The following is a 135,383-nucleotide window of genomic DNA, read 5'->3' as shown; positions in this document are numbered from 1 at the left end:
GTAACACGGACACTTCAGGGCCTTTTCCAACTCAGCAATTTTAGAGCGATGTCTCCTTCCTGTTTGTCCAGCTACAGCATAGAACAATAATTCTCAAAGGGTTAATAATAAATCTCTTAATAGGTTTTTAGTCAGTTCTCAGCATCCATCCGGCACTTGCGTTGTCTGGTTCTCGGGACTGGAACCATCTGCGACGCTTCCGACCGCCGCGCTCAAACCCACCCGCAGCATCTGCTGCTCCTCTCGGTGCCATCGCTGTCATCTAGTAAATCCGCTATAAATCATCAATAAACGAGCGCTGCAGGTAGCACCTATAGATCTTATAAGTAGCATTTGAAAGGAAAATCTTCTCCTATAGCGAAATTATCTCAGGCTGGGCAAGCGCGGGTGCGTTTTCGTCCGAGTTGGAAGCTGTGATCTCCTTCCAGATGTGTGAATCGCTGCGGTTATTTTCCCTGTGTTGGAGAGGGTTGGACTGATTTGGGTAATTAGTGCTGAGACTATGACCAGAACTAATGGGGTCAGGCAAGGGCTGGGTGGCCGCATTCCTGCCCACGGTGGGAATATGCTCTTTATTTCTCATGGAGCAATAGGTGAGGGATGAAGGATGCTTCTGGAAAGCCTGCAGACTCAGGAATGGCCCTTAATCATAGAATCACAGGATGGTTTGGGTTAAAGGGCCCTTCCCAGCTCCCCCAGTGCCACCGCTGCCATGAGCAGGGACATCTGCACCAGCTCAGGTTGCTCAGAGCCCCGTCCAGTCTGGCCTGGGATGTCTCCAGGGATGGTTCATCCACCACCTCTCTGGCCAACCTGGGACAGGCTCTCACCACCCTCGGTGTAAAAAATTCAGCCTGAATCTCCCCTCTTTTAGTTTAAAACCATGACATCACACCAGCTCTCCTGCTGCTTACAGAAGGTCCAGCATCGCCTCCCACTGCACACCTCCCGCTCCAGCCCTCCCGGTGAGCAGGTTTTTCCAGACCTTTGGTCCTTTGTGCAGTTTTTGGGATGCTGCCCCAGGCTGAGGCCTCCAGATGGGGACCCTGCTGAGCTTCTGGGGGGACAGTGCGTGAACAGGGGCTCCTGTTGTGCCCCCCACATTGCTGTGCGGCACCCTTGTGTCCTGGCCCTGTCACATGAGCTGGGCCATGGTCACCCGCTCCAGCACCATTTTTTGGGATGCTCCAGGGAAGAGGTTCAGCAAATCCCAAGGGAGGCTGGTGGGGGCACTGGGGTGTCCTGGCGGTGCTGGGGGGGTCTCAGCTCATGTGGGACCATGTGCTGCTGCCTGTCTCTTCCCCTCTGACACATCCCCGCGCTCGAGCGCTTCCTTCCTCCCGGCCCGTTTTTCCAGCGATGCTTCTCCTCCACCGCTGTCTCCTGTCCCAGCAGCTGTTTTGTAGCACCAGCTATTTTGACTGCTTGGTTAACTATTTATCCAGATGGAGCGAGTCTGTTGTCGTGCGCCTGGCATGTTTTTTCCATACACAAATTCTGCGCTGAAGCGGACAGGATGAAGCCCAACGAGCTCTGCAAGTTGTCCCGAGCGCTGGGTGTGCTTGCTTTGGATGCCGTTCAGCCTCCCTAAGTCCCAACCCCTGCCCTCGCCCCTTTGTACATCAAATTCAGGGGGTTTATCCTCCTTGGCCCCACTCTTTCCCTTGCACTGTCAGACCTCACCCCGGCCCAGCTGCAATAAGGAACTGGCGTGCCTTTATTTTCCTAGCACTTAATTTTAATCAAATGCAAATCCCAAATGCTTTGCAAACGCAGCGATCCGTTCGATGTTAATTGCTGGGGCTGGGGATGCTGTTTGCTGCCCTGGGAAGGGGCAGGATGGGACACCTGTCCCCATAGGGGGTGACAGGGCAGTGTGACCCTGCAGCTGTTCTTGGCGCTGCCCAAAATCCAGGTCCCCAGCCTCCAGCAAGAGAGCTCAGGGGGGATTTTGGGACCTGTGCACCTTCCCAGGGGCCTTGGTGCTGATTCTCCTATTAGGTGACAAACCCACTGCAGAGCTCAGCTCCCAAATTTGCTGCTTTTTCATCCATTTTTGCTGTTAGATAAAGACTCTTGGCTAAAAGCTGCCTTCACCTGCAATCGCCTCTCCAACCCTCAGAGCTCCCCGTCTCTGTTAGGGACAAGAAATGGCATCTCCAGAGCATCTCCCTGAGCAAATTGCTCAGATGATCTTTGCTCCATCCCAGCAGGACGGAGGGTTTTCCCTCAGCACCCCCCCGGCTGGTGACAGAGCCCAGGGTGCCCTGACACCCACTGTCCCCTGGGCTACAGCAGGGCCCAGGTTTGGCTGCTCAGCAGCATTTGCATTGAAAATCTCAACTTTGAAATGCAAAAAGTGCCCAGCTGCGCTGGGAGACACTGCACCAGGGAGTTTATAGCAAAGCCTAAATATTTATGCAGAAACTTTGTGTTTTCCCTCTGCCCTTGAGTTTCATGGTATTTATTTCCTTTGCTCCCTTCTGAGACGGGGACGAGCAGGGGCAGCCGGTGGCTCCGTCACGCTGGATGGGACATTTCTCACCATCTCACAGCAAAACCAGCTGAAATTCAGAAAAACACACCAAACCCCCCCCCTTCAGCAGAATTCTTTTTCTTTCCAGCTTTTTTCACTGAGAGCGCCTCAAGTTTCCAAGTACACTTGTCGCTCAGTGCATGAAAGGAAAGTTGGCAGCTCCCCGGGCTATTGTCGAAACCCCTTACGAAACTAAAGGATTTCGGCTCCGTTTCCTACCCGCCGACCTTATCAAGGTTTTGCATGTTCTTGGCATTTCTTCATGGCACCGGGGCGGTTGCACGGTGCAAAATGCTGGTGGCACCGGGGCTTTCAGCACTGCAGCCCCTCACCCCAGCGCCTTGTAGGGGTGCATCCCCTGGGTGTGGGTATTTTAATGGAGATAAGTGACTCCAGCACAATTTACTTAGCAAAATCCCTGCTATTTCTGTTTGTGAGTTGTGAGCTGAGGTTTGCCAAGCAGCCTGTGCTCATTTGTGGCTTATGGCTGGTTGCTGAAGGCTTTTGCAGTAGCTGTGTCACTAACACGCTCTGGGGACCTCCCATGTCAGATGGCACCCACAGAGCGCAGCGTTTGCCTTCACCATGTCTCCTCCTGACATTTTTGGGCCCAGGCTGGACATTTATGGCAGGGAAGTGGTTTCTTTGCCAGGAGAGCAAGCCTCACTGTTCAGGGGCTTGGTACGCAGTCAATGCAGAGCCCATCTGTGTGTTACAGCAAGTGCTGCAGGTATGTGTGCCGTGAGCTGCACCAGGTTTGGGTCACACTGCTGGACCTTCACAAAGTGGGTTGTGGAGCCCATTAGTGAGGGATGAGGGACACAATGTGGGCTTGGTCACCTTCTCCCCTTTGAGAGCTGTCCTGCAGGAGCAAAGCCATGTGCAGGAGGGAGCTGGTGCATCAGCAAAAGGTTTAATGCCTGGGGGGTGTCTGGGGCTTCATGTGTGATGGTGTCTCTGGGGACCCCACTGACCCCCAGAACACACCAGTGGCAACTTGTACTTGGTCTGCACCTCAGAATGTGTTTTCCAAAGGCTTTTCCCAGGGGAGCGTCAGGATCTGCGCGGCCGGGATTGCCAGGTGCACAGCGAGGATGTGTCTACATGGATTTGGATGATGTAAAAGTGAGATCAGGCCACAAATATTGATCTTTGGTCTGCGCGCTCACGGGGGCAGCCCCAGGATGCTGCCGACCAAACCCCGAGGTCCATGCCCGCAGCGGGAGCGCCTGTCCCTGCCGTGTTTGTGTGAAGCACAAGTGCACCCCTGGCCGGCAGCCATCGAGCGACGGCACGAGGGTGTTGGGCTTCCTCGCGGCCGCCTGGCCATGGAGATAAGCGCTGGGGCAGGAAGCGGCTTGGGCCGCGCTGGGCTGGAGCGAGTGTGGCTCCTCAGCACGGGGGGGCTGGGGCTGCCATGGGGCAGCACCCCAGCTCCTCGCCTGCGGGACGGTGGTGTTGGGGACATCCCTTGGGCTTGCCTCCTGCTTTCCTGTGGGGTCCCCTCCTGGGGATGGTCCTAACATGGGTACGGTGGGGCTAGGGGGTGCAGGAGGAGGAGGCAGAGCAGCAGAGGGACCAGGAGCACCAGCCAGCATCCCCATCCCATGGCCATGTAACTGTTCCATCTGCAGCCCTGCAGGTGAAACATCAACGCCATGGTATAAGCACCCTCAGTTTGTGCCATGCTCACTGTCACAGCACCCCAGCGAGACAAGTCCCCCTATTTCACAGGGGTGTTTCATAGAATAGAATCATTTCAGTTGGAAGAGACTCTCAGGATCGAGTCCAACCATAACCTAACCTCTAGCATTAAACCATGTCCCTAAGAACCTCATCTGAACATCTTTTAAACCCCCCGGGGGACGGTGACTCCACCACTGTCCTGGGCAGCCTGTTCCAATGCCTGACAACTCTTTCCATGAAGCACTTTTTCCTAATATCCAATCTGAACCTCCCAGTTTGGGCATCAATCTGATAAGCTACAGAATCAAAGATATCTCCATGCGTTTGGCATCCACAGCATCGCTGCTAACAGCCGGTCTGCCTGGGGAAAGGGAGGTTTTTGCACACTTTGCACAGGGTTTGAGTGATTTCCTGGTGCCCAGTGCTTGCTGCGGCACAGAGGATCCTCCTGCCCTAGCTGGCCACAGTGCCAATGGCAGAACCAGCCCTTGCAACCTTGCTTTTGCAGCCAGGAGCTGCCATCACTGTGCTTTGCGCCGGCCTGTGTTTTGCCAACAGCATTTAGTAAACAGCCCCCTGTGCGATGCACAAGAGAGATCCAAATTAGCCTTAAGAAAAGCAAACCAGTCCAAAGTTATCTGTGCAAGCCGAGTCTGCAAATGCACAAAGAATTCCTGCACCTTCTGCAAAACAGCGTCTGCCCTCCTCCTCCTCACCGGAGATAATTGCTCTGTCTACCAGCAAGCTGCTCCTGGCAGCGCTTGGCCAGGACGTGGTGTCCCAGGGACCGGCTGCTTTCCATGGGCCATTAATGCCATCGCAGCCACCCAGACATTTGCTCGCTGCTGTCTCGGAGGTGGGATTCACTTTGAGAGGGGAGCGAGATGAAATGGTCGCTGTGGCTGGAGGCTGCGGGAGGGTTTGCAAAACAACTGCGCTTGTTAAGAGACCTCAGATGTGAGGGCCTGATTTTCCCTAAAGGGCTTTTGCACGCAAGATTTCCTGGAGGAAAAAACAAGAAAAAAATAATTGGAGTAAAAAATTAAATTAATTGGAGTAGTAAACCAGGGGTGCACACAGGGCTGAGCACCAGCTAAGCCCAGCACATGGCATGCCCTGGACAATAGCTGCTTATCTTCATTTTTTTAGTACAGGTAGGAGAGAGCAATGGTTTGGCTCAGTGGGGCCAGAATTAGCCCGACTGTGCCTGGGGTCAGATCTGCGGTGAGTCGAGCCCAGGGACCTGACTCACACAGTCACTAGCAGATCGTTTAGGGATTTTATTTCTTTATTAGTGATTAATGGCAGCTTTTTGTTTCTAATGGAAGGAAATAGGGAGGAAATGGTTTCTTGCCTTCATTTGTCAGGGGTTTGTTTAAATGGGCGCTCGTGTTTGCTGGAAATAGGTCAGGGTTGTGTATTTTCATGGACGAGAAGCTGGTTGGGCTGGGCTGTGTGTCAGATGTTTGGCTGGTGAAACCCTCGCAGGTTTTCCTGTGCGGGGCCGTTCCCCTTCACCTTCCCTGGCCCCCCAGCCCCGCGCCAGGGACACCCGTGTCCCACTGCCCATGCACACGGAGAGATGGTTTGCAGTTCCTCCAATGCTTATTCCCAGGCTGCATAATTAGGAGGAAATTAATGTTCCTGGCATCTCTGCCATGGGCAGCGTGGGGTGTGCAAGGAGGGTGTGTTGCCTCTGGAAGGTGTGTGTCCCCCGGATGGTTTTGGAGCTGAGAGCCTTTGGGCACAGGGCTTTTAAAAGAGAAATCCCGGGTTGGAGTGGAGTGATGGTGTTGTGCACAACTCCCCCTGCAAAACAGGGACTGGAAAGAGTCAGGTTCAGGCTCCAGAAGTCCCAGATCTCCCATGGATCCTCTGCAGGTGCTTTGCATGTGTAAGGATGGAGCACCAGGAGCATAAGGCTGTTTAAATAGCCCTGATATGTCTGGATTTGGATGACATGAGGGAAATGCATTGTTTTTTGGAGCAGAATAGTCAATTTATTTTGCTGTAGGTGCACTTGCCTGTGAGTGGAGGTGAGAGCCCATGGCTGAGCCTGCACAGACACCCCAGGGCCAGCTCCTGCTGTGCAAAGGACACCGGGCTGAGGGACAAGGTGACAGCAAAGCCACTGTCCCGTGTCCTTACCAGGGCGGCAGCAGCAGAGCTGAGACAGCGTCACCGCAGCTGCAGTGTTTGCCTGGTGCCGGATTCTGAGCACCAGCCACACGTGGGGAGACATGGGGGGCTTAAGGGGACCTCACCCCTTATTGCCACCATGACGTTGTGGTCAATCTGATGCTGAGGAAGTGTTTCAGGCATAAATAGGGATGCCTGGTGTTCTATAAATACTGACTTCTGGTCATTTTGTGCGTTGATGTTGGGATGTTTCTGCGAGTTCAGAGCTCACGGCTGGGGCTGAGCAAGTTCAGGGCATGGGGTCAGTTGGGGTGGCTCTTGTCGTCACCCCAAAAGCCACAGCAGACCTGTGCTTTGGTGTCCCTGGGGCCCATGGGAGGCAAAATTGTTATGGATAACTGAGAACTGAGCCATTTTAAAAAGGCATTTGTGCACTGGAAGGACTCAGCCTTTGGAAAAGTTACTCATCTTCCTCTTCATCTGCAATAACACCTTTCCTCGTGGCCCTTCTGCCCCAGCATCACCACGCTCTCTCAGCCTGGCCAGGCAGCCGGAGTCCGAAAATCCTAGCAACAATGACATTGTTTGCTATATTTGCATCACTTCAGGCTGAGCAGAACCGATGACACACCATGGAGCTGGCAGTGGAGCTGGTATTGATGCCATCTGCAGAGAGCCGCCTCCTCACCGTCTTAAGATTAAATTTACTTAACTATTTGGTTTGTGCTTCTCTGGGGCTGCTGTGCAGGGTGCTCGTGGTGGGCACCACAGTGCCCAGGAGGACCCCAGGGTGGCCCCAAACTGGGGGATGCTCTTTGCATCTTGCACTGAACACAGATGCAGAGACATCACATCTCGTCCCCTTCCTTGGCACACGCTGTGCGCACAGACTCCTTCCAGACATCACGTCCTTCCCATGAGCGGTTTCCAGCAGCAAATGTTCTTGTGAGGTTTTTTTTCATTTCTTTTTATCACAGGCTGCTTCTGATGTGGGAGACGAGGGCTCAGCTCTGCCCCATCTTCAGAGAGATGCCGGCTGGGCGGCTTGCAAACCGTCTTAGTCTCTATGCACCTTTGGATGCTTATATTTCAAAAGTAAATGAGACTCCTTGTTTTTTACTTAAAGTGCACTTGGGGACTCATATTCTTGTGTGATCAGGTTGACTGAGAGGACACTTCTGGCCTCATAGGGAAGCTTGAAAATAGGCAAGTTTCATTTCACAGCTGGGAAAGCAGAAAGGAAACATCATGGCCTTTGCTTTCACATTTTGGGGGGCATTTTGTCGTTGCGACCCACAGATGCCTCTGGAGAGCAGGGCGGTGTGGCCAGTGCCAAGCAAACATCCTCCTGCTGCATCAAACGTCCCCATGGAAAATCCACCCGTGGTGCAAAAACCTCCGCCGTGCCCGTGGGGTCTCTCCCAGCCCGACTTTGTGCTGCCCCTGAGTAACATGGAGGGTGGTCGAGGTCAGGTTCCCGGCGATGCCTCGGAGATGCGGGAACTTCCCACACAGCCGATGTTTGGGAGATGAAGGAAGCCAAGTCCTACAGCTGCATCCCACCCGCAACAGGAGATGCTCTGTGCGGTCCTTCCTGCAGAGCCATGACTTTGGGTGTTAGAGCAATGAATTTAAAGAAAGAAAAAATAAAAGCTGGATTCTAAATGCAGCAATTCTGCGTTTTGCATTTGGAGAGCACTCACTGCATGCTTACAGCTTGAAACCTGGAGTGTAAAAGTGATGTGAAAGCCAAGATTGGTGTGAGAGACTCCCAGGAGAACAGGCACCACGCAGCACACCACGGCTTGCACCAAACCACTCATGCCCTGCACAGGGGACCCAGCACAGCCCCAAAACACCATCAGGGCTGCAGGATGCACATGGGGATCCCACAGCACCAGGCACGGCATGGGGGGAGATGCATAAAGCGGCGAAAGTAGGGAAATGTGACAGCGCACCCCTCTGCCTGCTCGGCCTTGGAGGGAGCATGGGAGCAGAAACAGGACAGCAAAATTACAGGTGGGGAATGTAAATGGAATGGTAATGGGATGAGGATAGGTCTGTCTCCATTTAATCGCTGGGGTTGCGGTCAGTAGCAACGTTGCCATCAGCAAAAGGTGGACATTGAAATCACTGACAGCCTCTCACTGCCCTGAAGGGGAGATGAGCCAGTCAAGAGTTTATTTCCTTACCTGTTCTGGGCTACGTTTGCTTCATAAATAATGAAGACTTAGTAAAAACACCAAAAATAATAATAGAAAGCACTAAAAATAATACTAGAAAACACTAAAAATAATACTAAAAATACTAAAAATTATCAAGGTAAACCCAAAACATCCTGTCCCCAATGGTCCCATGAGCAGACAGGTCTGCAGCCCCAAAGGAGCCCATTTTCCTTTAACACTATTTTTCCAGTTCCTCGGTGTGAGACCGATGCTTTTCACATTGTTGACTCACTTTTACTTTCTGCAGATTTGCAGAGGACTAAAAGAAGCGGCTTTGGGAGATGACTTATCCCATGGATCTCATCTTTTTCCCTTGAGCTGTGGGTTTTATTTTCTTCCATGTGATGCATCCTGCTGAGCACTGAGCCCAGACCGGGGCTGATGGGGAGCGTCTCCCATGGCCATCGCCAAAACCAGAGCCCGTCCCATGGCAGCAGCGCTCTGGATGGGTGGCATTTGAAGTATTGTTGGGTTTGGCTTTCCCACCCCACGGGTCCTGCCTGCAGCTGCCTTTGCCTCATGTACCTGGGCTCAGCATCCTCAGCCCTCTCCATCGCTCTGGGGCACCACAAGGACCTCACGGTTTGGGGTTCAGCAGCATCCTGGGGTGATGGGGAGTGTTTTCTTGGTGGTGGATGCTTTTGCGTGAGAGAGTGCCGCCAGCTCTGTTTTAATTGGCAGTAGTTGATGAGCCCCGTGAGCACTGGACTTGATTATCGCTACCGGCGTTTACGAGAGGGTACGTTTTCCACTCTCGCGGCGAGGGCAGGAGCCAGGAGAAGCCTCCGCGGCTGTGCCAGGGCTGAGTCACCCGGGTTCGGAGGAAAGGAGTGTGTGTAGGGGGGGAATTAAACAGTCAATCATGCTTTCAGCAAGCCTGAAATCATGTGTGATATTTTTGTTTTCAGATTCCCGGCTTCGATTTTTGTGGCAAGGTTGTTCCCGACATCCCGACCGCAGTGACGCCACGCCGAGGGCAGACTCCGTCGCGCCGGTGCCGGAGAGCGAAGCTCTGGCTCCATCCCACTACCATCCTGGAGCCCCCAGGGGCTGCGGGGGCATTTTGGCAGCTAATTTGCTTTGCAACCCCTTGATCACCAGGTGAGCAAGAGCGGGAGTGCGAAGCAAGCCATGCCTTCATAAAAATATATATATAAAATATAAAAGCAAGCAGAACTGGCCCATGGCCTGAGGAGCTGAGATGTGATGTTTCCCATTGGCAAAGCCACAATGGGCTTGGGATTTGCAGAAAAGCTGTGGGATAGCAGAAGCGATGCCCACGGTGGTGGCCCTGGCTGGGGACCCAGGCGGGACCTGCACAAACATGGCTAAGACGTGGCTTGTAGGTTCTCCCGATTTCTCCAGGGTCATCCCAGCTGGGCTCTGGGTGCTGAAACAACACCAGGGCCATTGCTCATGACTTCACTGTGCATCACAGGAACGAGTTTGCTCCCAAAGCCTTGATCCTTGGAGCCAGGTAAAGAGGAGAATTTCACAGTGTTGGCTTTTTTGTGCTGTTTCCTTAATTTTTGCCTCCTTAGCCCCCATTTTCTGGGCACAGGCACAGCCTGAACCCACTCAGTCCAAGCCCAGTGAGAAGATAAGAACAACTGAAACAACTTGATTTGAAGGGATGCTCAGACATGATGTCTGAGCCAGGAAACCATCACCAATTCCTCAAAAAAAAACCACAGGCAAAATATGGTGCGGAAAAAGCTTTACATCTCCCACAAAGGCCTTCGACATGAGCAGCCATCAGCGTTTCTGGGCTTGACATCCAAATCGAAACGAACTGAGCAATCCCACGTGTTCTTCCTCTGCGGAGCCAAAAGCTGTTCCTGTCATGCTATAGATTTACTCTCTGATTAACATAGAATCTGTTTCTTTTTTTCAGGGAAGAGAATCAGAGAAATCGACAGCAGCGTGTTAAGTATTTGGCAAACAATTCCTTTTATGTTGCATGTAGGTAGCGCTTGATATATTTGCGAGCTATATATAGCTAAATACATATATATCTCACTCCACATAATGTTTGAATTTTTTTTGCAGACTATCTGCAAAACACAGTCACGGTCAGAACCTGGAGCTTCTACACCAGCGACTGACAACCAATTCTCTAAAGACTTTTTGATGCAAAACGTTTTTGTGTTTTCCAGGGAAAGACAAAGGGATTCGGTCCCGTCTTGCCCATCTTGTGGTGCTCGCGTTTTGGAGTATCAATGCGCTCAGATTAACAAGGTGTCCTGGAGCTCTAGGTGTATGTTGGCATTTAATGGCAAATTTTCAGATGTTTGAGACGTTTTCTTGGTGTGGGCATTAAATTGGGCTGGTGGTGGCTTGGCTTCTCCTTTCCAGACAAAAACCAAAGTAAAAATGTTGGGAAAGGGAGCTTCAACAAATGAAAGCTTTCACTTTTGTTGTTTTGGATTCCTCCCCTTCTTAGATAGAGCTAAACATGTGTCACTTTAAAGGGGAAATAAATCCCTTTTTATTTATTGCTCAGGAAGTGTTGGAACAAGATCCTGAGACATTTGGAAAAAATAATGTTGCTGCTTTTTATTTTTCCCTTGTTCCTTCCAGCTTGACCCCCAACCAGTGAAAAAAGTATTAGTGAAGTCACTGCCATATTTTCCTGGTTTGCAGAGAAATTCGCAGACTAAACGTCCATCCCAACACTGTACAGAAATGTGCTGAGTTACTTCTTATTTTTTTTCCCTCGTGGGCTTCCCTGCCTCGAAGTGGAGGGTTTGTGAAGGTTTCTCTGGTTTTCCTTTGTTCAGCGCTCACGAAAGAGAAAGAGGAAGGAAACCCGCCATCGTTCAGCCTGATACTCAGTTAAAAATAGCCGGGCTGGCTGGGCTGGGGTTCCCATCCTCGCTAAAGGTCACTTCCTCAAGCCCTGCTGCTGAAAATATGTCACCAAATGTCCCATTTTGGCACATTTCTCATGGTTTAAAAGCAGCGGAGAGCTCGGAGGAAGGCGAGATGCTCACTGCCCTGCAGAGCTTGGCTCCGGGCTCTGCATGGGGTTTGTTTTCCATCCCATGGAGCCACATCCAGGGCCCCCTCCTTGGGGCTGGGTTGTGATGCCCACACTTTCATTTCCCAGCTGAACCTGGCATGTCCTGGCTCCCTTTGCCAGAGGGAGGGCATCCCACTGGCTGGTGTTCAAGCCCTGAACCCCCAGTGTTTGGGGCTTTTTCCCCCATTATTTTTCCTACTGTTTTTCCCCCATTTTGATTTTTCCCTGTGCAGCTGGGCTGTTCCCTGTGGTCAGGACAGTCCCGGGGCTCAGCAGCATGGCCTCGGGAGCTGGCGCAGGGCAGGGGACCAGCTTCAATCCCGCCTTCAGCATCACCCAACACGGGCAGCCCATCGCCCAGGAAACCGCAGGAAGGACTCGGTGCAGACACGAAATCCCCAGTTTCCCCATTTCCCACTATCCAGACCTGGGAACCAGCCTTGAAAAGAAATTGCGCTGTGGAAAAAAATAAACACAGCTCCATCAAATCATCCTGCACAGCATGTCGGGTGCCGATGCCCCTGTTGCTTCTGGAAAGGCAACTTGACGCTGGCACGGGCACCCTCCTCCTGTGCCCACAGAACCCTCCATGGGGCCCGGATGCAGGAGGGATGAGGACATCCCTTTGGGCAGCACCATGGCTACTTTGCATCCCTCTGGCTGGAGGGGCCACCTCCCGTGGGTGTTTTTGAAGCCACCATGATGTGTTTGTCCACTACTGAGGGAGATCTGTGCTTGAAGGCACTGTGATATTGAGCGATTCCTGCTTGGTAGGAGAGAGGAAAGGTGCTGTAGATGTGAAAAAAATGAGGTGAAACCCCCCCCCGACGCTGGTTCAGCGCCAGCCCTTACCCTCAGTGAACGTCGCATCTCCATGGAGAGCCGGAATCGTTCATTCTGCCTAGTTAAAACCAGACATTTTTCCATTTTTGGCTTGTGCATTTGCTGGAGGGAAGTGTGGAGGGAAATTTTGCCCGTAGCGAGAGCGCTGAACTAACCACCTCAAACATCAGCCCAGCCCCAGGTATGTGCAGGGCTCTGGGCTCGCTGGGCGCTGCCTTGGAGCCTCCGGTTGTGTTATTTGCTTTCGCTGTTTCCTGAACTCCAGCAAAACCCCTGGGAATGACAAGCCACAAAGGCAGGTTTTTTTTTTTTTCCAGGAGATATTTTGCATAAGGGAAAAACCCATCTGAGCGTCAGAGTGACTGTCACCGTGTTCCCCCTTTGATGGATATAAATGTATTTTCCTACCTTTGAAAGGGATTGGAATACAGTCTTTCAAAAAAATTGCTCAATATAGGTCTGGATTCATAAACAGACAATTCTAAGTGTTGCTGCTGGCTGCAGGGAGTTCAGAACCGCTGTGGGATCCTCGCTCAAATCCTGCCCAGCAGAGCTTGGGCGATCATTCCAGAAATGCCCCAGTGGGGGTATTAGACTCAGGAAAGCCCCATTTTAGCGTAATTACAGACATAGCCACGGAAAGAAAGGAAACCTCAATGCGTATGCTTTATAGCTGCCACTGCCAATACTGCCTGACAGTGGGAATCCTGTTCCTCGTAGCCGTTTGTGGTAGGAGCAGAGCTGGAAAAGAGGGCAACAGCCTCCCAACAGAACAGCCTTGTCCGTACGGACTGTTCCTCGTTGTTTTTGCCCGGATGTAACCTCCTGTTTGCCTCGAAATCCTGTGCTGGCCAGGTGTTTCCAGCATCTCTGGCTCTCTGAAGCCCCAACCCTGAGCACCGATTGATGTTTCAGCGCTCTCTGGATCCAGCCCTCGGGGAACAGGATTGACCTGCAGCTGCTGGGAGTCCTGGCCGGGGGATTAAAAATAAACCGCTAAGCCTGGCTCCAAAAAGGTCGGCTGGTGTGTAACATTTAGAAGAGGCTCAAACTGTTATTTCAAGGAGTATTATTTTTTTTTCTCCATAGGAAAAGCAAATATCAAACCGCCATGGAAAAAAACAAAAAAGCCATTCCTGACTCTCCCTGTGGATGGGAATTCGCTGCACGTGAACTGTGGGGATGTGGTGGGAGAAAGCCCTGGCGGGGAATAGCAAATTGCAGTGGCATTGTCATCTTGAATTAATTAATGCCGCTGTGTGTGACAGCCCCAGAGCCAGGGGATGGAGCTGGAGCAGTTCATGGGGCAGCTGCACATAACCCCAAGTTGTTTTGTGAAGGTGAGAGCTGTTGACAGAAGAGATTTACACCTCCTTGTGTAGCATTAGCTTCTCTGTTTGCGGCAGTTAAGCCTGAATTTGTTCATTTTTAGGCTCACAGCTCCTTTCCTGGGAGCAACCCATGGGGGAATACAAGTGTGCAGCTGCAGGTGAGCTCAGGGGTTGCAGTGGGATCCGGAAAATAGTGTTAAATGCACATGCTGAGGGCTGGCTCCTGCACCCATCACCCACCCGTAACTGTCTTCTGAACAAAGACGAACTTAACCTGAGCCAGGAGTCCAGATGTGGACCCTGAACCACATTTCTGCAGAAACAAAGAGGGTGAAAGACAGTCAGCTGAAAATCCTGTACATTTTCTCCTATCTGCAAGCCACGGTTGCCGCTGAGAGTCCTTAAACGCACTATTAGCCTGTGCTTAGGCTCATCGAGCGTCTGTTGTCCATCGCTCTTCACACGCTGGAGCCCAGGGGCTGGTTCCCAGCACACAAGCTGCTCTCTCAGCCTTTCCAGCAAACATAATTTTTTCCCCATCTCCGAGGAACAAAGTGGAGACAAAAGATTAATCTTCCATGGATTGTAAAATCCTTGGGGCGAGGAGCGTGGCGTCGGTTCAGCGCTACTGGCAGCTGTTCCGCCGGCTGTGACGGGCTCTGGAGCGGCTCCGGCCGTCCCGTTCCCCTCGCCCCCGGCCCGGGAGCACAGCAGTGCAAATCCACAGCTTTCGGGAGAATTATTCCAAATTTCCTTTTGTAGAAACAAGAACAAAATCAAAACCGGCTGTCAACTCCCATGCCTTGAACAGCACTCGGTCAGGAGCTGGGCCCTCCTGCACCGCAGCCTAAAAAAACCTCCTCAGAAACCTGGAAGGTGTTTAACTCACCACTTTTTTCTTTTTATCACCCTCTTAAGATTGTCCACCTCCAAAAATAATTACTGTGGGGAAGGCCAAGATAAATAAGGAGGTTTGGTTTTCTTTTCAGGGCTGACATGCTGTGGAAGGGAATCCCCCAACTCGGGGGCTACCAGGGATGGAGGGAGCTCCACTCCCCCCAGCCCAGCTTGCTCCAGTGGCCAAAGGCTCTTCACTTAGAATACTGAGGGTGTTTCCACTCCAGACCATTTTCCCCTCACCGGTCATTGTTGGACTGACTACTGCTCCACGTCACTAATAGTTTTCATGGATTACTTAATTATAGGTGGGGTCGATGGTGCTGCCCATTACTAGGGCTGCCAGATGTTCCCTGTGTAACTCTGTTCTCGGTCGCTCCCAACTTTGTCAAACTTTAACTTCTGGAGCTGGGACATGGTCTTCGCGCTTTCTTCCAGTACAAGGATGAGCATCATCTGATGAAACTGGGAGGAGCAGGAACAAGTGGAGTAGGTCTTCATGTGGTGCCAAGCAGAGCCCTGGTGTGCCCAGCCTGTGGGCATGGTGTGGGCAGGAGGTGGCATGTCCCCAAGGGTGCAGAGACAAGGGCTTGGAGGAGAGATCATTGGGGGTTACTGAATAAAATGGTCAAATGCTGGAAGGGTCCTGGTGGAAAACACTGTAGGTGCCTGCCTGCGACTTGCTGGACTCGTGGGGGGTGGTCACTATTGGGCTGGAGGGACCCACTGAGGTTGTGGAATAGGATAAAGAGGTCAGGAGGTGCTGGAGAAAGAAATGAGTGTCTCCTGGTTGCACAGACGTGGCCACACAGCACAGCCTCGGTGTGTCTTGCCTCTGTTCTTCATCTGCACCGTGAGCATTGAATCAGACCCTCATGGTCCCGGGTGCAGGTGAAGGCAGCCAGGCAGGCTGTGGGGTTGGGGCTTCCCCACATCACACCCAGGAGCACAGGAAGAACCATCTTTCAAAAACCCTTGCTCTAGGGGCAGCACATGTGCCCTGGAGCAGGGTGACAAGGACCAAGCTGGACTGCAGGCTGAGTGACACAGGAATCCAGTCCAGCCTGCAGCTAAAGTGTCTGCTTTGAGGGCAGTTCCTGAGTTTTGAGGATGATCTATCGCATTCATTCCTCTGTACACCTTGTCAAAAGCATGTTATATGTTAATAATGCCAGATGGCATTAGTTCTCCCCAGGGACCTGGTGGAACTGCTCATCCCCATGATCTGGAGAGCCCTGGGGCAGCACCCAGCTAAACAACACTATTGCCTAGGGGGCTCAGCAGCAGAAATGTCACTTTTCCCCCTAAAATGGTGACGGGTGGCAGATGAATACAACAGCAGAGGTTGAAGCGAGGCCAGACCACAGGGCTGGGAGCTGTGCTTCCTGCAGCAGGGCCCGCGGCACCGCTCGGGGGGTGCAGCTCAGGAAGAGCACCCCTCTGCCTCCCGCACCGTCAGCTGCCGTGAATCGAAACAAATGAGTTTAACAAAGTAAAAGCAAATGAACCTACGTTTCCTTCAGGACCTCCGCTCCAGTGGGAGCTGCAAAACACTTTCTATAAATGAATCTACACAGAAATAAATAAGCTGGAGCTCCTCCCTGAGATGTCTACTGCCACTTCCTCACCCTCGCCGCCGTCTCTGGGCTCTGCTTTGGGTACGTTTCTGCTGAAGTTGGGTTCTTCTTGCCTCTGGGCCCGTTCCCGCTCCCTGTGGCTGGAGGGTGGCACAAATTGCTATCAGCTTCTTGCAGTGCACTGGGAAAACTGGAAGTACCTGAAAAGTCAGAAGCTGATGTTCCTGTGGGGACAGTCCCCGGGAGCAGGTTTTGGCCAGGTCACAGAAATACTGCTCGTGTGAAGAGCTCGGTTAGGTGCGCTGTGGAATAGTCCTGCAGAAGGGGGGGAAGTGTTGTTTACACCCATGGATTTTCGGGGCAATCCTCCTATTCCAGGTCAGGGTAACTCCTCATGTTGCTGTTGCTGGTCTCTGCTGCATGGGGCATCTGTGACAAAGAGTCATTTTGCTGCTAGAAACAGTCATTTAAGTAGTCCATTGCGAGCAAGTGTTGCAAAATAGTGATGTAAAGCACTTGCATTGTGTAACCAGGTGCTGGACCCTCCTGAGCCAAGAAAGAAGGGGACAGGGGACCTGGTTGAATAGGGTGACAAAGAGGGGTCAAGGCCAGCCCCACTGTACTGAATTTCTGCAAAAGCATGAGAGCTCCAGAATGAGCCCATTCACTCTAATAGGGATGCTCTGCCTTCTGTCCTGGGGATGAGGAGCACTAAGCAGTGGGAAGCATGATGCCCCAGGATGTCTAGGACATGCACAATGACACTGATGCCCATGTTTTACCATGCATGAGGCCTCTTTGTTCCTTCCTGTGTCTCCCTGCCTTGACATTTCATGTTTCAAAAGATGAAGGCAGTGCAGCACAGCTGCCTCGCTCAAGCTGCATCAATGGGGACAGTGTTGGTGGCAGTTTTACCAAGTGTCAGGCAGCGATTCCTGCTTCCAGGGCTCCCGCTGCCATCAGCCACTGCCCCTGATCTCGCAGAGGTGCATGGACAGGACCTGGTCTGCAGGTTTGGGGCTGGATGGACGGGTGATGGGGGAAGCACACAGGCCCTGCTTTGCCTGGGCAGGGGCTAAGAGACCCTTTCCCTTATCTCCCAGCACCTCAACGAGCACCCAGCACTCCGGGATGCCTCACTTTGATGGGAGGGTTTCCGTGGCCGCCAGCATCACTTCCGAGAAGTTTGTCAATAATTTAAAAACAAAAAAGTAAATAATAAAGGCGAGGGGACAGGGGCAGGTGTGGAGGGGTCACATTGGGCTGCAACGCGGCGGCAGCCGGAGCCCGGGGGTGACCGTGCTCCTTTCCCCCGCCTCCCCGGTGCGGTCCCCGGGGCTGCCCTGCGGGGGGCGGCGCTGGGCGCGTTGTCCCCGGGGGAGGCGGGGATCGGCGGGGCGGGGCGGCGGCGGGAGGCGGGTTCGGCGGCGGGAGCCCCTTCCCGCGGCGGGCGGAGAGGTGCCGAGGCAGCGCCGTGCGAGCGGCGGCCCGTGTGCCCTCCGTGCTCCCCCCACCGAGCATCCCCCATCCCCTCCCCGGCCCGGGTCGCCGCCGGGGCATGGAGGCGGCGCACAGCCTCCCGGTGCTCGACGTCCTCCGCCGCTTCGGTGTCACCGAGAGCTGCGGGCTCAGCCCGGAGCAGGTCCGCCGCAACCGGGAGAAGTACGGTCCCAATGGTTAGTGCGGCGGGACGGGACCGGGGGGCGGAACGGGAGAGGCCGGGGAACCCGCCGGTGGTGGGGACAGGGATGGGGCAGCCCGGATGGGGCACCGGACCCTTCGTCGGGACCCTCCCCGCCGGGACCGGGAGGGTCGGGGTGCTGCCCTGGGGTCACCCGGAGCATCCCGTCCCCGCCCCGGGGCTGCGGAGGAGCCGTTGAGGCTTGCCGCGGGACACCTGTTGATTAGGGGAGTATTTGCCGGCTTTGATTAAGGGGTAATTACTGGGGGTACGGGCGGGCAGCGCTGGCAATTAGCGTGGGTATTAATTCCTCTGGTGGAGTGTCTGAAAGGGGGAAACGAGGTGGATATGTCGCCAGGAAAGAGAGGGGGAAGTTACCCCATTACATGTGGGTGAAAGAGGGAAGCCCCAAAATGGGAGCGAGGGGTGTTGTGACAGGGGGACCCCGTTCCCGGCTGGGCCGTGGGTGTTGCTGCGGAAAGGGAAGGGGCGGCAGGGGAGATAGGGCGAGGAGATGTTCTCCGGCTTTGCTGCCTGACCTGGGGAAGCCTCCTTGAGCAGCTGGGGATCCTCTTGGCTTTGATAAAGGGGATTTTTAAACTCGTGTTTTCTAAGCGCTGAGTGTGCATGGGAGGGACTTGCTGAGGTGTCTGAACCTACCCAAGTAAATAGTGATTTTGATTGTTCAGGCCGTGGCTTAGGTAGGTCATTAACTCTGCATACGGAAACAAGAGGGTTTTAGGGTGAGTTTGCTCCAGTGCTTTGGAGTAGCAAGTCCTTTCCTGAAGTTGTGCAAAGGACATTAAGTGTGCAAACTCTCTCCTGCTTTGGAGCTTGTTGCATCTGCTTTCCACTTGATCCTCATGGTTGAGGCTAAGGAAAAGCCTGAGTAGATGCTGGCAGCATTGCTGTCTGCAGCTCTGTGCACTGGGAGGGCTGTGCTAGGGGGATCAGAGGGATGTCCCTCCTCTGGACAAGCCCTGCAAGCATCAGTCCGGTGTGCTGGGCTGTGCTCGGGGTCCCTCATCCTGCCGGTGCCCCCTGTACTGGGCAGCTTGTGCTCTGTTCAGAGTCAGTGTGGTCAGGGCTGGATCAGGAGCTCTTGCCGTGGAGCACTCTGCACGAGGTGTGAGCAGTGGAGCATCACACCTGTCCTGGGCTGACCTGATTTTGGAGGAGGGCAGCTGGAGACCTGTATTGTTAGCTGGGAGGGGAGTGATGCCTTTACATTGGTGGCTGAGTACAAAATACATCCTTGACAAATAGATAATTGGTGTGATTTCAGGATATAATTGCTCCAAACACTTATGCACTATCCCTCAGCCCCCCAGGAACGTGGGGATGATGGGTGGTCTGTGCTGTGCAGCGGTGTGTCACCTGCAGGCATCGCCGTCACAGGGATCACGGTGGCTTCGTCCTCCTGTTTGCCCAAGTGAATCATCGCCTCTGAGTCAGGCACGTTGGCTGCTCGGTGGCACCGGCTCTCTGCCTTGAAAAAAGGATCTTGAACACATGACGTAGGTGCAAAGCAAAGGGTTAGCTGTGGCAATTAGTGTGTCTTATTTTTTTCTTCTTCCTTCCCTCTCTTGCAAGCGATGGCTCTGTGCTCACAGTTCTCTGCAGTTTTGCTTCCCACACAGTCCAGAGTTGGGTTTCTTGCAGGCTGCTGATTTGCAGGAACTTCTGACTTTCGGATGTCCCATGGCTTTCATCTCCAAAGCAGATCTCTGCATCTCCTGTACAACACAGCTCAGAGCGATGTGCACAGGCATCAGGAGCTGTAGTGTGGGCAGTACAACCATCAGTGAAAATGTGGTCAAAGACTTTTAAGAATTCTGAATTTTTGTGCAGTATTTATATTTTTCTCACGGCGCGGATGAGTGGCGAACAGATCAGCACAATTTAGAATCGTGCAGAATGGGACTCTGCGTGGTTTGTTTGGTTTAAAACCTCAGTGTGAAGCACATCGCCTTTTTCCCAGCATGGCGAGAACTTGCAGGTTGTGTGGTGGCAGCAGGAGCCGACCTCCCTGACTGCGCTGGGGCACCCTTGGGTGCACACTTGGGAGAGCTGATGCAGATGAGGATGCTGCGGGGAGCAGCGTGCGATGGCGAGCTGGGCTAGCACCAGAGCACTGGTCTTGACAATGGCCGGTATTAAATTGCATTTTAATTTAGGCTTAAATTAAACTCGGGCAGCGGAAGTACAGGGCCGTTCGGTGACTCGCTTGAGCTCGTGCAGGAGGAGGAAGAAAATTCAAATCTTGCATGGCTTGAAATGCAGAGCAGACCCTCAGCTCCAGCCTGCTTCATTTTTGCACCCTCCTGTCTCACATTCATTCATTTCCTTCTCTACCTGAAATCAAACTGCCAGTGTGGTTGTGAATCACAATTTAAAATACATCATCTTTCTTAAAAACTGCCTCTCAATGTACTTCAGAGAGCTGCTGTCTGCTTTTTTTATTGTGTTGGTGCATTTAAAAAATATGAGCTGCAACGAGCTCCAATGTTAAGTGAGAAGCAGTAGCCATTGGCATATTTTACATTAAAAAAAGAGTTGTTTATTTGTTTGTTTTGAGGGGATATTGTTTTGGAGCCTAAAATTACTGTTTCAGTTTCAGCACTCACATTTTTGTTTGCAGGAGGAAACAGAGAGTAGTACTGATTATTTAATATCTCTAGTTCGTGGCTTAGCAGCCAGGCAGTGAGATACAGATTACTGGACTGGAAGAAGATATTTCTCCATTAGGAAGAGCTCGTGTTCTAGTTTCAGATCTGTCATCGGCGCTGTCAGCATGGCCAGTTCATTTGCCAGGGAAACTGGAGAAGCTGCAGAACGTTTAGGTCTCACCATGACGATTCTTAAAAGGCTCCTGAATCTCCAAAGTTAATTTTCACTAATAAATTCTTTGGATGCTCTGTGGGTGGGTGCTTCCCTGTACCTCCTCCCACCCACCAGCACCAAGCTCCACAGGTGACTTTTAGACCAAAACACTTAAAAAGTACAAGAGCAAAAAAAGAGTGCATCTCTCATTTTATAATAGACTAAGCAGGAGGATGCAGGGGCACAAACATTTTTCTTTCTAAATTTTAAACCGGGGCACAATCTACCCTGAAATTATTTCAGTTTTGCCAAGGAATGACAGATGTAAACGGGAGTTGCCCTGTGGACAGTCAAGTGATTTTTCTGTTTTAAATATAGCTCTGATTTCCCTCTTCTAAATGGATTTCCATGTGTAAATGAGCATACATTTCAGGCAGGATATTGCCGGCGTTAATGCATATGCATAATTTTATTTGCTTCATCGGTAACCTAAATGGACTGTGAATGTCAGCGGAGTCAAGTGCTCGGCTCTTTGTGGCATAGGGGCGTTTATCTCTTCTTGCATTTCGTCTCTTGTGACTCTGTAGCAAAGAACTCGCTCCTGTCTGTGGCTGGAAATGCCACTGGGCAGGATGAGACCCGTCACCCTCCTTGCTGTCTCACCCATCCCCTCCTTGACCCTCCCTACCCCTGGGGCTGACCCCAGCATGGTACCCAATGCTCTTCCAAACCTCCCGATGCTCTTCCCAGCCTCTGCTTTGCTCAAAGCAGCAGCAAAAAAGCACTCATATATTATGTATTTCCATCCTTTTCCAAGCCTATATGCAGGGCTGTGTGCGTGCGGATGTACGTCTGTCAGCACAAGCGTGCGGATGTACGTCTGTCGGCACACGTGTGTGCGCGCACCCCTGCGTGTACTCTAATTGTGCTGCGTTATTTAATGTCAGAGTAGCTGCCGGTGGTTGCTAACCAGCCAAGGTTACGCTCCAACTCTCTCTTGACAATAAAAAAAAGAACTAAAATTTGTATTTCATGCTGAAATATTTGAGCTGCCGGTGAGGAGAGGAAAAGCAGCGTTTTCTGACTCATCTAACTCTGCTCTCTGTTCCTCTGCGCATCGCCCACCTCTTCCACCCCCGAAACACACGCTTAACAGTCTGATTCATAAACAGGCTATGGGGTTTGTTATTTTATTTTATTTTTTCTTTTCCTCCTTATCCAACTCCTTTTCCTTGGGAGAAATGCTGAGGCATTAAAACCTTGCGAGCGCCTTCAAATTTGGGGAGAGGCTACACAAGATTTTCCTAATTGGACAAGAGGAAACTCAGGATTTACGTCCCTGCGCCATCCTCTGAGGTTACGTGTTTTCACCCCACCTTTAAAAAAATACCTGTGAATAAAAAGCAACGTTCAGGAATAATTTCTGCTCTTAAAATGCTGTGGGAAGCAGAGAGGGAAGATTTCCTGGGGGAGGGGAGGCTGTGCTGGTGGGGAAGGGATTTTTGTGTGCAGCTCCTGTGTGTACCTTGGGCTTGGCCTCCCCATTGCACATTGTTATTTCATTAATATTTTTATTTTGTTGCCAGTTTTAAAGCTGGGGGTGGTGGAGCTGGTGCTGCAAAACACTGATTTAGACACATTTAGCTGCACTGTGGATGCCTGGATGCTTGTTTGGGATGCGCTGCTTCCAGAAAGGGACTGGAGCGGGTCCTCCAAACCCACCATTAGGAGGAAGATACCCCCTCCCACAGGCTAATCCCCTGTCCCTGTATTTCAGATGCTTATTTTGACTTCCCTCCTGGAGCTGAGTGTTTCTGGCCCACCTGGCGCAGCCCCTGCCATCCCCACGCAGCTTTGCCATTTTAGCAGCTTTGGTCTTTCTGTGTGTTTTAAGCCTTCTCCAATCACCAGATCAAATTTTTATCTATTGAGTTGCATTTCTATGGTCATCTCCCTCCAGATTAAATATCTGAAAAATACTATTAATATTTTTATTGCAAGTATGTTGTTATTTTCCTTTTTCAAGCTTCCCCTCCAAAGCTCTTTTTTTGAGTGAAAAGCATCACCCAACGCCTGGTGTTGCTCTTGCTTTCTTCCTACCAAGGAGAATTTGAATTTTTGAGAAGCATCCAAGTCGCTGCCTTTTCACTCTGCGTTTGCTCTTCTGCAAAGGGGATGGTGTGGAAGCAGGAGGCTTCTGGCTGCTGCTCAGTCCCCCTGGCATGGGCTCCCATGGGACATCCTTACCAGATGCCCAACATTGCAAGTACTGGTGTGAAGAAGGGCTGAGAGAGTCCAACTTCGGGCAATTTAAAGCAGATGGTTGTTATTTTATGACGACAGCCACCCTGTGCAGCACTCAGGTGCACAAAATCTTCCTTGAGAGCACGTTCCCATTGCGTCCTGCATCCAAACTGGTTATCCACAGGCATCAAAACCCTCACAGGGCTGCACCTGACCCCGAGGTACTTTCATTTTCACTGTCCTGGAAAATTAGGTTGTTCGATGCTTTTCCATACGTTTAAACCTCTGGAGGAGCCAGCTTTGCGTTTCTCCAACGTGCAGCTTTGGCAGTGTTGGTTGGGATGCCGATGCCCCCCAAAATGTTGTTTGGTTGGTTTTTTTAGGGTTATTCTTTGTGCGCCATGAGGCAGATGTTGGGTGTTTGCACCCTGTGCTGCTTGCCCAGCTGGTCCAGCCCTGCTCCTGGGGAAGGGGCTCATTGCTGTGTCCAGACCAGCCACAAGATCCTTCAAAACATACTGAGCTCACCTGGTGGGTCAGGGGATGCTCCATCCCCATTAATGTCTTCAGGGCTGTTAAAAGGAACATGAGCTACACCTGAGCTGTACTCCATGTGAAGTTAGGGCAGTAGAAGCAGAATGGCAAACCTCTCTCAGCAGGTGAGCCTGGGTGCTGACATTGCGCAAGGATGCTTCAAAACTGTTATTTAAACTACTCTTTTTTCCTTTTTTTCCCAAAAAGCCCATAAGGGCGCCTGGGCAGCTCTGACACTTCTCCCTTTCCCCTGGTTCTCACATAGCATTCATGACCTTTCATTGCATCTCAGATGGGTTGAAGGTAACAAAGGCAACCCCCCCAGTCAGTCGGTACACTTTGGGCAGGAAAAACAGCTGATACTGGGGAGACTGGGAGAACTGGGAAAGGTGGGAGTGATGGAGGAGAAGGGCTCATGGCAGCTGTCTGGGTCTCACTGCAATGTTAATACCCAACAAAACTCAGAAAGCACCAACCCTGCATCCCACCTCCATTTATTATTGTGCATCTGATATATATATATTTTTTGCCAGTATTGTGACTCATGATCTTTTTTTATACCTTAGTGTTCATAGTATTGGAGGTAGAAACTCTAACAGTAACCTATATTGAAAAAAAACCCAACAAAACCAACGGCTGTGTGGAGCTGCTGTCTGTACCAATTACCTCGCGGGAAAACAGGTAGCAGAGATCTGGGCTGCAAGTACAGAAATGTTGAAGAACCGGAGCCAAAAAGCAATAGAGAAAATTGTGGTTACTTGAGTATTTCCATGACGTGAGCGTGCGCCGGAGGCTCCTCCGTGGGCGGTTAACCCCTGGCAGGCAGGGCTGCAGGCAGCGACAGCCGCGCGGATGGGGACGAGCAACGCTCGTTATTCCTGCCAGGATTAACGCAATTAATGGTAGTGGGTCTTTTCCAAGCCACGGCTTGGTGGGTCACTTGCTTGAGTTGAGCCAGTTGTTTCACAAAAGAAAAGTTGGATTTGAGTCCAAAGTGTTGCTTGTTTGAAGAGATTTTTAAATTAATCCTTGCCAGCAATTAACCTCGTGTCTTTAACTAGTATTTGCTGGCCTTATGTGGGAACCTCCCAGTTTTTGGGGTTTGGCTGCTCGTTATCACTCTATAAAAGCCTTTTCTCTTTCTCACCTCCAGAGGTGCCAAGTTCAAGGTCAGGCTGTGGTTTGGCAGTGACCCCATTGACCTCCCAGAATGTGGTCCCTGCCCATGGTCCAACACATCCCCAGGCATCAGGCAGCTTCAGGGCATGTGGTGACATCTCTTTGTGACCCATGGTGGCTCAAATCTGAAATGTTGTACCTCTTTTTGAAGTCTAGACCTATAGTATCCCTAAGTGCAGGTGTCTTCACTTTGGAGATCAAAATTGTCCTGAAATTGAAATGGTCAGCAACCTGCTGGATGTGCCAGTGCAGGTCCTGGCTTTGTCACCTGTGCTCTCACTTGAACCCATTTGAGATGTATAGAGAGACAGAGATATACATTAAAAAATAGGAAATATTTTATATACTATGTAGTATAATATATAATTTTAATATATTAAACATATTACATTTTATATATTTTTATATTTATATATAATTTTTTTACCCCCACGCTAACATTTACAAGTCACTGTGGGACACCTTTGGATAATGAAATATCCCTTTACGGAGGCAAAATAAACCACAGACAATAAACCGCTATTTTTTTCCTCTAGCGAGAGCTAACAGACCCAAGCCCACCTCCGGCTCTGAAGGGTGATGGCACTCGAGGACGGGTGACATCGCACTGGTGGCCTGGCCCAGCCGTGCGACAGGGTCACCGTCACCATCAGAGGTGCGATGTTTTGGGGAGGAAATCCGCCTCTTGCTCTTGTGTGTCCCCTGTGCCCCTGGGTTCCTGTCCGCGGTATTTTTGCTTCGGGTGTTTCCTGCTATTTAGCCATGATGTGTATTTTAAACCAGCGTGCGGGGGGAGGCGGGGAAGGGATGTGACCGAACGGCCGGGTTGTGCTGGGTGTCCTTGTCCGGGGGACACGGTGCCGGGGCAGCCCCAGAGCTGGTGGGTTTTGCTCCATCCCAGTGAAACCACAAACCACCTCCAGCGCATCCGTGTGGTCCCAAAGCCACCAGCTGTGGCCATAGCACTCCCAGGAGCTGGGTGACAAAGCTGTCCCTTGTGCTGGGACCAGCCCGTGTCCTTCTGGGGAAATGGATGGTCACAATGCCTTTTAAATTGTTTTTTTCTTTCCCGCCTCTCCATCTTATTGTAGAAAATACCCGGAGACTTTGTGGTGCCACCTCTGAGCAAATACAAGGGCTGTGTTTTGTGTGTTATGTATTTGCTTTATTATACATGCTTTGTTTTGCGTTTTCTTCTTCTGGTTTGGAGACAGTTTTTCTTGCATTTGTCGCTGATAAGAATCAGTTATGTTTTTGGGAGGGGTGCGTGGGTGGGGGAGATTCTCTCTTCTGCTTCCTCCGCCGTGAGGAGTGAAAGCACAGAGATCTCGAGGAGGAACTCGATTAGCTGAGCAGCGACTCCGGCCGCCGGCGATGGCCGAATCTCCCGGGATTTGCCCTGAAAAGCGCCGGCTCAGCTGGGTTTTGCTGAGCAGGCAGCGCCCGTCCCCGGGAGACGGGCAGCCGGGGTCGGGATAACCCTCCTTTTACCTGCCTGTTTGCACTTTTCTTTTTCCACTTTGCAACCTCTAAGTCAACAGAAGGTCTAAAATAAGGAAAATGTGGTGGGCGAGCGGAAAAATAAAAATAAAACGGGCCAGCTCAGCGGTGCAGGGTGGGAGAGGGGAGGCGATGGAGTTGTGTCCCTTCCGCTCTGGCCGCTGCAGAGGATTCCCTTTGGGGCATTGGTGTTTTTGCAGGTTTTTCTTGGGTTTTGCATGCTTTGGAGGTCAGGGACCTGTTGCCTGCAGGTAAATGGAAACCCCATTGGAGGAGCAGTGGTGTTTTGATCCACTCCCCTCCAGTGGGGAGTCCTGGGAGGAGCTGGGGCAGCTCTGCGGTGCTGACTTGGGCTGTTTGGGGGCTCCACTCAAGCCTAATTCAAATTACTCTTCCCTTTCTCACCCCTTTTTGACAGAAATGTATCTAGGTGTCTATATATATACAAATCTATAAAAAAGATTTTATCCTTATATACAAATGTATATAGATATCTGTGTGTATATATATGTATAATATTTCATCCTTACAGATGCTCACACAGATATTATACATAGTTGGAAGGAGATTATGGAAAAAGCCTAGATGGGACTCATATTTCCAGGGATCTCCAAGTATCTTGCTCCAGGAAGGGAAGTGTTTTAACTACACAGAGATGTGTGATCCCCAGAGAGTTCATCCATGAAAAGTATTAATTGTCCAACTCGCCCCTTTTTCCCATCCAGAAGAACAGATCTTTTCTCTCCTACAGAAATTTTTCTCTTCTGATATAATCTAAACTAAGGGCAGCGTAGACTTCATTTTCCATGAAAACCCATCCAAGAGGATTGCTGAAAATAGACCGTGCTCTGAGAACAGATACCAGAAAAAACAAGAGTGTGAGGGAGCCAGGTCAGCCGGGGCAAACAGTTCTGCATTAAAAATTAATAATAATAATCTCAGTTTGGGTTAATTGAGTTGAAAAGCAGCTCATCAGCGCCCATGTGGGTCGGGGTTAGAGGACACGCCACCTTGCTGGTACATTGGAAGTGTTTTATCAGACTGATTTTTATTTACTAGCAGATGGGCGATGGGTTGAGATGCCATATTCAAACTTTCAAGTTTCAAAGGTTTGCTGTGGTGGAGGCATTTTCTCCAGAAATCACACAAATGGAAAAAAAAACCAAACAAATTCCAACCTCTTCCAGCCCTCTGTGCTTTTAGGATGGAGCCTGTTCCCTTTGGCCATGAGGTTGGGGCAGGGTCTCCTTCCAAAAGTCAGATTTTCCTGACCCATAAGTGCCCAGCCCAGCTCCTGTACAGTGGCTCAGCTACAGGTGGCAGCAGGATTGGTAGAAATATCAATTGAAATATCAGCTTTTGGAGCAGAGAGAGCGAGCAGCGTCTTTATCTTGGCAGGGAAGGGGAGAAAATGCTGCTTGGATTTAGAAGTGATATCTTGTAGTTGGTTGGTTTTTGTGTGTTTGTTTGTTTGTTTTCTTTCTTAATTGAGGTTCCTGTTTTGGGGCTCTGCTTTTGGGGGGTTTCATCTTGCAAAACCCCATGTGTTGGCTCCAACAGGTGTCCCAGGTGTTGGGTCTGCACCGGTTGCAATTCAATCCAAAACCTGCCATGCGCAAGATGTCGAGCAAAAAAGTGGCCAAACAAATTAATGGCTGTTCTGTGCCACAAGTGCTGCAGAGTGAGCCCCTTTTTGGGGGGAAAAGAAGGGAGTTTTATGTTGTTTTGTGTCATCTTAGCAGGGATGCTGCCAGCGGGATGCACCCACGCAGCTCGGCCACCGCTGGATGCGGCAACCAGGAGCCCCCCGCGCTTTCCACAGCGCTTGGCTAGTGGAATACTTTAGTTACATTTATTATTACAATTTATAATTTATAATTTTTTTTTCAATAGTTTTATTTTGCATTCCATGCCAGTGTGATATCCTCAGTGGTTGCTTACAGCCTCATCGAAGATGCTCGGCTCAGTGTCAACTCTCACCAGATTCTTAGGGTGCCAGTTTTGGGGATGCTGTTCCCCTCACTGAGCCGCAGCGGCCCTTTGCTGCAGCTGTGCAGCATCTCTCCTCCAGGAGCAAAAGCATCCTATTTTGAGAATGTGTCCTAGTCTCATTTTCTTACCTGCCTTTTCAGCCCAAATATCCTTCTTTTTTTTCTTTTTCTATTTTTTTTAGGAAAAAACCCTTAAAACCAGTTCCACCTTGCTGTTCCCCAAGTCTTGCAGAATTCAGCTGAAAGGCACAGCCCAAGTTTTGGTGCTGAAATTCCTCCCCTGGCGCATTTGAAGCCTCCCGGTGCCTGACAAGGATGGGAGGGCATCGCCGGTGCTGCTGGCACCGCCACCTCTGTGTGTTCGGTTTCCTAAACTCTTCCCCAGCGCTGCCAGGAAAATGTTATTAAAGTTTCTGTCGCCAGGTGCTGGACTTGCTGCGAGTGGCCTATTTGTGGTGATGTGTTGTGGTCCATCGTGCTCAGAGGGGTTATGAATTTGCTGTAGCATTTTATCCTGGTCTGGCTGGTGCTTTTCTGCTGCTGTGCTGGGTTGTGGGGGTTTTGGTTCCAGGTGGCATCTGGGCATCTCGTTTGTGATGTGGGGAGCAGCCAAGAGCTGAGCAGAGCCCAGAAAGGGTGAAAAAATATTTCTAGGCAAAAATCCCCAGTTTACTTAATGCTTACCACTTATCAATGGGAAGTGAGCTGAAAAAATGGCTTTAGTGCAATAAAGGAGGAAATAAAACGGTATCTGTAGGGTGCAAGTGGAGGATGTACTGAAATTGCAGCCTGCCCAGTGGTTGGGGTTGTGGCGGTTCTGGCCGAAGGTTCCCAAATGTGGCAGAGTTGCTCTCTTGCCTTTCCCTGAGGTTACAGAAAGAGTCAACTTGAAGCAGAAATAAGGAGAAGCTAAAAAACCCCAACACAACCCCCAAACTGAAAAAGAACAACCACCCAAGCTTAATCTTTATTTTGTTCAAGCTCCTGTAGTGGGTTTATTTATTTTTTTTCTTCCTTTTTCCAAAACCCGTTACTATTTAAATGCAAATTTTTAGCTTTTCCACCCGGGAGCCGGAGTTGGAAATTCTTTCCACTGCGTTGGTGCAGGAGGGAACAAACCGCTGCTTTTAGTTTGCTCAAATAATCCATCCCAGGCTGAGCCGCGTGTTTCCTCCGTCCCGCTCCCTCCCACTCCCAAAACGATCCCGGGATCTGCTGCGGGTACCAACGTGGACGGGGAAATGGGGGCACAAGGCCACCCCTCGCAGCCCCGTTTCCCCAGGGTTTTTCCCCTGAATTGCCCCAAGACTTTATTCTTGTAAATGCAACGTGGGCACTGGACCTGCTGGGCACCTTTGCACCGTGGCAAGGGGAAGCTCGTGCCTTCCACTGTTTTGGGGATGAGCCATTTCCAAGAATAAAGAAAGTTTGGGGTGGGTTGGGCAAAGTTTTCCTTATTTATTTCAGGCAGCTCCTTGGACCATCGGTCCGATGCAACGCTCCCACCTTCATCCCCATTTCTCTCTGCCTGAACAGTGGGACGAGGTGATGGTGGCTTTTCCTTCAGTTCAGGGATGTGCTGATTTTCTGGGGAAAAGGAGATGCCATGGGGCTGGATTTTAGTGGTGCTTTGCTGCTGTTGAGGGGCATGTCCAGGATAACTGCGTTTCCTATTCTTTGACCTGCTGAGATGAGCTTGGCTGGCCAGAAGAGGAGCAAATGAACCTTTCACCTTCTCCCTTCTGATCCCAGTGGTGGGGCTGTGGGTGCCCAAGGTACCTATTGTCCCCTGGGGCCCTGTCACCATCCTGGAGGGACCGATGGTGCTGGGCTGGGTTCAGTGGTGGTGGGTTTGGAAGATCAGCGTGAGGGCAGGTCCAGAGCTCTGTCTGCCGTGGGAAGCCTGTGACCCAAACCAGAAACTTTTTGGGCTGATGTTGTTGCAAGTCATTCACAGCATCCTGGTGCCAGCCAGAAAATCAGTGGGATCATTTAATCCTAAAGCATCACCTGCGAAATAATAAGGACATTTCTGCTCCTTCAAGCTCTGCTAACCATCCTCACGAGCTGCCCCAGGCTGCTGCCATCCCCAGCACTTCCTCTGGCCCCAAATTTGCTTATTTTTGGGAGCACTGGGCTTTTGCAAAGCCCAAGCAGGCTGTGTGCTGGGGAGTTACCGGAACAGCAAACCACCAGTGTTTGCCATGGGAATGGGGGGTTGTATCTCGTTCCTTTTATCTTCCCGCTGCCTTTTGGAGCAGCCCCGCAGCGAGCGGCTGATGTGATCAGCCGGCGTAACCAAAACTCACTCGGTGCGCAGGAAAGAGCAGCTGCGAGGCAGTAAGCAAATGAGGTGCTGGGGGCCAGAGGTGCTGTCCCCACCTGCTTAACACCCAAGGCCACCACTGCCTTTACTGGGGAGGGCAGGACACAGGAGGAAAATCACTGGTGGCTTTGAGACCAGCTCCTTGGGGGGTGATGGAGGACACGGGGAAGCGATGGATACTCCGGGAGTGGCTCGTGATGTAAAGCAGGGGTTGGCACAAGGGTCCCTGGGCAGGTACAGAGTGACACCTCGGCCAAAGCTTGGCTTGTTCTGCAGAAGCAACCTTGGAAAGTCCCTTTCCCTGCACCCTCAAGGTCCCGCTCTTCCCAAGTGCAGCCGTATCCTGTCCTGGTGTGTGGTGGGAGCCTCACAGGGACGTGAGCTGCAAGGATGGTCCCCAGGGATGTCGCAGCTCCCAGGAACCTCAGGCGTGAAGCAAAGCTGTATACAGACGAGGCATTTAAATAACTGCGCTTTGCCCTTTGTGAACACCGGGTAGCATTAGCACCGTTAGCCTTGGAGTGTTTGTCATCCCAGATAATGCTAAAACACCTGGGATTAGTTTGCAAACGCTGTTTTTTTTCCACACTTCTGCAGCTCAAGCGCAGCCTTGCGAGGTGATGAGCAGCTTCACATCTCCATCCCCCGGCGGGGTTTACACCGAGCAGGTGATGGGCTGCTCCAGCTTTCAAACAACCCGGCCAAGCCTTTCCCAGTTGTGCAAGCCGTCAGGTTTGCGGAGCAGGGAATGCGCGGCGGTGCCGGCTGTCACCGCGGTGATGGAGAGCAGGCGTCCCTCGGGATGGGATCCATCCAGCGCAGCCGGCCCTGGGAAAGGCAGCCAGTTAAAATAACAATTTATTCTGCCTGGTGTCTTGCGGGACAGTGGACGGATCCCAGAGCAGCCCTGCCTGGGTTCCTGCTTTATATCATGGGACGGGGTCTGCTGTCCCAGCTGGGGATATTTTAGGGTTTTTCTTACTCTTTTCACTGCTTGCTTGAGCCCTTTTTCCTGCCTGTTGGCAGGGCTCAAGAGTCGGATGTGTCCCTTGTTTTACGCATCCATTTCCCCTTCCCTGCCTATGGAAAAAGAAATTAAAGGTGGAGGGGGGAAAAAAACCAAGCAACAATAAAATGAATTTACAACATAGAAATACAGCAGTGATTTGGAGCAGAGAGCTGGGCCCAGGTGTGATGCTCACTGTTATCCCCAACATTGAGCACTGTCCTGTTACTCTTCCTGCATCACTTGGCGGCAGGAGTGTTTCCCATAAGGGACATCTGGTTTTTATCCTAGCAAAGCTTCTGAAATGGTAGGGAAAATGGTATTTCAATGTTTGCTTTGCAATTTGTTTGCTGTTGTGGGTCGCACACCAGGTCTGAGCACGCACCGGGGTTTGCTTTGCCATGCGCTGGCAAAGAAAACGTCGCCTTGTGCCTCAGTTTCCCCAAAAGCCAAGCGAGATGTGATACCCAAATGCACAACGACATGCTGGCTGCTGTAGGGCTGTGCAGCTCCAGGGATTTTTTTGATCCTGTTACAGCAGGAGAAACTCCAACATTTCCTTAAAGTGACCCCAGTGCCACCCTGTTGCCTTTTATTTATTTCCTTTGGCCCGGAAAGCGGGGCAGGGGCTCCCGGGGCGGCCGCCTTCACCCGCAATGCCTCACTCTTGGGTGGCACCCGTGTTTATTTACCTTTTCATCACCTGATTACCCTGCCCTGCCATGTTGCAGGCGCCAGCCCGCAGGGCTGCCAGCCCTGTTTGAGTTGGCAGGAGCTGGAGATTAAACCTCCGGCTAAAATAGCCCGATGCCAGCACTGCGTCTCCCCAGGGTGTGTTGCATCCCCTTAGAGCATCTCCTATTGATGTTTTGTGGTCGATAACACAGAGGAGAGCATGCTCTGCTGCTGGTGGGAATGGTCCTGTCACCTACAGGTGTTGCCACCAGCATCTGTCACCCTCTGCTTTCTTGACTTTGCTCTCCAAAGCCGTGATGCAGAGGAGCAGAAGAGAAATTGCAAATACGCACCCGCAAGCTGCAGGTCCCACACTGGGACTGCTCAGTTTGGGAAGCTGAAAATTGATGGTGCAAGTGGGTGGCTGTGATTTGGGGTCCTCTGAGCAATCTTCATCACTTTCTACCTTTGGTGGGGTTATTGCGTTTGTCTCGTGGCTGTATTGGGGAGCTTGGGCACTGAGCAGGATCTCTGTGCTGAGCTCTGAGCCACCGAACAAAGAAAGGGGCTATTGAGGTGCGGCCAGGAGTTTCCATTCCAGCCTGTCTGTGCTTGCCATGCTGTCCCCAGGAGGCTGCAGATTTGGGATTTAGCTGGGTCCCTGCCTGTGGCGGGTTTCCTGGCCCGGTGGGACACGCGGAGCGGTGCCAGCTCTGCCACCCTGCCTAGTGCCATGGGGCTGCCTCATGTAAAACTTGGGTTTTGGCAAGCGGCAAACCCTCATATTTCCAGTGAGACATTAGCAGTGAGATGGGGGGGCATCAACCCCAAACATTCCTGTTTTCTGGTGGGTTTTGAGTGATTAAGATCCACAAATGTGACCTTCTTCTCCATGTATTTGGTGCAAAATGGGTGCTGAGCTGCCATATAAAGGGTGCTGAAAGAAGTTGCTGGTGCAGGGGAGGTGCCTGGTTCTCAGTATAGTCAAAATTGGGGTTTTTTTGGGAGGTACCTGCAGCAGCACTGCTAATGTTTGGGGTTTGGTGACAGCGATGGCAGCGTCGCTCTGCCACCAGTGGTATTTCAGCTGCTGGCCCCACTGCACGAGTTTCCTCCCGAGCTCACAGAAACCTGTTTTCATGCTTTAATTGAGAGCTCATGCAAAGTCCCTGCTCTGCAAACGCCGCGGCTGTTCATGCAAACACCGCGCGGGAGAAGAACCGAGAGGACCACGGCGTTTCGGGTGGGTGCGCGGGGTGGAAAGTCACCCCTGGGAGCCCCAGCCGTGTCCCTCGGGGCTCCCCGCCTGTCCCCAGCCCTGTCCCCTCGCACGTTCACACCCTTAAAATGGTGCTGGGATGGAAATAGCAGCAGCAGATCTCTACTACTTTTAATTTTGGTGGCTCTCTGGGCCGGGGAGAGGAAGCCGGGGGTGGAGAGGAGCTGGCTGCAAAAGGGAGAAAAGCCACTTTTCTGACATGCTCTGCAGAGTGATTCGAAATGTTGAAGCTGCTCCAAGAATATATATATATATTTTATTATAAGAATAATTATAAGCGTTACGTGCTGGTCTGTCTGTTCCTCATGACGGCAGGAGTATCCTTATCTAGGAGGGATGTGGGCTTAAAAAAACCTCATAGTAATTCCCTCTGTGAGCACTGAGGAGCTTGTGCAGTTTAAAGCGTAAAGGCTTAATGTTTTCACTGGTTTGTTCAGTTAAGGTGTGCTTGGTTTTGGCTTTTTTTTCCCTTATTTCTCTGAATGGCAAATGGCAATAGCTGATGGAAAACAGCCAAGCAGGTTTTGCCTCCTGCTGCTGCTCAGGGCTCCGTGCTGGGGGTTCTTGGATGGGGCATCAGGCATGTCTCCCTTGGGCAATTCCTATTCAACTTCAGCCTGTTCCTTATTTCCTCTCAGAAACGCAAGGAATTGGAGGAACATCTTGTTTTATTATCACCCCATGTGGCACAGGAATAGGCAGCAGACAGTGGAGGCTTTGAGGTGGCTCTTTGAGATGTTTCTGCCTGAATTTTTTCCCACTGGGAGGTTTGGGGTTGGGATTTTCTGTCCATCCTCTCCCAGCCCAGAGCACCAAATGATGGAGGGAGCGTGTACTGTGCAGCCATGTCACATCAGTGCTGGCACCCGCTGTCCCTTGCAGTGCTGTGCAATGCCTTAGAGCCCCCAGCGCAGCCCTCCTGAGGAGCTGCTGGTGCATGGCTCTGGCTTGGGTTCCTCCATCTTCAGCGAGCTCTGCTGTGCTCAGCAAACCCTGGGTTTCCTTTTCCATCAGGCAGTGGTAATGTCCACACTTGCTTGGGCATCTGATGAGGGTTTTGGTCCAGCTGCCAGCTCCCCTGGGTGCTGCTTTGCCCAAAGATTCATCCAGCATGCAGGAACAACGGGTGCAAAAAGAGACACCCACCTGTGCCAGCACCCATCAGCAGCTAAAATCGGGTTGGGGGTGTCCTGAGCCCTTCCTGGGTGCAGGACCCTCCAGTTCTCAGCCAAACCTTGCCCGTGGCAGGGCCAGCACATTGGTTAGTGCCTGGGTGAGGAGGCAGGAGTGATGCCCTTGGTGGTACCAAGGTTTGTGCCCTGCCCAGCAGCCGTGGGACCATTTGGTACATACGGCATGTGAAGGTAATGACCATCCTGATGGGACGTGGAACTCCTTGGGGGACCATGGCAGGTGCTCGGGAGCCCTTGGGGTTTTCTCAGGTTGTGCAGATGACGGGGCTCAGGTTTGGCTGGGAGCAGTGTGGATATAGGCTCTGTGCCCACTGGGGCGGATTTGGGAGCATGGCTTGGACCTGCTGAGCATAGGTCTTGGGTTTTTTTCCTAGAGCATTGCAGGCTGAAAAGTACAACTGAGTAATAGGAAATATGGTCTGAAAGTTACAGTCTCCTGCAGGTCTGTGTTGGGTTTATGACAGGGCATTTTATGGGATAGTTGGACCTCTGTGTCCTGGATTTGGAGCGGGCAGCTCGTGAGGATGCTCAGCTCTTCAGAGGGTGAGTATTTTTTAGGCAGGGTAAGCACAGGAATAAATGCTGCTGGAGCTGCTTGCAGCAGGGAAATGATGTTTCCCTGGTGTGAGGAGCATCCAGTGGTGCTTGCTTGGTGTCAGACCATGAAATTTGAGGACAAGCTGTCTCAATGCAGGAATATGTGCAGAACAAGTTGCATTTTGGGGTACTGAATGGACTGCTAGGGTCTAAGGGAAGGAATTGCTAGTCTGGGCCCAAATCACTAATTAATCTTTTTATTTTTATATTTTTTTGCTTTGTTACACTTGCTGGGCTGCCAATGGAAATGCACAGAGCTCCCTGCAGAAGAAGGTGAGTCTTGGGCCAGAGGCGATGGTGGGTGCGTGCCTTGGGTCAGGGTGGGGAGTGCTGGGGCTGAGGCTGCCAAAGGACAGGGGAGTCTATGAGGTCTTTTAATCTTGGTTTTAATCCCAGAAAGAGCTGGACTGACAGCAGAGCTTTCCTCTGGCGCTAAGGCTACCAGCTGTGAATAGAAACACAGAGGATTTGGTTTCTGTAGGTAAAAACAGATGTAGTAAAACCAGGCCAATGCCAGAAATGAAAGTGATTATTATTAGAGAGAAAACTCCCTGTGGCAGCAGTGAGTGCCCCAGCAGGTGCTGTTGGGCACCAGAGCAGCTCTGCTGCAGGCGGGGGAAGGGGTTTTGTTGGTCTTAGTGGTCTAAATCACCTGTCTTCTGGGTTTTTTTTAAGCACTAACTGTGCTTGGCTTTGTGTTTTCCCACCAGGAAAGTCCCTCTGGGAGTTGGTGCTGGAGCAGTTTGAAGATCTCCTCGTCCGCATCCTTTTGATGGCAGCTTTCCTGTCGTTTGTAAGTACCGCAGGCTCGGTTTGGGGGGAGCACCCTGCATGGGCAGGATCAGCAAGGGGGCAGTGAGGCAGCGGTGGTGGGGAGCACCGTGCCACCCCCCAGAGCCATCCTCCCCATTTTCTGGGATTAAAACAAAGATTAAAAGAGCCCAAAGACTCCCTTTTTGGTCCTCCTTCTAAAAATGTTGGTACTCATTGTTTCAGCCACATTGTAGTGCTGCTTTTCTCTTGCCTACCAGATCCTGGCCTGGTTTGAAGAAGAAGAGGAGACCACGACAGCGTTTGTGGAGCCCATTGTCATTATCATGATCCTGATCGCCAATGCTGTGGTAGGCGTGTGGCAGGTAGGTCACAGTTCCCCTCGCCAGCCCTGAATGTCTCTACATGGCTGAGATACTTCATTTGAAGGTCTGGTTGCTTCTTGCAGTTGGAAACTCATTTTTCAAAGGTTCAGTTTTCCTGTTGGCCGTGTTGGCTCGTGGAGATGATCAGTCCTTGGCCGCCTCCTGGCTCGTTCCTTTGGCAACTTCTGCAGTTTGGAGTTTAGGATCTTGCACTTATTTGCCATCCAGGCAAACGCTACTTGTCTCCTGGCTGTGGCCAAATGTGTTTTCCAGGGGAAGCTTTTTGCCCCATCCACCAGAAAGCCATGGTGGCTGCTGTCCCTCTCCTCGCTGCATCCTGCCTGGAGGATGAGCAAATGCTTTAGCCAATGATGCTCCTCTTTTGTACATTCAATTAAAGGCCATTTATTTACCTATCCATAGCTTGATCTGAGGTGAGGTTACTGAATGATGAAAAGTACATCTGGGTGGGAGGTGCTGCTTCCCAAACCAAGAATGAGAAAATCAAGCCAAAGGACTGTTTCAGAGCAGCTGAAGAAGATGCGGCACTTGCCCCATCCACGGCGCAAATGGACACCAACGTCAGGGCTGGAGTTTGGGTGCTCCCGTCTTTGCAGCGGGTGGGGAAGGAGCCGACTGGCACGAGCAACCCCAGCACCAGGAGCTCTGCCTTTCCTCTGCTTGCAGGAGAGAAATGCCGAGAGCGCCATCGAAGCCTTGAAGGAGTACGAGCCCGAGATGGGGAAGGTGATCCGCGCCGACCGCAGCGGGGTGCAGCGGATCCGCGCCCGAGACATCGTCCCTGGGGACATCGTGGAGGTGGCAGGTAGGGTGGCACCACCCCAGGGCACGGGGTAGGGAGGTGCTGCTGGCCAAGGGGCTTCAGTGACGGGCGCCCCGTGGTCCTGGTGGTGGGCGGGTGGCATCCAGGTACGTCTCCTCCAAGGCACAGCCACTGAGTCATCTCAGTTTTGCACACCTGAGACATCAGTTTCTTGTGGCAAGACCAGAGAGGCGAAATGATCTGGGCCAAAGCTGGTGCTCATCAGCAAGTGGAGGCTTCACCCCAAGTGTAGGATGGTAGAGAGCAGGAGGAAAGAAAAAAAAGTTTATATTTCTGGCACAGGTTTTGTGTCTTTTGAGGGTTTCCCCATTTTCTGGAAGAGCGTTTAATTTTCAACCAAGATTCCCTGTCTCTGGAAGCAGCTCTTGCCTGTGCGTCCCTGGACCAGGGAGGAGAAGGGCTGGTGCTGGGTGTCACCAACAGTGCCAGGCGAGTGCCACCACCAGCTCAGGGGCTTCAATGCCACAGGCCTTTTATGTTCAGGAAAGGATGTGGGGGGTCTGCTGCCTGCCCCACCAGAGTTAAGGAGGATACATTTCATTTATCCAGTTTTGTGTGTTCGTTAAACAATGCTGTAAACCCCCAGAGCCGCAAAACCGATCCTTTCCTTTCCTCCTCGTGGCCCTGCTGGTGGAAACATGCTGCAATCCCTCCGGACCCCAGCCAGCTCGCTGGTATTTATGTCTTCCAGTTGGGCTTCAGCTGGAAGATGAACAGAAAAACAATGCAGGGAGGATCAAGCGGAGGAGTGTGGCCAGGTCCTCAGCTGGGCAAGCTGGCAGTGCTCCCAAGCCATCTCCAGCAATGCACTCCAGCTGCTGACCTGGCCTTTAATTAAATTAATTAATTATCAATTAATTAAATTCTGGCACCTTTCCCCAAATCAGGCACTTACTGCTTGCCCATCAGTGGCTGAATATTACTTTTTAATGGCACAATCAGCATCATGTCTTGGAGGGAAAGAGCTGAGTTTTCCTCTGGAGGGATTTGCAAATTAGTGGCAAGTTAATTAGCAAAGTGTGGGTTTAGGAGGTTATAAGCGAGTAGTGAGGATGTTGTCAGGCTGCCCGATAGAAAAATGGACCAGGAGCAATAACTTTGAACATGCAGAGGACATTCAGGTGACGTCCCAGGAACAGCGCAGGCAGGAGGGACAGGCTGCTGTTTGCATGTACAAATGCAATAAATTTGGCGGCAGGGAGCAGAAAACCTGCTACACTGAGACAACGGGAATGATGGTTGCAAGTTGGCAGCCGTTTAAATTCTGCCGAGTTTTGCCCTTTTGTAACAAGATGATGGAGGCAAGTCCTTGTGCGGGCAGAGTTGTCCCCATTTTCCTCGGCTTTCAGCACAGGGCAGACTTGCAGTGCTGGGGTGATTGACGCGTGTTTAATATCTGGCTTAGGGCAGCTGCTGGGTCCGTATGTCTGCCCCGCACCGTGCGAGTCTCTGGGGATGCCATCGCATGTCTGCCCTTGGGTCGATGCCACCCACGTGGCACCAGGGCTTGGTGCTGTCTCCAGATGCTGGCACCAGATTTTTCCTCTGCAGGTTGAGCTGATGTTTGCAAACCCTCCTCACCTTTCCCAGGGCGAGAAGAGTTGCTCTTTGCTCCTTTCCAGGTGCTCTGTCTCCCTCGAGCAGCTGCAAAGTCCGAGGAAAACATTTGAGGGGGTTCGTGAGTCTCTGTGCTTGGAACCCCCAGCTCAGCCCCACAAAAGCGGGTGCGATGTGGAGTGGAGCAGCTCTGGCCATCCGGCAGATGTTGCATCCCGCATCCAAGAACATCTGCAGCTGGAATAAACGGCTGGGCGGTGGAGCGGTGCCAGCTCCCCGTCCCGCTGTGTTCGGGGGGGTTTACGAGCCCTGGGAGGAAGCGTTCGTTAAAGTCTGGGATTGGAGACGATGGTTAACGGCCAAGCCGGCCGTGTTGTGTAACGTGATGTGCGGCGCTGGGAGCCAGGGCTCGCTCTGCCGCAGTGTTTCCGAAGTGCCGGCGCGCGGTTGCGTCCAGGCGATAAGGGAGCAGGAGGAAGAGCCGCTCCTTGCCAAGGAGCTGGGAGGAGGAAATCCAGCAGGAAAAACAGCTTTAAATGGGGTTTTTAAGGACATGCATACGCCTCAGTGGGCAGTGGCCCATGGCTGTCAGTCAGTGGGGCTGCTTTCACCCATAACCATCACGCTGTTGCAAAAGACCCATGGATGACTGTTTGTCTCCGCCGTGAAAGGTCTTTCAGTGTCAACAGTGTCCAGTCAGCCCATGGGAGAGGGTGGAGGGCACTTGGCACAGCACGAGTAACCCCTCCCGCTCTGTGCTGCTGCCCGCTCTCTGGGCTGGCTGCTTTTGTGCAAGATAATTCCCTCAAATTAGAAATCTTTCAAGGTCCCATCACTGGACTGCCCAATTTCAACTGACAGTGCCTCTTCCCAGCTTTCTTTTTTTTGCCATTGAGATTTTACAAAATAAGTTTTAAATGCAGTAAGGAGGTGTCCCAGGGCAGGACCCTGGTTTACCACAAGCTGTACTCCTTGTTGCAGCTGGCTGGATGCTGCCGTGCGCCTGCGCCATAGAATCACAGAATCATTTCAGTAGAAGAGACCGTCAGGATTATCGAGTCCAACCATAACCTAACCTAACTCTAGCAATAAACCATGTTCCTAAGAGCCTTGTCTAAACACCTCGAGGGATGGTGACTCCACCACTGCCCTGGACAGTGTGCAGGGACACAGTGATTCACAGAGCTCAGCAAAAGCCAGGCCCTGCCCTGGAGACAGGAGAAATAGCAAATGATGGGGGACAGCAGGAACCAATGTGCGAAGTGTTGGCCTCAAGTCTTTGGGCTTCGCTGGCACCTTTGGGGTTTGCTGCCCCCCTGCCCTGGGTGGTGGGTGCTGCTGGTCCCACCTGACTGAGCTGCTCTGCTCTTGTCCTTGTAGTTGGTGACAAGGTGCCGGCGGACATCCGGATCATCGAAATCCGGTCCACAACCCTGCGGGTTGACCAGTCCATCCTCACAGGTGCGTGCAGGTGCGATGGGGCAGAGGTGGCTGCTTCCCTCTGCCATTCACCCCGAGACAAATTTTGGGGGTGACACTGGGCTAAGCGCTTTGCTGGGGTGGGAAATGGGTGGGAGAATGAGACTGAGGTGCTGGGGAGGTCCTAGCATCACCTAGAAGTCGTGATATAGGCAAGAATAATGTGCCCGGTGTTTGGGCACCCCTCCTGTAAAACACAAACTGTCCCATGCGACACATGGGGTTTCACGAGGGGCCACTCGGTCTCTCTCTGCTAACGGGGAAGGCTGGTGAATGATCAGATGACAAAAAAGTCTTCCAGTATTTCATCTCTCTTGTGTGATTTTTGTAAGGCGTTGAGTTAGGAGATGGCAGCGGGGCAGGAAAAGCAATCGGAATAAAAAAATGTTAAAAACACAGGGAAAGGAGCCATCTCCTTCCAAAGTGGCTTTGCATTAACTTAGTTCTCCAAGGGTAAAAGGAGATGCAACAAAAGGGCAAATCTGCAAAGACCAACATATAAACCTTCATCAGAATGGCTTTGGGCACCTTTTCCTGTTGTGCTGCCCTACAAACCCCATCTGACTGTGCAAACCAGTGGCTTCCTGGCACAGGGGTTTGGCCCCATCCCATATGTCTATGGGAGCTCATGGCCACTCGTGATCTGCACGAGTCGCTTTTCTGCAGCCCTCATCTTCAGAGCACCTTCACCCGCCTCTGACATCCTTGTGATGGATGTTTTGATGGCAACGTGTTGCTTTAAAAAGCTGCAGGGTTGTGATGCAGGCTCGTGACAGCGTTGAAGGGAGGCTGGAGAGCAAACACAGGTGGTTCATCTCCCCACCTTGTCTTGGCAGGGGAGTCCGTGTCGGTGATCAAACATGCTGACCCCATCCCCGACCCCCGGGCTGTCAACCAGGACAAGAAGAACATGCTTTTCTCCGTAAGTCCCTTACACCTGTCCCCACCTCTCCTCTGGTTTTGCAAAGAACCACCATTGAAGGGGTCAATGGACACAGAAGGTCTCTGAGCAGTGAAAGAGAGTGCATGCATGAGAGAGACCTGAATCTGTAAAAAGAGCCCCAAGTCCATAAAAATGAAGACCTGCTTCCATGGGATTTTGTTTGGGCTTTGACACATGATGCCCTTAAATACCTTGGGTGATCTCAGTGGGTTTTCCATCACGTAGGATGGTTTACAGACAGGGTTTGTGACTGAGCCTGGGGTTTTGGTTCCTTCATTGCTCATGCTCCTCTCGGACAGAAGCCGAGTCCTTGAGGGCTGAGAAAGCTCTCAGGAGGGGTCTCTTGCTTCTTCAGGGTGGGTTTATATAAAATCCCAAGATGTCTCATTTTCCCCTTAACCAAGATCTCACGTTCTGCTTTCACAACAAACAACCCATTTCCCTGCTCAGACCAAGAGGTTTCATGTCCACACACCCACTTTGGCCCTTTTCTTCCCTTCCAGGGCACCAACATCGCAGCTGGGAAGGCCGTAGGGGTTGTCATTGCAACAGGGGTCTACACCGAGATCGGGAAGATCCGAAACCAGATGGTGGAGACCGAGCCCGAGAAGACCCCCTTGCAGCAGAAGCTGGACGAGTTCAGCCAGCAGCTCTCCAAAGTCATCTTCCTGGTGTGCATCGCTGTCTGGGTCATCAATGTCAGCCACTTCAGCGATCCCGTCCACGGGGGCTCCTGGTTTCGGGGAGCCATCTACTATTTCAAGATTTCGGTAGCGCTGGCGGTGGCCGCCATTCCCGAGGGCCTCCCGGCCGTCATCACCACCTGTCTGGCGCTAGGCACGCGCCGCATGGCCAAGAAGAACGCCATCGTGCGGAGCCTGCCCTCGGTGGAGACCCTGGGCTGCACCTCCGTCATCTGCTCCGACAAGACCGGCACCCTCACCACCAACCAGATGTCCGTATGCCGGGTGAGTGCCGGGGTGTTTTGTATTTTGGGGTGTTAGGGGGGATGCTCTGTAACCCCCTGTGCACCCTCAACCTCTCCATCCCCGTCTTGGGTTGATGGGCTTTGCTGTCCTCACCAGAGCTGTTGCACATTAGGAATTTGAAGCTGAGCATGGAAGATGGTTTGTTGGAAGCTCTGAGCTTCCTCTCTGCCTGACTCCGTAAAGTTTGTGGCTTTTCTTGGCATGGTTGTAATGAGAAAACTCGCTTTCATGAGCAAAACAGTTTGGAGGTGCTGGGGTGCAAATTTATTTCAGGGCTCCCTCTCCAGAGGATGTTTCTTCCTGCTGGGATGTGGCAGAGACAGAGCTCCTGGAGACACCAATGCAATCAGCCTCCTCTGCTCTCTTGCCCATTTTCCCCTTGTTTTTAACCAAACCAGCAAGGAGTCCTGGACAATGCAAAATTACAAAGTCTTGGACCTGTGAGGCCAAAGCTTGGAGGGTAGGTGCAACATGTGGTTCCAGCTGTTTGTGACGAGCTCATGCAGAAATCCAGAGGTTAAGAGAAAATGCCTGTGACCTGATGAAATGGTGCTTGGTTGCCTGTCCTCACATAGCAGAAGTTCTGTTGTTCACAGTTGTGTGCTGCTGGGCTCAGACTGAAAAGCTCTTCTGATGGAGAGAACCCTGGGGTGGTTTGCTGAAGAGTTTGAAGGCTCCTGGTCGGTCCACCAAAGAACTTTGCTTGCCTGGCCATGTGGGGAGGTGACTTGTTAGGAAAGCCTGGAGCCCCCGAGCACTTCTCAGTTTCCCCATTAATCCTCAAGTCTCAGGAAAGCTTTTTTTAATTTTTTTTCATGGCTTTGGTGCATGGTTTTATAAGAGAACCTTGGAAAATGTGTTGCTGTGGGGAAAAATGGACCTGGCCACTGTCCCTCCCCTCTGACACTGGGGTAGCGTGGTGGGAAGCTGTGGCCACACTACAAACTGGCCCTGGGCTTTGGCCACTGGTTTGCTAAGCACAAGCTATAGATGACGGGAAACATCTGATATTTTTGCCCTGTAAATGGTTTAAAATGAGGCATCACTGGAATGAGGCAGTGACCACGCTGCCCTCGTCTCGCACGGGGAGGTTCCCACCAGCCCGTTTTCTGCCCCAGTGATGCAGGGAAGTAAAGGGCCACCCCAGCATTTGGGGTCTATTTAGCTCTGCAGAAGGAGAGGTGGGATGTGACTGTTCCCCAAACCAGTTCCTACTGGAGGATCTGCTCCTTGAACTTGGGCAGAAGTGCCTTTGTCTCCCACGGTGTGGCACGATCAGAAGAGGCAGGATGAATGATGCTGAGACAGAGGGGGCAGGAGGGGACAGAGTGGGGCAGTGGCACAAGAAAGGGGTTTTGCATCAGTCATAATTTGCAGAATGAACTCAATGACTTCGCAAAAAAAAGAAAAAAAAAAGGCAATTCAGAATTCAGTGTATCCTTCCCCATCGCCCCACAACCCCTTTCCGATACCTGTGTTATTCACTTGGCTGAATCCTGACTCTCAGGGCACAATACTGAGGGCTGGGCTGGCCTCAGGACACACGGACAGGGCTGTTAATGTTTAATGGACAGGGATTCCCACATTGACGCAGGCAGGATGGAGGTTGCCGGCAGCTCTGCTGAGCGGTGGGTGGGTAAATATTTGCCCTGGGTGGCGTGTCCTGGATGTGTCTCCTGCATTGAGTGGCTGGCTCAGCCGTGGGGGAAGAAAAAGCCGTGAAAGCCTATCAATAACCTGGAAAAATGTGTTAATCCAGTGCAATTTAATTAATTCACACATTTAATTTGGGTGAGTGCAGCTGCTGGGCCACAGAGCACGCAGTGCTTGCCCTTGATGTCTCGCTGCCAGCGTCGGGTCTGTAGAGCTGAAGTCACTCCTGAAAGGCTTCAAGTCTGGTTTAAACCCTTGGCTGGTTTTAAGGGCTGCGCCGCCAGCTCCAGGTCCCACTTGGTGCTTGGGTCTTGCCGCAGTGCTGTGAGAGATGCAGGATGCATATGGATGCCATACGGTCAGCACAGGCAAAGCGATGTCCCCAGATACAATAAATGGTCACTGAAGGGCTTTATGCTGAGGGTCTTGTTCATCTAGGGTAGCTGAGACTTCGGTTCTTTTGCTCTGGCCTCGAGTCCACCAGAGGCTGCAGCTCTGTAGGAAAGCAGGAAAGCCATAAACTCTCTCAGTAAATCAGATTAAACCTGTGATTTGTGTCAACTTGCAGTTTCTGAGACCACTATCTCGCGGAGCAAACAGGGACCACCTCCTCCCAAACATTAAATAACTGTCTGGCAGGGAGAGAAGGGGACAGAGAGGCATTGCAGCTCTGCCCTTGCACTTTTAAATCAGTCTCCTAAAAGTTGCAGCACCCTTTTATACACCCTAATTAATTTTCTGGGAGCACAAGGTTGGTGTCTTTAAGTCAGGACCCAAAGCAGAGGTGCAAGCAGGGCTGTGCTGGTGTGTAGGGCAGAGCAGGATGGGGCTAGAGGGGGACATGCTGGTACCCCGTGTCCAGGAGAGGGAGGTGGCAGGTGACATTTGACTGTCTCTGACATGGCTGGTGTTTTGGGGAACAAGAGCAGAAAGAGGTTTATTTTCAATAAACCTTGCAGCAGAACCTGGCTGTGCAAACTCCCATCACCAATGAGGCCACCTGGGAGCTGTGCGGGCACTCTTTGCTTTTTAATCTCCAGGACTTTATGCCTTGGTTTGGTGGTTTTGTCTGTCTAAATCAGTCACTAATTAATGGGAGACCTTGCTGGGGGCTTCCCAGGTGCTGTGACAGTTGTCGGTGGGTCCCTGTCAGCCAGAGCTGCTTCCAGCACAGCAGGAAAATGATGCTGATCCCCAGGCTGATTGATGATTACAGCTTCTTACTATTCTAGACAGTGATCTTGTCTTGTCTGCTTTTTGATAAGTAATTCTTTTAAAGATACTGCAGAAAATATAGAAATGTGGAGCCATATCCTTCGCATCTCTTCCCCGAGAGCCTGCAGCCAGATGCCACGTGCTGCTCTGGGGATGGTGCAGCCGTGGGTGCCCTTTGCTTTCCAAAAATACATCTGGCAACATCTGGCTGTGTGACACAGCACCGGAGACATGTGAGATCTGCAGGGCAGGAGGAGCGGGGTGCGCTCTTCATAAGCACGTAGCAACGATCTCCATTCCATCTCACCATTGCATTAGAACCCTGAATTGCTGGTGTTGTTTCAGAAGGCTCAGGGATGCAGGCTGGGTTCCCCTGGCTGGGTGCTGGAGCTGGGGTTCACTGTGGTGCTGCAAGAGGTCGGGCAGCCCCTGTGCCAGCATCTCCCCAAGCTGCCCAGCTGAGCTGCGGTGCACAGCTTTGCCACCTCCTTCTATTGCTCCTGTTATTAGTTATCTTATTTTTGCGATGTGGAACCTTACCTGTCCTCTTCACAGATTAAGACACAGCTATTTCCTCTGGCCTGTTTCCACTGCCTGCAAACCTGTTCCCTTTTCAGCCTAGCGATCTGCTGAAACACTGCGCCAAAAACCTGCAGACACCTTTGCCATCGCCCGGCCGCCCCCTCGCTCTGCCGGTCACGCAAGCCGGGAGCAGGCAGGAAATTTGATATAACCTCTGGTTGCTGTGGGTTACGCAGCACCTTTTTAAATAGGCATGGAAAAATAAAGGGCCTGGAGTGATTTTTGGTTTTTTCTTTTCCTTTTTTCATAAGAAAGTTGCTATTGTGAAAGTAGCAGTTGTTTTGTAGCCATGAGCGTTTGAAAACAAACAGGCCTGTATCAAGCAGAACCACCAGTGGCTCTGGTGGCTGGGGTGGTTGCTTTTTAATAAAAAATACTCCAGTTGGCATTTATTAGTGCAGGAGTCTATTTTTTCAAGAGATCAGGAGATTTTGGCTCTCTGGAGGGCTAGTGGTGTTGGACACATCAAAAAGAAATGAAGGATGCTCACCCTTCAAAGGTCCTTTTTGGTGTTGCAGAAGCCTTCGCTTTGGGAAATTTCAGCCGCACTTCGTCCCATTCCTGGAGTCCATCATCATGGGGGAATTCAGCTACCAAAGACGACATGATGTGTTTTGGCTCTTTTAATTGAAGTCTTTCATACACCAGTGTTTGCAGCTCCTGCCAGAGGAGCTCAGTGCCTCAGCAGAGGCCCTGGGATGTCCCGAGTCTCTTCTGCAACCCTTTGGTTTGTGATTTTCTCTGAAACCCTTCAGGGATGCTGAGGAACCCTGAGGATGGGCTCTGGGAAAGGACCTGAGGGCAATACCCCAGCAAATGGGGTATCTGCAGATAACTGAGGGGCTATGGGGAGGTTGCTTTGGACTCAGAAATATTTACATAGGAGACATACGCTTTGATTTGCCCAAACCTGTAAAATACAGAGGTGAGAAAACCCACCAAGGCGTCCCAGTGCTAAACCTGCTGTAAATGTGCTTCCCCAAGCTTGACCTTTTTTCCTTGTTTTGGCCCTAAGCTTGCAGTGGGGATGTCGGGTTGCATGGGCAGGTCTCACACCCACCAACCAATGTGGCTACACTGGTGGGGTATCCTTGAATTATTAACAATAATTAATAACAATAGTAAATTAACCCTTGCTAGTTGCCGAAGGAAGCGTTGGAGGAGAGTTAAGTGGATGGTACCCAGAACCGTTGCGTCTCATTGGTTGCGATGCCTCCCAATTTCTTCCAGGGAACATCTCAGATGAACAAAGGAAAATAAAAAGGGAAAATAAATTATTTGAGACAGGGTGGAAAGTGACAGTTGTCCCTGCACCCACTTGCTGGAGCTGTTGAGCCAGTCTGTAAGGCTGAGGGCATCACTTTCCTGCGGCTGTCATGCCTCCTGGCTGCTCCCAGCAGGCAATTGAAGCCAGGGAAACGCATTCGTCAAACAAATTTTATTTATTATGTTACTTTTTGGCTTCAGCATGGGTCATAAATAATGATTAAGCAGAAAGGAGCATCACCGAGCTGTCACCCCAGCTGGGGTCGGGTCCTGCTCTTGCTGCTGCTGGAGATGTCCCAAAGGGTGGGCTGTGCAGGACTGGAAGAGCGTGGGGAGAGGGGGGATTTTTATTGCATTTTTTGTTTTCTTTTGTTGCTCTCAGTACAGCAGCAAGAGAGAAACTGGAAGGGGTTTGAAAGGCAAAAATCACTAAAAATAGAACGTGTGGGACTTTTACAGCTCCCTGGGGCTGGTTAGCCACATTGCCAGTGCCCAGAGTCGAGCTGCAATCCCAGTAAGGCGCAGGAGAGCTGGCTGGAAAAGGGTGACAAGGACAGCCCCTTCCCAAGGCTCCTGGCTGGTTGGATCCTGCCCTGCTGGGGCTTTCCAGGGCAGCTGGGGCAGGAGTGGAAACCTGGACCTGGCTCCTTCTCTGCTCCAAGAAAAACACAGGCACCTTCTTAGGAACTGGCTCAGCATCGCTTCTCTCCAATGGAAAAAAAGAGCTGGAGGAGGCAAACATGAAAAAGGCTGTGGAGAGCTGGAAGGATCTGGGAACAGCCAGGGGTGATGGGTGACCATGGAGGGGGCTGAACCTGGTGCCAGTGGGGCCGTTGCTGGGATGGTACCAGCTGGTGGGTCTTCAGGCTGGGCACTTGGGCTGCACCAAAAAATCACTACTTAAAGCTCTGTTTCTATCTTTCCCCCTTGCAGATGTTCATTATGGAGAAGGTGGAGGGCGCCCAGTGCAGCCTGCACGAGTTCAGCATCACTGGCTCCACATACGCCCCCGAGGGACAGATGTGAGTGCGGGTCTCCTCTGCTTGGTGGGTGACATGGGGTGGCCCAGGGCCAGCAGTGCAGTCAGGGGGAGGTGGGAGGGTCGAGCTTGTAGCCACAGCTAGAGGACCCCAGGCTTACCCCCCTATGTTCTCCACATGGGTTTGCAGCCCTGCTGAACCTTGCCTATGGAGATACCTGCTGGGTGCTGGATTTTGATCACACTGGGCTCGCAAGCATTGGGTGGCTGCTCTTTGATTTTGGTGGGAGCTGGGGCAAATCGTTTCGCTGTCCCTCATTGCCAGCTCCTACCCAACATGATGTGGGGGGCCTGTGCCCTGGCTCTGCCTGCCCCACTCCCGCTGCTCAGCAAAGGGGCTCCTGCACACTTAGCTCTCCCTTCCTTAGCAATAAACCCACTTTTAAACCAGAGAGGGCAGCAAATATGAGAACAGCAAAGAATGAGGTTTTCCACAATACGTGCTCATTCTCCAAATTTCTGAAGCCTGCGCATTTTTCGGTATTGGCCGGTGACCATCACCCTGACCCAGGCAGGATCTGGGGCCAGAAGCTCATCCCACAGCCTCATTGCTGGTGATGTGCAGAGGGACTTGCAAATCCCGGCAGCAGAGCGTTACCCAAGCCCCATGTCCTCGGCAGGAATGGCCAAAATAGCTGCTGTGCCTGGGACACGATCCCACCGGTGTCAGGACATGTTTTGGGGGGAGACATGGCCTTTGCTGAGCTCGGGCAGGGGCAGGGAGAGGAAGCCAGGGGCTTATCTCTGCTGCATTATTATACTTGAGGGTTTTCTGCTGTTGCGTTTGTTTGTTCCCCCTCCTTTAAAGGGGGGTGATGCTCCCCAGCATGGGGAGGGTCTGGGAAGGAGACGCAAAGCTCAGCCGGTGGCTGGAACATCTCCACTTCCCTTCACTTCGCTGTGTGATCCTGTGCACATTCTTCACCATGGTCCCTTCTGCTCATCTGTGGAGTGACTATAATTCATTGCAACCTCAGACTTAATTTCATGAATATTTATAGAGCAAATTTGATCCCTGGCTAGAAATGTCCATTAAAAAGTGAGCCAGGTCATAAGCTGGTATCAATCAGTGTGTTTCAATTAAGTGAGGAGGACTGAGGCGCTGAACTCGTGTCTATAACCTCTGAAGCTGCAACGTCCCCTCTTGTTCGGGGACTGCCTGCCACGAGGCTCTGTGTTGGTCTGCAGCAATTTGTGTTGCTTTTGAGCTTTGCTTCAGCCCTGTGCTTGCCTTTGCACATCAAGGAGGATGAGAAGGCTTGTTTAGGTGTCACGGAGAGAAACCCGCAGTTCCCCTGTGGCTGGTGGAGCTGAAGTGCTTGTTTTGCTTTAGCCTGGCCTTGGCATGGGGACTATTATATGCTTGAGCTTGGGTTTGGTTGCATCCCTGTGCAGCACCCAGGGTCTCACCCTGCTTTGTGCAGGGACAAGTGATGATGGGGACATATCCCCTTATCTCAGAAGTATCCAGGGGATCACATGCCACAAAAGCCACCTCTGGTATTTCCACCTTCCCAAACATCAAAACCCAGCTCAGAGTCCCACAGGCTCCCTCCTCCACCTCCGGGCTGGGCAGGAGGCAGTGGCTGTCCCCTGCCCGCTGTCCCCTGCCCGCTGTCCCCTGCCCACACTCAGCCCAGAGCGGCTTCTTGTCCCTCAGCAAACAGATTTTTCAGATTTTCTTGGCCGCTCCCTGTTTTCCGCTCCTGAGCTGTAACAAGGGCTCCAAAATGTTCTTTCCATTGGGAACCAGCAGTGGAATAAACTGATCCTAATAAATGCCTGACAAATTATTTTTCCAGCGAGCAGATGACCGGCTGGGTTTATACCGCTCTAACCTGCAGTTACCTCTCCTGGAGTTGGGGTAATTTCTTATTTCCCCTGAAAACCACCACTGCTGTCTTTGCCACTGTGCAAGAAGCAGTGTCCAGCTCCACTGAGGTGTTGAGGGCTGCTCCTTCCCAACGTTTGTGCTCCTTTATGGAGTGAAAAGCTGCTATTTAGGAAGAAAAGGCCACAGTTTGCTGCTTGCTTAGGAACAGCCACAGCAATGCAGTTGTTAAATTCGGCTGACACTCTCAAATGATCCCTTGGGTGCCCTTTTGCTCTCTGGAGCGTGAAGTAGCATCACAGGGAAGAGAAGGGACTTGTTGCTGGTTCTATAGCTCCTCTGGATCCCCATCAACTGGAAACCCTTGATGGACTGAACATTAACTGGCATTTCTTTGTCCCTTTTCTCATCCATCCTCTTCAACATCAGCCTTTCAACAGCCCCTGCTTTCAGGTCCAATGCTCTTTAGAGCTCCTCTACAGCCCCCTTTATTCTGGGGCACTTCCAGAGTTTGCCTCCTGGAATATTTTATTTGCAACTAGTCCTGCCCCGTTTGGTAAAGCACAAAATACGAACCCAAGCTTTTATTGCCAAGCCCAGGGCTTTAACCGGGCTCTTTCTCCCTCTTTTCAGAAACTTTTACAAGGGATATATAGGAGAAGCTAAGTATTATTTGAAGGTGTAAGGCTCTGGGGGTTGTTTTCTCCCGCAGCCTGAAGGACGAGCAGCCGGTGCGGTGTGGGCAGTACGACGGGCTGGTGGAGCTGGCCACCATCTGCGCCCTCTGCAACGACTCCTCGCTGGACTACAACGAGGTGCGGGGAGCCCCGGGATGGTGGGGGCACTGGCGATGCTTTTCCCTTTGCTGCGGACCCCTTTGCAGCAGAGGCTTGTCTCTTGGGATCCCCTGCCCTGGCTTCAACCCATCCTGGAGCATCCTCTGGGAGCCCTGGGATGGTGCCATGGGCAACAGCATCCTTGGCTAGAGCAGTAGGCAGGGATGTGCTCTAAAACTTAAGCTGTTTTTTTTTTCCTGCCCTGTAGTCCAAGAAAGTCTATGAGAAGGTGGGAGAAGCCACTGAAACAGCCCTGACGTGCCTTGTGGAGAAGATGAATGTCTTCGACACCGACACCAGCAAACTGTCCAAAGTGGAGCGAGCCAACGCCTGCAATTCGGTGAGTGGGGAGAGGCCCCTGCAACCTCAGGGGACGGGAGGGAGGGAAAGGCTTTGGGACAGCTGCTCTTTGAGCAATAACCACTTGCGATGAGCTAAGGGACCGGTCTGCCACAAGGATGCAATTTCCTGGCTTGCAGGGCACTGAGCTGTTTTCGGAGCAGATCGTGCAATGGCCCTGGAGGGGCTGATGCCGCAGGGCCCAAACTGGGTCTGTGTGATGCTTTGGAGCAGGTGATCACCAATTCTCAAAGTCAGCCTCCGCAGTCATTGCCAGAGCTCTAGCTCCAGATGAGAAGGTTTGGATTTTTGTTGCTCTGCAGCAAATCTTTAGGTGTCTGGTTTGCCCTGAGCAGCCGTACCCCATAGCACGACCAAACCCCACTCCCCAGAGCCATGCCTGCCTGATCAAGGCTTGCTCATTGGAAACATCTATTTTTAGTGTGAAAATATCCCATGCTGGCTATTCCCCCCTCCAACTCTGCCTCCCAGTGTCTCACCCCTCACCAGGAGGGGTAAAAATACACTTTATTTCATGTCTAGGTTTACTCAGCTTTGGTATCGTGCCATTAGATCTTTTAACGTCTTTCCTTGTTCGAAGGAAGGGCTCTCTGTTCCGGCATTTCTTCCTCAGATAGGTCTGAGTGAGTCGTAATAGATCTCTCAGCTCCTTACTGATAAGGGAGATGGAATTTCCCAGCCACCCATCAGTCTGACAGCTGCTGCGTTGCCCGTGCCCACTGGTTGCAATGGTAGAGCCTGATTTGTGGTGGGGTTTTGGGGGGTGTTGCGATGCAGGAGCCCATCTGTGGGCACAGCACATGGGCTGGTGTGTGCCATGGGCTTGGGCAGCAATGGTGTAGTTGAGGGGTTAAAATTCTCCTGAAAAATTGCTAAGGGAAAACTTCTTTTGCTTTTTGCACTGTCCCATCCCTCCTGGCTCCTGTGTTTGCCTTTCTCCTCCCATCACTGGTGCTGTGCTGGCTTGGCAGGGCTGCTAGCCAAGGTGGAGAACAGCAGGTGCTGTGTCCCCAGCATGTCCCAGGTCAGCCTCGTGCTGCACACAGCACATCCCAGCTCAGCCTCTTTGTCCCCACAGGTGATCAAGCAGCTGATGAAGAAGGAGTGCACCCTGGAGTTCTCCCGTGACCGCAAGTCCATGTCAGTGTACTGCACGCCCACCGGCCCCAGCCAGAATTCCACTGGCAGCAAAATGTTCGTCAAGGTAGGGGAGAAGTTCCGCAGCACCCTGTGGGATCCCCGTGCTCACCCTGGCAGCATCTGGCCATTCCTGCAGTGGGCAGTGATGCTTTGCAGTTTGTCTCTCTGTCTGGGGGTCCGGGAGCAGCAGATAGACTGGTGTGGTCAGGGAGGAGGTGAGTCTTTGCAGGATTGATAGATAAAAAAAGGAGGTAAAATGATTTAAAGGGGTGAAAAGGTGCTGAGTGTGCTGGTGCTGGGGCCAGAGGGAGCAACCCCTGTCCAAAACTTGGGCACTTGTCTTTATTAAAGGCTTGGACCCTCCAGGCACCAGTAATGCCCAAAGGGGGATGCTGAGCTTTCCACTGTAACCAGAAATAAAGTAGTGTTTTATAGGGCATTTTCTTCCCAAGAAAAGAGATGCAGCAGGAATTTCCCCCCGCTGACTCCAAGAAAATTTGTATATTGTTGTTCCCACTGGGAGATCTGGGTGGGTGAACTCTGTGCTCCCCGTTGGGTCAGAACCGTCTGAAGCCACCACATCTGTAGCCCGGCAGTCCTGGGTGAGCCATTTGAAGAGGAGCAATAGAGAGTTTACAAGTTTTATATTAAAAAGCAATGTCAGGAGTCCTTTGTAAGGTCAGAAGGGACATGGTGAGATGCTGTGATGCTGAAGTACATGTTTTCCTGAACTGCAAAGGCATCATGAGCATCCACTGAGCATTCCACATTTTTTTAGGGGAGACTCACAGCCTGAATCCCCTCTGGGTCTGAGAGGGGATCTGTGGTGTGGGAGAATCCCACGCAGACGTGTGGGTTTTGCAGGAGTCAGATCCCCTGCAGAGCAGATCCTGCTGCCTGGTGACCTGATGCCAGTTCATCCTTCCCCGCCGCGATCCCTGTGCGCTCAGTGGTAGGCTGCCATCTAGTGCGCTGAGCCCTCGTGCCAGGATGTGCATGCTGGAGTTTTGGGGAGATTTCCTTCTCCTTTGCCCAAACTTGATTCCTTCCCTCCCTCTGGCACTTCCTTCAGCGCTGGCAAGAGATGCTCATCCTCCAGGTTCACTCCAGCCCCTAAAGCCCCCCCTGCTCCTCCCCAGGGCGCCCCGGAAAGCGTGATCGAGCGCTGCACCCACGTCCGCGTGGGCACTGCCAGGGTCCCGCTGACGGCCCCCGTGAGGGAGAAGATCCTGAGCCGGATCCGGGACTGGGGCATGGGCATCGACACGCTGCGCTGCCTGGCCCTGGCCACCCAGGACGCACCCGTGCCCAGGGAGAGCATGCAGCTGCACGACTCCACCGCCTTCGTCCACTACGAGGTACAGCACCGGAGGCTTTCTCCAGGAGCTTTTTTGCCTTATTCCCAAAGTTTTCCCACTCACTTCCAGCTGCCTCAGCAGTATTTTCTCTCTGAGCAGCAGGCAGTGACACAGCTCAGGTCCTCCTCTGCAAACCCTGGTGCAGAGCTACATACAGTGGGAATGGCCCTAAGGGCAACAGCCCCATCCCACTGGGCATCCATCCCTGTGGGGTGACCTCCCAGAGGCGTCCAGAGACCACCAGGAGGAGGGAAGCAAAGTGGAAAGGTGTGAGGAGCATCAGAAGGGACAGGAACATCCCATTGCATTGGGGCTACAGGGTGCATCCGTGGGGCTGTTGGTAGAAAATCTCCTAAAAGTTTTCTCCTGGGGAAATCCCCATACCCAGGGTGGTTTCACAGCAGGGAGGGAAGCATCTGTATCCTCGGGGGTTAATGTAGGTCTGGGGCTGTCCCCTCACAGAATAACCTGACCTTTGTGGGCTGCGTGGGGATGCTGGACCCTCCCCGCAAAGAGGTCACCTCCTCCATCGAGATGTGCCGCAAGGCCGGCATCCGTGTCATCATGATCACGGGGGACAACAAGGGCACGGCAGTGGCCATCTGCCGCAGGATCGGCATCTTCTCGGAGAGCGAGGACGTGGCCGGCAAAGCCTACACGGGCCGGGAGTTCGACGAGCTGCCCCCCGAGGCACAGCGGCAGGCGTGCCGGCATGCCCGATGCTTCGCCCGCGTGGAGCCGGCACACAAGTCCCGCATTGTCGAGTACCTCCAGTCCTTCCACGAGATCACCGCCATGGTGAGTCCCTGGCCATGCTCCACCACCCCCTGGTCCCCTCCTCTCTGCCCAGCCCAGTCCCTTGCACCCCCTTAATCACACCTTTGTGCAGACAGGTGATGGCGTCAACGATGCCCCAGCCCTGAAGAAAGCTGAGATTGGCATTGCCATGGGGTCGGGCACAGCGGTCGCCAAGTCGGCTGCTGAGATGGTGCTCTCCGATGACAACTTCTCCACCATCGTGTCAGCCGTTGAGGAGGGCAGAGCTATTTACAACAACATGAAGCAGTTCATCCGCTATCTCATCTCCTCCAACGTCGGGGAGGTCGTTTGGTGAGAGGCCCCCACACCAGGCACCACATTACGGGGAGCAGCAGTGAGGACATGTCCCCTGGGGCAGGTGACCTGCAGTCCTGTCCATGTCCCCTGCCCCTGGCAGCATGTGGTCCCCACAATTGTAACCCTGGGCACCAACTGGAGCAGCTATGCCTTGTCTTGTTCCCCTGGGGCAGGGGGATTTTCCTTTTGTAGTTTCATAATCAGGCCACCCCCCAGGAGGTGTTTTGGTAACGTGTTGCCTGTTTAAGCCCATGGCAGCGTCTAAGGCTGGTGCAGGTATCTGTGCACAGGCTATTGTCACCAGGTCACACCGATGCACTTTGCATCAGGTCCTGGGCAGCTGCTCTTGTCCCTGCCCGTCCCTCCCAGTAAATCAGCCCCATCCTCAGCAACGTGGGCACAGCCTTTAGGCCAGACATGAGGAAGAAATTGTTGCCCCTGAGGATGATGAGAGCCTGGCCCAGGTTGGCCAGAGAGGTGGTGGATGAACCATCCCTGGAGACATCCCAGGCCAGGCTGGACGGGGCTCTGAGCACCCTGAGCTGGTGAAGATGTCCCTGCTCATGGCAGGGGGACACTGGGGGAGCTTTGAGTGTCCTTCCAACCCAAATTGTTCTGTGATCACTTGGGCATCCTTTGCCCATGCATTTCAGCCAGGGAGTTTGTGCTGGGATCAGGAACCCGTGTGGCTGTGTGGAGGTCAGTGGTTGGGTTTCAACTGCAAAGCAAATTTTAATGGCAACAGGAACAAATTTTAGTGGCAAAATTAAGTCTTGGACTTCACCTTCCTGACTCAGGACTTTAAGTGGATTCAGTTTAGGGTATTTGGATCCAGGGTGCCTCTTCACTCTCCCCTTGCACAACACAGACACTTTCTCTGGCTGCACAGAGTTCACCTAATTTGGCATCTCTGGGTTTTTCCCTGCAGTATCTTCCTGACAGCCATCCTGGGCTTGCCCGAGGCCCTCATCCCTGTGCAGCTGCTGTGGGTGAACCTGGTGACAGACGGGCTGCCGGCCACTGCACTGGGCTTCAACCCCCCCGACCTGGACATCATGGACAAGCTGCCCCGAAACCCCAGGGAGCCCCTCATCAGCGGGTGGCTCTTCTTCCGCTACCTGGCCATCGGAGGTGAGCCCTCGTGGGTGCCAGTGGGCAGAGGATGAGGATGGACAGGGGGTGCCATGGGGCGGGGGGCTCTTTGCCGGGTGCTGGGGGTCAGGATGTCTCTCTCGGCTGCAGTGTACGTGGGCCTGGCCACGGTGGGCGCAGCGACATGGTGGTTCCTGTATGACGCCGAGGGACCGCAGGTCTCCTTCCATCAGCTGGTGAGTCGGGAGGGGAGCAGGTTGAAACGTTGAGCAGATGGATGTGGGGGTGGATTCAGGGGTGGATTCGGGCACTGGGGTCTTTGCTCTACCTTTCTGCTGTGGTTCTTGTAGTGTTCCCAAATTCCTGGTGGAGAGGACGAGAATTTAAAATAAAAGCAAATTCTCTCCCTCAGGCTTTTGTTTCCAGCCTTGCTTCTGCCAGTGACCAGCATGGCAGGGGAAACTTAATCCAAAAAAGCTGGAAGTAGCTCCTGTGCCTGATCCCACATTGAAAGGGATCTATTTTTATCTTACTGTAGGTCTGAACAAGGTGGTAGGAAAGCAGGTGCCATTGCACTCCAACGTCATACACATTTAAGATGTATTTTTGATGGAGATGTGTGTGTGCTCAAACACCTTACTAACTGCACATCAAAATCTCTAAGCCACTCTCTAGCCATAACGCCAAAGCCCCAGCCACAGCAGAATCTGGGTGACTTTAGACAGCTTTATCAGTTGCTCTGTACTGTGGGATATTTAACAGCACGCCTAAAAATCAAGGTTCACCATGTACCCCCCAACCAGTGGACCTCTTCCTCCTCTTTCCTGCCTTTTCTACACTGCTCCTCTGCCACGTATTTACCAGCAGTTTCCTGTGCTGACAGAGGAACTTCATGAGGTGCACCAAGGACAACCCCATCTTTGAAGGAATCGACTGTGAGATCTTCGAGTCCCGATATCCAACCACAATGGCTTTATCCGTGCTGGTGACAATCGAAATGTGCAACGCTCTGAACAGGTAGGGTGGCCACAAGGTCTCTTTGGATGCTCCACACGTGAACTGATTTTGTGTATGGTCTCTTTGAGCATCTGTTGGTGGGCTGAGGGCTTTGGTTTGACTCAGCTCTGGGCAATCTGGGCCAGTGTTTCACCACCCTCGCTGTAAAAAAATTCTTCCTCATGTCTGGCCTGAAGAAGAATATTTTTATAGTGGTGGAGGAAGGGATGGATGTAAATCCATTAGCAGTTGGCCTGTTAATGACCAGTCTTAATCCATGCATGGCCAGTTGCATTGAGATGGATGTCCAGATTTAAATCGTGGCAAAGCCTGAAACAAAACCATCTGGAAGAGAAGGGCTATAGCAAACAGCCCTGTAACTTAGAGAAGAGTGGGAACCCTTGGCTTGGGCAGGCGTGGGGAACAGGATGTTATTGGGGCTAATATTGTCCCCTCGCTTTCACAGTGTCTCTGAGAACCAATCGCTGCTGCGGATGCCACCGTGGCTCAACATCTGGCTGCTGGGGGCCATCATTATGTCCATGGCTCTGCATTTCCTCATCCTCTATGTCAAGCCCATGCCGGTGAGTGCCCTGTGCCACCTCCACATGCAGCCCAGAGGGCTCCTCCTGTGGGTAAGGACATCCCTGGAGCAATCTTTGGGTCTGGAAGCTTCTGGAATGGTTGTCTCCAGCATGTGCCCCCAGGACCACATCACGTGACTCAAAACAACATGGGGATTGGGAGACACTCTGTCTCAATGAGTCTTTACTGAAGTCAGAAGCTTTCCTTATAGGCAATGCAAGGGGTATGGATGTCTCAGCTCCTTTTGGAGACATCACCTCCCTTTGCAGTCCAAGGCTGGTGATGCTTCGGTTGACACCAAAGGGTGCTTAAGATCAAGCAGGTTGCTGTGCCCAGGAGGTTATATTGTCCTTTGTCCCCTGCTAGGCACCTGTGAGCACATACAGTCCTAGCCTGTGCCTCAGTTTCCCCATCTGAAGGAGAGATGTAGGACATCAGTTTTAACTGATCTTGACCAAGAGCCACCTTGGGATCATGACAGACCTTGAAGAAATCCTGTTCTTTGGGCTGTCTGGATCCTCCTCCTCGTACCTGGGATGACCCTTTCTCAACCTGTGCCGTACAACAACCTGACCTTTAAAACAAACAAAACAATCCCACCTCCTTCCCTGTTGACATCTCCAATCCTTTCCATCTTGCAGCTCATCTTCCAGGTGACCCCGCTGAACTGGCCTCAGTGGGTGGTTGTGATGAAGATCTCGCTGCCCGTCATCCTGCTGGACGAAGGACTCAAGTACCTTTCCCGCAACCACCTGGACGGTGAGCATGGTCTGCACAGCCCTGGGTTGTGTTTGTTCCGTGCTCCTTTGCTTGGGGTTCGTGGTGGCTTCACTCGTGTGGTGTCTGCACTTGCATGTTCATCCACCTTTGCTGTGAAAAAGGGACTTCTTCCTCTTACCCCTTCCTTGCCGGGTGCCATGCCAGGCAGTTTTCTGCTTGAAATATTCTCTTAGGAGCTGGAGCACCAGATAAGTCTGACATGTCTGTATGTCCAGCTTCTCATAAACCCCTGGGAACTGGATCCTTTCTCTTACCAAGCAAAACAAATCAAACACTGGTTTGTAACAGGAATCCTTCATTTTTTTTTCCCCTCAGTTTTCCATCCCTCTGTGGCCATCCTTATCTTGTATTTGCTTCCTCTATTTTAAGTTCAAATAAGAGTTGAATGAATTATAAACTGGCTTTAAATGGGGTTGCCCAAGCAGAGGAGAAGCAGCTCCTGTGACACTGGGGCAGGGGTTCCTGTCTGCTCCTGGGCTGTGTGCTGTAAATCACAGCGTGTGCTTAGGCAGCCCTCCAAAGAGATGATATCAGCTTTTCTTCTGTTTCTTGCAAAAGTTGTTGCTGTGGGTGATATCTGCGTTGAGTTAAACCCACACATTTTCCTGGCTGTGGCTGCCAAGTGGTGCTGCACCTGCCGTGGGACTGGTCAACCAGCATCCTGGGGATTTGGGGCATCCTAAGAGCCTTGTTTGGTTTCTCAGGGAGCAGAACCATGCAGAAAGCTGCAAATAAAGGATGGGGAATTATTGCAAGCAGGAAACCATTACAAACTGGTTGTGCTCCCCATTGCCAGGTCCCAGCACGCTGGAGGTGCTCGGGTCAGCTTTGCTATCTGCAGTGAGCTGACACTTAACCACAGCAATTGCAGTGAAGCCTCTGCTGAGAAACAGAGGTGCAGGGACTCCTGCTTTTACAGACCAGATAGAAATTGTTTCTAGCTTATTTTTGTTTAATTGTTTCATCTCTTATCAGACTGGTAGGTGCTTTGCATCACCCAGGCTTGTTTATTCATACAACTACAAGCCTGTTGCAACAATTGATGGCACGGCACTGGGCTGGGGCGTAGGAGAGCTGGTTAAATTCCTGGCTGCTGCATCCCATGCATGCCCTCGGTCTGCACTTCACCATCTGTGATCTGGAGATGAGCCTTGCTTTCTCCCACACTTTGCATTTCTCTATAAAAACTCAGCGCTGTTGGAGGAAAGGCTTTTCTTTGGCTCTGCCGGCACAGCTCTGAGCACAGCAGGCTTTCTGGCAGACCTACAATGCTTTTAAGTCCCATCGTACCAGTTCAGACTGTTTCCACTACCCATGTCACGCTCCCAACATGTCGTGGTCCCCTGAGCTGCCCTCATGCCCATGGTCACGGTGCCGCTGATGCTCACGGGTCGCTCTGTGTCTCATCCAGCAAGGGTTTCTCATGCAGCTATTCAATCACAGCTACGGGGCAAAATCACGCTTAAATCATCACATTTGAAACAAATAATTGAAATCCTGCATCTTCCTAATTCCTCTGGGTGTTGAAAAGCAACCCAAAAATACTCAAAAAGCCACTGTTAAATGTGGTATTGTGGTTTTTTTACCAGGCATTCTCAGGACAGTAAGACACACGTGGAGCAGGGAGCACCAGTTGAAAACCTGCAGGACTCCAGAGCAAGGGTTGGCTTTCCTATGTGTCTCATCCCCGAATGCCTTATTCCTGTGTTTCCTCCAAAGTCTTGCTTGTGTTTGGTGGGGACCTGCTTGGACTGTGTCTGGGTGAACATTGGTTGGAAAATCAACTGACAACAGAGCCCAGGGACCCTGTACCCAGACAGGGTCTCCTTTCCCACACTGGCCTCTGTGTTCCTCTGTGTTTTGCTTCAAAATAAGGTTTAAAAAGCCCATGAAGCACCTGTTTGCGTAGCAGTTCTGGCCAGGGGGCCAGGCCACCACTTGGCCTCTGCCAGGCAATGCTTGAGGGTCATTTCTAGCGTGATACCTTTTGAACCAAAAAATCTGAGGGGTGGCCAAGGGCATTCAGTTGTGGGATGCAAATGTCTAGGTGTGAGTTCTGCTGATTCAGGTTTTGCATGGATGATTTTCTCCTTTGATCAGATTTAGATAAATTGTGTTTCCATTACATTGGATTTTAACTTGTCCTTGAAGCAGCAGAAAGACAAGACACTTCAGTTTTCACAGTGGTCTCAGTGTTTGACATTCCTGTCCCCATTACTTCCAGCCTCTCATCTTGCATGCCTTCCATGTATTGCTGCCTTCATCCGTCTCTGGCCCCTCTGAGGTTTCTGCCCTCTCAGTTTTGGGAGGCGATGTGAGTGTGAGACTGCAAGCAAAAGTGCTCGGCTGAGCGACGTTGGCTTGGTGTGACCTGCAGATGTTATGGTCATGAATGTGGAGATGGTCTCCAAGATTCTCTGAGGTGTCTGGCACACAGATACACGCCGGCAGGCTCACAAGGGGTGACCAGCCTCAAAGCCTTCTTGCCCTAGTATTTTAATATTTACCATACTCTATGCAATTGAGTGTGTTGCTTTTTTTGGCATGCAGGAGGAAGGTTTCCAGGAATTTTTCACCTGTGCCATGGTAAAAGCAGGAGCAAGTCAAGAAGCGGGTGCTTTCTGCAACCCAGCTGTGCAGCTGCCCCAACAGTGGCAGCGTCACTGAAAATCAGAACGTTTGAGGCACAAGAATTGTCTTTGTGTTTTGTGGCAGCTTAGTATTTATGCAGCTGTTTGTCCTTATGCTGCCCCTGGGTGATTTTGCAGGAGCTGCAAGGTAGTGGCCACACTTCTGGGTACCTGTCCCCACCAGGTACCGGTCCCCTCCCTGGCAGGCAGCACAGTGACCTGCAGTCTCTGGCCACTGCAGATGCTATGGAAGTGAGATTGCACCCTTTCTACCGCCGAGGGATATTTGGCCTCTTATCTGCAAAGCTGGTGTCGTCTTTGTGCTTCAACATCCTCGCACAGGAGAGCAGCTGGCAGAGGTGGCTGCACAGTGACAAGTGCGTCACCCACCCTGCCCAGGCCAGTCGGGGCTCCACATCCCTCTAAGACAGCCTAAAATCTGCATGGGCCAAAATCTCTGCATCCCATCACAAAAAAAACCTCCAGTGCGTAGCAAGGAGCTGCTCACCCTCATCTCCCCCGTGCACCCGCACCTGGGGATGAGGACAAGCCCCCAAATCCTCTTGGGAGTGCAGGGGCTGCTGCAGCCGCCTGTTTTCCCTGCAGAGATTCCCGGCAGAGAGGCGGGAGCGGGCGGCCGTGGCTGACCTTGTAGGGAAATCTCTGCATGGAGCTACCTTGGCTGGGCGCTGGCGCCACGGGAGGAATGTGTCCCCATGGGCCAAGTCGTTCGCTTGAGCTGTGGGATGCTCTGAAGGAGAGCAGTGCTGCACCTTTCAGTGCCGGAATCTCTCCAGATGGGATTTTACAGCTGTGCTCCCTTGCTTTTTAATTCTTATTTTCCCCCTCTCATTCTTCTTTCTATGTGTGCTGTGCTTTAGAAGTGGAAGAGCAGAGGGAAGCTCTCGGTGCTGCTGCCCTGGTATTGCAAAGCAATGGGAGGAGGGTTTCCCATTCGTTTTTTCCAGGGTCTCCGCTGAAGCTCCCAGTGCTGTTGTGCAATGGGGGAGAAGTGCAATTTTCCAAACTATGAGGTCTGCAGCATTTCTCTCGGTGGAGGGAGTGATCTGTGCCTTCAGCATCACCTTTTACGGGAACCCCTTAAGGGAAAAGTCAACAGCGTAAGGAAGAACCTCCTACAGAGCCTCAGCTGTCCCGGTGGGGAACAGATCTTCTAGATGAACTCGCATTGGTCACAGGTTTGCAAGAGATGCCCCTGAGAAATCTGGTGTGAGGCAGGATCCAGATGGATCATGACCACCCCATCATTCCTGCAAACAGATCCCCACATCCCCCTTGCTCCTGTCACCAGAGTGTGGAGAGGAGAGCCAGACGCCAGCATTTAGGGACCGGCATCCTGCTAAAGCAAAGTGGGAGCTGTACCCTCAACTGTGTGTTACCCAGCAGTGACTGTTCAGCTGCCAGAGCTGCTGAAGAGACACCCCTGCATCGTGGAGGAGATGAATTTTGATTATCGCAGTGAGATTTAATACAACGCGGTCACCAGCATCCCTGCTTTGCTCTGAAGCCTGCGATGCGGAGGTCATCCAGAGGGATGCTGCTTTTGCAGCAATCAATTTTGTTTCAGGACACAAGGGCCAGCGCTGGAACAAAATTTTGGCAGAAGTTGCAAAAAAGTTCTTGTTTTTACTCCTCTCTCTCCTGTTATTTATTAATTCCCCTGGAAGCTTGTTGGCACCAGCGCTGGCAGCAGGCGCTGAGCCTGGCTGGTGGCCCCAGGCAGGACCCCGATTTATCAAGAGCACAGCAACAGCGGTTCTTCTGCGAGATGCGTTTGGTGATGTGTGCAGCGATGAAAGAGAGAGAAATACGGCTGAAAGATTCACAGAAGTGATTTTTCTAACCCTTCTCAGAAATTGCTGCCTTGGGGGTATTTTTTTTAAGAAAAAATAACTATTCTGGGCAGGCCGACCTGCCAGCAGGGTCTCTCCCAGCCCCAGGCTGAAGAGTAGCTGCTGCCTTGGGGGGCTACTTGATTGAAATTAGGGGTCTGGTTGGTGTGAGTGGAGTTCTGGCAGGGATTTCAAGGCTGCTCACACCAAGTTCAAGCTGAACACCATAGCTTTCCTTCAAGCCATGTATTGCCTGTTACCTTCCATGTCCAACTCCATCCGTCAGCAGAGCGGGAGGAGGGCAGTGCTGGGGCTGGGACAGCCACTGCAATGGGTAGATTGGTCTTTGCTGGTTGTTCTGGAGGTATATGTGAGTGTAAATGTATATATAGTGTGTGTAAGTGGTGTCAGCCCGTGGAGCAGTATTGGGCTGGGCAGTGGGATGCAGGGAGCTTCTTCCTGCACCTCTGCCTTTCCCTGGGTGTTGTGCTCGTTAGGAGCAATAACGAGGGTTCCCTGCCAGCTCGTCTCCCTGCTGTTCCTACCTGCATGACTGACTCTTCCCTTTTCCTACGTGCTGCAGGCTGAGTGTGCTGAGCCCTTCCTCACCTGGGGACCAGCATCCTCCTCCTCATGCAGCCTGAGCTGCTCTGGCTGCGGTTGGGCCAGGGATCCCAGGTCAGCCCTGGAGCAACCCCTCTTTATAACAAAAACAGGGAGCTGCTTCGCTTTTGAAGCCTGACCAATCCTTTTTCTTCTCTTTTTTTTTTTCCTTTGTTTCAGGAGAAGAGGACAAGAAATGAATGACATTAAGGAAACACTCCTACCTAAAGGATCCCTAACTTGTAACTCGGACTGAAGTCTTGCATGCATGACCATCGCTAGAAGCCAGCAGGACATGCATGTGTCCGACTATCAGACAAATGCGGGTGAATCGTCGAAAAGAAAAATACTGATTTTGTTTTGTTACGTAGCTTTTTTTTCCTGTACATAACAGTGCAATTACTGGACAGCTGGCGTAGGGTTTGGGGATGGAGCTGTGCGGACCTGGGTCATCATAACGTGGTTCCTTGGGGATTTATTCCTGCAAAATTTGAGACCTTCTTTCCAATTTTCACTCTGATGGGGTGAGCTCAGACAAGGTGTCCTTCACCGGAGATCAACGGGGGAGTCGGGGTTTTAGGCAATATGCTGAGCGTGGTCAAGATGCTGCATCCCCCAGCAGGGTGGGATGTACAAGGGCAGCTCATGGGGCTGGGAAGGGCTTGGGGAGACTGGCGAGGGGACCGTGGGTTGGGGTCACCAGCCCCTGATGATGTCTGTGGTGTTGGTGAGTGCATCGCTAGTGTGCTCTGCTCCGGTGGCTGTGGTGTCCACGGGCTGCGGCAAATAGCTTCACGGTGTGAACACCATGGTGTGGAGCTCACAGATGTCTGTTTGTACGTCCAGGTTGGGTACGTGTGGTGGAAGGTGAAGTTCTCCCTGTTTATCACACTGTCCTGTTTGATCCCCATGTTGCAGCAAGCCCTGCACCTTCTCAGGCTCATCCAACACCAAAGCGCGATGTCGTCTTGTCTGCTCTCCGTCCGATGTCTTGTTAGATCGCATCTGCTCTATCTAAGCTGTAGCCACCTTCCTTGTAGAGACAACCATTTAAATCAAAGCATGGGGATGGCCGAGCTTGCATTCCTCATGTCTACTGTTCCATCCTGGTCACACTTTCTGTAGTCGGTTGATTTCCCTAGCAGGAGCAGACATTAAGTTGTTAGGAGCATATGCATGAGTTCGTGTCCTCTGTTCTGGAGGACGTTGCTTTCTTGCACAGGGAATCCTTGACACCGGTGATCCACCTTTGAGACGGGAATGAATGTATGTTTGTACATAACAGAGTCCTTCTCCGTGCGCGGTGTTTGTTGTGGCATCACTTTCTGTAAGGCATCAACTTTATTTTATCCTCTTGGGATTTTTCTGCGGCAGGAGTGACACAGGCTGCAGTGGGAGCGTGTGGATCAGGAGTGGATTTTGGGATCCAGTAAACTGATCTTTCTCCACTGAGCTGCATCAGCTGTGGAGCTGATAGCAGGTGATTTCTTCTCCAGCTCTCAAAATCCGCCCTCCTGTTTTCCTCATGTTCCCCTATGATCTGTCTTGATGATGTTCAGTTAGCCAGACCTTATATCTTTCCTTTCTCTTTAATTCCAGCAACAGCACTAGAGCCAGGGTTTTGAATAGCATTTTGCTCCTTTGCTGTTGGGTTTTTTCTTTTAATTTTTGCCTCCTAAAAGCTTCCAGTTCTTTTCTGTTTCTCTTTCACCTGGGCGAGAGCTACTCTCCCTCTGTACAGTAGGTGCCAAATACCATCCTTCCTTTCTTTTCTCCATCACCAGCATTGAAGATGAGCAGAGCCCCCAGACCAATGGGAATGTACAGAATTGTTATACTACTGAGCTGATTTAATTGTACAGAAAACCTTGCATGAAATGTTGTTATTGTATTTAATATATAATGTATTCAAGGAATTTTAATATGGAGCTCTTTAAAAAGATCTTTATAGATACTCTGTGGTTAGAAGATCGTTGCTGATTTTTTTTTTTTTTTAACATTATTATACTTTGTCTTGAAGTTCTATTTTTCAAATGTGTTATGTCTAATTGATTTGTGTTCCCATGGGGCCACCAGTTCCCCTGTAAAGATTCTCACTATGGATGAGACTCACCCTGGCACAGAGGAACAGGGCATGACCCAGGTACTGCTCAAGCCTTCAAAATAAGGCTTCAGTAAGACCCATGCCATCAGTATATGCTTTGCCCTACCCCAAGAGGGTGGATCTCACCCAGTTTTAGTATAAATCATCTCCAGCTCTCTGTGTTGGGAAAGAACCAGCAGGAATTTAATCCAGTACCAGCTCGGTGACTTCAGAGGAAATTGCATCGGTGTTTCCCTGAGGCTGAAAACCAGTTTGGCAGATGCTGGACCAGGCTCAGAGCATCTCAACCCCATTTGCTGGGTCCAGTGGGGCTTTCAGCTACCTGGTGGCATCTCCCTGGGACATGGTGGCCTTGGGCCATCACTGCTGCAGGGACCTGCTTGGTCCATCCACTCTGTATTGCACCACCCAAGCTAAACTGGTTTCCCTGGGTTTAATGGTTGGTGTAGGATTATGAGTTTTACCCAAATATGTATGTATGTGGAGGAGTTTCTTTTGTAAAGGTCCCACTAACAAGTACTGAATAATGGATGGGAGTCTTTAATATAAAGAAACCCAAAAGGGGAAAAGAAAAATGAACTAGGTGTCAGAGCAGAGATGAAATAATGACATTTTAACTCACTATTTAATTCCTGCGGGTAATTTTTGCTTAGTCTCACCTGACAGTAGAGAGCTGGGTGGGGTGGTACCAGGCATCCTGAACCTGCTGATAGAAAGGCCCTTTGAAGAGATGTTGAGTTTGTTATTTTATTGTTGATAAAGATGCCAAGTTTCTGTTATTTTATCGTTGCTGGAGATGCCACGCTGCTGCAAGCCTGGGCAATGTGGATCTGTTTGTCCCGTCACTGGGTTGCAATTGTGAGTTACCAAAACCCAAGCCATCATGGGCAAGAAACCAGAGCCATGTCCCAGCCACAGGCTTGTTCTCTCCAGCAGCAGTAAGTTACATTTGCTTTTTTATTGCAAGCCTCTAGATCTACCTAGAAAATAGTGCAGGAAACCTGCACTTAGGCTACCTGGAGGAGGCACCTCCCATGCTAGGAGGGACCATTTTGACACATCCCCATTTCCTCTTCTGAATATTTCCCCCCCTTTCCATCCTCTAATTATTTGTCCCCTCGGTGGTCAGAAACACAGGTTGCACTCCCTGCTTTTCAATTACAGAACTTATAGTTCAGATATTTTAATGAAGTTGAAAAATATCTGCAGATCTAATTATTTTTCCTTTATGCTTCGGTGAAGGGTCAGGATAAATCACAGAGTAGTTATTTATTGTGTATATGCCACCAGCAGTGTGCTGGGCACTTTTGCAGGCTGGAGCATGTTCTTGTGCAAACTGGGAGATCCCAGAGCTGAGGCCATCACTTCGGGATCGGGTCTTGTGTCTTACCAAGGCATCCGACTGTGCAATACAAAGGAGACGGGCACTGGGTGGCTGTTTTGCCCAAGAACTTGTTAAAAAAGGCAGCTGAGGGGCAAAGCCTCTGGGATTCTTGCTTTTTTAACAACAAGAGTTTAGGATTTATTTCCTTTTTAGTTTTATTGTGATGGTGCTGCCTGGCATATTCAGAGTTTTAAAATAAAACTCAGGTCTTTCCAGCAAGACCTTTAGCATCCGTGGGCTGCTGTGGCAGACACTCCATGCATGGGGCAGCAGCAATGCAAGGTGCCTGGCGGAGGATGTACCAGGATGGCAGTGCAGGGATGTCCATGAGCACTTTATTCTCCTCTCTCAGGGCCAGGCACCGCACTGGGTCACAGCCAGGGAGGGGAGTGAGGGTCCCTGGAGTGACCACCCACGGGGGACAGCTTTGGGCAGCAGCTGTGACAAGTCTTCTGTGCTGTTTTTGGGGTGTTGTGTCGTTGTGGCCAGTTGCTGGATGAGCTCTTTCCCCTGCCGCGTGTGATCCTGTCGGGAGGCACACTGGAAAAGGAGGAAGAGAGATGCTCTTCAAGCAAAGAAGTGCTGCATCTGATGTTTTATTTCTGTCGTGTGGCTGCTGTATGGCTTGGGGTTTGGCTGAGGTTTTTGATCTGCGTGTTTGACACTGTGGCACTGTGAAGATGTCGTACGTGTGTTTCTGATGCTCTGCTCAGCCAAGGCTGGGTGGTACCACCAGGCACTGGAGAAGTCAGGAGTAGGAGGGACGGGCTTTACTGAAGGGGCTGGGAGACTTAAATCCTTTAACAGCATCAAATCTGGGATTGAACCGGAGTCTCTGCTCACGGTGTGCATGGTAGAAGTAGCCAGAGGAACATTAGGACAACTCGGCAGCAGTTTATATGAGATACATGAACAGCCAAATCTAAAAATCTCTGAGTTTGTGCTTCATAGCGAAAGGTAAATCATTATATCTTGGGGGGGTGGGAGGGTGTTATCTGAGGGGTAGAATTGAAAGAAACAAGGTTTCCTATTTTATTATATGAGAGATATTTTTCCACTAAATTACTGCTTCCTAAATCATGTCCTTTGTCCGAGTGTAAATAGCCAGATGTGCCGTGAAGACGTGAGAAGGCTCCTCGTGGTCACATCCATACAATCCACTCTGTTCACACAATATTGGGCTGATTTGTTTTATACTTATGAAATTACAGAAATAAAAGCAATTTTACTGGATGACTCTGAGGGTTTTGTTGTTGTTGTTGGAGGTTTTTTTATGATTTTTTTTTTTTTTTTTGGCTTTTCTTACCATGTTTATGGCCGATATGGGGGACATTTGGGAGCCCATGGAGCTGTACCGGAGTGCCTGAGGGCATTCTTCAGCCGTAAAAGGAGTTGTGCTCGCCAGATCAGGATTTCTTGTGGGTTTTCAGAGCAGCCAAACTAGAAATGGAGCTGAGCTTGTCTGGCATGGGATGACAAAGGCGAAATGAAAGGAGTGGCATGATATGACTGTTGGGAATTTTCTAAAGTACCAGCTAATTCGCTCTTGGGGCACAATGATACAAATAACGCTGCTAATTTTGACTGTATCCAGAATAGTCCTCACCTTATCTCCCCCAGCTGAGAAAGGAGGTTTAAATAAGCCCTGCAATGACCTCCAGAAGAAATAATTATTAAAGAAATAATAATTAAATAACTTGACCTCCTCTGGATGATGGCACAGGTCCTCGGGGCCATGCGTTTCCATCTCCACATTGCCCGAAGCTCTGCCCACGGTCACGTTTTGAGCGGAAAATCCCGCTGCAGCAATGAGCCATGTTTTGGAGCAAATCTGGGTTCATGGCAACGTGTGTCCATGGTGTGTTTTTGCTGGGATGTGACCCCATGTGCCCCTTCCCAATGCTACAGGCAGGAGAAAGGTGCTACACAGGTTATCCCAAAACCTTTGTAACCCAAAGAGGGATGTGGACACCCAGGAAAATGCTGATATTTTGGAATGGTCCACTGCTTGGCCTCCTCTTTCCAAATGCAGAGCTGGTCTCCAGCACTGGCATGGGAGAACCACCACTGCCACGGCTGGATGTGACCCTCAAGCCAGTCGCTGTGCCAGCTGCTTCTGGGGATGCAGCACTATCTCAGCACATAGCAGTGAAGGCAAAAACCCCACAAATCCCCCACCTGATGTTTCATCAATCCCTGGACCACTGGGACCCATCACCGCTGGGGCCATGCATGTCTTTAGGAGGCAGGATTCAGAAAACAGGTGTAACGCTCCCTAAAAAAAATCCCAAGGGTTCTTGTACCCCATGGCGAGTGTTCAGCTGCCCCATGGGACATCATGCCATGCTCCCAGCAGTGGTGATGGACACAGAGCCGCTGACACCCTTTGGTCCTCCCAGCATCCCGGGGTCATGTGTTTGCTTTGGCGTTGGCTGGGCCACCACCGAGGTTTTTCCAGGGCGATGTGTTGCCGCAGCAACCGGGGATGGAAATGCTGCTTCTGTGGGGTGAGTACCACCAAAAACATCTGTCTGCGCCAGGGCATTGCAGTGCAGAAGGGGCACAGAGCGGAGCCAGCCCTGCTGGGAAGGAGCGAAGAGAGGTCAAGGACAAGTTAAAATTGGAAAGAAAACTGAACATGCCGTTTCGTAGGATCTTGCTTGCTCTCATCTGCCAATTTTTTTTCCACCCCCTCCCGCTTCCTATGGCCAGTGGGGCGGTACGAGCATCTCCTCTGGCTGGTGGGGGCAAGGAGGTCTGTGGCAGCCAAAATTTCTGGGAAGAGCCACCAACTTGCAGAGGCTCTTCCTGGCAACATCGGCCACTGCAGGTCCCCTTTGCACCCACCGTCATATTTTAAATTTACTTGCCGCTGTGTTATTCCTCCCCATCTCCGGATTTTCAGCGTGCTGCACATTTTTGTGTTGAAATTCAGAGCTCCATGCTGGAAGCTGCCAAGCGTGAGTCTGGATTGTGTAATGAGTTTCATCTATTATATTTTTTTCTTCCTCCCCCTCCCCGAAGTTTTTAGAAAAGCAATGTCTGAGAGCTCTGAAAGATCTGATAGCTTTTATGTCTAGCAAAGCTTTGCTTTCCTGGGTGCGGGTAGGCTTGAGCCCCATGCAGAGACTTCCAGAGCCCCCCTCTTTGTGTTCCAGCAGCTCCTCCATCTTCTGGGTCCATGTCCCAGCTTGAACCAAGGATGAACTCCTGTTTCCGAATGTCTCCCTTAAAAACACCGTCTTTTGCATTTTTGTCTCTTGACAGCCCCAAGCAGAGGTTGAGTTTGTTTAATGGATAGGGGGAAGGAATTGCTTTCACAACCGTGGACTGACTCCTGTGCTAAGCCTCTGGAAGCACTGCTGGGGATGCCCTTGGTGGGTCACCACATCTCAGTTTCTGACCCAGCTGGAGCTGAAGGAGATGCTGGATAAGGCCAAACCCAGTGCTAGAGAGCGTTTGGACAATCTGGTCCCCTCTGTGTCCCCACATTGTGCTGCTCCAGCCCCATTTAGTCCCACATTTGCACGCTGCTGGGGTCAAGTCCAGCTCAGATCTTTCTGTGTCTGGGACAAATTTGGCTGCTTAAGCTGCTTGAAAGTGGCTGAGAGATGTGAAAGTTGTTTGGGGGAAATGGCTGTGAGCGTACTGACAGCACTGTACAGGTTTGTGTCTGCAGGAACCCAAGGTAAAAGCATCTCCACGGTCACAGTGGGCACCACTCTGGGATGCACCTGACACAGTATGCTTATAAAACCCTTTTCCACTAATTCTTCTTTAATCTTTATTTTTAATTTAGGCATTACAGTAATATATTTATCATCACAGCAGATCATTGCAAACAGAAAGCACGCCCTGACCTCGCATCAGCTCCTGACTGCAACAGAAAGCATCACGGCCCCATGAACTCAGCATTCCACGGCAGGTGGATGCCCTGTCCAGGCAAGTAATTTAAGTTTAACAGCCCAAGAGGAGCACTTCCCCACGATAACCACCTGGCAGAGGCGGGAGGTGTGGTGGGAGCTCACACAGGTTATCACCCGGAGAAAAGCCACGGCAAACAGGGCTTTGCAGGCACGCCGGCCAGCTGGCACCGCTCACACACACACACATCACTGTTGTGGGGCCAGGTAGCTTAGCAATGCCAGCGCAGCGCCATTCATTTCCCTGTTGTAAAGTAATTTAAGGAATGGCAAACCCAGGGATGGCGTGAGAGAGGTGCGTGACAGTGGGTGCGAGCCCACGAGGGTTTAGGCTATGATTTTTTTCAAGTGTTTTGTGCCGTGGCCAGGAAGGTGCCCATGCTGGGTGCTGGTAGCAGCCCAAGAGAAGACCCAGGACCCGGGGTTGCTGCTGTACGAGGGTCCCCAACTCCTGCATCTCCCAGGCCATGTCCATGGGTTCCAGGCCTACTGGCCAGCTGCAATGTGGCTCCAAGAGATGCTAAAATGGGAGATGCATGTTATCTCCCAATGGAAAGTATTTTAGCTTAAATCCATGCTATAACCATTTTATTGACTCCAAGTACCAGGGAGAAGGTTAGAAGTGACTCTTTTACAAGTCATTTTGCTGTTAAATTTAGCTGTCCTATTTTCATTATCCCCATGGCTTTGGCAAGGGTGAGCAGCCTTCCCTAAAAGGCCTCGTTTCATACAGTAAGTTATTTGCCTCTCTCCTGACAGATATCTAAGCTTATAAGGTTTGTCTGCTCCACTCAATAGTGGTATCAGCCTTCAATCTTACATGATTAGCATCAGCATTTTGTATTTGTTTTTGGCTCCCTGTCTGACAGCTTCCCATGTTGCTGAGGACTGGGGCATTGGGATGGTGTCACGTGTAACGTGGGATCATCTGATTTTGATTCCCAGGCTTCATGGTACGCCCAAAAGATTTGTATAATTGGCTCATCTGCTTTTTCCTCCCATTTTCCCTATTGCCCAGCAAAGATAATTGATTCGTTCCATTCATTTTGTGGTTGTCAGGTCTGCAAGATATTGACTCGATAGGTCAGTGTGATGTCAAGTGACGGGCAATTGAACATAAGAGGTGATTAGGTTAAAATAAATGTTTCGGAAAGGAAATATTTACCCCAGCAGGTTAAATTTCTCAGAATTTCCAAAACCATTTCCCCCTGCAGAGAGGAGACCTTTGAGGTCCCGGGAGGCAGCAGATGAACCGGGGCTCATGGGATGTAGTCTCTCCTTGCGGGGAGTGCTGAAGCTGCCGAGCTCTGAGCTTTTTGGGGGAAATACCCTCTTTTTCCCCCAGAAAAAGCCTTCCTCAGTCCCAGAGCTCCCCAGCAACAAGCTCTACCCCCTGGGGCTGTGCCCTCAAGGCTGCCCCATGGAATGCGATATGGGTACAGGGTCACCCAGCCATGAACCAAACCCCACCAAAGCTTCTCTCCATGACAAGGTTGTCCCCCAAATTTTGGTCTGGTATGTGCAAATCCAGCCCCTTTCTCAGTGATATTCACTCAAAGCTGTGCCTGCACCACCCTGCTGAGCATCCCTTGCTGTGACCCAGGCTGGCCCGGTCCCACTCATGGCTGTGCCTTTCAGGAAATGCTGGAAATGCTGAAAATGCTTCAAAAAGTGCCCAGCCTGGCCTGGGAACCAGCCAAGCCCCAGCTGGGCAGCCTCACCGCAGGAGGGGGCCAAGCGCCTGGCTGCCCCGTGGGTTGGCTCTGATTTGCTGGGCTGGGGTTTCTGCGCCCCCACCCTCCCCTGTCTTGACCCTTTTCACAGGGCAGACTTTGAGGGACACCACAGGACATGGGTTAGGGACATGAATGAGAGACCCACAGCCCCAGGTGGCTGCTGAGGCAGGAAAGATGCGACCCCAACCCCAGTTCCTAAAATCCTTTTCCAGGACCCCCACCATCTCCCCCATCTCAATGTCACCCCCAGGGATGGCTCGTGGTCCCTGCTTGTCCCCAGCCCTGCCTGCAGCCCCTGTGTCCCCAGGGAGGGCTCCTGCCCAGGCAAGGGTGCATCCCCGTGGGCAGGCGGCTCCGTCCCGCTGGCACGTGGGCTGGGCAGCGGGGTGGCCCTGCACCCTCCCGCACCCCGTCCCACCCCCGCACCATGTAGGGCACCGGCTGCTCCCAGCCCGGAGCTTATAGGAAGAGGAAACCCTGTCCTCTCACAGAGAAGGAAACCCGACAGCCCAGATGTGCACAGAGCAACGCCGATAGCGTTGTTATTATATTTTTTATTATTTTTTTTCCCCTCCTCTCTGCAAACAGAGGAGCTGCAGGAGCGGCAGCGGGCACGGCCCGACCCACGGCACAGCCATGGGGCAGAAGTGCATGGAGAAGGTGTCCTCCTTCCTCTTCGAGTATGACACCCCCAGGATGGTGCTGGTGAGGAACAAGAAGGTAGGACTGACCTTCCGGCTGATCCAGCTCATCGTCCTGACGTACATCATTGGGTAAGGCTCCCTGGCGCCTGCGTTCCCCTGAATTAATGCTTTGCCAAGACGTTATAAAGCAATGGAGACAAAGAGGCTCCTATACCCCTTATATCCTGATGTGGAGGGGTTTATTGCTGATGGCATTGCATCCCCCTGGCCACGGACACTGCCATGCAGTTCGGTGTCCCACCATGGGTCTTCCAGATGGCCACTTGGTCCCCATGTCCTCCCCAGAAGCTGCTGCATGTGCGGGCTGGAGGCTCATCCCTGCCCAGCCCCGCTCTGTGTGCCGGGGCCCCGTCTCCTTGCTGAGCCACATCCAAATCCTGCTTGAGCTGCTGGATGGTGGCCTGAGAATCTGTTGTTATTTTTATTTTCATTTATATTAACTAGGAGGCAGCTGGGGCCAGAACAGTGATTTGTGAGACCCAAGCGGCTCAAGACAGGACCATAAATCTTCCCGTTCACCACCCCGCCAGGGAGGCAGAGCCAGCCCAGCGGCTGGGGCCGGGATGGAGCCACGCTCCAAATCTCTGGTTTGCTTTGCTTGTGAGAGGCAGCCATGGTGCAAGAGCAACTGCTTAAAAAAGGCAGCGAGTGGAGCAGGCAGGCTCAGAGCCCTGCAAGGATGCGTGTCCTCGGGTGCCCCAGAGCTGCTGTCCCTGCCACAGCGATTCGGTCCCTGTCGCCTTGGCGTGGGATGATGCGCTGTGCTACGGGATGCGATGGTTGATAAAAATCTTTGCTGTGCCCCCATGGCTGCTGTGGGGTCAGCCCATGAGAGAGATCAGCACCCTTCCATCAGGAAGGGGCCCACAGCAGGGAGAAGGGGTGTCCGGCTATGAGCTGGAAAAAATGGGTATTTAGGAGCAGCAGTGCCCATCCCGGCTTTTAGCCCCGATCCCCTGGAAAGGAGGAAAAGCTTCCCAAGGGGTCACTGGGGGATCCCACATTGCTCTCACCAATGCTTTGGCTCACAAGGGTGATCCTCAGCCCAAACTGCTGCCAAGCCAAAGTCCCAAGGATGCTCCATTGTGAAGGGCTTTGCATTGGCCCTAGACTGGTGTTACTGGGAGTGCTGCTGGGTCACAAGGGCTGAGCCCATGAAGCCCCAGGGCTTCAGCAAACACAGATGGGGGCAGCCGCTCCTGCAGATGGGGAACCTGCAGACGGTTGCTCGAACTGACTTCCTGAGGAAATGTGGCTTATGCAACCCAACTAACATGGGACAGGCAGCCAGGAGGGAGCAAAAAGAGAACAGGGCCAGTGAGGAGGAGGTTGGCATAAAGTTGCTTTAATTCCCAAAGTTTTGCTTCTTTGGTGGGGTCAGGCTCTGCTAGAGAGGGGCTGCCTGTGAGTGCAGCTGCCCATAGTCCCACTGGCCTCTGGCATCCCCTCCCTGCCCACAGCACTGCGTCCCATTCCCTGCTCACACTGAGCCACGACGCTTCAGATTTTCTATTCTTTGAAGGCAAGTTGGGCAGGCGGATATTTATTTACAATTACCCCAGCTTTGGTCCCTACAGGCAGCAGGCATGGGATGCTCGTGGGGATGCATGCCAATGCGTGGCTGTGCTGGGGGACGTGTGGCAGTGCCACCAGTCCAGAGGAGGGACATGGGGCTGACCCCACCAAGAGACGCGACATTACCCTTGGGGAGCAGCTCTGTCCTCTGCCTGCTCTTCTTTCTGCCGATACACTGAGCTAAGGCAGTATCACTGCTGGCCAGGTGATGCCATCACTTCCCAGCTGCATATCGCTTTCTGGCTTTCCTTTCCCAAAAATTTCTCATGCGAGGAGGCTGAGCTGCAGGATGAGGCTTGGTGACTCTGCCACATTGGGGAGTGACACCAGGGGACTTGCAGCATTTACAGCATGATGGGAAAATGACACCTTGTTTGCCATGACCACAGCTCAGCGATAGGGCAGGAGCCACATCCTGCCCTGCCATGGGGAGGCTGTGTCACAAGGGGGTGGCCAGCCCTGTGTGCCCGCTGTCACCTCTGCCAGAGAGAGATGAAGTGCCAGCAGCAGAGACTGCACTGCAAGCAGATTTAGGGGAAAACTCCACTGTGGCGACGTCCATTGTAACCAGTATAACCCAGCATGGCCCTGTGCCTTGGAGGAGCTTGGAGGTGGGCATCCCAGCTGAATGCCATCCTTGAGTTCCCCTCACCTCCTGTCCTGGGATGCCAATGGGGCTGCAAGCCAAAAAGCACCATCTCTAAGAGGACCCACAGGGCAGAGCTCTGGGCAGCACCCAGGGTTCCCCCATTCTCTCTGATGCCTGTCGGTCAGGTGCCCAAGGACAGGCTGACACGCCAGACTGGTGTCACAGACTGTCCCATGGGCAACACGCTGCCTCTGTCATGGCCAGCGGGACCAGTGCCCGCGGCAGCGGCGACAAAAACCAGATCTCTCCTTTTTTAGCACCAGGAACGCTCCGCGCTGCCGGGAGCGCTACCCGAAATGGTCGCTCACCCGTGTTTATAGTCTTCCTGAGTCAGAGATAATCCAGCAGCAGCGTGTTTATGCTATAGGTTAAATAGTGTCAGGAGCCGGCCTAAATGATGGGCTGGGAAATGCAGGGAGAGCCCCATGCCAGCCACAGCAGTGTCCCCAACCTGCTCCTGCAGCCCTCTTGGAGCCAGGGCCACGGCTCCGTGGTTCCCTTTGCTGGATGGGAAACAGTGGCCCTGGACAAGAGCTATGTCCAGACTTACCCCTGTCCTGCCCCTGCAGACACTGTTTTTTGGAGAGTGCCTGTGAAATGGATCAGCAGAGTCCTGGTGGGTAACTGAGCCCAGCAAGCTGCAAACCCCCCATAGGCTTTAATCCCAAATGGCTGATGGCCACCTTGCTCCACCTGCCTTCACACATCCACAAAATGTGTCCCAGTCCCCCAGATAAATCATCCCACCATGGAAGTCAGGTCCTGCAGCTACCATGTGCCTCAGACAAAGGGTGGGAGAGCTCAGCATACATCCCTCAACTGGCTGGAGGAGATTTGGCAAATAAAAGCCCAGATGAGATTTGGTAGGAGAAGCCTCAGTCCAAAGTGTTGTGCTGGGACATGGGGCTTCTGCAGATAAATGCTGGTGGCTGTGCTCACCCCAATGCTTTTCCCTACCCAGGTGGGTTTTCCTCTACGAGAAGGGCTACCAGTCTCAGGACAGCATTGTCAGCTCGGTCTCGGTGAAGCTGAAAGGCCTGACATTGACCAACGAGAGTATCATGGGCCCTCACATCTGGGACGTGGTGGATTATGTTTTCCCACCCCAGGTAAGCAGGCAGGGTGGGTGGGTTGGAGAGGTTGCTTTTGTCCTGATGGCTGCTCTTCCCCATGTGCTGGGTGCAGATGGGCTCCTTAGGGTAGGCTGTCTATGGGGCTAACGATGACAGGGTGTGCCTGTGGTGGAAAGCAAGTTGCTCCTGCCACAAACCTCTGCCAGGTATCACCCCTGGGGAGCACTCGGTGCTTGAGACCTGCCGTGGTTGATGTGGCACATTTGAGGCTGCCTCCAAGGAGATCAAAGTTTCTCAAGTGCCTCCAGATGAGCATCTTGGGCAGGAAGGACAATCCTCCACTGTCCCTGGGGCTGGTGGCACTGCAGTTGCATGGAGCCACCACCACCTTCCCATCCTGCAGTGGAGGAGATGGAGGACCCAAAGTTAGGGAGAAAGGTGCCACCTGCCTGGAAGTGCCCCGGTGGTTTGGGTGCCCCAGTCCTTGTCCCAGGGAGAGGCTCCTCACAGAGACTCCATCAGAAAACACTGTGCCAGCTGTGAGCTCCTTGGCTGTGTTTCCACAGGGGGACAGCTCGTTTGTGGTGATGACCAACTTCATCGTCACTCCCGGACAGAAACAAGAAACCTGCCCAGAGGTAAAGGCACTGGCTTCCTTCAGCAGCCTCTGCTTCTATAATTTTGGGGGTTGTGGTGGAGACATTTTCCTGGCATTGAGAGGTTTAGTAAAAGCCTGAGTCTGGCCCCATGTTACCGTTCCTGACTTGTGAATGCTATGTGAAGGCTTTTATTCTGCTGAAGAATGACCAGAATCCATTTAAGTTTTCTTCCTGTTGACGGGATCAAGCAGAGGAGCCTTGAGGCTTAAATAAAAGCATCTGCTTGGGGTTTAAAAAAGAAATCCCCTCTTTTTCCTCCTTAATCTGGAGATCCCTTGTTGGGAAGCAGTATATGGACACAACTCTGGCTGCAGCCAAACAGTGTTTCCCCCAAGGCAGACACTGCCTGGTGAGGCAGGAGGGACAGAGGGACCAAAACCGCAGGATGCTGAGAGGTGGTCACCTGCTTTCTCCAAACAGCTGCCGGACGATGGGTTCTGCATGCAGGACAGCGACTGCAGCAAAGGGAAATACAGCCGGCAGGGACAAGGTACGGCACGGGGCTCCAAGGCTCTGGCACCGGCGTTTCTGGTGAGATGTGCTGAGCACAGCACGCTCTGGCAAAGCTGCAGGGCTGGCATGTTGGGGGGGTGACATTTGGGCCAGTGATGGGGTTTGGGAAAAGCCTTTGATATCTCATGTGAGGGTCCTACCTGGGCCAGTCCTGCTTTTCTCTTCAAAAAGATAGCTGAGCTGTAAAACACCCTCCCAGCAAAAGGCTAAACATGTCCCCAGAGTGCTATCTTTCTAACAGACAGACATTTTCTGAGGTGTATTTAGCAAGAAAAACGTCCTGTTGCTATCTTGTCCGATAACGCAAGAGGAACCCGAGGCCGAGAGGCTGCATTTAATTACCCTTTTTGCGAAGTGGGGCCAAAGCCCTGAGTATTCTGTGCCTGGGATGCCTGTGGCAGGGCTGAAGCTCCAGCCAGATCCCATGCATCCCAATATCCAGGGGTGTAAGCAGCCCTCTCTTCCCCACAGGCCTCATGACGGGCAAGTGTGTGAATTTTAACAGCTCTGTGAAGACCTGCGAGATCTTTGGCTGGTGCCCTGTTGAAGTTGATTACCACATTCCCAAGTAAGGAATGATTTTGTTGCCCCATCTTCCACCCCTGTCCCACCCCAGCTGCACCAGCAGCACTCACTGTAGGGCAGAGCAAGCCGGGGCTCTGCGGTCGCTGGGTGGGTGCAGACCCCATTGGCTGTACATGCTGCCCAGTGTCCTCAGGGGCTTTGTACCTCTCCAGGCATGGTTTGCTCCCCACCTTGCTGGCAGCTCACCCTGTCTTTACTGGGTACTCTGTGCATTGGCCAGCAGCCCCATCTATGCTGTTTGCCTTCAGAGTAAATTTGTGCTCTGCCCATGGGAGGTTCTCCAGCTCCTGCCACCACGGACTGCTGGGAAACACCTCCTGGTAGATGCTCCTCTCCTCACAGAGGGGCCCCAGGGACATCCCTGGGTCTGACAAGGAGCTCAGGGAAGCATGCAGGGCCTTGAGCTCTCTTCCAGCCACCTCAATGTTTTTTGGGGGTTTCCTAACTGAAATCCCAGCACTTAACTCCCTCTCTGTCCCCTAACAGGCATTTTCATACTTCCTTGGGGCTTTTCTGAACCTTGTGAGCATCTTTCACTTAGAAAGTCCAGGGACAAGATCACAAGTTCTTCTGGGTCCTACTTGTCCCTGTTTGGATGAATCTCCAGCAAATGGAGCTTTCACTGGAGACCAGAGAGCCAAGTGATGGATGCATGGGAACATTTGTGTTTTTCAGACCTGCCCTATTGTCAGAAGCGGAGAAATTCACTTTGTTCATCAAGAACAGCATCACCTTCCCCAGGTTCAAGGTGTCCAGGTAAGGAAGGGTTTGGGGGGACAGCTTCTGCTTGGTTCCCCCAGCCATGTCCTTAAGAGGAAACCACGGGTGTAGTTGGATGCCCAATGTGGAGGATGCTCATCAACAAGCCCAGGTCTACTCACACTGCTGCACTGATTGCCAGATTAGCTGATAGAAACTGAGACATTTCCCTCCCAAATCTGTCCCACCTCAGCTGGCAGCTCTGGTTACAGGGAAGAAGTTTTCTTGAGTTAATGTCGCAAGTTACCCTCATATGATGCACATTAAAATATAGTTGCTCTGATTCTTCATTTTTCTTCTCCCTTTTCCTCCACAAAGATAACAGTAAATTACTAAATGCCTCAGTGGCATGTGAGCAGTCAGGACGAGCTTTCTGCTGAAAAATGAGCAGAGGCCCCTCTTACTGTCACGGTTCCCAGCTGTTTGTGCAGTGGGTTGTAGGGTCAGCTCCTTTCAGGCAGCACTGGAAACGGTGCCACTGGCTGAAAACATGCACATGAGTGGATATGTGATGACACCGATTATATATCTGATTTGGAACAAATTAACAGAAGCTATTTGTGCTGAAGAGAGCAGATTCCTAAGTCAATCGCGTCTGCGCTGCAGCCAAGGTTAAATGCCTTGGCAGCCAACATGCTTGGCAAAGTCTTGAGCTGCACCCCGAGAGGTGGCTGGGAGAAGGGATCCCACACCAGCAGCAAGGAGAGGTGACAACCTGAGCAGGACAAGTGGACACGATGGGGAGTAGCACATCGTGGGAGGTGGGGGCAGCTGGGCTGGCTGCTGTTGCAGGGGCTGAGCCAGAGCCAGTTGGGGTCATGGGGAAACTTCCTGCCTTTGATCACAATGGCTAATTAACTGCTGAGCATAAACGATGGGACGGGGTTGAGCAGGGAACAAGGCTTACAAAGCCATCTGGTTCAGGGAGGCTTCACAGAAAGACTATTTTTAGGCAAAAGAGCAGGGTGGAAGGCAAGACATTGACCTTCCCTTTCCACCCTTTCTGGAGGAGATGGTAAAATCCAGCTAAATGTAAAAGCTGTGGGATATGCGATCCATGAGCTGTCCTAGATGAAAGCTGTTGGTGCACAGAGCATTGCCTGGCAGAACCCATGGATGAGCTGGCATGCGAATGGGAGAAGCAGCTGGGACAGTGGAGGCCACGGAGGGTTTGCAAAGCTGAGTAACATGAGAAGTGGTTGCCAGAAGAGGTCAGGCAGGGCTGGAGGAAAGGACCCAGTCTCCACATGCAGGGTCTGCTGAGCACATGGGGGAGGAAGACAAAGCCCTGAGCTTTGAAGTTACCTGGCCTTGAGCAATGGGTTGGACCAGGGACTTCCAGAGGTCCTTTCCCAGCCAAATTATTGGGTTATTCAGACTTTCTCACTGTCTTTTCCTTCACAGACGCAACTTGGTTGAGGGCGTTACCAAGCAGTACCTGAAGAAATGCACCTATCACAAAGTCACCGATACCTTATGCCCCGTGTTTGACGTGGGATACATAGTGAAGGAATCGGGTCAGAATTTTACAACCCTGGCTGTTAAGGTACTTCCATTTCAAATTATATTTCTTGTCCTCCCAGGACACCAACAGAGCAATCGTCCCTGAGCTGTTAAGGTGTGAGGGTTCTGTTTTCTCAAGGACTTGCAAGGCAGTGTCAGAATTAGTTCTTAAAGTTAATTAATTTCCTTGGACATGGCCTAATATTTAAGTCTTTCTTGGAAACTCTCCTGTAAGACTGACAAGATTTGACCCACTGGCAATAAGTCTAGAGTTCCGTTTGTTTTAATTTCTGCGAGGAATAACTAGAGCTGGATGGCCAAATCCCATCCAACTGAGCTCGGAAGCCTCAGCTGGATGGTCAAATACTGGTCATCCCACAATGCAAACTGCAGTCTCTCCCTAGGCTTGGAGATGCAGCTTTGCCCAACACTTCCCAGGCTGTTATGCAAGAGTATTTGCTGTTTGTGCACTGCAGAGTCTTAAACTAACTTTGCCAGGCATTACATAGAATCAGAGGCTTGCATATATTAAAGGTACAAAAAGACAAGCCTCTGGGGCACAGCTAGGCACAAGCTGGACCAAGCTCAGGAGGGACTGCTGCATTTCCTAGCAGAAAACCTTCCTAGAGGAGGTTTTCTTCTTATTTCCATGGGCTCATTTTACTCTGCTCTATGACCCTTAATTTACTTGTGTATCCAGCATTTAGGGCAGAAGCAGGCTAGGTCCAGGGAGGTTGGGCCAAATGGGGCAACCTTGTGACTCCTCTCTTGGCTGCAGGGTGGAGTGGTGGGAATCACCATAGACTGGAACTGTGACCTCGACTGGCCCATTCGGTATTGTAAACCCATTTACCAGTTCCACGGCCTTTACAATGATGATGGAAATGTTTCACCAGGCTTTAACTTCAGGTAAGGAGACCCCTGTTAACTCTTCAGTCAGAATTCAGAGGTGACATCTTTCAGGATCCCAGAGCATGCAAGGGATGGTAGAAGATCAGGGGCTGTTCTCCAAAATACTCACCTACTTTGCAGTGCCAGAGAGCTGTGCTTTCTTTAGAATGGCATGAGAACAGAGATAACCTGTTCCTTGGCCTCATAATTACCCTGTTGCCTTTCCCCATACATTTCCTCTCCCTTGCATTCTCTCCTGCTCAGCTGAGCTCTTGGGAAGCCCTTTAAAGATGGGAGATGGTGCAAGGTCACCTCTCATGTTCCCACACTTCAAAGCATGCAGCCACAGGGTGACATTTAGGGAATGGGAAGCTGCCACTAGCACTGCACTAATACCTGCTGTCACGTAGCGCTTGTGGTCACCGAGTATCAGCTCAAGCATGAGTTTTAGCTCCAACTTGCAAGCAGGGAAACTGAGGCACAGAGGGGACAGCTGCCAAAAGCTCAGCTCCTTCCAGGGGGATTAAGGAGAAGGTCAGGAACCGATCCATGATCATGCAACTCCAGACTCCTCTCCTGCTCCTGTCAAAATCCCGATGCTATTGGGTTGCAGGGGGCTGTTAGGCACCCTGGCAGGCCACTAATGCTCACCTCCAATTGGACAGGTATGCCAAATACTACAAAGAAAATGGGACGGAAAAGAGGACGCTCTTCAAGGTGTTTGGGATCCGATTCGACATTTTGGTGAATGGCAAGGTAAGGGTGGCCAGGCACTGGGTTCTCCCAGTGCCGTGTCCCCAGGCAGGTACCAGCTCTGTGACACAGCACCACGGTCTCATGGGATCAAGAAAAACAATATGAGTGGTTTCCTAGGTTAGTGGTTTTGTCCCAAAAAGCATCACAATGAGTTGCATGGGAACTGGAAAGTCAAAACCCTTCACTAATATTTCCAAGAGCTGAACATTTGCATTTTTCTATTTTGTCTTTTTTCTTCCCTGGCTTTCCTCATTGTGTTCCCACGGGGAATATATAAAAGGTATGCTTTTTAAAATTAAAGATACAGGAAGCAAAGTCATTTCAATTTGTGTGAGCCTAAACCCAGCCTACCATATTTTCCTGTTTGACCAGTAAGCTTTAAACCAGCTCTTACCCAGATCCTGCTTCTGTGCTGTGGTATCAGTTTGGGTTGCTCTAAGGCTCTTTGGCTGAGCCTCACAGCTATGGCACCCTTTTTTCCCTTTTTTTTAATTTCCCTGGTGGTGTTGTAACATATCACCTCTTTTCTCTGATTTTGTTCAGGCAGGCAAATTTGACATCATCCCAACCATGACCACAATCGGCTCTGGGATTGGTATTTTTGGAGTGGTAAGTTCAAATATTTCCAGCCTCTATATGGAGACTCTCAAATTATTCTCCTTCCTTATGACATTTGTGGGGAAGTGTCCCTGAGCAGCAGTGAAATTCTGGTTCCCATTCAGGCAAAAGGCAGAAAAGAGCCACTCTCCTGCCTCACTAGCTCAAGAAAATAGATTTCTGCTGGCTGATGTGAGTTCTGCTGGCGGGAGCTGCTGCCCTGATGAGTGAGGTGACACAGGTTTTTGTGGTGGAGCCATGTCTTTGTATCTTGATAGTTTCAATTTAGAGCCAGTACTGAGTGAGTTTTGAAGGTGATGGGCAATATTTCACACATGACAGAAAACAAATATCCTCTTTGGTTATGGTAATTAAAGGCTTTGGTGTGACCCAAAGGGTGCTGTGCTCTCCATACACCTAAAGTGGAAGCACTTCTGTTGACTTAAATTGCCCAGTATTGAACCCATCACACCTCACTGCTGTCCTAAATGGACACTCAGGGGCTGTACGATCTTTATCAGCTGCCACATTGTGGGCTGAAGTAGAAGGGACCATAATTGTGGGGCAAACTGGAAGAAGCTGGAAGTACAAGGTGGCACAGGTGAGCTGGGAGGGCAGCCCTAACCCTAACTGCACTTTGATTTAAGGCCTCTGTCCTCTGTGATGTGCTCCTGCTGCATTTTCTCCAAGGACGGGACTATTACAAGCAGAAGAAATTCAAATATGCGGAACAGGAGCCTGTAAGTAACAGGATGTCCCTCCCTTGTAAAGGCTCTGGTGGTTGTGAGTGTGGATGTGTGCATGGGCAATGATGCTGTAACAGAAACAACATTTATAAAATATGTTCAGGTGCCTCTCTGAGCTAGTGAGAATCCTGAGCCCTTGGGACTGTCAGAGATCAGGATTCATTAATATCTTCTCCAAAATTACAGAGATATTCTGTGTGACTTCCTTAATAACTTCATTCCCTTCCTTCATCCCCAGACATTCCTGTATCTGGTAACACTTGCATTGCTTTAATGGAAGCAGAGGCAGACCAGTGCTTTAGCAAACTGGAAAATGTCCCCCTTTCTGCTTTCTGAGAACATCTTCATGACTGTGGGATATTTCATGGCCTTTCATGGGACACAAAAACAGCTCCCTGCAAATTCATCTGAAAATACGCTTATACACTGAGCTCTGGAAGTTGCTGTTCAACCACATTTTTCCCTGGCATTAGAAAGGGGTAGGTCTGTCAAAGAATCATTGTTTTCTTTTATTTAACCCCCAGTCGAAGTCACATAAGAAGCAAAAGGAGCTGGACAACGTGCAGTGAGAGGTGAGTGGTGTTTCCCCAGCCCTGCTATGTCTGGCTGGCAGGGGTCAGGGCTGTGGGTTTCGGGGCTCTCTCAAAGCTCCTGGGAGGGCAGCAGGGCTCCAGGAGGAGATCTGAGCCCTGGGCTGTTAAGCCTAACCTAGGGTCAGCATTTCCCAGGGCAGCACTGGGTGTAGATGTGGGACTGACATCGCATCTTCGATGGCAGCATCACTTGAAGAGGGGCAGCGGAGGGCAAGACACCAGAAATCACCATGCACCTCTCTTTCTTGGTAGAATCCACACTGACTGATGAACCTGCACCCTATTTCTCCTCCTCCTCCTCTTCTAGAACACAATCATCATCCTTTGTCACCAGCCTGCATTAGCCAGCCGATGGCAGGACATGCTGCGATGCTGCGGGTGGGTTAAACTTGTGTTGGGCATCAGGGAGCCACGAAGGCACTCTCGGGACCCCCCACCATCCCTGCTGCAGGGCACTGGGCTCTGCTGCCTTTGCAGGTGCTCCCAAAGGGCTCCTGCTGTGCTGGGGCCGTGCCAGGGCATCCCGCACCTTGTAGCCCCTGGAGAGAGCATCGCTGCCTCTCCTTCCCCAGCAGCACCCTTGGGCAGCTCCAAATGAGGAGAAGGGGAGGGCAGGAGAGCTGGCAAAACCCATGCCCAGACCCTCAGCATGGGAGAAAAATGGTTATTTTGTAAGGATGTATTTTATTAAAAAAAAAATAAACCTTTAGTTTTTCTACTACATCCCTTTGTGGTGCCCATGATTGGTCCAGGGCGTGGGGTATGCAGTGCTTTTCGGCACTGGGGGTTTGTGTGTGCACAAAGCAATCCTGTAAATTGGGCAGGAGCCTGGGGCCCCATGATGGGCTCAGTGCAGGCTCTGCCTTCCCATGCAGGGCCCCTGGGCCTCTGGCCACGAGCAGGGGCTGTTATCAGGGTTGTCACTTGAGTTTCCTCCTCAGACGTGCTGGCTGGCGGAGAGCACTGGCCCGCTGCCGGCCATGGAGAGTGACTGCCCACTCCGGTCAGTATTAGCTGGTCAGAATTGAGCTTCTCGGCAGTAGCCTCACAAATCAGCTCTTTGCACCCAGGAGCAAAACTTCCCCCCTCTGCTAGAAGATTTGCACTGCTCAGCGTGTGCGGTTGGACACCATGAACTACCCCCATGCCTCACATCACTATGAGCAGCCCCTACCCTGTGCCGCTGGCTCCATTCGGTTCTCCAGGATGCATCATCACTGACTTTCTTCACAGTCTCACTCCAAACATCGTTTTGCACCCCCTGGAGGAAATATTGCTTTGGTCGCTTCAAAACTGCATCCCAGCTGCTGTGGGAAAGTCAGTAAAGGAGCTTTAGGGGTTGCTCTGCCTGTGGCTTTGCAGCTGACTGCGGTGGGGAGCACAAGCTACCAGCCTACAGGAGGGACACACCACAGGGCTCATAGGAACACGTGCCACAGACAGTTGCGGGTGATATTTGATCGCAAAGTCAACAAACATTTCAAGCCATACATTCCCCGTGGGGAGATTATTTGCTCTCAAAAGGGTGCCTCAATTTTCCCAGGCGAGGTGGAGGTATAATATTACCCATTTGCCTAAGTTTTTCACCCATCCTTGCAATGCTGTCCTGTAAGAGAGGTGCCAGGTGCTTCTACTAAACATGCAGAGATGAAGGTGAGGGAAAGCTCCCTGGTGTCTGGAGAGTTTGGTGTCTCCTTAGCGGAGCCAGTGCATCCCCATGCAGCGTGTGCTCTCCTGCAGCGCCCATTGAGGTGCAGCACTGCACGGTGCAACGGTGCAGCTCCCCAGCAAGCTGCAGCCAGCAGAGGGGACTGGAAGACCGTTTCACACAAACACGGTTAGGGAAAATTGAGTTGCCGAAGATGAGAAGCAGTGAAGCGAAAGTGCTCAGGTAACCTTTTGCACCCACTTAAACTGGGTCAGTCTCCAGTCATAGCTTAAAATAACCAGCGCCAGGCTGCAGGTAGAGCAGGGGGTTGTTTCTGCCTCTGTAATCTTTCAAGCCGATTGTAATGCAAAGCCCCTATTCTTTCTGAGGAAGTATTAAAAGGCAGAATAGGAAATTAGGAAAAATGCTACTTGTAAATGATCCCCTGTGGTTGCTAGTCAAACCCAAAAGTCCCAAGACTGCTTTGAAAAGCATGGGCGTTTATTTTCCTCTCCTTGCTTGCTTTTTAAAATATACAATCTTCGGGGATCCTTTTATTTGCTTTTCATTCATCAACAATTTCTGCAGCCAGCAGAATGAGATATTGTAATTTTAATTATTCTGCCACAACAAGCTCTTCCTCTAAGCCAGGGCCAGTGGCTTTCAGATGGGTACTGTGCAAAGCGATAGCTGGCTGGGGAAAACCGAGCAAGGGGATAATTTTAACATATGCTGGTCCTACATGCAGTATGAAAAGGCAGGGAGTGCCCACGGTGATTGTTTTGGTCCCTCATTTTGCCAGGGAGGCTGGAGCACGTGCTTAGGGGTGCAAGGAGTGCTCAGCTCAATGTCCTTCAGGTTAGGTCCCAAGTGGAGGTGTGGGTGCCAGCTGGACCATGCTTCTCACCTCTTGGTTTGACCTCATCTTGCTCTTAGGGTCCTGTGCTTGGCATCAGTTGTGGCCAGAAAGTGACTGTATTTGAAGTTGTAAAAATGTGGCCAGTGTATCCTGCTGCTCTCCAGCCCCCAAGTAGAGACCCAAAGTGTCAGCTGAAGACAGTTCAATGTCAGTTTGCTGTGTTGCTTCCTGTTTATGCTGTGACAATTGGGGGTTGGGTTGTTTGCTTTTTTAAAAACTCCTTGTTTAATTGCATTTTGGTTTTTACACAGTTATTTAGCTAATAGAAAAATACTAATAGAAAGGGATCTTTAGCAAATCCAGGCACACAAGAAAGAATATGTGTTATCCAGCTAATCCCTAATAATTACAAAGAGCACTACCTAGCGCTTGTATGTGATGCTGTCAGTGCTCTAAGGGTCTAACAGAGGACTCCTGCACCGATCAAAGGCGTCAGATGAAGAGCACGATCCATGAGTGCAGTGTTCCTGTTCCCATTTTACAGAAAGAGGAGCCAAGACACAAGCAAATCATTTCTGAATGTGTGTGCGAATGTGGTGAGCAGATTCTGCCTCTAAACAGTTATTATTATCGTGAAGGTTACCATGTTGGACCTGGTACAAATATATCTTTTCATCCCCTCAGGCATGGTTACTCTGGAAGAAATCAAACAGCACAGATATTCCAGAAGAGCAATTGCAGAAAAACTTATTCAACAATAATTATGCTGGTTAGTGATGCTGCAGAGATGAGGAGTTATATTTCAACCTCAGCAGAGCTGGCAACATTTAATCATTATGTTTACGCACAATTCCCAGCACAATGAGGCCTTGATTTCCACCTGGTGCTTCCAGACACTATAACAATGCAAATTAAAAATGAATAACACTAAAGACACAGACAGCTCCTTCCCTGTGCAATCTCTCCTGTCTATTAGCCCACTCATTCTTTCTCTGGCACAGCAGACTCCCTTTTCTTTTTAACCCAGTCCTCCTTTCAGGACATTCTGGGATATTTTTCCCTAAAGATGTACCTGCCTTGCGGGTTACACTAATTCCTTTCCTCTTTTGATGGGGGAGCACATTCTCAGTCGGATAAATCCTCTGGCTGACACACAGTGAAGAACTGACGGGAACATTTATGTCCTCCCAGCTCTAAATGATGCTTTTATTTCCTTCTGTCTCAAAGACACACATTCTCAGGCCAGGTTGTGCTGGGTGGCGAAAGGACCGTTTCTGCCATTACAGCACCAGACATCTGCAGCTCAGCCTGTAATCCTGCTCCTGGTGACAGTACGGCTGTTACAGCTCATTTTTGCTGCTGCCAGCTCTTTATTAATTATGCCACGCTATTTTCTTTCGCTTTCTTTGGTAAAGTGCTCTCTCCTTCTCTTATCTATTTCTAATTGCTTTATTGCCTTATTGTAGAAAGTGTAACAGTCAAAGGTGTCCAAATGGATTTTGAATATAGCAATGGTGAAGGCGACTGATGGGCTCTTTTGCAGGGTGAATTGGGATCGCTCCCATTAACTGGTACCAAGTGTGGATTCTGTTCAGCTTTATGGCACCACAAAGAGATTTTGCTCAAGCTGTTCTTAAATGATGGCTTGAGCTCCTTTTCAATCTAAAAGCACCTGTGAAACACCTGGAGAAATGTGAAGTCCCCCTCTCATGACTGTAATTCAAGGACCAGGTTAAACACCCTGCCAGCCCTTGCACCAAAAAAACTCATCGGAAATAACAGTTACCAACCAACTACTATTGAACAGAAATACCAAAGTCATATTTTAATGTTGTCACAGCCACCACAGACTAAATATCAGAGAGACATTATTTGAGACTCTTTTTGCACTGGTCATTATGGCTTTGCATTGCAATCACTTGTGTGTAATGAAAAGGGAAATGGAGGTACATGAGTTGATTTTTTGTTTTCTGGAAGAAATAGTAGTGTGTGACTGAGACCAGCAAACCAGGTTGTTTCATTAGGTCAGGTGCTATTGGTCTTTGTCAGAAGTGACGGTTTCAAACCCTACTGCTGGTGCTAGAACTGTGCTTCAGGTGTCACTTGTGATCTAAACTGCCTGATGCTAAAGCAGACAGGTCTCTAGGGGACAATCCTCAACACTTTCCAAACATCTCAAAGCCAAAAGTGAATCAGCCTAAATGACTTCAGAAACCCTTGAAAGTGCTTCTCAGCAGTAGTTATGGCACGAGGAGCAGGAGGCTGAAAGTTTTACCCATTGCTCAGGAGAAGCTAAGTTGTTCCTATCTCTGTCAGAAGGGCTTTTTGCATGGAAAAAGAAATTTGAAAGTATTTCCAGCTGCCAGTGGTTTGTCCAAGGGTGGAGAAATGCCATCCCAACCATCGTCCTTCAGAAACCATGGGCCCTCAATGCATCACTTTTATTTATTATTTCGGTTTCTCTGCTCTGTATAAAAAGCTGCAGGACAGAATTGTGTAAACCTGAAGTACAAAACTGGACTGAATGATTTTTAAGGACCTGAAACCACAGAAACACTCAAAATTACAAAAAAAAAACCAAAAAACAAAAAAAAACCCCACAACCAAAAACAAACAAAAAAACCCCAAACAACATCAAAAGGGACTGATAAATTGCCAATAATAAAAATTAGAAAACACATTTGTTGGTCATGCTAAAATACGGCAGGCTCTGCTACCCTCCTGCTGGTTCCTGTCACCAGCTGTTTCCCTTCTCTGCCCCCGGGTTTCCTGTTCATGGAGGATCTTTGCTGGATTTTCTCTTTGATGAGCTGAAAGAGCACAGAGTATACTGTGGTCATAAAATTGGATCTATTATTTTATTAGCCAATGTAAAGATTAACTATAGGCAAATAAGGTCTCTAAGTTTTCAAGCAAAATTCAAAACATTTCAGTGTGAAGTATTTTTGACTGAAAACTGTCAAACACAAGAGGCAAATATTTTAGGTGGAAGTGAAAGGGCATTAGCCCTGGGTAAACCTGTTGATCTGTAGTGAGCTGCTCAGCAGCCTACAAACAGCCAGGGTGACAAAGCACATTTCTGCAGGAAATATAGACTTGAGTGCAGGTGGTAAATTGCAGGAGGGCATGTCTGACTATAAGACTCATACCCACAGAGTGAGTAAGTAAAAAAGTTCCTGGTCTTTGCAAGGCTTACAAGATGACTTCACTGTTTTAGTGATTGGTGTCTTACTTCTATAAACACAGTGACAAGCTGAGCAGGGTTTTTTGGGATGAGAAACAAAGTTAGTAGTAAACCACAAGCTGCGTTATTAACATGTTGTTTTGAGGTATGAACCCCACATTAAGAAATGAATTTGTTCCCAAAGCAGAGGATTATTTGAGACCCACTGGAAGCAGGCACAGGCATTCCTATCCACTTGATGTCACAGTGGGGAGGAGCAGCAGTCAGGGTTGAGTCAGGATGTGGATTTAATCCAATTCTTGCTCACCAGCTAAAGCCAAGATCTCCCGATGGGGACCCTGACCACGAGTGGGGTCACAGCAGAGCCAAACTTGCCCGGCCACGAGTCATCACAAAACCAACATCCTCAGGAATCCCACAGGAAACACTTCACAGCTGAGAGCAGGGCTGCAGTGGGAACCCCTCGACCCAGGGGCACAGTCAGCTATGAGCCAAGCAGGCAAAGAGAGCAGGGGGAAAAAAAGAAAAGCAAAAAATATGATTTGTGAAAACATTTGGTATTTGGTTGTAGGAAATTAAACAAACAAATAAAGAAAGAAAAAAAAACAGGGTATTTGCTTGTAGGAATTCCTTGTGTGATAGCAGTGGAATTAGTTGCTCCATCACCCTCTCTATGAAGAAGTTTCCTCTCATATTTAAGTGGAACCTCCTGTGTTCCATTTTGTACCCATCGACCCTCGTCCTGTCACTGGTTGTCACCGAGAAGAGCCTGGCTCCGTCCTCCTGACACTCACTCTTTAGATATTGACAACCAGGAATGAGGTCTCCTCTTGTCCAGCTCCAGAGCCCCAGCTCCCTCAGCCTTTCCTCACACGGGAGATGCTCCACTCCCTTCAGCATCTTGGTGGCTGCGCTGGACTCTCTCCAGCAGTTCCCTGTCCTGCTGGAACTGAGAGGCCCAGAACCGGACACAACATTCCAGATGCGGTCTCAAGAGCCTGCCTGCAGCCCAGCTGTGCCTCAGGTTGGAGACCCCACGGCCACACGCCCCGGAAACACGAGGGTTTTCCTGCACCCCAGCTGTGCCCGGCCCGGCCGCCTCACCCCCAACACACACACGGCGCGGCCGCCACCAACGGCCGCCGCGCGAGCCCCGGGGAGGTGCGGCCGCCGCTAGCCAATGGGAGCGGGCGCGCGGGCGGGTATTTACACCCGGCGGGCGGGGGGCTCTAGGACCCAGCGCGGCCAATGGCGGGGGGGCAGGCTGGCGCGGGGGCGGCGCTGATAGAGCGCGCGGAGCCCGGGGAGTTTCTTCGCCGGGCGCTGCAAAATCGGCGGCGGCTTCGGAGCTCGGGCGGCGCCGGGCGCAGGTGAGCGCGGGGCGGCGGGTGCGTGTGTGCCCGGGGCGGACTTCGCTCCGCTCCCCTCCGCGGGGCCGTCGACTCCGCCAGCCGAGCGCACCGGCTCGGCTTAGGCCGCGCTGCCCGCCCCGCGGGTCGCCCGCCTGCAGCCCTGCCCGTGGCGGCGGCGCCTGCCGGGCCGAGGACAGGTGCGGCGCGGCGGGGGACGCACGCGCGCGGGTTGTCTCCGCGGGCAGGTGGAGCGCTCCGGGTGTCGCGGGTGCGGGTGCGCTCGGCCGGGCATCCCCGGGGCTGCGCTCGGCCGTGCGGGGCTGAGCCGGGGCTGTGCCGCGGTGCCGGGGCTGTGCCGCGGTGCCGGGCGGCAGCAGCGCCAGCGCTCTCACCGAGCCCAGAAATTAATGAAAACAAAAAAATCTCTAAAAACTGGGGTTTTGAGCAGTTTACCCATCAAACCAGTCATTTCTCACCCTCTTTTTCGAGGTTTAGAGAGGGCAGAGGAGAAGGAGTGTGGTGAGCTTCTCGAAGGTTTGTCACTGCATCCTGATCCTTCTTGCTGCCCTCGGGGGTCAGGCTGAGCGCCTGGGAGTTTGGATTTTCTCTCGGGTCGGTGCTCAGGCTGTCGCTGTCTGAGCTGCTCTGTCCTGAGCACACACACCTTGCAGCCAGGCTGGCCTGAAGAGCAGCTTATTTTCCCCTCTCTGCTCACCTTGGCTCTGAAGGAAAACAAGCTGCAGCTCTCAACGGCCTGTATGCTGTGAACAAGGGAAACTGCTGATCCTGCAGGGATATCACGTTCTTCAGCTGTTCTGATGAAGGTAAAATTACCTTGTTGTTGTAGCTTAATGGAAAAGGTTTTGTTTGATATGAAACTGTTGCTTTTTTGTTTACAGTAGTCTATGGTTCCCAGTTAAGCTTACAGTGCTACTTCCCATAACGTGTTAATTTCCTCCCTGTGAGGCATCTCTGGCAGCTTCAATTTGTTCTGGCGTTTGACATGGGATGACTTTGAAGTGTTGCTTTTAAAACTGGATAAGGCAAGCAGAGAGCTGTTATCTCGGTTGCTTGAAGAGAAAAACCAAAGCGAGCATGGAGGGGCCACGCTCCGACATGTCCCTGCGCATGGCGCAGCTTGCTGCGCGGCACCCTGTGCTCGGGCCGGGGTGTGTGGTGTGAACAGGATTAATCGCCAGGCACAGCAATAAATCACTTTCCCGGGCTTGCTCCCTGAGCTCGTGCCTGGAGAAGGCCAGATCTTAGCAACCAGGAGCGTAAGCACCAGCCTCTTATCATTCCAGCCAGGAGTTCAGGCATGTTATTGTTTGATATGGCGTGAGGCTGGGCTTTAAGTCACAGTAGGTGCTGAGCCACTGGGTCCTGGTGGTTTTCCTTTTTGAGGCAAGCTGCATTCGCTGGCATGAAGTGCCTTCAATCTAGAATTACCTCTGGCTATTTCTTCTCCTTGCTTTTGGGATGTGTCTTGCAGGTCGGAGTGGGATATGTGCGGGTGCTAATTCTCCCTGGGCAGCTCCTCAGAGCTGCTGATCCAGGCTCTGCTGAAGCTGTGCTGCAAGGGGACCTCGGCTGTCCCAGTATTGTCCCAGAGAACAGTGAGGTGCCCCTGTTTGCTTCACACAGCCTGTTGCTGCTTTACTTCTGCCAGGGCTTTCAAAACCTGTGCAGCTGGGGGCACAGATGCCTGGTGCCCCCTAATTAGTGTTCATTAAGCCCTAAGTGTCTTTGCCTGATACAATTAATTATCTTTGCACTAACGAGACTTTCAAGGCACAGCTTCTGCTGGGAGCGGTTTGGGGGATTTCTCTGCCCATATGGGCTCTTGTGGGATGGCTGCAAGTGAGAATCTCATCGGTGTCTGTGGCAGAGGAGGTATTTGGAAGGGCAGTGCAGCAGTGCTCTGTTTACTGGAGGAAGAAGCACTGTTTGGGTAGCAGTCACCACAAGTACTGATGTGGTTTAGTCCTTGGCTGGGTTTGAAAAGGTGGCACTATGCTGAGCATGTTGCTCTGTACTTCAGCCACGGGTCTGCCTGCCAGAGCACAGCATCTCTTCTTGCTGGTGTTCATTCCCAGAAGGAACTGAAGGGTGTATTAACCCAGTCATTTGTGCCAGCTGCTCTCAAACTGTGGAAAAAACAGCCTGTGTGAAAGCTGAGTCTTCTGTGCAGTGTCAGTGCTGACCTTAGAAGAGCCTTTATAGGGTTATTGCTACCCAGCAGCAGGGGAAGGAGAAATGTCTTTTATAAGAGGCATCAGGAAAAGGCTGAGAATGCTGAGTGGCTTCTGGGGCCTGTTAGCAGGGTGGTTTGAGTCTCCAGATGATGTTATCTGCCTGGTTGAGGGGCAAAGAGGATAAATCCGATGCAAATTGGGGCCAAGCTCATGGAGGGTAAGGGATGCGTGTTGGTGGGGAGCTCAGTGTGAGGATGGTGTCTGTGCTGGAGTGGTGGAAGGCAGTTGTTTTGATAACATGCAATCAGTACGTGCAATTAACTCTGCCTGGGGAAGATGCCTGGAGAAGGCACACCCACTACTGCCCTGAAGAGCAGGTGGATGCTGGGCAGGTGGAATGTCTGTGGGTCTGCTCAGCAGCTCAAAGCACCGAGAAGCACGGGGTTTGGGGGAGGCAGGCTCGGCTGATGCAGGAGATTGCAGTTGGCTGCAGGGCTCGGTGTGGATGCTGTACACAGTGTAATGCAGCGCAGGGTTGGGAGGGAAAGCAGTTTGTGTGGGGTCAGCAGCAGGGTCCAGCTTTGGGCAGCATCGGGATGTGGTAGGAGCTCTCCTGACAGCTGAGTTGGAAGGAGGGTGGGTAAACAAGGCTTTGGGTGCGTTTTTAGCCCCCTCTTTTCCCCACACAGCCCCTGGCAGATGTTTGCTGCTGCTCAGCCCTGCCACTGCTCCCCAGGTTGGCCAGTTGGTGATGACAAAGCTGAGCCTGTCCCTTTGCTGAGAACCAGTGAGGAGGCACATTTCCCCTTTGTCTTGTGGACAAAAGCAAGGCCTGAGCTCTCAGTATAGAAGCCAAGCATAAATCTGGTATGAGAAAATGTTGTTTGTGCCTTAAAAGGTAGGAAAACAGACACAGCTGGGGAAAACTAGGTATACAGTAACTCTTACCAAGATTCTTCCTTTTATGTCTTTGTGGTATATTTTCCTATGATCTTCAGTGCTTTGTTTTTTTGGTACTTGTGTTGAGAAGCAGGTGTCCAACATGCAGGGAGGTGACCCAGTCATCAGAGAATATATGGCTGAATAAATAGTTGGGTAGTTGGCTGTAAAAATGGTAGGGGATGACTGAAGTGTACAGAAGCAATTGTTGATGTAGCACAGCCATTGTGGCAGATCTGGAGGTTAGTGATTGTGATAGATAAAGCATCAAAGCATTGGGTGCAGCACATGAATAAGTGGTTTCAAATAATGTCATGTAGTCAAGAATGTTGTTTTAATTAATACAGTGGTTAAGTTTAGCGTGGTTGGAGAAAAATGTCTGAAATTTTCTGAAGAGAAGAAATCTTGATAAATTGGGATAGGATACTAATCTGAAAGATAATGGTGGGAAGAAGCTGCAGTGACTTCTTGGATGTGTGGGAGTGTGGCTGCTGATGTGTGGTGCTGGGTGAGGTATAAGTGTACATGTGTGTTTCCAGCTCTTTAGAAACTCAGATGTTTCTCAGGCTTGTGCAGGTTGCCACAGGTGGTGGCTTTAATGGTCGGGTCCTTCATCACAAACACATGCTCATCAGGGCTATCAAAAATCCATCTGGAAATGTGACTCAGCTTTTCCTATTTTCCAGCTACTGTATTGCTTTCCAGTCTGTTTTTTTTCCCTGCACCATATACAAATACAGACACTTTATAGATTTCATCATTAATGATGGGGTGCAGTCAAGCACTGCATAAGTTGCAGTTCTAACTTGCTTGGGAATTTCCAGTCTGGATTTGTTGATCATTTTTCCTACAGGGTTAAGACTTCAGAAACACTTTCCTGTTCCGTTGCAGTCTTCACTTTTATTTTTGGCATAAGTGATATGGACAGAAACAGAGGGTGTAAGTGTCAAGTACATGACATTGGAGAATGATTTTGTTGCTTTCATGTGCTGGTGTCCCTGGATGGGCAAGTTCTTCTGGAAGGTCAAAACCTTTTGAGGACACGGCTTCTCAGTGGGCTGAGGTTTGCAGCTGAAAGGGAAGACTCTCCCATGGCAGCCGGGAGCTTCTTAGCCCCAAAAGATGCTGTTTTAGGGAGTGAACCTGGCAGAAAATGAACCCTTGTATTTTATGTCTCGGTGGCATCCAGCACATGAGCTGAGTCATGCCTTGTGGATAAAGGTGTGTGGTTAAGGACTTGTTTCCTTTGGGTTGCTGCCCTGGACAGGCATTATTTTAGGGTGAGTACCTCTGAAATAGTTGTTCTTTTTTTCCAGAAGCTATGTGGGATTAATCCAGCCTGTCTGTCTCTGGGGTGGTTTCAGTGTTTCTGCAGATTGGTGGCTATGTTCAGGGGAGGCTCTGAAATGTTGTGATTAATTCTTCAGTCGTGTTAAAAGGGTTTATGGGGAAGTCATTAGCTAGTTAACAGTGACTGCTCTAATTATTCTGGTGTGAGTGAAAACAGTGAGGCTGTGATCTGCTGCAACAGCACTTGAATGTGTGTCTTTCAGAGACAGAGGCATCATTCCCTTTTTCCTGTTCCCGTGCTAAATTCTCTGCAGAGCAGCCATGTGTGTGTCTTAGACCAGCAGGAAAGCCATGGAAATCCAGTGTTCCTTTCTGCTGACACTGGTGAGTGGCAAATGCTCCCATGAGGTCAGTGGAGCCAGATTCTTTACCTATTTTTTTTTTTTAACCTTCTGCATTCCCTGTCTCCAGTAGTTTCCACTCACACCAGTATAAGTGGGGAGGACCATGTTCCATCTGTTTCAGCTGGCAGCAGAGCCTGGGGTTTTGATGGGAGCCCTTTCTGCAGGGCAGAGGGGTCTGTGTGAAGCTATGAGGAGCAGAGCGCTGTGTGCTGAGGAACAGGGCAGCTCCCTGAACCCTGCAGCTCCTGTGCAATACCCCATGAATATTTCTGGAGCGTGCTGATTGTTTTTCCTCAGCCAAGTGGCTCCACAATTTTGTGACCTTGTGAGGACAAAGCATTAATGACACATTTTGGTTGGATGCTAGGTCCATCTTCCCGTGGGGGAGCTGTGCAGTGCAAGAGTCCTGACTGTGCACAGCTGTGCAGATAGCATGTTCCTCAATTTCAGAGGAAAAAAAGATCTTGTCTCTGGTATTCTCACTTTACATAAAATTTTATTATGGCTGTTGAACTGTAAGTGTTCTGTGTAGAAGCAAGTCCTGCAGACCCACAAGGCTTTCAACTGGAGAAGGATGATTTGGTAGGTAGGATGTTAAATTAACACAAAGAAGACTCATTCAGTTGTTTCCTCTGCTACAGATTTCCTGGGTAACCTGGAGCTCCAGTTCACAGACAGACCCAAACATTGAGTGCTTAGCTTGGATGTTAAACTAGGAACAGACATGAGGGGCTCAGCTGGGGTGGGAAAAGGAGGAATGAAGAAGTGCAGTAGAAGCCTAGGCTGAATAACACCTTCTGAGGATGTGTTAGCATTGGATTTGTGACTGTGGTGAAGGTGTGAATCAGTTGACCGAGGGGTGTGAGATCATCATGCTCTAGTGAGCTGGACCTTAGTGTCTGCATTTGGCAGGTTGGTGCTCTGCGGTCAGATGCTGCTGTTCTCCTTCTGGGGCTTGTGTTTCTCAGCTGTCCCTGTGCTGCAGAGATTATTCACAATTTTATCTTGCAGTCTTGTGAGTGCAGCAGAGCTTGGACCAGCCACCTCATGGTTTATCCGGGTTTTGCCCTGCTTTTGCATGGTCTGCACGTTAACTCAGACTACTTTGCTGTTCAGCCCTTGTAGTCATAAGTTACTTTATCATGGGTATCTGTGTCTTCTTCCCCCATCCCATTCTAGCCAGTATTTCAGGTTTCTATTCTGTAGAATAGCAGTGAGTCCTAAAACAAGAGTGGCAAGGATAGGACTTTTTTATCTATACAGGTAGTATTGGCACAGCCTCATGAAGTTGCAGGCTGTCACATCTACGGTAGATAAAGCTGAAGGAATTGGGCAGCAGCAGGAAAATAATGTGCCAGCACAGCTTTGCAGAGTACTGTGTGCATGCCTGCCTACCTGAGCCTGGCTCTAATTACCAGCACCCATGCTGTTCTGCCACCACATCCAGCTCTGTGAAGTTAGTCCCAACTAGCTCCGGCCTTTCTGCTTCCTCACCATGGCACTGGCAACATGCAGGCATCACTGGAGCCTTTCTCCTGCCTCTGGACCTCCTAGTGTGCTGGATGCAGCTGGTGGTCTTAGTCTGATCTGTTGCTCTGATGTGAGCTACTGGAGAGAAATTGGGGACCTCAAAGGGACCCCTACTAGAAGAAGATCTGTAGCTGTTGCTTCATGCTGGGTGTCTGCTACCAGACCCTCCCTTCCCCTCATATAACCCAGCACCTGGGGCCTGGTGGACAAGAAGCTGGAAGATGTGTGAGCTGCCTCCTCATTAGGAGCCTGGGAGGGGTGTGATGTGAGGATGAATCACAGTTCCATTGGGGAAGGCAGCTTCCGTGCTGCAGCGTGTGGAAAGTGATTGATGGCATTGTGAAAGAAAAAGGATGGATTTGCCCCTCAAGGGAGCTTAGTGCTGCCTTGGAAAAGTATATTCTCCTTCTTCAGAGCTTCCTTACTTGTCTTTTTTGTGAATGGTTACAAATCAGTGTGGAAAAACTGTGAAGAAAGAGCTGGGTTTGGATAGTGGTGATGTAGAAAGCAGTAGCCCCCTGCCAAAAAGATGAAGATGCTTGAAAGGTAGGAGAACCTGGTGTGGTGTTCCTGTGACAAAAATTATTACAGTGCACATGCCACATGCATAATGCAACCGCTTAGACAAGTCAAGTCTTGAGGGGTTTTTTTTGGCACTTCTGAACACCTGCTGCTGGTAATGCTGTCTTGGTAGTGGTGCTCTGTGATATTTGTGCTGGATCTAAGGATTTGGGTCAAGAGAGAGTGTAAGGACAGAAGATGCATCCACTGACCTCTTCCTGATGCAATGTTTTGATGCTCAAGTCCCAACTGAGCATTTTATAGCTGTCAGGTAGCCTTAGTGACAAAGATTAATCACATCTGAGGTTCCCAGCTCTGCAAGGCAGAGTGTAAAACAGGGTGGAGATGAGGGGTTTTTTTGCCTTGCTGTGTCAGCACCTTGTCCCCAGGCTGACAGATGGGGCTGGAGAAGTGAAGATCTGATAGCAGCTCATCAGGCCAACCCTTGCTGGGCGCAGGGGGAACAGAAACGTCATGGGGTTACTCTGTGTGCAGAGTGTGCTGCGGTGGAGTGGTGAGAACAAGGTCCTCTTGCACAGCGCTGGGGAGGTGTGAACATCTGGGGAGAGAGACAGAAGAAAGGGTTTTATAGAAATTTGAGAGGGTTTTGTAGCTTTCTGTACAGCACTGTTGGGTCAGTCCAGACCACTCAAAGTTGTGGTGTGGGCTTTGCTGCCTTTGTTCATGAACTTCAGTGCTCTCTCCTGGCAAATCAGGCCACGTTACTGTGCACTTACATGTTAAAGAGATCGGGCATCTCTGCCAGCATGTTTCCATGCTCTAATCAGGCTTCTGCATTTTCCCTTCTCATACAGTATTGATGTGAACTGTGCTTGTGATTTGCCTTGAAGCCATAGTAAGAAGGCATGGTTTATTCATAGCAACCGCTGGGAGTCCATTCCTTAATGCCAAATAGATTGATTAAGTCAGACTGCAGAACGGAACTGGCCTTTTTTGTAAGTTTTCAGAGTTTGCTGTTTCCAAGGAGCCATAAAGTGGCTATGCTCCACTCAAATGCTACTGTATCTACCTGTCATCCGGAATGATTATCACGGATGCAAAAAAGGTGATATAAGATTATGCCCCACCTGTGGGAATCAGTTCTTCTGCGGTGTGTTGTTCCAGCCACTAAATGAATGAGCAAAACCAGAACTGCTTTCCCTGTATTCTTCTGAACATCTATCTGCTTGATCTGTTGTTCCTTGTGCTAAGAGCCTAAACTTCCCAGCATGGACCAGTGTTTTCTCTGTACAGCAGCAGGCACAGGTGATAACTGAGTCTGAAATGCTGCAACAATGGAAAATAAGCCGATGCTTTGGGGGATGCAAGGCCAAAGGGCTGTCTGTTGGCTAACATATCCTGGGTTTGAATCCAGAGTAACATGTTGGTGCCTGCCCATCTTCCCTGGGGAAGAGAGGTCCCAGTCCCTTGCTGTGCTCAGGGCTGAGCCTGCTCACCCTTGCTGCTTGCAATGAGTGCGCCAACATTCTGCTAATGGCATGGTGCAATGCCAAGGTATTTTTGAGTTTTTGCTTTTTGCTGGATAAAAACACCTGGATTCGTTGAGGGCGTGTTGTGGTTGCTGCAAAGCACTGAGAATTTAATTCCATTAAGGTCTTGCAGAGGAAAGGAAATGTTCCAGAGTCTTTAATATTCCATGTTCTTTAGGTATGAATAAATATTTCCTTGGCCTGAAACATTCTCCTGCTGTGAAATCCATTCCAGTCTCTTTGTCTAAGACAATCAGTCTCCTTCCTTCCCTCTCGCCTCCCATGCCCCAGCTTTTATTAACCTAGAAATGTGCTGACACTTCACCATCAAACTGGTTTCTAGCGCATTAGGGAGCTCTGCAGAGTGTCTTTGCAAGTTGTCAGTGTAGCTGCATGCAAGCGAAGAGGGAGATGGCTCAGACTTGTTCATCTCCTGGGGAATTTGTTCTTCCTAGCTCATGGCTTTCTGCAAAAGTGTCTGACAGCTCTGTCCATGTGTATCTGTTCTCCTCTAAAGGAAGGCTGGGCAACTGGGAAGTCAATGGGGAAAGCCATTTCATCATTGTGCTTTAGTGCATTCATTTTGGCAGCGCTCTCTCCTGCAGAGATTCCCTGTCCCCCTCCATGCGGTTGTACTCATTTGAGCCCCTTTGAAGGTGTCTGTTCCACTGTCATGACCTGTGGATCACTCGGTGCCTCTGCAGCTCTTCTTCCACTTTCTTGGCAAGAAGCCTGTGACTCGTACTAAGCCCCTTCCTGCTTTGCTGCCCGGGAGGCTGAGCTGTCTAACACTCTCATAAAATAGGGTTTTTTGGTTCATCTGTGGGATTTCTGCAGCCCCCCAATGTGGTAGCAGCTGTGGCTCCTGTGAGGCAGGAGACCCGAGTGAAGCCGCTGTGTTTTTTAGGAGCAGGTACAGGTGTCTGTGCTGTTGAGGACGGACTGAGCTCCTGCCAGCAGCTGAAACCAGCTTGCTTATACCTTGAAGCAAAGTCATCCCTGCCATTCCTTACTTGCATAATTTCTGACAGCAACTTGGCTATTCCAAAGTCTTTAGACTTTGAACCCTTCTGCAGGCCCTGGTGTCTCCCAAGGGACAGGGAGTAAAACACCTGTCTGTCATGGCAAAGACCTATATGGCCTTGGGAATACACATCTTCCTTGCCTTGTTCCTGTGCAAAGCTGGGGCTGTTGGTGACACGATACAGCTCCTGCAGTTGTCACTGTGACCAGGTGACATTGGTGGAGGAGCGTGACATGAGGAAAATCCCAGAAGAAAATCAGGCTTCTGATTGCTGGGTCAGTTCCCATACTGAAACTGCCACAAATGGTGGACACAGTAGAAGGGGATGCCCAAAGTGTCTGTGGGCTTTGGGTCCATTTGCTTCAGTCTCCTCTGAAAACGGTGATAACACCCCCCAGGCACGGAGAGGTGATGTTGATGAAAGGACGTTCCTTGTGTTAAAACCAGAGGGGCTGCAGCTGCTCCTTTGTGTCTGAGGCTGGGAGCTGTTGGGCTTGTCATACCTCCCGCAGATGGGATTTCGGAGTATTTAGACATGTAAGAATGATGTCATTAAAATCCTTTCTTTTTCTTGTTTGAGTTCTTTAATTCCTTTGGTTTAAAGAGTGGTAGTAGCTAATTGGATTCTGGGCCAGACTTGCACTGTCAGCCAGGAGAGAAGAGACTGCAAATGAGCCTAGCCAGGAAATTGCACATTCAAATATAGTTCTCGGTAGGGTCAGCAACACACCCAAGGGACAAATTAAGAATAAAATTTCTGCTGTAATGTGTTCATTTAGCTGCAGACATCATCTTGAGGGAAACAAAAAGGAAGCTTGGGAGTGAGAGGAGTGAATTGAAGGGCAGGTGTCCCTTCTGCAGTGTATTTGGGTGCCTTAGAGACCTGCTGAAGACCTGGAACTGGGTGACTTTTACCTTGGCATTTATAAATGGCATGCAGGAAACACCTCGGGATCAGAGAGAAATGGTTAAAATTTTGAACTTGCAAGGCTCCAAACCTGGAAGAAAATGAAAGGGAGCATTAAGGAAGGAGCAAAAATGTGATTCATTTACTGAGTGGTCAGTTTGTCACAGATGAACCTTCTGAAAAATCACATCTCAAAGGACAGCTCTGTGCCACTTGATAGGGTTTTCTCAAAGCAGACCTAGTAGGCTTGTTTGTGCAAGTGCCAGTTGGGGCTGGACTTTCAAGGGAGCTCAGCACCCACTCAAATGCACTGGCCTTTTGGGGATCATTTCTTATGTTCTCTTCAATATCTGCTTTGATCATAAGCTCTGTGAGCCAAAGCTTGCCTGTCAGAGTGTCTTACAGCATCGAGCACAGTGGGGCAGTGAGCTCCACATTAATTGGTGCCGTTGCCAGGCTATTGAAAAGTTGTAATAACCTGGCCAAATTTTCAAGTGCTGATCTGGGCTGTCTGCCTGGATGTCAAAAAGAGAAAGATAATTACAGTGTGAACCAAGGAGAACAGGCTGGCCCAAAGGAAATGTCATTTGGGTTCTCCTCAGGCCCAAGGTCAGACCACACCAAATCACAGCTGCATCAACCCCTAGATTTCTTTCTCCTTCAATTAAATTGCCACTAAGTGATTTATTGCAAGTGTAACCACCTTTTATACCAAGGGAATGAATATTGGCTCTTTTCTCTAAATCCAAATAATAGAGGTTGGGATTACAGAAGCAAATAGAAGAGGACAGTTTTATCCATTGCTCTTCTTGGTCTGTAACGCTGCACTGAGCATTTGTGTTGGCTCCCTGCTGACCCTGTGTTGGGGGCTGCCCTGGGGTAATGGGTGCCCTGGGGGTTTATCCTCTCTGACACCGCATGAGATGGGTTTTTGGGGTGCCTGAACCTCCCTGTGTGGCTGGCAGGTATGGCATGAATCGTGCTTTCTGTGCAATGCTTGTCACACTGCAGAGTTCAATTCCCTACAGTGTCATGGAGGCTGGAAAAATAAATAGCGTCAAAATGGTGGTGGACAAATTCAGAGATGCTCTCTCAGGGCTCCCTGAGTGACTGCTTGAAGCTGGGATGTGCTGTCAAGAGGACAAACTCTAAACTTTTCCTGGTTATTATTATTACTATCTTTAAGCTCTTAATTTCTGCACCAGCACCCCTTCAAGCATCCACTATGGGCCCTGTTGGAGACCGAAATGAGGGCAAGATGGGTATGTGGCCTGACTCAGTATGGTTTTTCCTATAAATGGTCTGCTGACTTTTTTGTAGAAGCTCTTGACCTACATCTCAAACTTAGTGCTGGTTCAGTAAGGAACAGCAGTCACGGGTCCATATTGCATGTGAGTGCAGAGTTTAGCGTTATCTCTTGCAGCTCCTTCTCAAGATGGGACATCTTGGTGTCAGCTGGGGCCAGGAGGTGGGACTAGAACCTTGTAAATCAGAGCTTGCTATAAAAAAGGTGTATTCCATTTTGTTTTTTAAACTTAATTTCCTTGTGGAACCAGACCCTGTGTAGAAGACAAGCCATACATCTGCTGTGTCTGTCAATCCTGTCTCCTACCCTGCTACTCGTCAGCTTCTGGAGCCTTTGTCCTCCTGGACTCGAATGTCTCGCAATGGTTAATGTTTCAAAGATGTATCGTCACAAGTTTTCATGGAAGTGGATAGCTGTGTAGAGGGGGAAGATGTTCTGGTGAAGGGCTGCAGTCATTAGTTCTCCTCTCTGCAGGACAAGGTGACCTGGTGCTGCTTCTCTCAGTCTCTTTCCTGCCATCCTTCCAGTGCCATGCTTTCCCTTTGCCTGCCCACACTGCTTGCTCCTGAAGGATCCCTGTCCTGTGACCGTTCCCGAGGCTGAGCAGGGACTGCTCTGGTTCGGGGCTGGGCTGCTGCAGGGGCAGTGCAGGTCAAAGCTCGGGTCATTTTGGCGGAGCGGTGGGGCAGTGATGCTGGGATACGTGGAGCCTGAGCCTCAGAGCTGCTGCACGCTCTGTGGTGGAACAGAGAGCTTGGAGACCAGCACATGTGAGGTCCAGGGTGCAGGTGGCTTGTCCGACCACAGCTTAGTACATTCACCTTGACCCTAAGAAGCAGTCACAGCACTGCCAGAAAGGCTCACTTGTGTGATGCTGCACTGCTGCTACACCAGTTTGTGGGTGTTAGTTTTCATCCTCTAGATGATCAGAGTGATGGCACTGAGCCTTTCTGAGACCATTTTTTGCTTTAGAAGTTCATATGGAACAGAGATCTCTGAAAGATTAATCCTACAGTTTCGTGCTGGACACGGCTTCCCAGGAAACAGAATTTTTTGTGCTTTTTTTTAACACTTCATCATCCTCCAGCAGTCCCTGGGCAGGTGGTGTTGAACTCCTGTTGTGCAGAGGGAGGAAGATGCTCCCAAGGTGAACTGAACAGTGTCAGATCCAGGGATGCATTTATCTATGTGCCCTGGATCACAAACCGTTGAAGGAGTCAGTGGGATGTCTGCACATGGGTAAGGAAAGGGAAAATGCAGTTGGACTTGGGTGCTGGCTAATAAAGAGTGTAGCACAGAAAATAAAATCCTCTGAGGAGATTTAATAACTGGAGAGAATAATTGTAAAGTACTTCAGAATATTAACCAATGGCTGAATGTGTCTAATTAGCTTAATGAAGCTGGGTGGTTGGGTTCTTTTTTAATCAAACAGATGGGCAAAACATAATGCCCAAAAAATGAGATCTGAATACAATGAACGCATTTAATTAGCAAATAAAAGACAGAGAAAGGGTTTGTTTTTCAACTCGAGAAGTGAGGGATTTTTCTTCACTGAATGCTGAAAAAGAGCCTTAAATGTCAAGGCTTCTCGGAAGTCTGAGATTGTTACGACTATTATTTATCATGGCTTAGGTGTTTGAGATGGGAATCAGCCTGCAGGGAGGTGAGTGGCACCAATGCATTGCCAGCCCTGGCGTGGAGCAATCAGTGGCTGCTGTGGGTTGGATTCCCCAAGGGCATTCTCAGCACCAGTAATACCACTCAACCCCCTGCTCCAAAGCCTTTTACCCAAGTGTTTGTGTGTCATCACCTCTGTTTTGCAGGAGGGGAAAGTGAGGAAGCAGCAGCTTGAGGTTAGGCATTCAGTGTTTAACGCACGGTGTTGGTCAAGGTGCCCTCAGAACTCAGGGCACCTGTGGAGCATTTCCCTGGTGGGCTGTGCTTGTCGTCTGTACCTGGAGTTCCTGCAGCCACCTGTGTGTAAAGCTGCTGGCCCTGGTCAATGAGATCGATTCCTGCCCCTGATTTCACTGGCTGTGCCGCAGATCTGGCTCCTGTCTCTGTTGGTGCCCATTACAACACAATTTTGTAATGTATCTAACCAGTTTTGCTGTGCCATGGAAACCTGGTGCAAATCAATGCCTTATCTCTCCAGACTCCTTGCTGTCTGACCCTTGAGTGCTTATGTAGGTGTGTAACATAGATCTGTAGTATCTCTGAGTCTCGCCAAGGCTGGGAGCATCTGCTCCAGTCTAATAAGTTGAACAAGCCATTTTGATATTAAGCCTATAATAATAACACCTTGTAGCTAAAGAGTGTTTTTCCCCATTGGTGGATTACTCAGCTCTGTTCTTTCAAGGCAGTGTTTAACAAATGCAGAGACTTTCCCAGGCTATATTTAATTAAACAGAGCTGGGAGATCTCTTCCGCTTCATTTCCATGCTGTGACTGTGTTGCTCTACAGTCTTCTCTCTGGGGCAGTTAAGAAATGGAGCTTGTGCTCTGCTAGTGCACAGACCAGGCAGGTTGCTGTCCTTTTTCCAGATGTGCCCAATTATATGTTGATTTTGGAGGGGCTCATGTATGTCAGAACCCCCAGGCTCTTTAGTATGATGGGCAGTGTGGCTCTTGGGCAGCCTCTGAAGCTGAGCAGGCACTTGGCTTGAGCCATGGGGGTCATTCAAGTCACAGCTCAACCAAGATGCTTTACATTACAACTAAGATTTGGGCTCCTAATTTCTACCTGCTTCATTTTTTGTTGCTAATGTAGGTATAGGATCATTTTGGTTATCAACAGTTAGGTACAAAGTGAAGACTTTAATAAGGCTCATTGTTTTTGTTGTAGAAGGTATCTGTGAGCAGATGGTGGTATGCTCTGGTTTTGCTTATTGTTGCAGATTATTTGCCAGATAATTTTTCTGACTAATCCTTTGGCCTGTAGATTGTTTAAAATCCTGGAGTCAGGTTTCTGGTGAGAACACTTTGTTTGCAAATTCTAATATTTGTTCCTGTGCCTGCTTGCTGATGTCACTGTGTGAGCAGGAGACTTTGGGTGGCAGATGCCCTCTGCTCCTTGGGAGAGAGGCAGCTCCTAAAGCAGAACCTCTTTCCTGTGATTTATTTTGTTTTTCCTTTATCTTTTGCCACCTTTCCATTAAAAAAAACATCTCTGGTGTCTCTGAAGAGCTGGATATGTTAACTGCTTGACTGATTTATTCTAGTATTTTAACATTTACTGGATTTACATAACAGCCGAACAATCTGTTTCAAGAGTTTAATATAAACCCAACTTGAGTGAGTCACATCCATGTTAGCAATAATACTAAGAGAGGCAGCCGGGGGAGTGAGGAGGTGACTTTTTCTGGGTTTCTACATGGGAATATCTGGCTGCCTGAAATATCTCTGACACCTCATAGCCAAATGATGCTGCCAGTTCTCTTCTGCCATCAGGGATTTGTTCTGAAACTTTGGAAGAGCATCACATCAGTGCTCCCATTGCTGCTCCTGGCTGAGCTTGGTGGCCTTTCCAGAGCCACCCAGGCAGTGCCGTGTGTCCCTGGCACTCCACAGTGCGTTAGGTACCTTTACCTGCTGTGTGCATGGTTGGAATAGGAGGAGTGTAACCTCGAGAGTTGCAAGATAAAGCCCGTAGTGATTTGCTCCTTGCTTTTTATATTAAAAACCTCGTAGCCTGTTTGTGCCAGAACTTTGTGAGCTGAGTCCTCAAGGTGTGTGGATGAGCACAGCAGCAAGTGGGATGCTGCTGTGTCCCAGCATGTCCTTTGGGATCTGGTGACCCATGTGGGGAAAATCCTGAGCAAGAAACAGCAGGAATAGCTGGGTTTAGGCTTGCATTGCTGCCTGTGTTTGAGGCTGGCGGTTCAGCTAAGCAAGCACTTCTCTTGCTGCAGCTTGCTTATTTGAATTCTTGCCTTTAGAATGGAAAATAAATGCTGGCTGATGAGATCCATTATAGCACTAATTTTAGAGCATGCCAAACACTAGGAAATTTTCAGTCTCATTTCTCCTCTATTTCCCCCTTCCATTTGTGAAAACTGCCTTTGTAATTCTTCTAAATGTTCAGTGACGTCCTGCTTATTGGTATCTTATAGCATTCTCCTTCCAGCCCTCTTTTCTGATATTATTAGTTCAGCCACTTGACCCTGCTATTACAGAAGCTCTCTGGGGCTGCGGGCAGCCGTGTTGGCGTGATGCAGGCAGCATTTTGGCACAATGCAGGCAGCAAACGCTCAGCCAGCTGCTGCCAGATGCCGGCAGAGCCCCTTGCAAGGCTGTGGGGAGCAGCAGAGGCAGCATCAGGGTGGAATTTCTTATCCTCGGGTACCCAGGCCTTTCTAAGCCTTTCCAGCCCCACCCCAGCCTGCTTTCTTGGTGAGCAAGAGGGGAAAATATGAATTTTCCTCTGTTCTGCTGAAGAGTTTAGGAAGGAATCCCAAAGCTTCAGTGTTTGTCCTTGGCACTAATGAGAACCTGAGTTGTTGCTCAAGAGGATGGAGCAGGCAGTGAGTTGAGAATCAAAATACTTGATGAATGCCAACCCAAACTATTCTGTGATCCTGTGCCCAGGGGAAAAGCAGTGCACAAAATCTAGATTTTAAAACGTGATTCCTTTCTATCAGCTGGAAGCTCGCACTGGTTTGAGAAGAGCCTGAGTGTTTAGCTGGTTATCTCCCTTGAAACCTTCAGGGTGGCTGCAGACACCAGTGCTTCCTGCAGGCTGCTCCTTGCTCAGTGTTTAGCAGACTGAGCTCTAGATTAACTTTGGTGACAGAAGTCAAATGATTTCACCTCATGCAACTTCCAGAGGCTCTCTGGAATATGTGTTTTGTGGCTTTGGCAGCCAGAGGTCCCTGACAGCAGCTGCTGTGACTGTTAGCAGGCACATTGCTGAAAAACTTAGTGCCTGCCCTGAGAGGGGGACTTGGAAAATCTTACCTCTCCTGTCCCCAGCTCCTGCACCCTCTCTGACCTGGAGAGCTCAGTGTGCTGGCCGTATCCCTCAAAAAGAGCTGTCTCTTACCCTGGCAATTACTATTTCATGCCTTTCCTCATGTGCTCTGAACCCTGTGGCTGCTCGAGGTGTCAGCCTGCGGGAATTCGACAGGCAAATGTCTTCATAGTCGGCCCTTGTGAACGTGGCTGAGATAAACCCTTTACTGAACTAAATGTGGTAACAGCTAATCCCTTGGAAACAGTCACCTGGGCCCTGCGCGATGAAAAGAGGCTTTGCTGCTCCGATTAACAGCACTGGCAAGAACATTAACTCACTTTTCTTTGGAAATGAAAAGCACCTCTGCAGGAGTTTAAGGGATTAGGTGCTAGCTAGAATATGAAGGTAGGCATTTTTGCACCTTTTTTTTTAAAAAAATATACCTTAAAAGCCCAGTGAGCCCTGATGGGATGGGTGCTTGTGGCTGCGAGTCCTCACGCTGTGATAGAGAAGAGACTTGGTGCGGTGCAGTGTGATGCTGGTGTCACCTGAGGAGGACCATGGCTTTTGGCACTGGCTGCCTGCACTGGGGTATTTTGCAGGGCACAGAGGCGCTGCTGTAAATTAACCTGGCAGACTGGCCAGCCCCCACCTAAAGGGCTGAAGCTTGTTTAAGCCTTGCTAAGAGCCAAATGACACTGACCTTTTCCAGCCCCCAGCAAATGCCAAAGGCTGTGGAAAACATTCCAGCTGTTTTGACAACTCCACTCTTTTTTTTTTATTGAGAGAGAGAGATTGCATCCATTTCTTTATTCTTTTTTAACACAACACTTGATTTCAAAAGCCTGAACTAGAAACTCTATCTATATTAAAAGCAAAGCTCTTGGATTTCAGTGAAGGCTGCTTTGGGCTGTATTTTTGAGGCCAGGCTTTTATCTTGGTGCTGGTTTCCATGAGGCTGTGTCCCCAAGCTCTGCCCTGGCAAGATCACCGGGGATCCTCGCTGATGGAGGCTGTTGACCTGCAGCCTGGTGGTTGAAAGCATTAAGACAGGTGTGTAAAACTTATCTGTAAAATAATGCAAGATTGAGGAAAATAAAAATAAACATGTGTATTAAGTATTTGTTGTTCAGAGCAGTTTTGAGTGCTCAAAATACTTCCAAAATCCTGTTACCTTTCAACCTGTCTCTCTCCTACTAAATTTTCTATTTTAAGTAAATGGCACAGAGTTAGCTCAGAAGAGGAAAGAAACAAGTGTCACTGTTCAAAGCATGCTTTATTGGTTAGATATTTATGGGAGACATTTAGGAAGTGAGCAAACACTTGAAAGTATATGCATTATTTATCATTGTAGCTGATTAATTACATCTTGAAACTTTTTGGTTGGTGTTATAGCTCTGTATACTCTTCACCAAGCAATGCTCCAGCAATGTATATGCTGGCATTAGTCCCAGTTAAATATCGCAGGAACTGGAAGTGCCACAGTGGATTTATGGAAGTTGGAGCAGTGGAAGATGGCAGCTTGGCACTCGGTGCGAGCGCTGCTGCAAGTGGGGGAGATCTGCACACGGACAGGACAGGTGAGACACTTGGTGATGGCACAGTCCCCCCAGGACTGGGGTGAGGAGTTGCTGGCCCTGTTTTGGGGAGTAAGGAAGTATGACCGGAGTAAAACTTGTCTCCCAAGCATTGGTTTGCCCACAGGGACTTGGGCTCCCTGCTTCTGCAGCGGTGAGTCCTTTGCACTGGAATAGGGAAGTGCAGAGTAACTGCTTGAAAAGAGGAGGTAACTCTTACCTTCCCAGCTGTGCTACTGGTTCTGAATCCATGGTCTCACAGGGCACGTTGTGCATCAACCTGCTGGCTGCATGTCCTCCCTGGACCCATTGTTAGATGTTGCTGTATGCAAGACCATGCACCACCAACTCTTCTTGCCCAGGCTCCTGAGCCATGACTGGAAAACCAATTCATGTCAAGCCCACCCGAAGGTCACATCCCATCCAGCAGTTTTTCCCCAAGCAATATGTGCTCTTAAGCATTTGCTTAGCTTTAATAAGACCTAAGCAAGTGAAGAGTGTATTGAGGTAGTTATGTAGTTCTAATCCGCACATCTGAAAGAATAATATGATAAAATCACAGTGGGATGGGGTGGTGGGACCCCCTCTGCCTTCAGCAAAGTAAATGTGATGCTCTGTTGAAACAGGAAGAATCTCCCTTGTTGTCACTAGTGTAACTGAAGGTGGGCCCTTTCCTCAAGCATCGACCATCCCCACAGGGATATGTGTCTTTAACCCTTCTGCAAAAGAAGTTTGCAGAATGCTGCCATCAGAAAACTTCCTTAATCAAATGATTTCTGCAGGAGAGGAGTGAGAGGGCCTAGAGAGGAATGGAAGAGTCATAAGAGAGATGTAGGAAAGTGCTTTTTCTGGAATGAATAATTTTTGGTGCGGAGGTGGCAGCGTCGTATTTAATTCTAATTAGGGGATTTTTTGGGAGCGCGTGATTGACGCCCAACGAGGGGTGCAGGATGCTGTTTCTCAGCAGGCTGTCATTCCCGCGCTCCATTTACCTGTCAGCACTCCTGCGGAGACATCTCTCTTTGGGTGCCATTAACCCATTTCCCACAGCACATTCCTGCAGCCTCTCCTGGGAGCCGGCGGCACAGGAGGGGCCCTGTCCAGTCCCCGCAGCTGCGGGGAACCACTTTGGGGTTGTGCTTTGGCTTGTTTTTCTTGGCTTTACCTTTGCATGGGTGAGCAGGAGCCTTCTCACTCCAAGTCAGTCTGTGACTTGCCACTCACTAATGGGCTGATGCTCCATTGGCTCTGGGTTTGCTCCTGCCTGTATGATGTGGTTTTACCTACCTTGCCTATGGACATTCCCAGCTCTACACTCTCCCCAACATGGGTGTGATGTCCCTGGGGAAGGACCAGCTCTTGTTGTGTGGGGGACCCTGCACAGCATCGTGTCCAGGGAAGCGATGCAGGCAGTGGGGCTGCTTTCTGTCGCAGGAGAGGAAGGACTAGTACTTTTACCCTTACAAAAAGGGCCATTAAGAGTGTTGTTTTGCTACAGTATAAATTCCAGCCAAATTCTTCCTCTTGGCCCTGCCCCATTAATTAAGAGCATGTATGTTAAGTGCTGGGAGCCTGAGCAGAGTCTCGTTGCAAAGTAAACTGAGTGTGTGGGACTTGGGTGAGTCTTTTGTTACAGCTGTACAGGGCTTGTGCTAATAAAAGCAGAGATTGAACCCAATCCCTGATGAGCTTTCCAAGAGTCTGATTAATCTGTTTAACAATGGAGCAGGGTTTTTGTTTGGATCTTTTTCATGAGAGTTAAATTTTTGTGCCTTTCATAGTAGCTGTGGATCATGTAAAGCCCAGTGGTGTTGCTTTCCTGATAGGTTTCAGGTTTATCTGTATCTGTTATGTTAAGGGTTTGCAAGAGCACCCGTCACCATGGCATCAGAATGCTTCCTATGCCAAAAATGCTTGATAAAAACATACATATACATGTGCACACACTTTTTTGGTCTGTTGGAAAGTGCAAAGACATTCTGCTGAAAGATAATATTTTTGCATGATTGTATTCCCCAAATAATTAGCTTTGCAAATAGCTTTTTCTGCTCATGCTGGTATCATGGCTCTGGTCCGCATACCACTGGAGAGACATCTTTCTGATGAGCTTTGGACCAGACCCTGTACAAGCAGAATTTTGCATTTCTGCTGTTTATTGTTCATACTATGGGGATGATGGGGCAGGGTCCCTTCATGCTGGTGCTCTACGAAGACAGTCGGTGACAGACCCTGACTCAAAAACTTCTTCTCTAAAGGTCAATATATAGCAAGTGGAGGAGTTGGAGGAGAGTACAAGTTTCTAGCCAGTTAGACTGGTGTCTGCGCTGGGCAGGCCACAAATGGCTGGGTTTGACTTTCTGAAAAATACAGCAGCAGTATGGGGAAGCATGTGAAATGCAGATGTTGAAGGTAACAGAATTTAAGGGCTGTATGGTACGAAGTACAATGCAGTGTAGAGCTGGAGGAACCAGGCTACACAACGTGCACTCGGAGAAATGCTCTGCTGTTTATAGCAGAAGCTTCTTCCTCTCTTGATTTCATCTCTTCTTGAATGCACTCAGTGACTGCTTTTCATGTATGAAAGCTTGTAAAAATGGAGCTCCTGAAACAGATGGGAAGGTTTATGTGAGTTAATGACTTCAGAGGGCTCTGTTTATTTTAAAAGAGCGGGGATGAAGTTGCTGTACCTGCAGTGAGCAGTCCTGCATGGAGCAGATTGGTGCTGGCGTGGGGACAGCGCAGTGGTGGCTGCACCATCTCCATCCCTGGGGAACCTGGTCATTACTGACTCTACCAACATGCTCACAGAGGGGTGGGAAGGAGCCTTCTGGGGGTTGAGAAACCCCTGTGAAATGCTCACTCCTCTGGGATTTGTGCTGTCACAGAGCAGAGGGTGAATGAAATCTCCCCAGTGATCTCCAGTTGGAGCAGGATGAACCCTTTAGCCTGAAACCAGGGGTTGTAATGAGTGGGTCTTTATAAAATATTTTATTCTGGATGTTTTCCTGCTGCTTGTTTGTTCCACAGTCCCCTCTGAATTCAGCTACCAGGAAAGAGTTTCATCAGTGTCCCCAAGGACAGACCTGCCTTGTCTGCAGGTCGGATGCAAATAGCTGAGGGAGGATTTCCAGGGGTGAGACTGTCCTTGTGTCTCTGCAGAAGACTCCTAGAAAAAGGGATTAAGGCTAAGAGTAAGCTCCTTTCTGCCTGCCTCTCTCTTTCCCCAAGGTACAGCTGTTTGTCTGAGAGGATCTGTCGGTCTTTGGGTTTGCCAGGTGTGAGTTCACAGAGCTGCGGCAGCACGCCGGTCTGCGATCCTGCAGCTGCGAGTGCCTCGTGTGATGGCCAGGAGAGCCCGAGGTAGCTGGTGGAGTCTTATGGCTTCATCGGTGCTTGGATGCAGACAAACACACAGAGCGGTTACCCCAGCAGGGAGCAGACAGATCTCTTGATGTTGTAACCGTAGCGGAAGATCTGGTAATTATTCTTTATTTTGAAGGATGCCTTTAGTGTGGCAGAGCGGATGTGTTCACAGCAGTATGAAATGGATTTGTGGTGGAGCTGCTTGTGCCCTCTCCTTGCAGGCTGTCAGGCTTTCCTCCCTCCTGGAGACTTTGTTCGTGCATTTGATACGATTGCCATGGACAGCAATAGATGATGATGTGCTGGCGGGATCTGAGCTCTTTGTTTAAACTTGTGTGAAGGTTTAAGTGTGTATGCCATGCTGGCAGCAGCTGAGCTGTTTCTCCAAACCCTTGAGAACTGTGTGTTGACCCACCAGCAGCTTCAGTGGTGTTTGCTCTAATGATGCTGAAAACCAGCTTATCCTTTGCTAATCTTGTACCTGCACCCACAGGCAGTGGTTATGAGTCTTTGGAGACTTTTCATCCTTTTCATCCTTCCTCATCAGTGCTGGCAGCTGCTGCTTCATGGTGATTTTGGCTGAGTTACAACGTCCAGGTTTTTCTCAGCTCTTTCTTTGGATGTAAGCTTCTCCATCATCAGGCCAGCCTGCTGTCTGGGCTCTCTTCCCTTCTGTTACCCGAGAGGGGTCATTTTCCATGTTAGGCAATTATTTCAGTGGTGAAGTTGAGGATCTTGGAGGGAAGGGAGGTGTAGAAAGATGGCCAGGAGGCATGGGCAGGCAGCTTAATGTTTCAGCTGAGGAAGATCACTGACACACAGCTGGAGCCAAGGCTGACTGTCTTCATGGGATTAAGCTCCATTATCTGACCTCAGCTGGTAAGAGGTTGAGTTGTGGTCACTGGATTTAGCGCAAAGGGGTGCAGAGTTTTCCTCTGTGCCCAAGGGAGTAGTGAAGGCAAAGCAACATCAGCAGGTGGGTGTGGGTGATTCTTATAATGCCTTTAGTCCAGCACAGGCAAATTGCAGATTCAGTCCCTGGTAAGAAATCTCTATTCTTTTATATTTATGTAAAGGTAGATGCTCGCAGGACTGGCCGGCTAAGTGAAAACCCAGCTGCATTCTCCTGGGAATCTGTTGAAAGATTCAGAAAACCTAAAAACTGTGGAAATGCGGTACCAAGACATTGGTCATAGTGTGATGCCAGCAGTACGGTGCCGAACAATTTAAATCAGTTTTGTAAGGTTGTTCCACTTAAAGTGTATTTTTTTTTTGTGCTGTGCTAATTGAACATGAAGAAATTAACAACCCCATAGAAAGGCTGTGCACTGAGCTGTAACACCGATTGAGCAGACTAATCATTTCTGGAAGTTTGCAGGCTGTTGAGGTCTGTCCAGAAGTATATATGGGAATTATATCTACTTCGCACTGCTCTATTTCCCTACCCACAAATGTATTGAACAGGATGTTTCCGAAGATGAGAGCCATTTGTTTTGCAAGGTGCACGTATTCCTTCAGAATGGAGGGATATTTAAGCACCAGAAGCTGTTTCAACTTAATGCTTTTTGCGGCTTCATGTAAGAGCTTTTGCAGAGTAACAGGAGGATGTTGGGCGCGTTTGGCTGCGTTCCTGGCACCTGCCTGTGCTCGGAGCTGAGTTCTGCCCATCCTTGCTGCCAGGACCAGGGTTGTGTTTGCATTTGTGGGGTGCTGAGCCGCACAGGTGGCTGGTGCCAGCAGCTTGTATGTGCCTAACCCAAGTGTTAGCTGAGGTTGGAGGCATCTCCAAAGCTGACTTTCAGAACACTTTAAAATGCAAACTCCGTGTGATCTCTCTGCTTTTTCAGCACAGGGTTTCCTGGCAATGCTCTGAGCGTGACAAGGTCAGCAGGAATTATACAGGCGCCAGAATTGGGAGCCCCTTCCTGACCTTGGAGCGCTGCTGTGTTAACATATAAAATGGATAAGTGATTAGGTAACAAAATGGTTTGGATTTGGTCATGGATTGAATGAGACTTCTAGAGCCAACGTGCTTACTCATGAGATGACTCACGTCTTAGTCACTGCTAGAATTGTGAGTGCTTCTCTTTTTGGGTGCTTCCAGAATGGAATGGGTAGAGATGAGCTTAAAATTTCCACCTCTCCTTTGATATATATTTTTTAAAGCATCTAAAAAAAGAATGACTGTGGGAGGGAAGGGAATACAGTCAAATCAAGGCCTTTGGAAAAAACGTGATGGGATGGTTTATTGGACAGAAGGGGAAACAGCTCTACCTGGCAAATAAGGTGCATCCCAGAGCTTAGTCTGAACTCTCATGCTTTAAGCCAGACCTGTCAAGCTTTCTTCTCAGGTTACTCTAGTGAGTCCGTGTTGTGGGTAGCTGCAAGTCGGAGCCTGTTCTCACATTCCTGTGCCACCAGCAGTATATAAAGACATCCTTAGGTGGAACCTGGCCCCTGAAACATTGTTGTGCAAATAAAACCCTGCTCTTAACTTTTAGTTATATGTAATTATATTTTTTTGTTATTGAAGAAATTGACTTGAAATGTGATTATTCAGAAATGTGCATGTGTTTAAGCAAGTGTGAATGGTATATCTGAGAACCCAGGGAAACAATGAAAAATTACTTTGTGATCCACTGCCAGCTTCACCTATATAGCAAATAAACTTTTTTGTTTGTTTTTTCTTCCTAATCTTTCTCCTCATTTCTCAGTAATCCTGCAGCAAATATAATGTACGCTGTTCCTAATCTAACCAGGTTCATGATACATTGGTGAACTCAGTGATATCTCTGCTTCTTACCTGACCCGCACAGCTGGGCAGCAGCCGAGGTGGGAGAGCCTTGCGGGGAGCGACACAGGCATTGCTGCCGGCTTAGGCGCTGGCTTTGCTAAGCTGGATGTAGTTAAACTCATATCAGTGCTTCAGATGTTGAAAGTGGTGACTGTCAATAACAGATCTGTAAGCATGACTCCAGTGCAGATGTTTTTATTTTCGTCAGGAATAACGATGTAGTTTTGTTATAAAAAATGATGCTGGAATTACTCTTACAAGGGTATCTTCAGTGATAAGGAGAGAACAAAGTTAAATGAAGTGTCTCGAGGCCAGAAATCTGGGTTTCTCTTACTGAGAATTGCAGACCCATTGTGGTGGCCCTGGGCAAGAGTGTCTCTTCCTAACTCCTCTCCGTGTTTATTCTCTTGGCCTTTGGTGAACAGGCACCATCTGTAAAACACAGCAGGTCATGGCAGGTGACAGATGATCACGTAAATGAGAATCTCCCATTGAAATGTATTAGGCTACAATGTCAAAAACAGGAAGCTGAAGAATAGTGTTTTATTGTTAAACAGAACTGGTGAAAGGAAAGCCAAAAATAGTTTTCTTATGAATGTCCTTTGTCAGGTTCTAGAGAATAATTGACAGGCTTGTAGGTTTTAAGGTCTCTATAATTGTCTATGCCAGATCTCCTGGGTCACAAGCTTGGAGGATTTTTACCAGCAGTCCCTTTCAGAGAATTCAAGTCAAGAGGAACTTATCACTTCCTCAAGAAGTTTTCCAGTTTGTTTTGCCTCTTGTAATTGCAGAAGAAGTTTGTGTTCTCTGTTTTAAAATGTAACTAATTTGCAAGATCATTTCTAAACCTCAAAGGCAAAGGACTTATACTAATACATGATTATTATAATAATAGAGGCAAATGGTAGTGATTTGGTGTTTGTTACTGTACAGAAGACCTCCCAGGTGAGGTTAATGCAGATAAAGCTGACTCCAGGTGTTACCTCTGTGGGTTTTTGTACTTCTGCTTGGTGTTTGGTTGGTATCGGGTGTTTCTGACATCCATTTCCAAATGACTTTGTGTGTGCCTCCCAGGCATCAAGAAGCAATTAGGAAAGCACTGGACGTGACTGTCCCCCACATGCAGGTGGAAGGTAGAAAGCTGGGTAGAGGCGGATGGATTCAATGGGAATTATTTCTGATGCTCCCTTGATGTGAGCCGTGCTAGCCTAAGGAAGAGCTGTAAATACACATGTGGGAGAAAATGCTGTAGTCTTCCTCCCCTACTGGGAAAGGAGCCCTGGGACGGCTCCAGTGGAGCTGGGCAGCTCTTGTTCAGACACATGTGAAACACATTCACCCAGACACTCACATGAGTGTTTCCACATTTTCAAGGCTGAGATTTTCAATGTTGTTCACACTTCGGCACATGAATGTCGTCCCTTCTGATGTCCTGAGACCATAGTTAAAGTTCAAGTATGTGCTTAAGTGTTTTGCTGGAGTAGAGCCGGTGCTGCCATTGCAGAGGGAAGCTCGGTGGCTGCGTACAGACTAATGGTTCTGAGATGCACCCTGGAAGGTGCTGAGCACCCTGGCTGGCAGCCAGCAAGGCTTTTAAACACATGCTTTGCTTTTTTAACCCCCCACATTGTTAACAGTTTTGTTCTTTGATTTCTTTTCCCCTGGCAGCCAGAGAAGGAAACCTGAGTAGCCAGAGCAGTGTAATTCATCCTCCAGTGATATCCTGACCTGTACCGCAGGGATGTCTGGCAGGACACGGGATGGCTGATGGGAGCAGGTATTGCTACCAGCGCCTGAGTCAATTGGCTTCAGATTTTCTCTGTTGTGTTCTCCTGCTGGGCATGGGGCAGGCCAGGCTGCTTGAGCAATGCTCAAACTATGTTTTCAAACCACATCCTATCTTCCTATGCCTTTGCTTGCTATTAAGCTGCAAAGATCTATTTCTTTGCCCCCTTTCCTCTTAGACTGTATTTACCTTTCCCCTGCCTTTAAAATTTTGGCACCGAACTGTCAAATTCAGGTTGTGTTTGGAAGGGGCATCGTCTGCAGTGGAGCCCAGGGCAGAGAGGAGTCTAAAACCTCTCTGCGGTTGAAAATGGCATCTCCCTCAGCAGAGGCTGTTTCCTTACCAGTAGATTTACTTTCCATCCTCCTCCTGCACATTGCTGGACAAAAAAGTGCCTTTGTCTGCTCTCCCTTTGGCAGCACTGCAGAGGTAACAGAGCTGAAGGATGGTTTTGTATCATTTCTCTTGCTCCAGAAAGGGTCCAGCTGATTAAGTACAACACACAGTACTTGCCTTGAGCCGCAGAGAGCGAGGGACCTGCTTTGTTGTCCCAGGGCAGGGTGACACCTGAATTGTGACGGCTGCTCAGCCCCAGCCTTGCTGTACACAGCCAGAATTGCCAGGGTGCGACTGGGGTGCCCCAGCATAGCGTTTTCACACTTGTTTTTCCAAGTAAAGCTGCACCTGGAAACTGTTGTTGGTCTTTGGGTGCTGCAAAGCCTTTTTCATGCTCTGACAAATGCTAGATTATTATCAGCCTAAATTTCTGGAGTAGCGTTGCAGTGACTCAAAAGAACAGCTTTCTTCCCAGCAGCCTTTGCCTAGTGACTTGCTGGATAATCTCCAGTCATTGACCTTGGGGCTTTGAAAGTGCATTTTGGCTTAAAGAGCTAAAGCTTAAGGCTTCAAAGGAATTGGGAAGCCTGCTACCCTGTGAATTTCCAAGCAGCGTGTGGGTTATGTGTGCAGGGACAAGGGTAATTGTAGGGGCGGTTTTCCTGGTTCTGACTCCTATGGGATGTGTTGCTCATCTGCCCTGAGCTTGTTCCCTGCATACAAAGAGCCTTTGCTGCCACCTTTGATTCTGTGCAGGTTAACTAAGGCCACGTCTTCAAGTCCTGGGCTTTTTAAATATGTGAGGATTATCAGAAGGATGGGAGTTATCCGTGTGGAAATAGAGCAAGTACTTTTGAGCTCTGAATTTGAAGTCCATTTGTCTTGTCTTGCAGCGTTCACTGCTTCTTGTGTAGTGCTGTGCTTTGCCTCTCGCCTTGGCATATGCAGATTCGCAGAGTTGATTAAGACCTTTGGCCCATGGACACTTAGCTGGCGTCATTTCCCTGGTTAACACTCTTTGCAGAGATCACCTTGAATAGAAATCTCTGCCCATATTTGAACTGCTGAGAAGAAAGCCTGCTGTGTTCTGTGTTCTACGTTTGTATTGTAGACTGGCTGTCCTGGGACAGCTGGAAATTAATGCTTTTAAAATGCTGGAAAGACTTTTCACTTGAGCTGGCTTACAGAACGAAGCAACTTGATATATCCCCTGAAATACCTCCCGATCTCTCAAAGGCAGCTGAAAGCTTTTTTCCTTATCTGGGGGGAAGATAAACCTCCAAGACAGACATGTATAAATGTGAACTTGTTCTGCCAGGTGGCTTGTTCAGTTTGCTGTGGATGCTTCTTAAACAACACTAATTTCAATGGTGCTCTGTGCTATGAGATCTGAGGCTGGCAAAGGTATCTGATGCTGAATTACTTTGTGTTGATTATGTGTACATGTGCTTTCATAGATCCCACTTTGTTGCCCCGGAACTATAATACTTTCCATAGGCTGCTCGCTACTGCCCTGGGTCAGTTCTGATCGCACGTGTCCTGCATCACAGCACAGTCACCCCAAGGTGCTGCAGCAATTGCAGTGGTTTAGAGAGAGGTTTGATTTGAGTGCTTGGTTCTGCTCCTGTGAGATCAGAGGGGCTTTGGTGATTGCGGAGGGTCAGACCTCACCCTTGCAGACTAATGCCACTCAGCTCCTCTTGATTTTTTTTTCATTTTTGGTTTGTTCATCACTGCATCATCTTCTGTGGCAATTTTGAGGTATCATTTCAGATTGAAGCAGAAGATGGTTCATCTGAGACGAATCCCTTTCCTTTATAAGAATTGAAAACCTTTTTTGTTAAACCTGCCATTTACTTTGCCATAGTACAGACATTTGAAAAGTCGTTATTGCAATGAGGACACTAAATGTTAAAGACACCCTAATTCTGAGGGAGTTATTTTGCTCATGGGATCTGGCTACTGCCTTGCTTGTTAATATTTTACAAATAATCTAAGCCTCTCAAACTTCACGTAATCTGACATTCCCAGTTTTTTTAAGCACCCCCTCGCTGGCTGTTTAAATGCCACCTCCAGCAAGTTCTGTTCCCGGCCACTGCTGCCCCCTCTCCTGGGACTCAGTCTGCCTCTCAGCAAGTGAGTGACAGCAGCTGTGACACCTCTTCCTCCTCCTCTTCCTCCTCCCTGCTTGGATTCAGCCCCAGGAATCTGCTCCCACAGCTGCACAAATTCTGCACTGACCCCCCAAGGAACCTCTTGGTTGTATGAGTTGATGTTGCCCGTGCCCACATGTGCAGCCTCGAGCCGTAACAGCACGTATTCCTCCAGCTGGTGCTCAGAAAGCTGCTTTTCCACCACTTCATGGGCTTCAGCTTTCCCTGTGTGTGGTGCAAGTTGCGTTTGGGGTACTTCCTGCACTCTTGGTGGGTATTGGAAGAAGAGGTTGGGGTGTGGAGGCTCTGAGGTCTGGGTCAGCATCAGCCAGGTGCCAGATGGGAGCATGCACAGGAACAGCTTTGGAAACGGAGGTCTCCTGAGCTTTTGTTCTCGTCAGGCATCAAACTGAGTGATTCGGATGTTGTCTGGGCTGTGTGTGCATGTTAACAAACCCGGTTCCTTCATATTGCTGTCCCTAGGGTCACTTGGAGGTATGGCAAACCATCCGGTATGGCTGGGGACGCAGTGGGACATGCGCTGCATGGTCACGCAGCACGATGGGGTTTGGTGCTCTCTGCCCGTGCCAACCTCCCCGTTATCCATCCTTCACTGTTGTGGTGTCAGGGCTGATGTCAGGCTGGCACAGCAGCTGGGGTCATTCCCTCACAAGGCTTTTGTGTCCCTTGTCACAAGGGCAAATGGGATTTGATATAATCTGAGCTCAGGTCATCTTCAGGGATGGTGCGGACATGTGGAGTTGGGTGTTGGGATGGGCTGGGTTTGTAGTCACTACTGGGATGTTGCAGAGGTGGTGGGTGGAAGCACTTAGCATCGTTGCAAGCAAAACTTGTAGGATATGTGGGCTCAGTACCTCTCACTGACCATTCCTCATGCTTTCCTGGCTGTAACATGCAAAATAAACCACTTTCAATGTCCATACACCAGTAACAGCTTTAAAAGATTAAAGCAGAAGTGAATATAGTCCAGCATCAGGGCCTGATGCCTGCAAGTTTCACTGAACCTCCACTATAAAACACGGCAGCCAAACCTGTTGTAGAAAAGTAGTTTGTAGCCAGGGCTTGAGTACAAAGCAGCACAACGCCTCTTGGATTCATTGGTGTTGTCACCACTGGTTAAACTGTGCCGACAGAGCTGCACCCAGGCAAATACTGCTCTGGCAGGGCTCCCGTTTCACTGGTGTTATCTGGAGTGTTTAATGTTAATATTACTCTCACTTCGATAGATTTGGCACTCCTAGGTGTTTTCTTGTTACAGGAATTTCCTTAAGTAGAAACTTTTTCTTCAGAGTAATTTTTGGTTGATTATTGCTTATATATGCAATTAGTGTAATTGCATCTGATTATGCAAATTTATTTAATAATATAATTAGAACATGGAGGGATGAAATATAATGCAGTTGGGAAGTCTTTTGTAAAACTTTCTGAGCTCAGTACTCTGTGCACAAGCTGGTTGTTATCTTTCATGCTATAGGGATTGGAGATTTTAGTTCAGCATCCTGGCTAATTTCAAAACATATTTAAAGTGTGCTGTTAATTGCTCTTAAATTTGGTTACATCGCCTTCATGGTGTGAAGGTGTATAACTAATTTTTTCACATGATAGTGTCTGTCTTGCACCTGCATCCAGATTTTACACCCATGGACAGGAAAGCATTGGTCCTGCGTTGGACCCAAACGCTGGATCCCGTCTTCAGCCGGGGTCTCTCTTGGGAAAAGAGGGAGAGCAGGACAAGCATGGAGTGATGGGTCCTCAGGATGCTCATCTGTATATCAGGGGCTGAAACCAGCCCTGAAATCCCTTTGGAAAACATCCTGCCTTGGTAAGGGCTAAGGAGGAAGAGGTAGAAATGGTGCATTTTCCAGATCGTGTTCTGGAGATGTTTGTTGTCATTCATGAAATCTGGCAGGAGCAGGGGCCTGAACCTGCTTGTCAAATTGCTCACGCAGTGCTTGAATTGCAAAAAATACTGTTCTTTGTCCTTCAGCGGTTACTTTTAAAGCTGTGCTAGGAGCTTCACAGAAGTAATCAAAGCACCTTGCTTTTATGATCTAATTTTCAGCTGTGGCACAACAGCCAGGCTTGCTGCCAAGAACTGTGGAGACAAGAGAGAAAAGGACTAGGATGATTATAGCAGGATCGAGTGATTTCTCAGCGAGACACAATTGTCTGTGCTCTGCAACAAGAGCCTCATGAGCCGCAGGATAAAGCAAGTGTATGGCATGTACGCTGAAAGCACAAACAGTATATTCTTATTTATTATTTGGGTTGCATTAATGTCGTCTTCTTCTAGTCAGGAATCAGTACCAAAAGCCATTACTCTCTTCCCAGCGAGAACACGCTCCAAATGGCTGGTCTGGTGTACATCTGTCTTGATTATCTCTGCAAGGCAGCAGGGATTTACTTGCTTTTTGGCTTCGCAGAGCGGCAACTTGTTCTTCACCGCTCAGTTTGGGCTGCCTTTTGGCCAGTGGATGTCTGAAAGTGGTTTTCGTAGATATGAAGAAGCTGCTAAACCTGGGAACTGAGACATGAAGCTATAAAGTCATTTTTTTGTCTAGTCTGTAGCAAGATGAGGAAATTAAGCTGTTTTTGCTGAGGCCCAGGGACTTTTAACCTCCCCATCCTTTCTCATAGGAATGTTTCTAGTTGTCCAAATAGATGGAGCAAGCAGTAAGCTAGATTTACAGTTTTTTATTTTTCAAACAATGCTTTGACATACATTATTGAGCAGCAAAATTAGTTGCATTTGCTCATCTCCCACTCCTACGTACAATACAGACAGATTTTCTCCAGAACCATATTCATTTCAAAAGGTTTTTTTGTACTGTGCCCTGCTCACTGCTTGCCTGGGAAACATGTGCAGCCATTTGATAAATATGTTGTTAAAAACACCGATGAAGTGGCATTCTGCCTGCAGCAGAGGAATAGCTACAGGGAAAAATGGTAAATAAGATGTGTAAGTAAATTAATTTTGCTCATATAAGCTTGTTTGCAGCTTTAGTTCATGTCTGCAGCATAATCCTCCGATCTCCAGCAGGTGTTTAGTGTTGCGGGGATCAGACTGGTGACTGTGTGAAGAGCATTGGGGCCAAAGCTGCGCCGGAGCCTGTAGAAGGTGCTGATGGTGTCTCAATTTCACTGGGATTTCCCATCACAGCAAAGCACGGTTGTGTTACCGCCTGGCAAACTGCAAATCCAGCATTGATTTATTTTAGCCTTGGAGAAATAAATAATTGCCTTTTGTACTGAGTTTTATGCGCAGTAAGACTGGTCTGTGCGTAACTGATTCGCTTATTCAGAAACCATTGCTTTCCAATATGTTTTTGGAGGATTTATCAGTGAAAAGGAATCCTTCAAAACTGCAGAACCTGAAACAAAGCCCAGCTCTGCAGATGAACAGTTATTTTATCTTAACTCTTGCTAGATATTTTTTTTTAGTGTACTTTTAGCAGCACAGTATTATTTGTGAGGCTGTATGGGTCTGTTTGTTTTGATCAGATAAACTGATTTATGAGGTGTATCTTAAGTTTATCTATTTAGATTGTCACTTAGATGATGATTTATTTTGCAGGCTGAGCTGGGGGTTAGAGCTGTGCAAATGTGCTTCTGTTGAGGGGGTGACACCCTGGGGAGGTGACAGGGTGGCCACAGGGCTTGTGTCCTGGCTCTGAAAGGCATTTGTGCTTTGGGATTGAAGGGTTTAAATGTAGTTTTAATAGAAGCTTTTAAAGCTGATCTCACCATTTCATTACTGTTTTGAGTGAGTGACGCGTCTGTCAATTCGTTTCAAACAAGCCTGCAGAAAAGATGGGAGAAGGGGGGATGATTATACTGGGGTGGGGAAGGAGATGAACAGTGGGCTGTGAGGAGGAGCACGTTGGGTTTGGATGTTCCTTTCTGTGATGCTGAGTGCCCAGAGTGTGTCTCCTGTGATCGGCACACGACCTAGGGTGAAACTTCCCATCCAGATATTTCTCTGCTTTCCTTTGGATATAAAAGATTGCTTCAGCATGGCTTCTGCACTTGCAGGGATATTAATGCATAACCTGCTTTGCATGTAGAGAGCCAAAGGTTGCAATATTTCAGAGCTAATTCTGCACTGGGTACAGTCCAGGATGCTGTGACTAAAACTAAGTTCTCCCCTACTGTCCCCAGACACTGCATGGAGGGATGAGAAGATGCATCTTTGGGGCAATTAAGGGGTGACAGCCATGTGCTGCAGAGCATTTCCTGCTCTGGGTTGTGTTGGGAAGACTGAAATCTGTTTTAAATTAAGACTGAAATTAGCATCCAGGAAACAGTCATTTTATTCAGCAGTTTTAACTTTGTGTTGTATTTTTGTGTTCTGTAGACCTTTTCCAAAGGAAAAGCTGATTCCCACATGCTGGTAATTGTTAGGTGCTGTTGATTTGCAGCTCAGCGTAGCGTTTATACATGTTGGGCAGCATGGATAGTGTGTGTTTGCACACCGGTTGCAACTGGAAGGAGGCCAGGGCGACCCTGGAACCAGACTTGCTTTTAAATTTGACCTTTGCTGTTGGCTATGTTGCAAATAAGTCAGAGTGTGGAAGTCACCAGCCGTGGCTTGGCTTCCAGGCTCTTGTGTGACACTCTCTAATGACATACAGGGCTACAAAGACCACCACGGAACCCTAAATGGCTGTGGATTTGCTATGTGCGTTGAGGTTGGATACATAACGGGCTCTTTTACCCTATAAATGAGAATTCAAGAGGCCAAAAGTTTGACTCTTTACCCTTGGCTTGTTCAGAAGCTGTACTTCTTCCTTTATTGTAAGGCCTGGTTGACTGTCAGTCTAGCTGCAGAAGTTCCCTTTAGCTGTGTCACTTGTTGCACATCAGATAAAACCTCATCTTTATCACTTTCATATCTAGCTCAGTGCTCAAGTTTGCCTTTCCTTCTCAGTGTTTGCAACTCGTTCACAGCCTGCCAGTGTTTTACCTTTGCTCTTTTAGATGTTGGAAGAAGCCAGATATGGGTGTCTTGGTTATGTTTGCATTGAGTGAACATTATTATTCATTTTACCTCTGTTTGTGTTTCCATTTAGGTATTTCATGGAGAGGTTCCTTCATGCCATGTGCTGTCTGTGAATGACAGCATCGCAGCTCTCTGCAGTGCCATCTGAGACCATACGGGCTGGACGCAGCGATGGGGGACTCTCCAACAAATGCCGTCGATGTGGGCATAGGCACGTGCTGCAAAGACACGCAGACTGAACTGGCAGAGCGAGTGGCAGCCATAGATGTGGCTGTTGGCCCAGACAGAAGTGACCAAAATGGTGAAGAAAACAATGAAGAAAATGACACAGTCTTTTCTGATAATATAAAGGACATCCAAAGAAATGGAGTCAACAGTGACGTGGGAATTAATGAATTTCTGCCTTCCCAACGGTCGCAAGATGCTCACTTGAGGCATGTTCCCAAGAGACCTCTCACTAGACCTGTCTTATCAAGTAGGAAGTTGTCTCTCCAGGAAAGATCATCAGGAGGTTATTTGACCTCTAGCAACACTCCGGGTTGTGGTCCTTATGCCACAGGGCCATCACCACGTATAGTGAGGAGGCCAACGATAGAGTCCAATCGGGTCTCCATATCGGATTCTGAGGTAGGCATGTTCTCCCCTAGAACTGTGGGGTGGCGGTAAGTCTGTCCTAACTGGTATTGTGAGTCTGCAGTCTTTTGCAGTAGTAGGTCTGAAAGCACTGTTTTTAATAAGGGGGGAAAAAATCCCCCAAACCAGGACCATATTAGCTTGGAGTGGCTGAACACCTTTGCATCCATCCCTCAGACCTCTGCTGGGTGCAGCCCTGGCTCCCTCAGCCCTCTCCTGCCTGGCGTAGCCCCCACAGGGGCTGGACCCCCTTGTTATGTAGCAGTAGAACACAGAAGGCTTGTCAGGTTGTTCAGTGAAAGGGCTGTGGCCAAATGGCTTTGCTTTTGTGTCTTTACTGTGTGTGCCCTTGGGGAGTTTATCAGTCACAGCGGCTTTGCTGCTGATATTTTATGGATTTAAGCTTCTGGAGATTATATATCTCTTGTTGTATTTTACCATTATTGAAAGCATGATTTAATTTTATAAAGAGCTTAAATGCACTGATGCTTCCTACTCTTGTCAGGGTTTTCCTTTGTCTTTGAAGTGTTTGTATGGGTTATAACAGTAGTGGGAACCAAGGGCTGTGACCCTGCTTCTTCAGAGGAGTTTCTTTGGTTTGTTCCTGCCCATCTGTCTTGTGGCTGCTCTCTTGGTACCAGACCTGGGCTCAGGCCTGTCCCAGGGTGTTAATGGTCAAGTGTATTAATGGAAGAGGGTGCTGGTTGCAGCTCCCTGTGTTGTGCTGCATGGGGAACCCTCTGCTGTCCTGGGGAAGGACAAGGAGCAAGGTGTCTGCAGCTTTACTTTGCAGCCTTTCTTCCCCACTGACACGCAGGCAGTGACATGCTGTCACCTCAGAGGGAAAGGCCACTCGAACCACACTGCCTGGTGTTGCGCTGAAGATGCCAAATCTGCAGCAGTGCCCATGGGGAAGGGGGAAGGGGTTCAGCATGGCTTTCTTTGAAAGCCCGGTGTGATGGAGGTGGTGTAAATGAGTGGTTCTTGAAGCCAAAATGTTTTGTAAAATGCTGCAGCCTGGGGAAGGATTTTAAGTGGGGAATGGGCTGTCTGGAGTACTGGGGAGGGAATGTCGTCTCTGCAGGGCTGGCAGCTGGTTTGCGGAAAAAACACAGACTCACACCTGAATTATCCCCCAAGCCCGGGCTGTGTGTTTCCTGAGATTTTAATCTACTGTTTGTAGAGGAAAACCTTCCAAGTTTTCCTTGCCTTGCCATTTGTCTCCAGCTGCTCACCCAGTGAATTCAGCTCTGCAGCTGTGCCTGGGCAGTGAAGCAGGACAGAGACAGCGGTGGGGGCTCAGGAGCAGTGCCCATCTCACTCTTCCTCACCCCATTGATGGGGGAACGTGTTGCTGAACATGGCTCTGCTGGTGCCACTGTGCCAATGTGGTGCTCCTAGCTGCGATGCCTAAATACCACTGTGATCCCACTCCATGTCATAAGGAACCCAAATCACTGGAGTTTAGACTTTTGCCAGTGTGGGTCTAAGTGACCTGGAGCTTAACATCTGTGTGGCTTAGTGTTCCCCTCATGGAAAGTGGGTGTTTTCCCCTTGCAGATCTGAGAGGACGGGTGCTGTGCACGAGCAAATTGGCCAAAGTTTTGCACATAACATTTGCTATGAGGTGGGTTGTGGCATCCCCAGCTGATAAAGATGTCTGCAGAAGGTGCACTGCAGAGCTTGCAGCATCTGTGACGGTAGCAGTGTGCTTTAACAGAGGGATGGGGAGGGAGAGGAGCTGGTTCTTGGAAGCAGACGTGACTTGAGTGCCAGCTCTCCCATCCTGCAGTACTTTGACTGTGCCAGGAGTGAGGCTTGTCCGAAATCCATTTTGAAGTAACTGCAGTCGAGTGTGACTAGCACATTACCATCTGCAAGCAAATTCAGAGTACTCTGTCCTCTCCCACAGCATCTGCATCTTGGGGAGCAATAGTTACAGCCTTGAATTAGCAAATCTTAGTTTGGAATGCAGATGCAGAGCCTTTCATTCCACTGCTCCCGCAGCAGTCCCTTACACGCACTGCTGCGTTTTTAATGGTCACCAGCCCTACTCTGTTTCAGCTCAGATGCTTAGCAAAGCTGTGCTTGTTGGAAAGAATCATTCATATTAATGGGGAATCGCTGCGGTAGAAGGGGGAAGGGAGCCCGGGCGAGGGCTGTGCACGGTCGGAGGTGGGTGCTCGCCCTTGCTGCGGTGCTTTCAGGAGCTTCCCAGCCCATAAGTACATTAGCTCTATCCTGTAAGGAATAGGAAAACGACTGGAAAGTTGCATGCTTGTTTATAGGATGAAGTTTGAAGCTGGCCATTGAATAATGAGGCACAGGTGTGTGACAGCAAGGCGAGTGTGCAGCCTGTGCACAGCCCAGCTCCAGCATCCTGCGTCTGTCCCACCGGTTGTTACTAAGTGGTTATTGCACGTTTGTTGTGTTCATTGCTGTGAGAGGCACTGACAGCCCAAATCCAAGCTATACAGCTAATTGAGATACAGCAGGGAGCTCGGAAGAAAACTGAAAGCAGATCGGTTGTTACATGCATTTGCTGAGTATGTTTGCTCCACACAATTAGCAGAGCCTTGGATGTGGGCAGGGAAGACTGAGCAGAGCCAGGAAGTATGGGCAGGGTTTCTAAGAGTTACAGGGAACGTTTGGCCCTTTGGGGGATAAAATAACCCTGTGATGAGAAATACAATCACGATGTACTTAGCAGCAGCTGCTGTTGTGTTTTCTATTGATCATTTTGGTATGCAGACCCTCATTCAGCAGGGAAGCTGGTAGGTCACTCTGAGATCCAGCTCACCGGTCAAGGCATTGCCCCTGGTCCCCCTGCAAAAGTGACTCTTTGACACATCTCATTCTGGGCAAGCCACACATTTGTACTAGAGTCCCTGTCTCTCACCTGCTTAAAGCCATTTTGGAGTTGCTCCTTTCTCCTTGCATTGTGTATCCAGCATCATCAGGCAGTGCCTTTCAGGTGGCAGGATGTCCATCGCTCCAGCTTGTGGCCGCTGCCTGAGTTACAGTCTGTGCAAGAATGAAGTTCATGAGCATTCAGGCTTTATCAGTGGCACACATGCAGGTGCCGTACATCAGGAGCCAAGATGGATGGCACAGCTGCATATAAAAAATTCTTGTGCTATTCCGATAGCTATCTAGAACTGAAACTGCTTTCCCTCCACAGTGACAGCAGGAGTGGCAGCTCACTGCCTTGCTGTCAGTGGTTCTGTATCCTTCACTGACCCAGAGAAATAATGGAGAGATGTGCTATGGGGAGATGGAATGTGGGGATACAGCAGAGGCGAATCTTCTGTCGTTCTCTGCTGAATTATGGAAGAACCATGTATTCAGTTAGAGAGATGCTTCTGAGCTTTTTTTTAGTGCTGGTCTAATACTTGTTCACAGGCTGGGAGGAAAACTTACGTTTGGGGATCAGAGGGCCAAGAGCTGAAGCGGAGCCTGTGACTGCAGGAGGATTCATCCGGTGAATCCCCAGCACCAACACCACGAATATCTGCATTCTGAGCAGCATTGCTTGGGTCTGTTATTTAGGAAGACGGTGACTGCAGGGCAGGCAGGGCTGCAGCAGAGCCAGGGCTTGTTGTCTTGCACAGAGCTCCCTGTCAACCGTGCAGAGCCACCAATTAGCTAATTGCCCTAGGACAGACTGCTGACAAGTCTGGATCTGCAGTATTAACTCTGCAAGAGAAGTAATGCATTCTGCTCTCCTGACAGCATTACTGTGTACTTAATTAACTTGATCTGTCATATCTCTATCAAAATTGATCTGTAATTTTTAAAATTTCCTACTCATTCCCTACCTTTCTTAGATTACGAATGGCTTGTGGCCTGGCAGTTTCTTTCAGCACCATCTGCTCTGGTAGGAGTGCTGCTAGGCTGGTGGGGTTTCTCCTGCCTCTGCTGCCCATCAGTGCTTTGCTCTAAGAAGGGAATGGCTTTGCCTTTAGCTGTGGCACAGAAGTAATTGAGCTGAAGCTATTATGGGTACATAACTCTGCAGAGCCTCAGAGTTTAGGCTGCTGGCCCATATTGCCTCTGATGTGACATTCCCAGCTGCTGCTCGGTGCTGGCAGCATGGTGAGCAGAGAGGGTTTTCCTGGGGCTGCTGAAAGCAGCTTCTGCTTTGCTGCACGGATGATGCTCCAGTGCTCGTACGTACTGGGGCAGGACTCTCTGAGCATGTTTGTGCAGATTGATGGGCGTCTTGTTGCTGTGTTGGGCAGAGCTTGTCCCCCCTAAAATGACAGAGCTTGTGTCTGAAAGGGTAGAGGTGCTGAAAACTGGAAATGGCATTTGCAAATGCAATGCTGTTTTTTTCATTCTGCCATCCCAAACCAAAAATTTTAGTTAGCCAAGAAAAGTCTTTATTGGAGTCTGGCTAGAAGAATAAAATGTCTTTTTCCAGGCTTTCTCCCCAGACCTGTCAGCACAGTTAATTGCTTTATTCCTTCTCTTTTTCCAATCTCTTATTGCTGAATTGTCTTTTCTCTTTCATATGTTCCTTTTCTCTCTCTGCATCCACCCACTCCCTGGCATCTTGGTTCTTCCAGCCCTTGCATCTCCATGGTCCCTCCACCCCGGGACCAGCAGGAGGTTGTTCCAGCTCCTGGCTGCCTGGATGGCCCCACACATCTTGTCAAGGGGCTGGGGCCGTGTGTGCTTCAGCAGGAGAGGATGAGTCAGGCCAGTGCATCCTCCCTCCTCAGTGCTGCATGCAGGGAGGAGGATGAGCTTACAAAGGGAATTTTCCTACACTTGATGTCCACGTCTTGTCCCAGAGACATGGAAAATAAATCGCTTCTTTGTCCTTTCTTTCCTTGGCTCTTCACATCTTTATCGTAGGTCTCCTGCTTGTTTGGCCAACTGCTGTCAAGAGCTGTGGGAGGCAGCGCTTTGGTGAAGGGCTCATCTGGGTCTTGTGCTGCTCCAGTCTCTGGGAGCTGCCTGGTTTTCTTTATAAGGTCGTGATTTCCTTGTTGTGCACCAAGGTAACCTCAGATGGGACCAGGGCAGCGGTGGGGACTGATCTGCTATGCAGCGTCGGCTGGAGAGCTTCCCCTTCCAGCCCCATGAGTCCCCCAGGCTAATTTCTTCTGGAGGTGTTACTGTGGTGCTCAAACTAGAGCTGTCTTGAAAAAAAAACAAAGGTACTTGGAAAATATGTCTCCAAAGAAGTATCCCCCACAGGCATTGCTAATTTATTTTCCTTGGATTAATTAACCTTTAAATAAAGTTACATTTCCAACTTGTCTAAGGGCAAGGTGTGAGAGAAGGAGAAAGCCCAAAGCTGCAGCTGTGGAAGGGCTGGATTGGGGCTGTAGGCTTAGTTGTGTTTTATGATTTTTGATCAAATTTTACTTTCTGTGGCATTTATTCCCCCCCTTCCTTCTCTTGATTAACACCTTGGACATGTTAACAAATGGGGCATCTTCTTTTTTTTAAGGCAGAACAATTAGTGCACACTTGGACAGACGCAGCACTCTAATTCACTGACAGCTTTTCATTAAAGGATCTTGTTGAGGTTCTTGTTTGTATTTATCAGCAGTTGCAAATATATTGGTGTGATTAAACCAAGACGATTGTACAACATTATCTTTAAGAAACGCTTAGCCCAAAGGTAGCTGTTTTCCCCTGATAAATGAATAGTATAGTTATCCTACTTACTGCAGGAGAACCAAATAATATCATAACAGCCCTGCCAGTCTGCAGCAACCTGTGGCAGGAGTCACTTGAGCTGTGAATTGTGATCTTTCTGCAAGAAAAAGGTAGAAAGCACCTATAATCTGGTTTGATTTTTGCTGAGTTCAGCTCAAGTGCTGGAGGCACAAGAAGCTGAGATGCTTCTCACTGGTGATTATCTGAGCGGGGAGTGATGGAGGAGTGGATGGCGTACAGATGCAGTGAGAGTGAGCAGAAACTCAGACTGCTGCAGACCCTGTCAGCAGTTCTCCCTTCCTTTATTCTCCTTCACTGTGATGATCGCTTGTGTTAGGAGTGTTTTCTGGTTGGTGATGGGGAAAAGTCAAAATTATCATCTGCCATATCTATGCTGTAATGCATCCTGAGAGACAGAGGATGTTGCTTTTGGTGTGGATGCTGCACAGGGCTGGTGCTGTAACACCTCCTGTTCTTACAGATGGACTTGACAGCATCTTGCACCGCTTCTGCTTTCTTTTGTGGGAAGGCTTAACTAGCTGTTTGTGTATTTTATGTCAGTAATTAACCCTGTAATTAATGAGGGTGGAGGGGTCAGCTCCAAGTGAAATGCAACTGTGGAGGTTTTGCTGCTGCTGTGGAAGAAAGTGTTTTCCGTCAGGTAGTATGATACTAAAGAAAAGGGTGGACTTGGCGTTGGGTGACTGTGTGGCTCCTCTTCTTCCTTGGCTTCCAGCAGTTGACACCTGGGGCCACCATCACCCCCTGCCTGGCTCCCAGTCTGTCAAGTGACTCCACAGCCCCTCGTTACACCCCTGTCACAGCTCGCTTGGGGTCTGCATCCACCCTTGGGTTTCAGTGCTGGAGAGCTTGCAAAAGAGATCAGCCCAGCTTAGGGGTGATTTATTTTGGCAAGTACAGTGTTGGCTGAAGGGAATCTGCATTGTTCGCATTGCACTGCAAAGGAGTTTGTCTCTGTGTGCTCTACTCAAAGAGCAGCCGTGATCCAGGTGAGGGTTCCCCTGGGCACAGCTCCAGGCTGAACCTGGAGTGATGTTGGGGATCTGGGGTAGAGGGGCCTCTGGTGTTACAGCAGCACAACTGGAGTCAGAATTCAGCCCATAATTGCTTTGTCCTGGGCTGCCAAAAAAATCAAAGTGCTTATCATGTTACATATACTAGTTTAAATACAATTTAGTCTTTCATTATTCAGCACTCTGCCTCTGCTTGATACTGATTGAAACTCAGTGATTTGCTTTTACCAATACTCTAATTATGTTCTCCTTTTGATCCGCAGGACTGTGTGCAATTAAACCAGTACAAGCTGCAGAGTGAAATAGGCAAGGTATGTTACTGGAGCTCCTGTTTGTCACAAGTGACTTTCATGGACACAGAAGTACAAGTGGAAAGACTGTGCCATCCCGAGGCTCCTTGCAACTTGTGTTTGTTTGGGGTTTTTTATTTAGTTTTTTCTGCCGTATTAGAGCAAGTTTTGTTCAAGGTCAAAGTGGAGCTACTTCCTCTGAAATCTAAATTTATTCTTTTTCCCTCTGAAGGCAGTTAAGCTGGCTCCCTTCCAAGATATTCGCTTGCCAAATGTAACACTAAGTGCCTTTTGATGCATTAAAACAGCCCAACAAGGCAAGACAACCAAAAAAAGATCATGGCAGGTGTTTGGTCCCCATCAGGACTAGTTAAAGTTTTTATGTCCATGAATGAGATGCTAGTTTAATTCTAGTCCCCATTTAAAAGCTGCAGAATGATTCAGAAGAGATTTCTCCCAAGTTATTTAGAGGTCTGGGCTGGTGAGCGGTTCAGACACCCGCACATTTGGACGTCTGCCACCACTGCAGATGGGTCCACGAGTGCCGGTGCCATCTGGAAGCTGTGTCTACCTTTGCAGTCGGAACACTGCAGTCTCAAGGGACTGCACCCTGAGCTGCAGAGACCTTCACCTTAAGTTTCATTAGCCCAAACTCCTCCACACAATGAGAGGCCCCGGGCTGCGGGAGGAGACACCCTTTCCCATGTGTGCTGTGTGCTTGGCTGCTGGCAGTCGTGGCGTAAGGCTGGAGATACCACTGCTGGTGGTACAGCAGGTCGTCTGAAATGCACATACAGCTTCAGTCCTGCTTATGGCTTTTGTCATTGGCTTAAATATGATTTAAGGAGAGTATGAAGCCTTTTCTCTGGTGGATTTGCCCCATCTCTTCCTTCCCTGTGGGTCACAGCAAGTCCATCAGCACCCTGAGGGTCTCCTGGACCTGCTGAGCTTCTGGATCAGCCAGATGGCTTGTCCGTCTTCTCTGAGACCTGAACCTTCATTCCAGCTCTCAGCAAAGTGGAGAGAAATGCTTTGAAGGCTGTAATGTTCACCCCACTCACTTATTCGACAGGCAGCTGTCAGGGATGATACCTAGCCACAGTGTCATATCTTACTTGCATACAATGTGTAGCGTTGACACAGAACTGCTAAAAAGAGTGGCTTGGATGGAGTTTGGCTACCAAGAGATGGAAAGGTTTCCTGCTGAAAGTGGTCTTGCACAGAAGTGTAGGAAAGATGTCCATGCAGAATTTCCAAACTTGCACAAAAAATCAATCTGCTTGAAAATTATTCTCTTCTCCACACCGATGTCTGAGTCAGGACAGACACAGTGGCTGTGGCTGAGGGCAGGAGGTGATGAGCTAACGCTCAGCTCTCCAGACATTGCTAATCCTCAAATGCCCCTTGGCTCCAACAGAGCTGCCAAAATCGATGACCTCGCTGCAGGGGCTAGACATGGCCTGGCGCCTTGAAGGGGTTTTTTATCTGTGTAAGGCCATGCTTTACAAGCCTTGAGCAGCAAGGAGATGAGGTGAAGCTGCTGAACTTACTGTGCAATTTGTGTTTATTTTTAGGGTTCCTACGGTGTTGTGAAACTGGCCTACAACGAGAATGACGACAAGTATTATGTAAGTGTCTCTTTGCTTCTCGCTGCTGCCGTTGCTCTTCTTTTCCCCGTTGCACCCCTGAGAACTAGGTCCCCTTTCCCTTGCTGGTTTTAGCATATATGCATTTCTGATTTGTGTGGCATGCAAGGAGTCAAACTTACCCGCTGGGCATGGAGCAAGGTGCTGCCTGCGTGTCTGCCTGCGTGCGGTGCTGAGCGGGAGCGAAATCGGGTGGGCTGCTTTACACAACAGGCAGGGAATGCGGCAGCAGGCTGCACAAGCGTATCGTTGATTTGTCTTGACATTTTCTAGCTCTGAAGCAGGTCACCTGAAATTAGAGGCATGTGGGTGGTGGTATTCAGCACCTGCTGTGCATTGGAAGTTTGGCCTGCGTGTTTTGTAATGGAATGGGGGAGTTTATCGGAAAGATGCTGAACAGCGTGGCCCAGCTGGGCAGTGCCTGGCTCTGCTGCATCTTACCCCCTTGCGGGATGCCTCCTGTCAGGTCATGAGGTGTAGGATGCAGGGCATAAGGCAAACTTTGGCTTTTAAATCATATGTTGAGCTGAAGCCAGAGTTTGCAGGGGTTTGAATTTAAAAAGGCTGCTTATGCTGAAGGCTCCTTTGCTGTCCCTCTGCTTTCAGAAGCAGGCAAATCCCAGCTGGGATTCCTGCAAAAGCTGCTTGTGGAAGATGTGCTCTTGTCCCTGGGCTTGCCCTGCGGCCTGTTTTGCTCAGGCTGAGAGCAGGAGCTGGGCAGCTGTCAGAAGGTGAACTGCCTTGCTGTGCCTGAAGGCTTGTGGGAGCAGCTTTCGGCAGCTTTTGGTGGATCCCAGGGTGGGTTTGTGCCCAGCAGAGCTGGATGGTTGCAGTGCTGTTGGACCTGAACCCAGCTGCCCTCACTGGGTAAAATGTGGTCATTTTCCTGCTGCTCCCCAGATAGTTTTTCCTCCCTGACTCTTGGACTTAGAAGTGACAGACCAGGTTGGTGCAACCGAGTGGGAGTTGCACGCCTGTTAGCATTAATTAGCTCTTCTGTGCTTCCAGTGGGCACGAAACTGCAGGAGAAATGCTTTGAAATGAAGGATGGAAGAGATGAGAGAGAAATCTGGACAAGGTGTCCAGGAGCTGGCCGAGCAAAGGAACCACAATTCTTTCCATCCCTGTGCTTTCCAAGCTGAGTCACCCACCGCAGCAGCGCCGCTGCTGTTTCCAATGGCTCCTGTTCCCCAAGCCCTCCCTCCCGTGCCCTGCAGCAGGATGGTTTTGTTCTGCAGAGAATGATGTGCCTTCCCTGATCCATCTGTCCCCCAGTACAGGCAGTGCCAGGACCAGCAGCGCAGAGTAGCAACACATCACGTAGTGGTTTTTTCCAGCTGAAAGTATTTTTATTTGAAAATTGTAATATTTATTTTGTCATTGCCCTTTTTTTCTGGGAATACTGGTACTGTGAGGTGGGCGAGGTGGTTGTCACAATTCACAAGGAGAGGTGGGTTTAGGTTGGTATTGCCTGCTATGTGCTCATCCATGTTTTGGATATAGGTTAACTCTGTGGATGTA

General features: G+C 50.0%; 3 protein-coding genes across 3 annotated transcripts in view; all 3 read left to right on the top strand.

The window, feature by feature from the left end:
• Nucleotides 1-17,814: 17,814 nt before the first annotated feature.
• ATP2A3 (ATPase sarcoplasmic/endoplasmic reticulum Ca2+ transporting 3) lies at nucleotides 17,815-63,768 on the top strand (the record flags this gene model as incomplete). Its single annotated transcript, XM_080357273.1, has 22 exons — nucleotides 17,815-17,932; nucleotides 35,540-35,557; nucleotides 35,995-36,077; nucleotides 36,316-36,420; nucleotides 37,108-37,246; nucleotides 40,202-40,282; nucleotides 41,137-41,222; nucleotides 41,747-42,211; nucleotides 47,882-47,970; nucleotides 50,531-50,633; nucleotides 50,863-50,994; nucleotides 52,093-52,218; nucleotides 53,294-53,512; nucleotides 53,975-54,310; nucleotides 54,402-54,622; nucleotides 55,557-55,759; nucleotides 55,871-55,956; nucleotides 56,604-56,737; nucleotides 57,183-57,300; nucleotides 57,943-58,060; nucleotides 59,671-59,743; nucleotides 63,348-63,768. The coding sequence occupies 22 exons, from the start codon at nucleotides 17,815-17,817 to the stop codon at nucleotides 63,421-63,423; spliced, it is 3,129 nt and encodes a 1,042-aa protein (XP_080213399.1). The 3' UTR covers nucleotides 63,424-63,768.
• Nucleotides 63,769-72,497: 8,729 nt separating this feature from the next.
• Nucleotides 72,498-84,280, top strand: P2RX1 (purinergic receptor P2X 1). The gene is made up of 13 exons (XM_080357015.1): nucleotides 72,498-73,087; nucleotides 76,204-76,351; nucleotides 76,882-76,953; nucleotides 77,395-77,464; nucleotides 77,959-78,055; nucleotides 78,748-78,828; nucleotides 80,236-80,377; nucleotides 81,113-81,243; nucleotides 81,891-81,981; nucleotides 82,525-82,590; nucleotides 83,226-83,318; nucleotides 83,849-83,896; nucleotides 84,225-84,280. The coding sequence occupies exons 1-12, from the start codon at nucleotides 72,951-72,953 to the stop codon at nucleotides 83,891-83,893; spliced, it is 1,173 nt and encodes a 390-aa protein (XP_080213141.1). The 5' UTR covers nucleotides 72,498-72,950; the 3' UTR covers nucleotides 83,894-83,896; nucleotides 84,225-84,280.
• A 40,477-nt stretch (nucleotides 84,281-124,757) lies between these two features.
• Nucleotides 124,758-135,383, top strand: part of CAMKK1 (calcium/calmodulin dependent protein kinase kinase 1) — a gene marked incomplete at both ends in the record, with an annotated part of 43,219 nt that continues 32,593 nt past the window's right edge. Inside the window, 3 exons of the mRNA XM_080357364.1 lie at nucleotides 124,758-125,213; nucleotides 132,190-132,237; nucleotides 133,791-133,844. Coding sequence (XP_080213490.1) covers nucleotides 124,758-125,213; nucleotides 132,190-132,237; nucleotides 133,791-133,844 — 558 coding nt within the window. The remainder of the gene's footprint in view (nucleotides 125,214-132,189; nucleotides 132,238-133,790; nucleotides 133,845-135,383) is intronic.

This window comes from Nesoenas mayeri (assembly GCF_963082525.1).
Source record: "Nesoenas mayeri genome assembly, chromosome: 20".
NCBI lineage: Eukaryota > Metazoa > Chordata > Aves > Columbiformes > Columbidae > Nesoenas > Nesoenas mayeri.
The sequence above is the reverse complement of the archived record's forward strand: the minus strand, read 5'-3'. Positions and strand labels throughout refer to the sequence as shown.

What these genes read in the sequence shown, in the direction of transcription:
- P2RX1 (XM_080357015.1), top strand. Translation starts at nt 72,951, where the DNA reads ATGGGGCAGAAGTGCATGGAGAAGGTGTCCTCCTTCCTCTTCGAGTAT. An exon ending in ATTATGTTTTCCCACCCCAG is followed by an intron (nt 76,352 to 76,881) that starts GTAAGCAGGCAG and finishes GTGTTTCCACAG; the next exon opens with GGGGACAGCTCGTTTGTGGT. An exon ending in AACAAGAAACCTGCCCAGAG is followed by an intron (nt 76,954 to 77,394) that starts GTAAAGGCACTG and finishes TTCTCCAAACAG; the next exon opens with CTGCCGGACGATGGGTTCTG.